Source organism: Mesocricetus auratus, unplaced genomic scaffold (genome assembly GCF_017639785.1).
Source record: "Mesocricetus auratus isolate SY011 unplaced genomic scaffold, BCM_Maur_2.0 Super-Scaffold_100003, whole genome shotgun sequence".
Taxonomy (NCBI): domain Eukaryota; kingdom Metazoa; phylum Chordata; class Mammalia; order Rodentia; family Cricetidae; genus Mesocricetus; species Mesocricetus auratus.
The window spans coordinates 72,963,893-73,108,071 of NW_024429188.1; the positions used below are offsets into that span (position 1 = coordinate 72,963,893).

At 41.2% G+C, this 144,179-nt stretch overlaps 3 protein-coding genes across 14 annotated transcripts; all 3 read left to right on the plus strand.

Moving 5' to 3' along the window:
* The first annotated feature begins 15,711 nt into the window (after nt 1–15,711).
* Nucleotides 15,712–19,865, plus strand: Armcx5 (armadillo repeat containing X-linked 5). Its single transcript, XM_005072477.4, has 3 exons — nt 15,712–15,774; nt 17,222–17,299; nt 17,618–19,865. Exon 3 carries the CDS (start codon nt 17,866–17,868, stop codon nt 19,564–19,566), a length of 1,701 nt encoding a protein of 566 aa, XP_005072534.1. The 5' UTR covers nt 15,712–15,774; nt 17,222–17,299; nt 17,618–17,865; the 3' UTR covers nt 19,567–19,865.
* Nucleotides 15,713–76,544, plus strand: Gprasp1 (G protein-coupled receptor associated sorting protein 1). Of its 8 annotated transcripts, none has more exons than XM_040744416.1 (9): nt 15,713–15,774; nt 17,222–17,299; nt 21,218–21,384; nt 70,525–70,631; nt 70,762–70,868; nt 70,999–71,072; nt 71,236–71,342; nt 71,607–71,683; nt 71,872–76,544. In XM_040744416.1, exon 9 carries the CDS (start codon nt 72,185–72,187, stop codon nt 76,169–76,171), a length of 3,987 nt encoding a protein of 1,328 aa, XP_040600350.1. In that variant the 5' UTR covers nt 15,713–15,774; nt 17,222–17,299; nt 21,218–21,384; nt 70,525–70,631; nt 70,762–70,868; nt 70,999–71,072; nt 71,236–71,342; nt 71,607–71,683; nt 71,872–72,184; the 3' UTR covers nt 76,172–76,544. The 8 variants fall into 8 exon arrangements, with proteins under 8 accessions (XP_040600350.1, XP_040600348.1, XP_040600347.1 ...); XM_040744414.1 differs by having other exon boundaries at nt 70,762–70,835; XM_040744413.1 differs by having other exon boundaries at nt 70,525–70,598.
* A 45,812-nt stretch (nt 76,545–122,356) lies between these two features.
* On the plus strand, nt 122,357–127,727 carry Gprasp2 (G protein-coupled receptor associated sorting protein 2). 5 transcript variants are annotated; one of them, XM_040744421.1, is made up of 6 exons: nt 122,357–122,898; nt 123,452–123,525; nt 123,689–123,762; nt 123,926–124,032; nt 124,297–124,373; nt 124,563–127,727. In XM_040744421.1, exon 6 carries the CDS (start codon nt 124,880–124,882, stop codon nt 127,394–127,396), a length of 2,517 nt encoding a protein of 838 aa, XP_040600355.1. In that variant the 5' UTR covers nt 122,357–122,898; nt 123,452–123,525; nt 123,689–123,762; nt 123,926–124,032; nt 124,297–124,373; nt 124,563–124,879; the 3' UTR covers nt 127,397–127,727. The 5 variants fall into 5 exon arrangements, with proteins under 5 accessions (XP_040600355.1, XP_040600354.1, XP_040600358.1 ...); XM_040744420.1 differs by having other exon boundaries at nt 122,357–123,525; XM_040744424.1 differs by lacking the exon at nt 123,689–123,762.
* The last annotated feature ends 16,452 nt before the right edge of the window (nt 127,728–144,179 follow it).

The window sequence follows — 144,179 nt, forward strand, 5'->3', positions numbered from 1 at the left end:
TAACCTCCGAGCCATGTCTCCAGTCCTGTTTTGTTTTTGTTTTTGTTTTTGTTTTTGATACAGGGTTTCTCTGTGCAGCTTTGGAGCCTGTCCTGGAAGTGGTTCAGTAGACCAGGCTGGCCTCAAACTCAGAGATCTGCCTGCCTCTGCCTCCTGAGTGCTGAGATTAAAGGTGTGCACTACCACCTCAAGGCATTAATTGTAAACATTTTGACTTCTCTGATGGGATTGTGGGGGGGGGATGATTTTGGTACTCGGGAGTAAAAGAATACCTAGTGTTACAGCTTGGATGGAAAGGTATTCTGGCAATCAGGAACCAAGGAATGCCAAAGGTCACAGTAAACATAGCAGCTTAGTAGCCCTGCTTCAGGTACAGGCTTCACCAGTGTATAAACTCTGCTCAGATAGCAGGAGAAGACAGGAGAAGGTTTCCACAGTGAAGTTGTTACAGTTTGGCTTAAGTCCCGTAGAGAGTGGAGTGTAACAACTTCGTTTTGCCAGGGGAAGGTTTCCCCAGTGGCAAAAAAAAAATGTTAAATCCTTGCTCTGCTCTGCTATGCCCAGGGTCGTGTTTGCTCTGGCGAAGGAAGGTCTCACCCAAATGTCATTCAAGAGATTTATTGGGAGGGAAGGATTCAGGGTGGCAGAGGACAGCCAGGCAGCTCCAAGCTGAACAGGTACAGGGTGTTTATAGGGTGTCTTAGGGGCAGAATTTTTCCAGGGAGATTTCCAGAGTGGGAATTGGTTAGATTTCAGTCCCTGAGATCAGATTGTCTAGATTTCCTGCTCAGGGATTGGTTAGTTTTCTGCACAGGCTTAGGGTCAGATTTGGCTCTGGGTTCTGTGCCAAAGTGGGTTTCTTTCACTGGTCCTTTTTAGCCTTTTGGTTCTAATTTTAGGGCCAGGGTGTATTTCTTTCACTGGCTCTGATTTTAGGGACAAAGTGTGTTTCTTTTGCACTGGTTTCAGATCAGGGTGTATTTCTCTGGTTGCAGGGACAAAGTATGTTTCTTTGGCTCTGCTCAGGGTGTGTTTCTTTGGCTGGCCCTTCCCCCCCCCTACAGCTAAGACAGACACACTAATATAAAACATTTTCTAAGCATCGCAGGACAGATGGAAAGGGATCCTGGCAGTTGGAGCCTAGGAATACCACACAGTCACCCTAAGCACAGCAGCTTCCAGCCCTCCTGCGGGGAATGGTTTCCCAATGTAACAGCTCTCTGCTCCAGCAGGGGAGGGTTTCCCCAGCAAAGTGGTTACAGTTCTGCTCAGGTCCCTGGGAGTTTAACAACTCAGCTCTGCTAGGGGAAGGTTTCCCCAGCAAAAGCACTGAAACGATACACTTCTGCTCTGCTCCAGGGAAAGCTGTTCCTTCTCTGTTCTGCTCCATTTAGGTGATAGATGGCTTCACCTTACCCAAACCACATTCAAGAGACTTATTGGCAGGGAAGAATTCAAGAGGTGGCTGCCTTCTCCAGGGTGGGAAACAGCAGAGATTTTCAGGGTGGGGATTGGTCAGATTTGAAACCCTGAGCTTGGACAAGCTCAGAGATTGACTGATTTCATGCTCAGGGACTGGCTGATTTTGTGCTCACTGATTGGTTGGTTTTGTGCTCAGTGATTGGTTGATTTTTGTGCTGAGTTTGTTCAGGGGCAGAGTATTTTTTGGCTCTGGTTTCAGGGATAAAGTGCATTTTCTACACTGGTCATTTTTAGCCTTTTGGCTCTAATTTTAGGACCAGGGTCTATTTCTTCACTGGGTCTGATTCCAGGGATAACGTTGTAGGCATTTCAGGCAGACTGGTATGGGTCAGGTATTCTGGCACTCGGGAGTCACGGAATACAGAGTGTTACACAGCTCAGATGGAAAGGTAATCTGGAGCTCGGGAGCCAAGGACCACCACAGGTTGTAGCAAGTTTAGCAGCTTACAGCCCAGCCTCAGGGAAAGGCTTCTCCGGTGTATCAGCTCCGCTCCAGCAGGACAGGGTCTTCCAGCTGGGGATGTTCGCCCAGTGTAGCAGTTTTGCTGGGCAGGAGGTTTCTCAGGCAAAGTTGCTACAGTTCAGCTCTGCTCCCTGAGAGTGGAGAGCAGAGAGCGGAATGTAACAACTGGGATGTGCCAAGGGAGGGTTTCCCCAGCAAAAGTGTTACAGCCCTGCTTGCTCTGCTCTGCCGCAGCCACAAAAGAAGATCTTCACCCAAAGCTCATTGAAGGGGTTTATTGGAAGGAAGAATCCAGCAGAGTGGCTGCCCTCTGCCAGAGTGGCAGAGAACAGCCTGGTAGCATGAGCAGACACAAGCTGAATAGACACAGGGTTTATATAGGGCTTCCAGGGTAGGGGTTGGTCAGATTTCAGTGCTGAGCTCAGATTGGCTAGAGCTCTGCTCAGGGATTGGTTAGTTTTCTGCACAGGATTAGGGTCAGATTTGGCCCGGGTTTCAGGGTCAAAGTGTGTTTCTTTCTCTGGTCCTTTTTAGCCTTTTGGCTCCAATTTTAGGGCCAGGGTGCATTTCTTTCACTGACTCTGATTCCAGGGAAAAAGTCTGTTCTTTTGGCACTGGTTTCAAGGTCAGGGTACATTTCTTTAGTTCTGGTTGCAGAGCCAAAGTGTTTTTCTTTGGCTCTGCTCAGGGTGTGTTTCTTTGACTGGTCCCTTTTCCCTACAAACGTGTGTTTCTGTGGCACTAGTTTCAGGGCCAGAGTGCATTTCTTTGGCTCTGGTCGCAGGACTGAAATGTGTTTCTTTGGCTGGCCCTTTTCCCTACATTAATTAATTTCTTTTTCAGGAAACACCATATAATATGCTATAGATTTTATTTTGATATTAGGATGAAGTCATCTCCTTACAGGGGATGAATTTTGTCATTTGCTAGCAAGCAAGGAAGCAAAAAACCCATGAACTGTCTGCTGCTGTCACTATGGCTGTCATGGGAAGGAGAACTAGGCCTACCTGAGTTGTAAGGTTTCTAAAAGGTCAGCCCTTAAAACCATATGCACACAGTCAGTAGACACTCAGGTGTCATAGGTGGAAGCGGGACTAAAAATACTTTTGTTCAAGACTCCAGACAAAATGAAACAAAACAGAACCTGCAAATCCTCCAAAATCTCATGGGTGTTTGAGCTATAGGATGAAATTTTGGTCTGTCCATTGGAGGAATGATGTATTTCCAGTTAGGACGTGCGTACCCACCTGACATAATTGGTTTGGGATTTTAGATTTTGGTACCATTAGGCCTTCCCCTAAATGCTAAGGAAAGATTTCCCCGGGGAGCTAGCTACTTTCAAACATTCAAAGATTAAATACTAAATCTGTGTGTTTTGTGCAGTTTGTTTTCCATGGCAGGCCCAAATTCACTTTTTTTTCTGTTAGCATTAGACTTTTGTGGATACTTAGCATACATTCATTCACAACACTTCAGTGTCTTTTATATATATATAAGTAATATGCATAGCTGGTGATCGGAGGTCAGTAGATGGCATTGGATACCCTGGAAATGGAGTTACAGGCAATTATGAGCTGCCCTATGGGTGCTGGACATTGAAATTGGGTCCTCTGCAAGAACAAATGCTCTTAGCTGCAACCCCAAAGACTGCTGCTATTTTTTAAAAGACCCACGGATTAAGGTCACTTCGAGTTTTCATTTTCCTCAGCCTTTGGCATGTAGCATCTTACTACACTATGAATTCTTTGATGTCTTGGGATAACTTTATTTACACACTTTTCTAGGTGATGTGAATGGAAGTTTGATGCAGTTTAGCTAGTATTTCATTACGGGGAAACTAGTTTACCTTTTCAAATGCTTAGATTGGTATACAATTACATGAAATTAGCATTCCAAGATTTTCACATGGGCCTGTTTAGCAGCATATATTCAGTTCCTCCTGTGTTTCTCTTATTTTACTGTATTGCCATTGTTCATCCACATCTTATGGCCCCATCCTTCACTATTTGTTTCTCCCTTTCTTTCTTTCTTTCTTTCTTTCTTTCTTTCTTTCTTTCTTTCTTTCTTTCGTTTTACGAGACAGGGTTTCTCTGTATTGTTTTGGAGGCTGTCGGTCCAGCCTGGCCTCGAACTCACAGAGATCCGCCTGCCTCTGCCTCCCGAGTGCTGGGATTAAAGGCGTGAGCCACCACCGCCCGGCTCACTATTTGTTTCTTATACATGAGAATATCATGCCTCTTCCAGCCTTCAATCTTTCTGTCATTTTAGCCACACTCATTCCCCCAAAAGACTGTGAGCCCCCTGCTCCCCACCATTCTCCTGACTTCTGTGAACATATGCATTTATTATAATGTTTTTTACAAAGGGTAATTTTCAAAAATGAACATTGGTTTTTCAAAAGATAAGAATATTTTTTAGATTTATTCCATGTGTATTAGTCTTTTGCCTGCACATACGTGTGTGTGTGTGTGTGTGTGTGTGTGTGTGTGTGTGTGTGTGTGTGTACCACACGTGTGCCTGGCCGAGGTCAGAAAAAGGCACTGGATTCCCTGAAGGCATTGCATTCCCTGGAACTTGAATTACAGACCCTTGTGAGATGTCATGTGGTACTGGCAAGAACAGGGTCCTCTGGAGGACCAAACAGTGCTTTTAACTGCCGAGCCACCTCTCCAATCCCAACATATTTGAATATGTTGTTAGTGAATTGACTGGTGAAGAAAACCGCTCAGCTTATTCCCTTTTACCGTGCAAATAAGTATAATGTTCATTTTAAATGCCATTTAAAAAATCTCTTAAAGTGGAAAATTCATGTTTTGACCTAAAACCACCCACAAGATTATTGCATAAACTATATATAAAAATGTATATAGAACTTGTGTATGAGCCTGTGCTCAGTAGCATTGTATAGAAATTTTTGTTTAGACATTTTGGAATATTTGGAAATAGATATTTTTCAATTAATAATATTCATTCTTTACTAAGCTTTTGACCCAGTGAAGCTCAACTCTTAGTTCCTCCTGTGGTAAGCAAGTGATTGTAGCTTTAATTTTTTTGTACAATGCCTTTAAAGGGGAAGCATATTAATTTAGTAAATGACAAAATTCAATTATTATTTCTGAACAAATAGTGATTTGAAATTGTTAAATGAAAAATCAGTTCACAGATGTTTTGCCATATGATTGCATCTTGAAAACACATGTATATATGCATAAGGCATTCCATACAATGCAAACATACAGCATTTAGTATATTCATGTATCACTGCCTTCTTGCCTTCTTTTTTCCCTGTCTATGTTTTTGAAAATACTAAATCATCTATCATGCATTTGGTTCATTTTATCTCCAGGATGATTAAGGTAAATACCAAATTGCTGCTAAGGCTTAATCAAATTAAAGTTTAATGTTTGGGGTACAAGTATTTCATAAATGGTACCCATAAAAAGTCATGATATTTGGTTGTTTCCCTTTTGTGATGTGAATTTTTCTTACCAGGCATTGCTATCGTTTTGTATATCCTCTCATTATTAATTTTTAAATAATTTTTGTCAGATTCTATTTTAATATCTCCATGTATTAGAGGAAATTTATTTGTTTGGTTTTTGCTTTTTGAGACAACCCTGGCTGTTCTGAACTCTCTCACTCTCATGGAGATCTGGCTGCCTCTGCTTCCCAAGTACTAGGATCAAAGACGAGAAAATATTGTTATAATGGCATGCGCTTACCAACATTGTGTCATTTTTTGTATACAGCCTGTACAAGAATGGGAGAGTAAATATTTGCTTCTTCTCTTAAATTTTTCATAAAAACAAAATGCGTTTCTTGTGTTCATCAAATGTTACCAGTAAGGTTCTTTTCTGTTGTCACTTTTGAAAATACGGACTTTGATTGTACAGCTTTTAAATTTACTAATGGCCTTGGAGCTTCTGAGTAAGATTTGACTTGTGGTTTTGAAAGACATGTCACTGTACGTACTGTATTGAGGAGTAGAGAGTGCTGGAACAAGCGGGAAAGCAGGGGTTTCAATAGGAAGGGCCATATAATCCAGGAGATAAATAGTGGTGGCCTAGCCTGAGTGGTTACAATGGAGGAGGTATGAAAGTGGTTGGATTAAAGGTACATTTCTTTCCGGGGGAAGGAGAATAAATTCTAATTTACTATTTACAGGTTTGTTGTGCCTGAAATGTGGCATCGTGGAAGAAGCTTGAAAACTGGCAAAGCTAAGGTGGTTCCAACTGACTTGTGTCATTTTCGATAGGTGTACCCAGTGTATGGAAAATACACACTCGTTGTCATAAAGTAGTTCCCCCACCCCTGATCTGCTAATATATATTATCTCGATATGTATGTTTAGACTTCAGAGAGTTGTTGTGGTTCTATGTTACAAATAAGGGTGTGTGGAAGTGTTTGTATGGAAATGTAAACCAACAACAAAACAAACAAACAAACAAAACGGAACTAGAAATTCTTAGGGAAGAATAGGAAATGTTCCAGTTGAAAGTCTCACTTTACACATAAGAAACTTAAGGCCAGAAGGTGAAAATCCTTGGTGGAGGAGAAAGACCTACAAAGATTGTATGCTGCTGTAAACTGCTGGATTTCATTTCTGTTTCCCTCTGTCTTTGCCACCCACAGTTACAGATCTGTTTGTTCTCCCATCCCCCATCTCCCATCCCCCACCCCTCCTTCTCTTCCATCTCCTCTGTCCTCCTCTTCCCTCCACACTTTCCTTCTCCTTATGCCCTTCTCTCCTTTCCGCCTCCCTCCCTCTCCTCCACCCCTCCCCAGTCCTACCACTTTCCTTGACCCCCTGCCCTGCCCTCCCTCTCCTCCACCCCTCCACTCTCTTTCCTCCCTCCTTTTCTTCCCCATCTACTTCCCTCTCTCTTTTCCCCTTCACTTCTTGCTTTCTTCCTTCCTTCCTTTCTTTTATTTTTTGTTTTGTTGTGTTTTGTTTTGTTTTTTTTCTGATGCACGCAAAATTTATTTATTTATTTTTTTTTATTTTTAACCAGTGGAATACTGGTGAATTTTAATCTTTTTTTTATCATTTTTTATTTTAATTTTAAATAGCTTGTTTTACATGTCAATCCCAGTTCCCTCTCCCTCCCCTCCTCCCGCACTCCCCTTCCCCCCCCCTCCCTCCCACCCTATTGCCAAATCCTTCCACATAGGGGATATCTAGAGTCTGTCATTTTACTCTTGGTAGGGTCAAGGCACTCCCCTAAGAGTCCAGGCTGAGAGAGCATCTCTCTTTGTGCTATAGGCACATGAAGACAGTTTGTATACCAGGGATAGACACTGATCCACAGCTCAGGGCCCCATAGGTTGTCCAGGCCTTCTCACTGACACTCACATTTGGGGGTCCAGATCAGTCCCATGCTGGCCTCCCCACTGTCGGTCTGGGGTCCAAGAGCACTCCCCTGTTCAGATCAGCTGTCTCTGCTGGTTTTGCCAGCCCATTCTTTGCCAATTTGCTCATCACTCCTCTCTCTCTGTCACTGGGTTCCTTGGGTTCAGTTCAGTGCTTAGTTGTGTGTTTGCCTCTGCTTCCATCAGTCACAGGATGAAGGCTCCCGGATGGTTATAGACATCAAGTTCATTATCAGGAATGGGCATTCGAGGTGGTCCCTCCACTATTGCTTAGCTTGCCAATTGATGTTATACCTTTAGATCACTCGAGGTCACTCTGGTGCCTGATCTGTCTTCGATCCTATGATTCCCTCTTCCCCCTATTCTACCCCTACCCCCTCAACTTCCTGTTCCCCCATGACCAACTCCCTTCCTCTTTACCCCCTCTATTCTTCCCAGGTCCCACTCCCCCCCACCCCTCGCCGTGTTCCCCATCAGAGGATCTTGTCTCCATCCTCTTCTCTTGGGTACTATGCATATATGCATATCTTTTAGGTTCTTTCCTGTTTCCCAGACTCTCTATCTGTGGAAGTGCAGACTGGCACTATCCTGATCCATATCTAGAATCCATATATGAGTGAGAACATACCATGTTTGTCTTTTTGCGACTGGGTTACCTCACTCAGGATGGTTTCTTCCAGTGCTATCCATTTCCCTGCAAATTTCAAGATTCCATTGTTTTTTTCTGCTGAGTAATACTCCATTGTGTAAATGTACCACATTTTCTCTATCCACTCTTCAGTTGAGGGGCATCTAGGTTGCTTCCAGGTTCTGGCTATTACAAATAATGCTGCTATGAACATAGTGGAGCAGATGTCCTTGTTGTATGAACCTGCCTCATTTGGATAAATGCCTAAGAGTGGAATTGCTGGGTCTAGTGGTAGACTAATTCCCATTTTCCTGAGGAATCTCCATACTGATTTCCAAAGAGGCTGTATGAGTCGGCATTCCCACCAGCAGTGGAGGAGTGTTCCTCTCTCTCCACATCCTCTCCAGCATAAATTGTCTTCGGTGTTTTTGATTCTAGCCATTCTGACAGGAGTAAGATGGTATCTCAGAGTTGTTTTGATTTGCATTTCCCTGATGGCTAAGGATGTTGAGCACTTTCTTAAGTGTCTCTTGGCCATTTTAGCCTCCTCTACTGAGAATTCTCTATTTAGCTCTGTACCCCACCTTTCAAGTGGATCCTTTGGTGTTTTGGAGACTTGTTTCTTGAGTTCTTTGTAAATTTTGGAGATTAGCCCTCTGTCAGATGTAGGGTTAGTGAATATCTTTTCCCATTCTGTGGCCTGCCTTTTTGTCTTTTTGACTGTGTCCTTTGCCTTACAGAAGCTTTTTAGTTTCAGAAGGTCCCATTTGTTAATTGTCGATCTCAGTGCCTGTGCCACTGGTGTTATGTTTAGGAAGTGGTCTCCTGTACCAACTCGTTGAAGAGTATCTCCCACTTTCTCTTCTAAAAGTTTCAGTGTGGCTGGATGTATGTTGAGATCTTTGATCCATTTGGACTTAAGTTTTGTACAAGGCGATAAACATGGATCTATCTGCAGTCTTCTGCATACCAGTACCCAGTTATGCCAGCACCATTTGTTGAAGATGCTTTCTTTTTTCCACTGTACAGTTTTAGCTTCTTTGTCAAAAATCAGGTGTTCATAGGTGTGTGGGTTAAAATTAGGGCTTTCGATTCGGTTCCATTGGTCTACCTGCCTATTTTTGTGCCAATACCAAGCTGTTTTCAGGACTATAGCTCTATAATAGAGCTTGAAGTCAGGTATGGTGATGCCTCCTGAAGTTCCTTTATTGTATAGGGATGTTTTGGCTATCCTGGGCCTTTTGTTTTTCCATATAAAGTTGATTAATGTTCTTTCCAGGTCCTTGAAGAATTGTGATGGAATTTTGATAGGGATTGCATTGAATCTATAGACTGCTTTTGGCAAGATTGCCATTTCTATTATGTTGATCCTACCAATCCAAGAGCATGGGAGATCTTTCCATTTTCTGGTATCTTCTTTGATTTCTTTCTTCAAAGACACAAAGTTCTTGATATACAGGTCTTTCACTTCCTTGGTTAACATTATCCCCAGATATTTGATGCTGTTTTTGGCTATTGTAAAAGGTGATGTTTCTCTGATTTCTTTCTCAGTCACTTCATCATCTGTATATACTAGGGCCACTGATTTGTTTGAGTTTACCTTGTATCCTGCCACATTGCTGAAGGTGTTTTTTGAGACAGGGTTCCACTATGTGACTCTGGCTGCTCTTAACTGTTTTTAGCTCAGACTGGCCTTAACCTTATTCTATTAAGTAGGCTGGCCTTGAATTTTAGCTCCTTCTTCCTAAACCTTTTGAGTACCTGGGTTTTCAGGGCTGTGCCACCGGACACAATTTGATATTATTTGAGTAATGTTGCCTATTGTCATCAGGATACAACTCTACACTTTTCACTCTCCCTCTTCCCCTTAATCCTTGGATTCTTTTTCTCCCTGCCTCCCTTTCCTCCAACCTTCCCTGTTTTCTTTTTCTCTCCTTACTCCCTACCTCCTTTTTATGCTTCTTTTGATGGGGTCTCCCTGTGTACTGTAGACTAGCCCCAAATCTACTATTCTGCCTCAACCTTGTTACTACTGTGGTTTACTTTAAAAAATATCTTTAGTAGTTAAGCAGGACGCATAGGTGCTCACAGAGACTGAAACAATTAAGGAGCTGTATGGGTCTGAATTAGATCTGCAAAGAGATTATGATGTGTATCTTGGTCTTCTTGTGGAAGTGGGAGTGTCTCTGACTCATTTGCCTGATTTTGGGTTGCCTCATCCAGGCTTGATATGAGAGTATGTGCCTAGTCTTCTCTTATTTTTTCAAGACAGGGTTTCTCTGTGTAACAGTCCTGGTTGTCCTGGAACTCACTCTGTAGACCAAGCTGGTCTCGAACTCACAGAGATCCTCCTACCTCTGACTCCCCAGTGCTGGGATTAAAGGCGTGAGCCACCTAGTCTTAGTGTAACTTGTGCCAGGTTTGGTTGATATCCCTGGGAGGTCTGCTCTTCTTTTTGAAGAGAGATGGAAGAGGAGTGAATCTGGGAGAGAGGGGACATGGACTTGGGCCTGGGAGGAGTAGACAGAGGGGAAACTTCAATCAGATGTAATGTATGATGGAAGAATAAACAATACACAAAAGAAATCTTCTGATTTAATGTACACATCTCTAGGTGGCTGTGGATTTGTACTCTGCATGACTAATATGTGGTTAGGCAATTCCACTCTTGCTGGCAATGTTTCAGAACAATTGATGATTGTCAAATTATGTAAAATTGTGTTTGCAACCAACAAATATCTCAAAGCCATGCTTAGCATCATGTATAAGTAAAAACTCCTCAAAGAAAAGAAAATGTCTTTAGTGGCTTAGAGCACCTTCTGCTCTTGCAGAGGACCTGGTTCAGTTCTTGCTACCCACATGGTGGCTCACAACCATCTGTAATTCCTATTCTAGGGCATCTGGCCTCCAAGGGCATAGGAATGCACATGGTTTACATGTATACATGCAGGCAACACACACACACACACACATTTCAAAATAAACAATTTTTAACTATTTCAGTTTGTCATAAGGATCACTCTGGCTTTGTAAAGGAAATTTGGAAAAGTTCTTTTCGTTACAATTTTTGGAATGGTTCCAGTTCTTCTTTAACTGGTTTGTAGAATTCAGCTGTGATCCACCAGATTCAGAACATTTTTACATAAATATTTTTGATTATACTAACTATACTTCCTATTTCTTCTTGATTTAAAAATTTTGTAGTTTGTATGTATTCAGAAATTTATCCTTTTCGTCTAGGTTTTCCAGCTTGGGGTATATAATCATAGTATTTTCTTAAGCTCATTTGAATTTCATTTCTAATGTCTCATTTTTCATTTCTCTTTTTTATATAGTTAGTTGTCAGTTCTTAGGTCTTTTTTCTTTGTTAGGCTAGTTAAATATTTATCAGCTATATACGTTTAAAAATCCAACTCAGGGGGCCGGAGAGATGGATTGGGAGGTTAAGAGCACTGGTGTTCTTCCAGAGGTTCTGAGTTCGATGTTCAGCAACTGTCTATAATGAGATCTTGTGCTCTCTTCTGGTAAGCAGCCAGAATGTTGTATACCTAATAAATAAATAAATAAATAAATAAATAAATAAATCTTAAAAAAAAACTCAGCTCCTTTGAAATTGATGTTCTTATTTTCATCACACATGCCCTCTCCTTTTATTTTTATTATTAATTATATTTTTTCATTTATTTTACATGCCAATGGCAGTTTCCCCTCCCTCATCTCCTTCTCTTCCGTCCTCCTGACTCACCTCTGCCCTCCCAATCCACTCATCCTCTGTTTCTGTTCAGAAAGGAGCAGGCCTTCCCTGGGTACCAACAAAGCATGGCATAATCAAGTTGAGGTATGACCAAGCTCCTACCATTGTAATAAAGCTGGGCACGGCAACAGAGTACAGGGAATAGGTTCCTAAAAGCTAGTAGTCCCACAAGTAGATTTAAATTGATTATCTACATTACTTTTTAAAATTCTTATTTTCATTTGTGCGTTAATCTTTAAAGTTTCCCTTCCACTGACTTTGAATTTGGTTTGTTGTTGCTTTGTTTTTAATTATTGTTTTTTGAAACTGTGTTGAGTGTAGCTAATCAATGTGTGCTTAAACTTGCATCTTTCTTCTCAATTCCAGAACAAAATGATGAGAAAATCTCTCTCCAAGAAGACGAGAAAGATGTGAGTTCTTCCCAAGAAAGTTCTAGTAAGGAGAGCCTTCATGATGAATATTGTGGGAACAGTCTTCTGCTTCCACAACTCCAGGACAATGATGGAAACTTTCAGAAATAGTATGCCTTGATGACCCTCAAATACTATAGTAAGTAATACAGACAAGCTGTCTTGCATATAGTATCCCTTGAGATTGCACAACTTTCCAAGTCTGTAATTTTTCTCTTATTTCAAAAAAAGTGACCAGTGACAGAAGTCCTACTTAGCAAGCTGTTTATCAGTGAATTAAGATTGGTCCTTTTTACATATTTTTGTATTTAACTTTTTACACATGTCACTCTCAGTTCCCTCTCCCTCCGCTCCTCCCCCACCCCCAATCCTCCCAACCCCTCACCCCCACTCCATCCCCCCCCTCCACTCCCCAGGGAGGGCAAGGGCTCCCATGAGGGATTTTCAGAGTCTGTCACATCATCCCCAGAAGGGCCTAGGTCCTTCCCCATGTGTCCAGGCTGAGAGAGCATCCCTCCACCTGGTATGGGTTCCCAGAGTTTTGCTTTGACCCAGGTAAGACTGGCGGCAGTAATTGTAGGTCACAGTTCTTCTAGAAGGAAGACAATGTAATCAGAAAAGGAGTCTGCACTGGTGCTGGTCCAGACAGACCTCTCTTTACCTACTAATTACTTTGGCCCCACTTCCTGAAGACTTAATGCATAATGGGCTTAATATATTTCTGAACAGAAGAAGCTGCATGGCTGCCACCCTACAGATCATCCAAGTGGATTTCCCTGAGGTGAGGCCATAGAGCCAGGGATACTTGGTGCAGGGCTGGATGGGACAGACTGTAGGAAGCTTTGTCTATGAGGACGTGTATAGTAATGATAATGCTAAATCTTGCTCCCAAAAGCTATTGTCCTTGAATTTGAGCAACGACAACATATACTGGCTAGATGGCCTGTCTGAATTAGTAGAGAAGGCCCCCAAGTCAAGATTCTGAACCTTTCAAAAAATGTGGTAAGAGAACTCAGATCCACCTGCCTCTGCCTCCTGAGTGCTGGAATTAAAGGTATGTACCACCTCCGCCTGGCTCTACTTGGCTTTTTTTAAAATTCAACTTTAGTTTTGGCTAGCCATCCCTTAGCCCCTCTATCTCTTAACTCCTTCCAAGCCTCATTTAAATTGTTGGATCCTCATTATTCTCTCCCATACTTCATTTAAGAACTCTTCCCCCTTCTCATATAATGACCTTTCTCTAGTATCCTGGCCTCTAGAGATTTAAATAAACAAATTCAAAGCTAAGGTCTACCTATGAGAAATGGCATATAGTTTTTGTCTTTGTAGGTCTGGGTTATCTCACTCAGTATATTTTTCAGTTATATCCATTGTCCTGAAAATTACATACTTACTTTAATTTTTCTTTATAGCAGGATAAAATCTCTCTCTCCATATATATGTATCTCTGTACTGGGATATGACATTCTTTCCAAATGTACCCAGGAATGGTGTAGGTGAGTCGTATGGTGTTTCTGGTTTTAGCTTTATGAGAAACCTCCACTCTGATTTCCAGTTTCCATAGTGGCTTAACCATTTTATACTTCCTCTAACAGTGGAAAAGTGTTCCTTTCTCTATATCCTCTCCAGGATAAAACAACTGACAGAAACTGCTGTTGAAGATACAAACATATGTAGGGATTTAAAGACAACTTAATGTAAAAGTGTTACTATGGGAAAAGGTAATGGTACTTTGTGTATATTTCCATGGCCAATAAATCCCTGAGGCTGCTTTGAATGGACATATCCAGTGTTGACCACTACCACTTACTGTCTTTTCTTTCTTTTTTTTTCTTTGGACTGTTTTTAGGGCCCTACACTACATAGATTTGCATCTTGTTTTCTGGGTTCTGAAGATGGTCTATTTATACTGAGCATCACCACCTATTCCTTATGGGCCAGACATTCCCTCCAAAAGTTAATCTCCTGCCTAATAACATGATCAGGTTTTCTGGTAATGTAGATTGTGGAGTGAGTAGTTAAAGGAATCCCAGAAACCTGTCTTTTAAATATAGAGGGGAAACCATCTACTTTTATTAATGCAATTTCAAAATTATAAACATACCTAAAACAGGAAAAATTCCTGTCACCATATAGCAGACCATGATCAACAACTTGGCTTAGGGTTGAGTTGTGTAGGACTGATGTGCTGGAGCATTTCTAAGAACATATGGTATACACATTTGAAACACTTTCTGATTCTAATTATTTTAATCAAATTTATTTTAAAATAGATAATACAAACACTATACCCAACATTAAATTTCAAGAGTTTACATAATTACAGATTTTCGGGGCCAGAAATATGATGGATCAAGTTTGCAAGGAATCCACACAACCAACAGTAACTGGTGTTGCTTCATGGATACAACCAACAGTAACTGGTGTTGCTTCATGGATACAACCAACAGTAACTGGTGTTGCTTCATGGATACAAAAATCTTTTGGTATCCCTTCTCTTCATTAAGAATGTAGTTTTCCTTGTGCCCAGATTAAATCCAGGCCATTGCATCTTTAGGTGGTGAGGTCATTCTGGGGAAGGGAACTCATCTGCACAGTCAGTTAATTATTTTTCTCCACTATTGTTTTTCCTATATCCTTATCTTATGTTATATAATACTATTTCAAAACAATAAATATGCCAGGTAATAAGAACAAAATATTCAAGATAGCAATAAGAAAAATAAAATGGGAGACTAATAACGATCTGGCAGCAGAGGAGTTTCCCCTAGGCTCTCTGGCTATACCATACATTTTATATAAGCAATATTTACAGGTGCGTCACTAGAGGATTTTTCTTGTAAAGGGAACAGTTTAGAATTTGTTGGAGTAATTTAGAACTTTTATTCCAGACTCAGCATTGAAAATTCCGCACCCCTCTCCATTTTCTACCTTGGGTCCCTCCCGTACCTAACCAGTCCACTTTGGTGGGCTGTGGAGTTTAATGACACACGTATAAACACTAGAATTCTTTGCTATCCTTCCGCGCTGGCAAGCCACAGCTTTTTCCCTGACGCCACAGCGTGAAAACCGCACGAACGATATGCAACAGAGAGACAACGGAAAGACATGGTGAGGTTGGTGAGAGGCACTCCTAAGAAGGAAGCTAATACAGACACTGGGCAATAGTCTGCTTCCCGATGTTTGGCTCTGTTTTCCCTAGTTTGGCACCAAAACGTTAGTGTCGCAGTGGAGAAATGGAGCAATCTATGACTGGTAGTATCATTCCACCTCTCTAAGCCGGATCTTCTTAAACCACTCTAGCCCCTCCCCCTGCAGGCTTCCGTAAAGTGACGTAGCCACGCCTAAGGCGTCCCGGCGGATGTAGGCGGCTGTTTAGTCGTTTCTAGAGGGTTCCCGAGGACCCTTAGGAACTGGAGGAAAGATAGAGTGCCGAAAATAGAGTGCCAAAAGGTGATGGTAGTTTGTTCATCATGGCTCTTCGTCTGCTAAAGTAAGCAACTTGTCCTGAGTCCCAAGTGCACGGCCAGCCCCTAAATCCTGTCGCCCCCTTGTCTCTGCTCCCTGCTCCTGACTGCCGATTGCGTTTGCCTGCCTCCTTTTATGTAAAGCAAGACACCTCTGGAGATGCGCACCTAAGAAAACGGCCTCGATTCAAGCAGAACAGGTTTGTAAGAAGAAAGGCATTGCCTGGGGCTATGACTGCGGGTTCTGAGATTAGTGCGGGATGTGTGACCTGGTTTTAGGAGGTGGTGTTGATAACAGAGAGGGAGACGGGGGTGGAGGGAGACGGTTATAAAATGCCGTCTACATTCACTTCCGACTACGTTTTGGAGGGGAGGTGGATGTAATCAGCATCCATTGGAGATATGGCGTACTTGTTAGAGGAAGCAGGCCTGCCTTTGCTGGTGAGGGCAATTGTCTGAGGAACCTTGCGAATCAGGGAGGGAGTATACAAAGAGTTTATAAATGTGAGGACATGTACGTCTTGGAATCGAAGATTGTTTCATGTTCTGGTTGCTTATCTGACCGTGAATTAACTAACCACAGCTTGCTCGCTGTTTTCATTTGCCTTGGGGCTATCAAACATTTATTTGTGTAGATAGATGTGCTGCCAAGTTCGCAATTTTCCACGTTTCATGGCATCAGATAAAAACGGGAGAAGACAAGATAAACTGCCCTGGTTTCTGTATAGTGGGAAAACTCCAAGAATAGGTAGGAATCTAGAGTAATTTCTAGATCTCTTTGCTGGCCTTTCAGATATGCCCTCCATTACATAAAAACCTGTAAGATAATTAAAATGATACTTGTCATTCTTTTCCCAGCTTCCTGTTATTGTCAGGCATTTCATCCCTACTGACACCACTACGACCAAGCAGGGATGCTTTAGTTGTCTTCATGGAAATTTTTAGGCTTTAAGGACATAGCAGAGGACTGGAGATTTGGGAATGGATGGCATCTAGGGGTGGCAAAAGAAAAGAATTCAGAGAACTCTTTGCTGAGCAAGTATCTGTATCCAGAAAGTGTTTATTCCTTAGGTGCTGTTTTCTAAAATAGACTCGTTGCTGATGTTCTCCTATTTGTGGATTTCCATTGGTACACATATTAATAGGTTTGTATAACTGTTGACTGCTGTGAAAATTTGTAAATAACCCAACTTGAAACTAGGAAATAATGAAGAGAAACTTGTTTGGTTTCTCAGGTTGGTGTAAAAATACAGACCCAAGAACCACTGAGACTAGAAAATTGCATCCTTCTGTTTTGTTAGGTTATCAATGACACCTATTTAGTCTGTGGATTTCCTTAGGAGTCTTAGTATACTTGGGAGATAGATACAGGATGCAAATATCTCGCTTTCATGCCCTCTTCCTTGTCCTGCTCTAATACTTCGTTATTAACTAATTTTCACTAGGGAATTACCAGAACAATCACTGAAGAGGAAAATGGTGGGCCATAAAGGAGGAGGAGAAAGTTTTGAAGATGAGTAATGGGATGAGAGGAAGATCGGGCAGCAAGGGAAAAGCTAGACAGACTATCAGAAAAGGCAAGAATAGAGGTTAGGAACCAAGGTCTGTATCCCGAGACCTTAGCTTCTCTGTTTTCTTTATCTATAGGTCTACCAGATCTGCTACAGGACTTGTTGCCAGTGGAAGCAAAGAAAAGAAGGAGAAAATTACTTCACATCAGTGCAGGTTTGTATGAATGTGGGGACTCCTTGAGGATGGAATAGTAAAGATTTGTTTGGCTCTGTCCCAGGTCAGGAAACAGCCTAAGGATTCTGCAGCCTTTCATGGCCATCTAGCTTTCTTATTTTCCCTGACCTTACTAGTGTCTGGAAAGACAGTTGGTAGCACGTGGAGGTGTAGACAGTGGGTGAAATGAAAGAAGGAGTTTACTTCTCTCTCATAGAGCACTGAATTTCCATACTTAAATTTCTCTGTGCTAATCGGCATGAGGAGAAAAAAAAACTGGAAGAGACTTAAAGCCCCATTTCCTTCCTCCACCCCTAGGTCCAACTTCAGTGACAGATCTGGTGGCCTTGGAGTGGCTGAAGACCACCACCCTCCACAGGCCTGCGCCCAAGCACAGCTATCCTTCTTTTTCTTGAGTGAGATTCCTCAGCATGCTGTTTACATAATTGGCAGAAACTGTAGTTGCAAAGGGGGCTGAATGACTACTGGACTTTATATGAAAACACCATCTTTCAGGCAAGGCTGGGATAGGGGCATATTATTTGGCTTTGCCTTTATCTTGAACCATGATTGGCTCTACAACTAAAGCAAAAGCTAGAGAAGAGTCTGGGGCTTCCTTGAAACCTGGAAGCAAAAGCCTTGCCAATGCTAAAGAAAAAGCTAAGAGTCAGACCAAGAAAGTGGTTGCAACAGAACTAAAAGAATTGGGGAGCCAGGCTGAGGCTAGGGATGAAGCAATGGCCAGGACACAAACAGTGACTCGCACTGAGCCTGAGACTGTGACATGGAAAGTAAAAAAAAAGAAAGACAGGACTAATACTGGAGTCAAGGATCATACTAAGATAGAGCTCTGGGCAGAGCCTGCGTTAGTTCCTCACACCAAGGCAGATGACTTGCCTATGTCTGTGGTCATTACTGTAACCAAGTCTGAAATCAGGGTTGACACTGGTATTGAAGCATCTGTCAAGTACTCTTCCAAGGCTAGTGATACGGGCAGTATGAAGCACATACCAGAGAAAAAGAAAGAGACCCTTGTCAGATCCGGGACTGGGGACAAGGCTAGTATTGTCATCAACACCACTGATGAGGATGAAGAATATGTGTGCTCCTGGTTTTGGACTGGAGAAGAGCCTAGTGTAGGGTCCTGGTTCTGGCCTAAAGAAGAAACACCTCTTCAAGTTTATCAGCCCCCACCTAAGGTTGAGAAAGAACCCGAACCCACAGACAAATTTGACTTTACTTTAAAAAGAAAAGCAGCAGCATGGGCAAGGGGCAGGTTTATTGTCCTAGTCCCAGTTGAGGAATGTGAGCAATCTTTACCCCCAGAAGGGAACTGGACTCTGGTTGCGACCTTAATTGAAACTCCTCTGGGTATTCGACCATTGACCAAGATCCCACCTTTTGAAGGACCTTACTTCCAGACTCTAGCTGAAATAAAAAATCAAATCCGGGAAAGAGAGAAGTATGGACCCAATCCAAAGGCCTGCCGCTGTAAATCGCGTACCTTTAGTTTAGAGCCTATAGAGTTTGATAAGCTTGTTGCCCTACTTAAGTTAACTAGGGATCCTTTTATTCATCAGATAGCTACAATGATAATGGGCATCAGCCCTGCTTACCCATTTACTCAAGATATCGTTCATGATGTTGGTATTACTGTTATGATTGAAAATTTTGTCAATAACCCGAATGCTGAAAAGTACTGTAGAACTTTAAATGTGAGTGCCAGCGCTGACACTTCTGAAGAAGCAAAAGACAATGAAGCACATGTGGATAAGGTTTGTAGGGACATACTCTCATGTCCTTTGAACTGCTCGGTACAAGTGGAGGAGCTGAAACTGTTAGCGAGTCTGAGTATGAAATTTGAGTATCACCATGTGATTATCAATTATGTTCGCTATTTCATTACGATGTTAAGCAAAGGAAGTGTCAAAATCAAGTTTCAGATTTTAAGAGTCATTCTGTATTTGTCAAAAAACCAAGCCAATACAAGAGAGCTGATCAGTGCTGAAGTGTTGTCGTCACTGATTGCTCTGTTTCACAAGAATGAGTCAAAGGCTAATATCCTGCATATCATCAACATATTTGAGAATATAAATTTCCAATTCAAAAAGAGGGCAAAGCTGTTTACCAAAGAAATGTTCACTAAGTCTGAGCTTATTTCCATATTCCAGGAGGCAAAACAGTTTGACCAGAAACTCCAAGACTTGGCAGATCACAGTGACCCTGATGTGAGAGATAAAGTTATCCGGTTAATACTCAAACTCTGAATAGCTGTATATTCTCACAAAGCCTTGAGCATTTCTGTCTTTCCAGTGTAAATCTAATGTATATTGTAATTATAAATTTGATACTTATGCTCTCTGTGTTGAGGGAGGCAATCTTATGGATGCTAGTCATCTTGAGAGATTGAACACTTGCTGGTGAGATATTTTTGGAATTTCTGTAATGTAACCCCATACTGAACCTATTCGTCCTAAAAAAGCTATATTTCTGTGCATTATATTGATATGAGTGTATTTTCGTATTCCGTTTGCGTGTTTTTAATAAAGTTGCATGCTAAAGCTGATGAAAATATTGTCCTGGTTCTTCAGTTGAAATAAATGTAGTCAGAGATGAACAATGTAAAGATAGCCATGATCACTTTCTGTCCAGTTACCGGTGGGGGTGGCACAAACAAACAAGTTCACAAATTGGCAGATCTTTTGGTTTCAACATGTTCAGGGAATACAATAGATCAATCTGGGACCAGTAAGATAGGACTATGCTTTTGACTGTCTGGAGGTTGTAGGTGGCAGGGTTTCAAGTGAGGAATGGTGCTGTAACCTGACAGCTCTGGGGAGGCGGGTGGTGACAGACTTAGGTGGAGGAGAACACAGATGCCTTCATGTCCTCTGAGTCCAAGAACATGTACTTACTCTTTCACATCTGATGTCTCACCAGGATGCCTTGAAGTTTGTAATCCCCAGAGAATCTCTCCTTCGCAGCCTATTCAGTTACATTATGGACAATTGTGGGAAATGCAGTTCCAAAGGGACACAGCAACACTGTATCCTTATTAGCACCCTCCCTCTCCAGGAATACCAGATTTATTACTTCCAATGAAGTTTTCTGTCCCTGCAGTCCTGGGCCTCACAGGAGGACTTGGGATCACCTGCAGAAACTGATTATTAATATCACCTCCTCTATTTTGGTGGTTTTTGGTTCTCATCCTTACTTTTGTTTTCTGGCCAATTCTTTTGCCTTGGCCATTTTTACCTATTCTTGATGGCTGCCCCTTTTTTTGTGCTGATTGATAAGGGACAGGGCATGACTGTATGTGTGACACAGCCACAGAATACCAAAATCCTTTAGTAGTATGTAGTTAGTAAGAAATGAATTTCCCTATTCTCACTGTTTACTTATTGTTTGCAGCCTCCCGTTTATATAACAAAAGCTAGTTTTCAGAGCAGTGGGTTATGGCAGAACAACAGGTACAGATTGGGATCTGATCCTGCCTTTGCCTCTCCTACTCCCCAGATCCTTTGCTATTTCTATTCTTAATTGCCCAATATTGGGAATTATAGAGATTATGATCTCTGGAGCAGTGTGTGTGTGTGTGTGTGTGTGTGTGTGTGTGTGTGTTTGAGTGTGTGTGCGCGCAAGTGCACGCCAGTGTGACTATGATATTTCTTTTCACCCACCTTTTCCAATAAAAATATCAATGTGCTAGAATATATCCAAAGTTTTAACAGCTAATTGTGGTTTAATTTTTATGAAGGTTAGATGTGAACCTATTTTTCATATTCCTAGGAATAAAAATGAAGGATAATTGTCCATATTTATGGATTAGCAGGAGGAAAGCAGTGGGTTTTTTCTTGCAGTGTACCACTTTGATTTAGAAGATTTTTGAAGTTCTGTGTAACTGTTTTTAATCCACAGATCTACCCTAGCGTATAACACCAGCTGTGAGAACTTCTCTCAGTGGAGCTCTTCACAGTGCAATCGGACCAAATCCTTTGGAAACATTTCATATCTCAAATGCCCTGTGGAGTACACACTTAATCAGTTGATGGCTTGGAATTGCCCAGTATCAGCTAAGGAGAAGGGTGAGTTTGGGATATGTGTATATATTGGTGCCAAAGAAAGCAATCAGTCTTCCTGCCTGAGTGGTAACTTTGAGAGTCAAAAATCTCTAGGTTTCTGACAGCTGCCATGACAAGGGTTAGCTCTTGAATCCCAGACTGATGGCTGAGAGGCCAGCATGGGACTGATCAAGACCCCCTGAATGTGGGTGTCAGTGAGGAGGCCTAGGCAATGTATGGGGCCTTGGGTAGTAGATCAGTATTTATCCAGGGTATACAAATGGACTTTGGACTCCCATCCACAATGAGAGATGCACTCTTACTCTGGACTCTTGGGGGAGGGTCTAGGCCTTGTCCTGAATGAAATGAAATGGACAACCCCATGGAGGGCCTCACTCTCCCTGGGAAATGAGGGGATACTGGGGAGGTTGGTGCGAGAGCGTGGGAGGAGGGGAGGGAAAGGGAGAGGGACCTGGGATTGACATGTGAAGCAACCTTGTTTCTAATTCAAATTTAAATTTAAAAATAAAAAAATAATAAAAATCTCTAGGTTTCGACGTGTCACCTATTGATGTACACTTTAGTTTTTTCAACAGTTAGACGATTATGACCAGTGCTGCAATGAACCTGTTGGAGTCCCCAGTTTCTTTTGCATATGCACTTAAAAGTAAAATTGCTTGGCAACATGATGCTAATTCTGTTTAGCTTTTGAGGAATTTCCAAACTGTTTTCCACACTGGATTTTGCATTCCTATCATCAATATACGATCATTTGAATCCATCTATATCTTTTAAAATACTTGTTATTTTCTCTACTATTTAAATATTCCTTTTAAGAGATATATAAAAACATGAATTTATATTTTAATGGACTAATATGCTGTATTTTAGTATATGTGTAGCTTTTGTACTTTTCAAATGGGGTTAAGCACATTCATCTCAAGCATTTATCTTTTCTTGCTGCTAAAAACTCTAAAAGTCTTTTCTTCCAGGTTTTTGTAATATAGTGCTTTATTGTTATGTATAGTCAGATACCCTACGATATAGGAACATACCAGAACTTCTAGTTACTAATGAAACTCCTTCATATTCTCCCTAGCTTTTTATAATAATAATTCTACTCTCAAGTTTTTGAGAACAACCTTTTCAAATTGCATGTATGTGTAGATGGTAAGGCATTTGTGTAGTGAGAGATCTTACTATGTACCTGTGACGCCATGCATAGTACATATGGTAAACAGCAAGATCTTTGACTACACATTTGTCTTTCTGTGCCTGGTTTGTTTCACTTAACACACTGATCTCCAGTTCCAGCCCTGTTCTTAGGAATGGAAGAATGACTTTTGTGACTGAATAGTATTTTATCTTGTACATGAACCACACCTTTATCCATCCATCAATTTTTGAATACTTAGGGTTTGTTTCTATTGCTTTTTTTCTTTTGGTTTTTCGAGACAGGGTGTCTCTGTATTGTTTTGGAGGCTGTCCTGGCATTCACTCTGTAGACCAGGCTGGCCTCGAACTCACAGAGATCCGCCTGCCTCTGCCTCCAAAGGGCTTGAATTAAAGGTGCGTGCCACCAACACCTGGCTGTTTCTATTTCTTAGCTATTGTGAATTATAATACTGCATTGAATATGTGAGTGCAGATGACTCGTTAGTATGCTAATTTAATTTCCTTTGGAAATATACCTAATAGTGGGATTTCTAGATCTTATGGTAGTTCTATTTATATATATTTTAGGGTCCTCCATACTGTTTTCCATAGTGTGTATATTAACTTGTATTCCCATGAACAGAGTAAAATATTTTTCTCCATAGTTTGTCTCACCAGCACATTTTATTTTTAATCTTTTAATCTTTTTGATTATAGTGATCTAATTGGTATAAAGTGGCATCCCATTATGCTTGCAATTATTGCTAAAAGGTTACTGGTATAGAACATTTTTTTTTCATGTACCTGTTATCCACTTGTATGTTTGTCTTCCGCTATATTGTTCATTTCTAAAATGTGTTTTTTTGGAGGATTTTCTGAGATTTTTTGCAGTTCCTACTATAGTCTATATGAGACCCTTGCCGGATGTATGAATTGCAAGTATTTCTACCATTTGGTAGCTGTCCCTGTACTCTGTGGTTTCCTACATTGTGCAGAAACATTAGTGTGATGTCAGCCAATTTTAGTTTTTATTTTATTTCTTGTGCTTTTATGATCCTTTCCAAAATTTCCTGTCAGTTCTGGTGTCTTAAAGCATTTTTCTACTTTTAGTACTTTCTTCATTTTAGATCTTACCTTTAGTCCTTTAGTATATTTAATATATTTTACTTTTTTTTATAACTGGTGAGTGATAGTGGATTTTTGTAATTTTCAAGAGATTCTTCTGCCTGTGGCTATCAAATTTTCCCAGCATCATTTATTACAAAGCCTGTTCTTTCTCCATTATATATTGGTCTGTGTGTACTTTTTTATGTCATACCATGATAATTTTTTAAAAACCAGTTTAGCTTTGCAGTTTGTTTTGACGTCAGGGACTATAGCTCCTCCTACTTTGTTCTTTCTATTCAACATGTATTTGGTTTCTTGGGGAGTTTTGTGTTTCTCTGTGATTTGTTACTGCATTTTCTAATTATGTATAGAGCATCTGTAGTGTTTTTGTAGGGATTGAATCAGATTTATAAATTTCTTTTGCTAGTACATTTTTACAATGTTGTTTTTCCCAATTCATGAGCACAGGCATCCTCTCATATTTTTACATCCTTCTCAATTTCTTTCATCAGTGTTTTATATATCTTACTATTGATATATTTTACATATTTGGTTACATTTATTTTTAATATTTTACTTTTAGGTATTATAAATGGAATTGCTTTCTTGTTTTTTATTTCAGATAATTTTGCATGCTAATTTTACATTCTTCAACTTTGCGGAATGTACTTGCTCATTCTAATAGTCTTTGTTTGTTTGTTTGTTTTTGATGGAGCTTTTGGTTGTTTCCTATATATAAGATCATGTTATCTCTGAACAGAAACAGTTTGACTTATTTTTCAACCTGAATTAATGTTTGCCTGTTTCTCTATCCTTATTGCTCTTGCTAGAATTTCTAGCACTGTATTGAATAAAAGTGGTGAGAGCGTATCTCCCTCTTGTTCTTGGTCTTAGAAAGAAAATTTTCAACTTGTTTCCTTTGACTTTAATGTTAGCTATCAGCTTATTATAAAGGTGTAGTATTATTATTATGGTGTAGTATATCTATTCCCAGTCTTTCAGTTCTGTTATCATGAAAGGGTGTTGAATTCTATCAAGTGTATATTCCACACTGATGTGATCATGAAGTTTATAGTCCTTCATTTTGTTGGTGTGGTATCTCAGTTTATTAATTTGAATAGATTGAACCATCTTGCATTTGTGGACTAAATCCCACTTGGTCATAGTAAATATGTTGTAAGTTTATTTTGCTGCTGTTTATTGAGGAATTTTTTTCATCTGTATTGGTTAATCATATATTGGCCTGTAATTTTGTCTGAGTATTACTGTCTAGGTAATGATGACCTCATGGACATGGGTTTAAGCCTACAGAAAGAAAGCCTTTGTTAGCCAGCCGGCAACTGCACTGGGTGTTCAGGATCCCAGTGTGGCCCTGAATCTTTCTCAGGGTGAACTTTTAAGTACAAAACCCATGTCCTGGATTGACATACTTCAGTTAAATGTTAGCTAGAAGGAGAATTACAGAAGAAAAAAAGCAAGGTTAGTTCATTTAGAGACTTTCCCAGAGCTATGGACTTTGATGGATTAGGTCTTTGTTTTTGTTTGGCAGGTGGTGCTGTCTACAAGCTGAGTTTTATGGCCTGAGTAACACTTCCATGATGGAGTCAGTTGTCCTAAGGCTGGAGGGGCCTACTAAGTTCAGGGCCCTGTTACATTCCCCACTAGTCTTAGTGAATGAGTCAAATCATGGACTTACCTTGCTCTAAAAACGTGTAGTTCATCCTAAGGACCATTAATTTACTGAACTGAGACATAATTGGCCATGGCGTTTAAGATACAGGAACCCACCATTAATCCGATCAGAATGAGAATTAAATGCCCAGTCGGTGCTGATGGCAGAGTAGTTAGCCAGGGGGACCAAGACAACAGAGACTGCTACCAATTATTTGATTTATGCCTTTGTCTTTTTCTCCAACTATACCAAGACTTTTTTCTTATTACTCATGATCATTTAGCATAGAAACAACAGTTTTTTTCCCCAAAGCTATAGATAATTTCCTTTATCTCATGAGAAGTCTAAGCCTCTCCAATTTTGTAGGATCATTTCTGCAAGGTAATATAACTTGTTTTAATTAAGAAATGGAAAGTTTTGATACCTCTAGGTCATGATAAATCTGTGTAGAGAAATGAATCAAAGTAGTTTCTCAGTTTGGAAAGCATCAGAAGAGGCACATTTAGCAAACCCATTAGTACATGCCCACCATGTAGTCTCAGGGGCTCGGTAATACTGTTTTGTCCAGATGAGTTAACCTGCAAGGCAGAATAGCAGGCATCAGAATAAGAGGAAGTGTCTAGGTTAAAGGTTTGGAATAGTAGACAATTTCCAGCCCCTTGGAAGTCTTCTAATGTTAATTTGGGCTGCCCCCAAGTAACTATGGGTTTTGTCAGTCAATGGACTGACAGTCTGGTTAGTTTCCTATGTAGTATGGGGACCAGGAGTCTAAGCATAACCAGCAATCCTGGTTGATTTTTGTCTGGAATGATTAACTATGCAGTAGACCATGTCAAGAGTAGAAAATAAGGATGGGGAATCTCTCAGCTTCCTGGACATCAGGAGGTAGGACTCTGGCTCAGAATGTGTTTGGGACCCAAGGTCTGGGGACTGAGGCAGGGACAGTTTAAATCTATCCCTAGAGTCCCTCCCTGTTGCATAAATTCCAATTCCCCAGGTTTTCCAAAGGCCAGAATCTTTCTTCAGAATTTCTGATTTATAAGCTTATGAACACTGTATTATGTTTTCCTATTGTGCATTTCTTGGGAGGAGCTTCCTTGTATATACTCATCTGTGTGTTTTTAGGAAGTATGGTTTACAACCCCAAGTTTTGCAGTGGAAACTCCCCTGTTCCTGGCAGTTGGGGGACCCAACTGCAGGGCATGTATAGAATTTTAAATTCTGTATTCCTATCTCAAAGGGTAAACTCTCCCATCTTGGTTTTCAGTGAGCAAAGGCCAAGAGGAGTATGGGTGGCTGCTCTGGGTCATACTAGCTAAGCTAATACCTTTCATGTATCTGTCTTCCTTCGCTCCCAGGTCCAGGCCTGAGGGTGGAGGGCATTGGCCATGACACTGTATTCATATCAAACATAAGACTCAGGGGGAGGGGGAGGCATAGGAAGTGAAAGGACTTGGGACCCAATGAAACCTTAATTTTATCTTATATTTTTGGTTGTGAGCCTAGCCTTTAATGGCTGAGCCATCTCTCCAGCCCGAAACCTTAATTTTAAGGGTTTCATAGTCTGAGAGATAATCCATTAGGCAGAGGTGTCCCTGCCTTCCACTTTCGTGACCTGGATATGTGGATCCATGATGATAATGTCAGCTACTCCTGCAGTCATAGAAATGGAGAGAATCACCTTGTAGGGTCCCTTCCAGGTTGGTTCCAGTGCCCCTTTGGTTATTTGCTTGACCCAGATGTTATTAGTGGATTCAAAGAAGGGGAAGTGGTGGTTTCTCATATAGTCCAATTTATAGCCTGTGGAGAACTGCTAGTCTCTGAGCCTGGGAAGCAGTGGGGGCGGTTTTCCAAATATAATCTCAGGGGGTAAGTCTTTCTCTATATGGGGTGCAGCAGGCCTGAAGCAAAGCAAAGGAAGGAGGCTGATCCATCCTTTGCTGAACTCTGAGAATTTTGTTATACCTTCTCAGAACTCTGTGGTCTGTGTGCACAATGAAGTTTCCAATGTTTGCCTACGCTTTAGCTACTAATTGAGAGGTTTTGGTTATGAAAGCTGAGACATTGTCAGACCCCATTGGTAGAGGGAGGCCCAATGGGGGACCAGTTCCTGGAGGAGCTTCTTAGTTACTATTTGATCAGTTTTAGTCGGGATGGGGAATGCTTCTGCCCACCTGGAAAAGATTTCTATAAGATCTAGTAAGTACTTGTATCCTCTCCTGGCAGGCTGGATATTGGTGATATCAGTTTTCCCAGAGCTCACTGGGGTGTTGTTCTCTCATTTGGACACTTTCTTGGTAAGGACTCTCTATTTGGATTTACTTAAATATAAACTTGGCATCTTGAACAAGGCTGTACACTCTAAGTATAATATACCTTGGTCTGAGCAACTCAGAAATTTTGTGGACCTCAGATAAGCCTGGTGACGGTCACTTATCAGAGTCTTGCCCTTTGTTTCTAGGAGAATGACCTTTGCCTCTGGTGTCCTCCACGAACCTGTGGGTTTGAGCTGTCCATTTTTGTTTTTGCATCCTCTTATTTCCTCTTGGTTATACCATGGAATCTCTGGCAACACCAGCTCAGGGTATGTCCTCAGAATATCAATAGACCCCACTGGTCTTAGGGCCGTTTGTCAGGAAGCCAGGACAGTGGCCAAGTTACCTCTTGCCTCAGGTTAGTCATCTCTTCCATGTCCTCACAGTGGAGCAGTGGAGGGTAGCAATTTGTAGGGGAAGCCAAATAGTCTTTAGAAGGGCCAATATTTTTGTTTTGTTGTTAATGCCCTTTTCCCTAGTGGTGAGAATCTCTCTATCAACCACACTGTGGACATGCACAGTAGTAAACACATACTGACCGTCTGTGTATGTGGTGAACTTTACTTTTCCCCATCCGAAAGCCTGGGTCAGATCAATCAGTTCTGCTCTCTCAGCCGAGGAACCTGGCTTGGGCCCAGATCGTTTCTATTAAAGTAACTACTGCAGCTCCCAGGTACCTGGTTTCATCTTTCTTCTCATGATGGTCATGGATGAGCACCTACAGGTTGTCATTAGGCAAGAGGGTATCAGGATTGATTGCAGTGAGTTTTTCAAACTGGACTGGAGGTGAGCCAGGAGCTGGGCCTGATTAGACAGCCAACATTGGTGTTCCTTGGAGGAGGGCTTCAACCTTGTCTTGGAGTGCTGTGGATATAAAATACTAATCTAGAGTTAACTTGTTTGTTTTCATTAAACTAGCAGTAGCCACTGCAACTCTTAGACAGGTGGGCCATCCTGTGACTCCAGGGTTCAGTTGTTTGAACAGGTGTGTCACAGTGTGTTTCCATGGCCCCAAAGTTTGAGTTAAAACCACATTTTGGTGCTGGGCAGTGACGGCTCACTCCTTTAACCCAAGCACGCAGGCAGCAGAGGTAGGTACACCTCTGAGTTCAAGCCCAGTCTGGTCTGCAGAGTGAGTTTCAGGACAGCCAGGGCTACACAGAGAAACCGTATCTTGAAATGACCCACCCCCAAGAAAAATCTTTTTGTTATGTCTTTTGTTTTATGAACAAACAGAAGAAAAGGTTTTGAGACATCTGGAAGTGCTAGGGCTGGAGCTGAAATCAGAGCTGTTTTTAAATCCTGAAATGCATTTTGTTTAGTCTCAGTCCAGATTAGGAACTCAGTGACCGCCTTATGCTGGTGTATAGAGGCCTTGCTATTTCCACAAACTGGTATTCAGATGCAGCAAAATGCAGTTGTATCTAGGAACTCTCAAACTGTCTTTGGAGCTGGGATCTGAAGGATGACAGCAGTCTTACTCTTGAGACAGACTTCTTTTGCCTCCCCTCAGCTGATAGCCAAGATAGGGAGCCTCTCATGGGCAATGTTGGGCTCCCTTAGCCAACATTCTGTAGACCAAGGTCTGTAACTCTTGCAGCAGTCCCTTTTATAATTTATTTTACTTTTACAGGGTAGGAGGAGGCCATTTACATATTATAAGAGTGTGGTCCCCAGAAACCTCTGATGGAAGGGAAGAAAATCAACATTTAGTGTCTCTAAATCCTTGGGGTAATGATGTTCAGGTAGGCACACTGTCCACTGCAACTTCCCTCTGGGTCTGTTCATTTAAAAGCACTCATCTCTGACAATAGGAGTCAGAAGAACACATCTTTCAGGTCCAAGACAGTGTAGTGTACACCTGATTCTCTGCAGGAATCAGACACATGAGAATCAGAGGTCCCAGGTTTCCTCATAGGCAGAAGTGTATTCCAGGATGCCTGACTCTCTAAGGCAGGCAGTATGGACTACGATTTCCCTTTTTGTTTCCAGGGTGGAAGTCTTGGGAGGTTGGTTTCTGCCCATACTTCCGGGAATCTTTGTTGTATCCTGATAGTTTAACTGTATCTTTTGATTGACGGCAGAATTTTCCAAAAGCAGGTAATACACCAAAATTTTGCCAGGTATCCAAAAATGACTGTGTCTCATCATCAGAGGAGGTGATAGTCACTTCCAGTCTATGCAAAATGTCTTATTCTTTATTACTTCTATTGTTAAACACCTGTTGCACTACCTTCAGCAACTGGGACCTACTCCTATCTTTAAATTTTTATAACTTTTTTCTAATATCTGGAGCCGACTGGTTGACAAAGGAAATCTTTTAGCAGCTGACTTCGAAAGGACATAGTGAATTTATATAAAGTTTTTTTGGTCAGTGTTGGACAGAAGGGAAAATTCACTCTGTCCAGACTTCATTGCCCGATAGTGATTGCCCCTGCTCAGCCAAGGGACAGTTTTTCTTTTCTTTTTTTTCAGAGAATGGTGGGTTTTGAGTTTTATAATTATACGGATCATTGGTTAAAAAGAGGACTACATCATGAAAGAGGAAGGAGTGGGACTTCCTTTTTCCCCTTCCCTGGGACTGCTTAGGCAGGGGAGTGGAGGGAGTGCTAGCCTCAGGGAACTAGTGCCCCCTCTTATGGTATGCAATCTGCTTAGACAACGGTCCTGGATGGGAGGCTCAGCTCCTGCCTGACTCTTTACTGGAACCGACCAGGGATGACCCAGGACCATGAGTGAGAGTCAAGCAATGAAACAAATAAATGCTTGAGGAGTGGGTCAGGCAGAGTTGTGGCTTGTTTTGTGTGTGTGTGTGGGGGGGTGTTCCTTGGATGGCCTGGCAGAGCTAAAAGGATTTGGATCCCAAACAAGAGGGTACAAGTCTTAAGGGGGAATGATATCATACCAGAGGAATCCACTGTTTAATACAGGGAAACAAAACTGACAGAAACAGAGAGGGAAGGAGAAAGGGAGGGAGAAAGGGACAGAAGGGGGGGGCTCATTGGAACCTCCAGATGCATTGGAGGGTTTTCGTCAGAAAAGGCTGGATTTTAAGCCAATAGAAAGTCTTTATTAGCCGACCAACTACATGGGTGTTTAGGATCCCAGTGTAACACCAAGCCTTTCTCAGGGTGAGCTTTTAAGCAGAAAAAACATATTCTGGGTTGACATACTTCAGTTAACACAAACAGTTACCTAGAAGTGGAACTACAGAAGCAAAAAACAAGGTCAGTACCTTTAGAGACTTTCCCAGAACTATGGACTTTGATGGATTAGGTCTTTGCCTTTATTTTGCAGGAGGTACTGTCCATGTGCAGAGTTTTATGGCCTGAATGATGCTTCCATATAAACGGAGCACGGCACTTTTTTCGCAGTGGCCCAGTTCTGAATAATCACACAAAGGCTTATATTAATTATTAACTGTTTGGCCTATTGCTCGGACTTATTGCTAAATAGCTCCTACTTTTACATTATCCCATTTCTATTAATCTATGCATTGCATCTGGAGTCTAGTACATTTTGCTGCTCTGGCAGCTAGCTGCCATTTCCCTGACTCTGCCCTTCTCCCTGTATCTCCGTATGGATTTCCTGCCTAGCTATAATCTGCCTTGCTATGGGCCACAAAAGCTTTTATTATCAAACAATGTGAGCAAAATATATTCACAACATGCAGAAAGGTTATCCCACAACACTTCCATCGTGGAGTTAGTTGTGCTAAGGTCTGGGGGCCTGTTGGAATAATGCAGTACAATAATCCCTTCCTCTTTTGTTTTTTGAAATAACAAGGTGAATTAGTGTGAGTTCTTGAATTGTTTTATGGAATGCAACAGTGCAGCCATCTGATCCTGGGCTTTGCTTTGATGGTAGGCTGTTTGCTAGTAATTCACTCTCTACTAATATGTTCTTTTCTATTTTTCATGATTCTGTCTTGCAAGGGTATATATGTCTACAAATTTATTGGCATATATTTGTTGTCCCTAATACTTTTAATGATCCATTGTAATTTTTTGTGGTCTGAGTTGTAATGCTTTCCCTTTTGCATTTGATTATATTTGAATGTTTGCTTCCTTAGTCTACCTAAGGTTTATTTTGTTTTCTTTAAAAAAATTATTTATTTTTTCTGTATACAGTGTTCCTCCTGCATGTATGCCTGCAGGCCAGAAGAGGGCGCCAGATCTCATTATAGATGGTTGTGAACGAACATGTGGTTGGTGAGAATTGAATTCAGGACCTCTGGAAGAGCAGCCAGTGCTCTTAACCTCTGGGCCACCTCACCAGCCCCTTGTTTTATTTTCCAAGAGTCAACTCTTTTTCACTTTAATCCTTGTTTCATTTATTTATCTCTGATACTAATTGCTGATTTCTATGCTAATTTGGAGTTTGGTTTATCATTTATCATTTAGTTAAGGTGAGTGGTTAGTTGTTTATTTGCATTCTTTCTGATATTTCTATAGATTTTTCTGTATTTTATTGGCTTTGATTACTCCAGCCTTCCCTCTTAATACTGCTTTTTCTATATATCATAGGCATCATTGTCTTCATTTTTATTTGTTTTAAGAAGTAGTTTAATTTCCTTATTGAAGTCTTTGACCTGGTGTTGTTCAGGTTGTGTTCTGAAATTTCCATATATTTGTGTAGTTTTTATAGTTTACTTCTCATTGATTTCTAATTTCACTAAATATGACTAGAGAAAGGTACTGCTTATGATTTTAGTTCCTAAAATTTTGTCAAGACTTATTTTTGCAGTGCTTGGACTTGAACTCCGGGTCTTACTCTTGTTAGGCCAGTAGTGTACCACTGTGTGTGTGTGTGTGTGGGTGGTTTGTTATTTTGTTTCCGGACACTTTACATTCATGATGGCAATGGGTGTGTTGAGCCTAGAGGTTGCCATTTCATAGTGCTTTACCTTATCTTCAGTTTCTTACTACTACTCCGCCCATCTTCCAAAATGATTCTTGAGCCTTAGAAGGTATGGTGTAAATGTTTTATTTAGGACTGAGCCCTCAACTGTCACTTATTTTGCAAAGAGAAGCTTTTATGATTAAGGCTGAAAGTATTTATGAATATAGGTAAAAACTTTACATATTTAGAAGGCAATTTGATTCTCTATCAATTTATTTAAATAGCAGTAGTGAGTTCCTAACTTGGAATATGACTGTCTCAGGATTGGACTTAGCATACCAGGCATAGATTCCCTCCTATAGAGTGGGCCTCAGATTCAATCATAAGGAATAATGTTTTATACCTACCCATGTTTTCTTTCTGCTCATTTAATAGTTTTTTTCTGTCCAGTTTGAAGAAATTTCTGTAGCTTTTCTTGTGTAGTGGCTCTGTTGGAAATATATTTTCTCAGCTTTGGTTTTCTGGACATACAGTTAATCTTTCATTTTAAAGGATAGCTTAGCCAGGCTAGCATTCCTGGTTGACAGTTGCTGACAGTTTTTTAGTACTATAAAAATCTGTTACCTGGGACTGGTGAGATGGTTCAGCAGTTAAGAGTATTGGCTGCTCTTCCAGACATCCTGAGTCCACTTCCCAGCACCCACATGTAAGCTCACAATTACCAAAAAATATGATTGTGGCATGCAGAGGTACATGTGGACAGAGTAAAAAAATAAAAACATTTAAAAACTCTCTTGCCATCATCTGCTTACATGTATGGTTTCTTCTAACGTGTCCTTCTAGACAAATAGGCACATCTCTGTGTGTTGTTTATTTTGCCTTCAACATTGAGAATCTTTATCTTTCACTTGTAGGCTTGATTTAGGATGTGTTTGGGAGATTAATAGAGTTAAAACTGCATGGTAACCTTTGCCCTTCCTGTAGTTGGATATTGTATCCTTCTATGTAGGTTTGGGGAGTTTCTATTCTTGTTTATTTGAATAAGTTTTATACCCAGTTATCATCTCAAGATCTACTTGAATCTCATTATTCCAAATAAATGGCTTTTTAAAAGTGTCTTATCATTCCAGCATTGCTTTCATTCTTCTTCATTATTTTCTCTATCTTTTTATTACAACTGTGTATTTTCAAATAGCATGTCTTCAAGCTCACTAATTTTTCCTTCTGTTTAAGCTATGCTGCTATTGATACCTTGCTTCGGTTTTTAAAAATTTCTTTAACTGTATCTTGCAGTTCAAGAACTTCTTATTGCCAATTGTGAATTGCTTCCATCTCTTAAGTTTTTCACTGGAGTTTTGACATATTTCTGAGTTTTTTCTTCTTGTCATTGAGTTTCCTTAAAACAGCTCATTTGAATTCTCCATCTGAGATTTTACAGGTAATGTTTGTTTGAGCTATACTTGGTTTTGGTATCTTATGTTTAATAAAGTCACAGTATTCTGAAAGTTCTTTTTTCCCCAAGTTTTAAAAAGCTCTCACACACACACACACACACACACACACACACACACACACACACCCCACATACAAGTTAGCACATGTGTTATGGAAAAAGTATACAAAAGACAGAAGAAAATCATCTGCAATCACAATCAGTTCCACTGAACATGTCCTTGTTAGCATATGATGATATTTGTACATTAAAAGATTGGGTGTTTATATTTGTCTTCATAATCTGACTTTATTTGTGTCTTTTGTAGCTATCCTAAGCAGGCTGTTCATTTTCTCTGAGCCTGTAGTTACTTCCACTATTTCAGCACATTATAGTGCTGAGCCTCAGTGTGTTTTCACACTAAAGGGTGACCCAAGCTGAAATTTGTCCTAAATGTGTAGTTGTTGGATTGTTTAGAATGAACTGGAGGAGTTCCTAAAATTAGCAGTCTGTCGCCACAAGGCTCTGTCAGGAGGTAGAGTAGACCCAGTTGGCTTGTTCACCATCATTGCCCTGTGTTCAAGCACCATGGGATTCTGCCCTGATTAGAGCATAATTACTCTGCAAGGACCATCCCTATCTGACTACAGTGACCTGGCACTCAGCTCAGTTTTTGCCTCCTCATGAGAAAATTGCTTTCCCCTGTTGTGCTGTCTGGGGCTAGGGAAGTAATGCAATTGGCAGTCCCATGGCCACCAGTGTCACACTGCTTGGTCTCACCCACAGCCCACAGGACATTCAGACCTACACAGCATAGGAATAGACTCAGATCCATACTATTGTATGGTTTGCTTACTACTCAGGAAGACTGGTCCTTGAATACAATCAACCACAGGTTATGCTTGTTGGAGTAAAAATGTAATTGATGGGCCACAAGTATCTATCTAATATAGAGGCTCTGTGTGTGAGTGCATTCCTAGGGAGGGCAGTCTTTGGGATCTGCCTAGTGCATGGTTTCACTGTTTTGGGCTCAGTATTGGACTCCGAGGAAAAGCTGTGTACTCATTTTTCTAACATTCTATAGAGGATAGTGTCTTGCTTTTTATTCAGCTGTCCAGCGTTGGCAGAAGAATATTGGGGGCCACGTTGCCTCTTATACAGCTGGCTCTAAAGGGTTCAGAAACTCAGTCTACAAGTACTGGATTGATCACAAGACTGTGGGTCTCTGTCTGCCCTCTTGATTTCATGCTGATGAGTCTGGTATGGGATTCAAGGCTAAGGCCTGGATGTAATTCCTTCTTCTATCACAAATCATGAGGACACACACTCTCTCTCTCCCTCCCTCTCTCCCCTCCTCCCTCCTCTCCCTCCGTTTTTCCTGTATTCTTCAGCGAATCTCTAATTATTATACTAGAATAACTCTGTGGTCTCTCAGTTGACTTCCTTAGCTCTTGTTACAGTTTTTTTTTTTTTTGAGCAGCTGTCTGACTTGACTGACTGGGGAAGAGATCATGTTAGATCACTGGAGTATCTTAGCAGCCATCTTGCTCTGTGTCCTTCCATTAATTTTTTTGATAACTATCCCCTTAGTTACGTGGTAGACTCTCACTGTGATTCTAATTTGAACTTCCCTAACTATTAATGATGTTGAGCACCTTTGTGTGCATATTGACTATTTTCATATAAAGGTCTTAAAGACCTTTTTGGTTATTTCTTTTTTGAGATAGGGATCTCTTATACCAGGGATGGCTTTGAATTCATCATGAAGCTAGGGAGTGACACTGAACTTCTGGTTTTCCTGCCATCACTTCCCAACTGCCAAGATCACAGACATGAGCTACTATCTTCTAATTTAGGTTCTCTGTCCATTTTTAGAAGTGTATTTTTGTCTTTGTTGTAGGTGTATCATAGGAGTTCTTTGTATACCCTAAATATAAGCCCTGCATGCCAGAGTACACTCACAGATGAAGGTCAGAGGACACCTTGGTCAGTTCTCTCCTTCCATTGTGTATGTCCTAGGGATCAAAGTCAGGCCATCGGGCTTGGCAGCAAGCACCTTTATCCACTGAGCCATTTCTCAGCCCCCCAAAGGGTTCAATGTTAATGAGTTAAATTCGCCTAATTTTAATCAATCACTGGATGATTGGACATCATATCTAAGAATTTATTGCTAAATCTAAGACACAAGGGTTTGCAGCTATATTTTCCTTTAAGAGTTTTATAGTTCGGTAATTTGTATTTCAGTTGTTGATCCATATTGAGTTAGTTTTTATATGTTGTGTTGAAGGACATATATGACTTCATTCTTTTGTATTTGGAAATCTCCTTCTCCTGCCACAATATGTCGAACAGACTGTTCTTTCTTCCTTGAATGGACTTGAAACTGTGACCAAACCAACTGACCATAGACATGTATGTTTCTAGATTATGAACTTTCTCCCATTTGTCTCTAATGCCAATATAGAGTGTTTATAGTAAAGTTTTTTGTTTGCTTGTTTTTGAAACAGGGTCTCATGTGGCCCAAGTGAGCCTCAAACTTACTATGTAGCTTAGGCCCCCTTTGAACTACTTACTGATCTACATGCATCTACACTACAGCCATGCACTTTTCATAGTAAGCTTTGAAATCAGTAAGGAAACATGTTCTACTTTTGCTCTGTTGCTTCAAGAATGATTTTATTATTTTGAATCAATTTTGTGTAAATTTTAATGATCTTTTTAAAAACATTTATCTTGTACAGGTCTTATGCAAGCTGCACAATTGCTGTGAGTTCATATGTGCAAGTTCAAGCCAGACAAACCCCAGCATGGAAAGGGGAAGTGGGCATGAAGTCCCATCACTAGCTAAAGCGTTGTTGGTAATTGATAGCTTCTGGGAGAGGAAAAGTTTTCTTTAGTGGTGTGATCCCTGGTACATGACCACCCTCTAGTAGATGCCCATACACATGAGAATATAGGCAGCAAAAATTAGATTTCATATGTTTGTTTTTTTTAAAAAAAAAGAGGACATGAAACTGGGTGGGTATGGAATCAGTAGGGGGTAGATCTGGAAGGAGTTAGCAGGGGGTGAATATGATTAAAATGCAATGTATGGAATTCTCAAAAAGATAACATTAAAGAAAAAATAACATTTATTCTTTGTCAGTTTCTTTTTTAAGAATATATTTTTATTAAAGATAGATTCTTCTCTCATACAGTACATCCTGACCACAGTTTCTTCTCCCTCTAGTCCTCCAAGCCCCTCTCCACCTCCCCTGTCTCCCAGATCCACTCCTCCTCCATTTCCCTTTAGAAAAGAGCAGGCGTCAAAGAGACAACTAAACAGGACAAAACAGGAAAAATAAGACAAGGCAAAAGCCCTCTTATAGAAGCTGGACAGGTAACCAAATAGGAGGAAAAGAGTCTTAAGAGAAGACTCAGAGACATACCGCTCCTGCTGTTAGGAGTCCCATAAAACACCCAACTAATAACCATATTATATATGCAGACCCATGCTGGTCCAGTACTTGCCACGTCAGTCTCTGTGAGCCCTTATGCACCTTGCCTAATTGATTTGTTAGGCCATGTTTTCCTGGTGTCCTCCATCCCCTCTGACTCCTACAATCTTTCTTCACTATCTTCCATGATATTCCCTGAGCTCTAAGGGATGGAACCTGATGGAGACCTCTAATTTAGACCCTCTCCACATAGTGCCTGGCTGTGGATCTCTGCACCAGCTCCCATCTGCTGCCCAAGGAAGCCTCTCAGATGATGTCTGGACAAGGCACAAATCTATGAGTATATCAGAATTTCATTAGGAATCACTTCGTTGAATTTTTTTTACCAGTCTTGTTAGGTTCTACCTTAGGTTTCTGAGCTGTCTCGTCTCCTGTTCCTGACCATCCAGGCAGTGGAAGGCATGGGTTCCTTCTTGTGGAGTGGACCTCAAGATAAACCACACATTGGTTGATTGACCATTCTCACAAGTTCTGTGTCACCATTGCCCTAGCACGGCTTGAAGGCAGGACAGATTGCAGGTCAAGGGTTTTGTGGCTCAATTGCTGTCTAGGTGTTTCTTTCAGTAGCCTGCAGAGTGTCTTCCTGCATCAAGAAGACTGGCATGTAAGGGTGAAGGCTCTATGAGGGCACCTGCTCGACCTCTCTGTTCAGTGAGCTGTGTGGATACTGCCCATGGCAATGGGGGCCCTTCTGTCAGTTTTTGGAGAACAACCTTCTGCCCTAGCTCCAGCCTGGGTTGTTTGGGGATCTCCACAGGACCCCCTTGGCCAATGACAAATCAGTCCTGCCACTGGAGGCCTTACCTGGCTATAAGAGATGGCCAGTTCAGACTCCGTATCCCCCATTACTAGGAGTCCTCACTAGGATCAACCTCATAGATTCTAGGAAGTTAGCACTGCATTCGGTTTCCATATGCCTCCCATATGCCTCCCCAATCCCAACTGTTTCTCCCAGCATTCTCACCCTCTGTCTCCCACACACACCTGATCTCTCCTGTTCCCATCCCCACCCACCCCCAGCCACCCTGAAAAATCGGTTTTCCTTTCTCAGGGAGATCCATGCAACACCTCCTCTTTCCTCTCTGGATTTGTGGATTATAGCTTGATATCCCTTACTTAACAGCTAGTATCCATTTATAAGTGAATATATACCATACTTATCTTTCTGGGCTTGAGTTACCTCACTCAGAATGATTTTTTTCTAGTTCCATTTGCCTGAAAATTTCATGATATTATTTTTAACAGCTGAATAATACTCCATTGTGTAAATGTACCACATTTTCTTTATCCATTCTTCAGTTGAGGGACATTGAGGTTGTTTCTGTTTTCTGGCTATTATGAATAAAGCTGCTATGAACATAGTTGAGTAGGTGTCTCTGCAGTAGGATGAAGTATGTATGCCCAAGAGTGGTACAGATGAGTCTTGTGGTAGATCAATTTCCACCTTCCTGAGGAACTGCCATACTAATTTCCGTAGTGTCTGTAAGGGTGTGCACTCCCACCAGCAATGGAAGAGTGGTCACCTTACTCCGTTTCGCCAGCATGAGCTGTCACTTGTTTTATTGACCTTATCCATTCTGATGGGTGTAAGATGAAATCTCAAAGTAGCTTTGATTTGCATTTTTCTCATGGCAAAGGATGTTGAACATTTCTTTAAGTGTTTCTCAGCCATTTGAATTTCCTCTATTGAGAATTGTCTATTTAGATTTGACCCCATTTTTTGCAATTAAAACTTTTTTGTTGTTCTCTCATACAATATGTCCTGACCACAGTAGGTTCCCTCCCTCCACTCCTCCCAGTTCTCTCTCCATCTCCTCTCTCCCCTAGATCCATTCCTGCTCCATTTCCCTTCAGAAAGGAACAGGCCTCCCAGGGATATCAACCAAAGACGGCATACAAAGTTACAATAAGACTAGACACAAGCTCTCATATCAGGAGTGGTTGAGGCAACCCAGGAAGAGGAAAAGTATCCCTACAGGCAAGCAAAAGAGTTAAGACACTCCCATTACCACTATTAGGAGTCCCACAAAAAGCCAAACTAACAACCATAAAGTATTTGGAGCGGACTTAGTCCAGACCCACACAGGCTCAGTGGTTGCTGGTTCAGTCTCTGTGAGCTCGTATTAGCCCTGCTTAGTTGATTGTATGGGTCATGTTCTGGTGTCCTTGACTCCTCTGGCTCCTACAATTCTTCCTCCACAGGTTCGTGAGCCTCAAGGGAAGGGACCCAAATGAAGATATGTGTATACACTGTATCTTGTTCTTATCCACTTGAAACTTCCCTTTCCTATCACCACAAGCTGAGGTCATACATTGTTTAAGATTTAATAAAGCTTACCTGGGGATCAGAGTGCAAAGCTAGCCACACTAGGTAGCCATAGATCCCAGGCAGTGGTGGCCCACACCTTTAATCCCAGGATTCAGGAGACAGGTTGATCTCTGTGAGTCCAAGACTACCCTGAGCTACATGAGAATGAATCAGTCTAAAAGAATAACAGATCTTACGCCTTTAATCCCAGCACTAGAGAGGTTTATAGGAAGAACCAAAGGATCTTGTGTGAGATTTAGTTTCCAGTCACAGGGAAGACCGTCTCCATTTTAGCCTTGGTAGAGGTTAAGAGCTACTGACTGGCTGCTCTGCTTCTCTGATCTTCAGGCACGCTTTATTAAGTTATAAACAATATATCACCACAGTGAGCTCCTCAACACATTTCTTTCCCACCTTCATGTCCTTTCCTCTTTTTAATGTATTCCTCCGAGTCCAGTTAGTGCTACCTGCTGGAATATTGACTGGCATTGCTGTCTTGATCTCGTACAGGTAACCAAAGCTACAGTGAGTTCACAAGTGTCCAGAAGACAGTACTTCACAGTGCTCCTCTCCAGCAGCTGAATCTTACATTCTTTTTGTCCTCCCCCCCCCACCTTCCAAGATGTTCCCTGAGCCTCAAGATGGGCTTGATGTAGATGTCACATTTAGAGTGGAGGACTCAGTAGTCACATGTTCTCAGCATTTTGATTGGCTATGACTCTCTGCGTGTCCTGCTGCACACTGTGGAAAGAAACTTGTCTGACCAGTGGTTAACAGCAGCACTGATCTATGGTTATAAACCAAAAACGTATAGAAGGCAATTGGATAACATTATCATTTAGCAAAATAACAATTGCAGGTTCCATGGCTTCCACCAACCAACTATGGGCTTTTAACCAGGATCACAGTCAAAACAGGCATGAAGTCACTTCCTGTGGCGCAGGCTTCAAATCCAATCAGAAAGCAATTGGTTATCCCCATAGCCTTTGTGCCATTATTACATTATGGGCATAGCTTTCCTACCTTATTCGTATTGCAATATTGAGTGTTCACTGCAGGATATAATAAACTGTTTGCTTACACAGGAAAGTTGTTGGAAGCTTGTGAGATTGTTTAACAGGTAAAAACACTTGCCTTGAAACCCTGAAGACTTAAACTTGATCCTTGGAACCCATAGTGGAAGGAGAGAGTCAATCAACTCCTGAAAAATTGTCCTCTGGCCCATGGCACATGCATTCCTGCATTCACACACACATATCATACACACATACATCATACATGCACGATGATGATGCTAAAATTAGATTTAAAGAAGGAAATCATTAGGATTTGGACATGAATTATATTGAAACTACATATTGCTTTGGAGACATACTATTTTATCTATATAATACTAAGCTACCAGTCTTTGACTACAGAACATTTATTTAGGTCTTTGATTTCTGTTGCAATATTTTAGAATTATAGGCTTATAAATAATACATTTTTTGCTTAAATTTATTCCTGGGTAGTTTGTTCTTTTTATACTATTATAAATAGAGTGACTTTTATGAGTCAAGGTCTCACTAAATAGCTTAGCCTTGCCTGGAGCTGTATGTAGCCCAGGCTGTTCTTAACTTGTAGTTCTCCTTTCTCAGTGTTCCAAATGATAGAACTATAGGTATGCACTTCCAGTCACAGTTTTTTGCAGTAAAAAAATCCATTTCAGATTGTTTATGGCTAGTATACAGAAACATAACATTTATGAGTTGAGCTTGCAACCTGTGGCTATGTTGAATTTGTTTACTGACTCATAGTTTTCTTTTGGATTCTTTAAGAATTTATATTATGTAGGGCCATGTCATATCTATAAATGAAAGTACTTTTTCTCCATTTTTCCTCTCCTCTACTCCCTTTTTTAGAAACAAAGTCCTTAGACTGGCCTTGAACTTTAGATCCTCCTGCGTCCACCCCCCCCCTCTGTGTGTGTGTGTGTGTGTGTGTGTGTGTGTGTGTGTGTGTGTACAGATGAGCATGCCTGTCCATGTGTTTGTGTTCATGCATTTGAGTACTCTCAGAGGTCAGAAGAGGGCAGCGAATCCCTTGGAGCTAGAGTTAAAGGTGGTTTTGGGCCAAGTGATGTGGTTTGAGCCAAGTTCTGGGAAACAAACTCTGAGCTGAGCTATCTCTCTAGTCCCCCTCCTTCCTTTATTACTTGGCTACAATTTGTTTCTTGTTCTTATCTACTTCTCCTGGCTAGGATGTCCAGTGCAAAGTACAATTGTGAAAAGATCATAATTGTCTTGTTCCTAATTTTCCTGAAAATAGGTTTTAGTTGTTTTTTAAAACTATTTAATATTGTGTTAGATGTGGGATTTTCATGAAAGGTCTGCCATGTTAGATACGTTTCTTTCTATGTCCAGATGCATGAGTATGTTTTATTATGAAAGGGTATCACTTATCAAATGCCTTTTTGTTTGCCTCAGTGGAGATGATCATATGGAGGTTGGTTCAAAGCCTGTCCCAGTTCATTTTCTGCTACTAGAACGGAATGGCACAAATTGGGTAAATTTTAAACAATGGAAGATTACATGTTTCATGGTTCTGAAGGTAAGAAAATCCAATGGAGGCAAAATGGATGTGGTCAGCACTTCTTGCTGCATAATAACATGGAGGAAGGACAAGTGGCTCAGAACCAGTCAGAAAGAGAACATGAAGGCATTCAAGCTGTAACAGAATTACTCTCTAAGTAACTAACCTACTCTAATGATGATGATATTAATCCAGTAAGCAAAGAACAGCTCTCATGACCTCCTAAAGGTCCCACCTCTTTATGTATTTTCTGGCAGGGCTTTGCCATGTACCCAAGCCTCCTGACTACTAGGATCACAAGCCTGTATATGCTACAATGTTTGTCTTAAGGTTCTACTTCTTTTTAAATTTATTATATTTTTAATTATGTATATGTGTGCATGTGAGGATGTGTGCAGCTGTGTACAGGTGCCCAAGGAGGTCAGAATTGGGAGGATATCATCCTAGCTTCATCCATTTTAGCTATAGATAGTCAAATTTCAATATTGAAGTTACGTTCATTGTGACTTATTTCAGAAGAATATTTGAGCAGGGCGTTGGTCATGCACACCTTTAATCCCAGCACTTGGGAGGCAGATGCAGGCGGATCTCTGTGAGTTTGAGGCCAGCCTGGTCTACAGAGCAAATTCCAGGACAGCCTCCAAAACAATACAGAGAAACCCTGTCTCAAAAAAACCAAAGGGGAAAAAAAGAATATTCGAGTTAGAGGTTTTTTTGCTGTTATTTGATACAGTGGTGTGTGTGTGTGTGTGTGTGTGTGTGTGTGTTACATAAAGAACCTATTTCTATTCATAGGCATATGTATTTATATGTAAGAGTATATAGTTACATATATTTATATTTGGTCCTCTATTTCTTTACAGATCTCCTTCACTATTGGATGTGGTATTTTCAGTTTCTTCTTATTATTTTGAAAGTATTTATTTTTTCTTGCAGTCCACCAAATTTTGTTTCTTAGGAACTTTACTTTCCTAATTGCTGTCACTTTACTCAATTTTAGTAGAGCAAGCACATCTATTTATTTATTTATTTATTGGATGTTTGTGTACGCACAGCACAGTGTCTGTGTGGAAGTCAGAGAACAGCCTGTGGGGAGTCAGTTCTCTTCTTTTACCATGTGCGGTCCTGAGGTTTAAACACGGGTTGTCAGTCTGACCTGTTGAACCATTTCACTGGCCCTTCATCTCCTCCACTTTAACCCCATTCTTTCTATAGTTTCTTCCTTTGCTCTTTGGGAAATATCCACATTTTTTACCAACAGAAGAGCAAATGTTCTTTTCCCAACTCCACCCTGATATGCTTTTGAGCTACTCGCTAACTATAATTTCACAGCAGTTGTCTTTGTTATTTCTTATCTTTTAGTCTTCCCACAGTTTTAATCTAGTTTCTGTTCTACTTGAAATTCTTGTTACAACTTTATTTAGTGCTACAGGAAGTTCTGCAATCTTTGGATAGAATGATAAATTAGGAATTCACTACCAGTTGTCTTTATTGTTTTGAAGGGTTTTATTTCACTAAGATAACACAGTTGAAGAAGCTTCATGTTCCCCAAAGCATCTTAGATGAGAACTTCCTAAAGACTAACGAGCCTGGGACCAAATAAAGAAATCGTGTGCCTAGATAAGGACTCTTTATTCTTTGTTTTTCTAAACAGATATTTCTTCTGAATTAAAACTAATCTATCATAAAAATCAAAATGAGTGTATGTGTCATCTGTTGGGTGTAAATCCCAAGGAGATAAAGAAACAAGACAGAAAGGCTCCAAGATTGTGCCTTTTTCATTTGAGATTCTTGCTAATATAATGGTAATTCTCTGATATGTCAAAATCAATGATTTTGATATTATGATGTACAAAAAGTCATGAATGTTTTATATAAACACACATATATACATACATATATACCTTAAAATAAAACATTAAAAATGTTAATGATAAGCAATGCACTTTTACAAAAACCTTTACAATGATTTCCCTTTCTTCTTCCATGTCTTTCCACTGACATAGATTTAAAATTGCAGTTTTATTCTACACAAACTAATTCTGTTGTGTTGAAAAATATTTTTATTTTAGGAATCGTGGTCAACCCATCAGATAGAATTGACCTTCACCCAAATTTTCCTTCAGATGACAAGGTAGATTATATCAGGCGTGTGCCAACAGGGTGTGGAAACTTGTTTTTCTAATGTTAACAAGCTTTTTTTTCTGGATAAAGCAAGGTGGCTTAAAAATGACTTGAAAGAGTAAAGCAAATTGGCTTTCTTGGGAAGTTTTGGTAGCGAGGGGATTGGTCTAGATTAGTGGGTTTTTTATTTGTTTGTTTGTCTGTTTTTGCATTTGGTTTAAACCTTTCATAGATGCCCAAGGAGAGAGCACCATGATTTTCTTCCTAGTGTGCACATATGGGAAAGGGACAGTTATCAGCTTTTCCATATGTAAGATAGTGCACACAAATGATTAAGATCCAAATACATTGTATGCATGTAAGACATGTTCAAAGCACAGATAAAAATACTATCTTAAAAGAGGAAATCAACCTTAAAAGCTGTCAGTAGGTAAATATCAAAAGATGGAGTCATGCTCATTGCCATAATACTGCAAAATATCTGTCCCATTTGCCAGTCATAAGTATAGCATGTTCAGATAGAGTTCATTGTAACTGAAGCAACATACTAAATGTAGTTGATCACTATATTCTACCATCTTGATCTACAAAGCTGAATCTAGGGCTGGAGAGATATCTCAGTAGTTAGGAGTACTGACTGCTCCTCCAAAGGACCCGGGTTTAATTTCCAGCACCCACATGGCAGTCCACAGCCGTCTGTAACTCCAGTTCCAGGGGATCTGACACCTTCAAACAGACATACATGCAGGCAAACCCCAATTTACCAGAGAGAGAGAGAGAGAGAGAGAGAGAGAGAGAGAGAGAGAGAGAGACAGAGAGATCTGACTCTAGTAGAATAGCCCAGATTTCCAAGGGTTCAATAATCCAATATTATGTATATACTGAGCAATTGCAGTCTTTGTTCCATTACAAGAGTAAGTTGACTTGATTACTAGTATAATCATTAATTAGTATAATTATCATTTTCCTTTAGTACTTTTGAGAATAAAAGGTATTGCTTGATATAAAAAGAAAAAAACATACTGAAACATCCTATATATGAGGTATGGTTTAGTAGCCAGAATTTTTATGTTTTTTTACTTTTTCATTACATCTTTACTCATTTATTTTGTGCACATGCTTGTATGCATATGACGATGCTCCTGACACTGTATATCAGAGGTTAGAAGTTAATATGTGAGAGTTATTCTCTCCTTATATCATGTGGGTCCCAGGGATTGAACTCAGGTCATCAGACCTGTTGACAGGTACCTTCACACACACTGAGCCAACTGACTGTTATTACTTTTTTTTAGATAGGGTTTCACTCTGCAGCATAGCTGGATAGACATTACCTACCTCAAATTTGTAGTGATTTTCTTGCCTTCTCCCAAGTGCCAGTATTATAGGTGTCTACCAATAGTTTCAGCTCAGATTTCTTAAGTAACTCTTACTAGTTGATAAATGGAAGACTACCACAATTGAAAATTGGGCAAAGGATTTTAGTACATATTTCGCTAAAGAAGATGTATTTACAATCCACAAATACATGAAAAGATGCTCAATACTATTATTCTTTAGGCAGATAAAATCTAAACCACAGTGCTGCAATGTTCATGGCTTTGGGATTGACCTGACTGAGCACACATACAGAAAACTTGGGATAGGGTGGGCCATGCATTTGGTGGAGACTCATCAGCAACTGGGAAGCTCAGTGTGCTCATATGTAGTTGATGGAGGAGATGCATTTATTATATACAGCTGAACAAGGAGGTGTATTAATAATAATAATAATAATAGTAATAGTAGTAATAATAATAATAATAGGCTCTCTGTAGGGGAGCACTCTCGGATTGCCTTCACCCAGGAGGGAGGAAGATTGGTCAATACTTTTTGTACACACCGTCAACATTGGTGCTTGTTAGTACTTGCTATCCACCTGGACCTGTCTCCAGGAAGGCCTTGCCATTCCTGTGGGTCTGAGCCATTGGGGTTCATGACATGTCAACAGTACACACTGACTCAAAGCTTCATCCACTTACCACACCACAAAACATGTCATAACAATTCATATTTCTTTTTTTTAATAAATGGAAGAAACATTAACAAGGATATAGAGGAATCAGAACATTTAGACATTGCTAGTGGGAATATGAAACGGTACAGCAAATATGCAAAACAGTTAATTTATCTAGTATACTGTTTTCAGTTCTCTATGTCTGTCTCTGTGTGTGTCTCTCTCACTCCACCTATTTCGCATTTTTTTATTTTTTGTCATTTGAGACAGGTTCTCATATAGTCTTGAACTCACTGTACTATCTCTGAACTATGATCTTACCGCCTCTTCCTCATAGGAGCTGAAATTAGAAGCACATGCTAGCATAGCTTCACTTTTCTTCGTTTTCCCTCAGGGTTTTAGTTTTCTTTTAAGTAGTTAACCTAGAGCTTAATGTTAATATCTTAACAATACAACACTAAGTTGGAGTTAATACCAGCTTAGTTTCAGTAGTTACAGGACTCTTCATCCTTTTCAGAATAGTCTCCCTGTTTATGCTATACTTGTCATGAGTTCAATTTATATATACTGTAGATCCATTCACATACATCTATGAATTTTCTTTTTAAAATGTCCAGGGAAAGAATGGAGGAATGACAAAACAAAGATATTTTAAATGCTGCATTAAAAAAACAAAACAAAAATTGCTGTATCAGAGCACTTTTTATATTTATAGAAAAAGATAGTGAAAGTGCATACTAAAAGCCACATATGCAGTCTAATTATGAATACATAACTATGTTTCATTCTAAGACTGATGACATACACAATAATGGTCAGCAAAGATTATGTTACTGTCTTAGTAGGACTTTCTATTGCTATGGTAAAATATCATAACCATAAGCAACTTGGGAAGGAAATGGTTTATTTCACCTTACAGGTTGTAGTCAGTCACTGAGGGAAGTCAGGGCAGGAACAGGAACATGACATTTTGTTTTGTTTTTTTTTTTTGTGATAGGGTTTTTCTGTATTGTTTTGGAGGCTGTCCTGGAACTCGCTCTGTAAACCAGCCTGGCCTGGAACTCACAGAGATCCGCCTGCCTCTGCTTCCTGAGTGCTGGGATTAAAGGCGTGCACCACCAATGCCCAGCTTCCAACCAGACTCTTATATCAACAGGGGTAGCACCATCCACAGTGACCTGGGCCCTCCTGCATCAACACAGACCAATCTAGTGGGGGCATTTTCTCATTGTCATTCCCTCTCCCAAAATGACTCTAGCTTGTGTTGTCATAAAATTAACCAGCACAATTACCATCTTAGTCTGTGTAAGTATTCAATGATTAAATTGCTTAATGCAGAATTTGTCAGAATTTTTTTCTGGTTGTTAAACATTTCCCTGTTGTTAAGCAATATGTGGCTGTACTTCTCCCCTACTTCTCTAATTTTCTTCAGCAATGTTCTCTAGTTTTCAGTGTATAAGTCTGTGGTCTCTTAAGTATATTTGTGACGATTCTAATCTTTCAATGCTGTTGTAATTTAAATTTTTAGCAGATGGTTTATATATGGACATGACACATTTTTAAAGTTTTATTTATGTTTGTTTATTTGTTGTGTGAATTTGATGTGTATGAATCCAGGTGTGCGGATGCCACGGTGCATGTGGCAGTCAGAGGACACTTTTCAACAATTGGTTCTCACCTTTCACCTTGCTGAAGCAGGCTCTGTTGTTTCTGCTGCTGACCTGTATACACCAAGTTAGCTAGCCTGTAAGCTGCCAGCCACTTCTCTCTTACTTCCCATCTGGCTTTAGGATCACAGATGCATGCCACCACTTCCAGGACTTTTACACTCTTTACATGGGTATTGGGGTTTGACCTTCAGTCTCCAGGCTTGAGTAATATCTCTCGAACCCTACAACACATTTTGTATGTTGAAAATATGTTGATACTATTATTTTTAACTGTTTTTTTGCAAAATATTGGGGTTATTTTATATATAATTAGGTCATTTGGGAAAATATTATTTTATTTATTCCATACTTAATTTATATGGTTCTTATTTTTCTTGTCTAATTGCTGTATCTATGACTTGAAATACCATGTTGAAAAGAAGTAGGGAAAGTGGGCATCTTCTCTTATTCTCGATTTAAAGGGAAAAACTTTCAGACTTTGCTCATGTTATATGAATTTTCTGTAGGCTTTTCATGTGTGGCCTTTATAATGCTGAAGAGGTTTCCTTTTATTCCTAGTTTGTCTTTCTCTTTAAGAAAGTATATTGACAAAGAACTATAGGCAAGTGAGGAAAACTGGGAGCATGAGAGGTAGTCCTCCCCAGGAAAGAGCACACCAATTGGTTGTCCAGTACTAAATTGTCAGGTCTGAAACATACATACAAGTCACATTATAAAGACTGAACAGGTTTTATTTAGGAATATATACATATACGCATGCAATAACAATTAGTGTAAAAGAGGCTATGAATTTGAAGGACAGCAGGTATGGTATATGGAAACGTTTGGAGGGAACAAAGGGACAGGAGAAATGTAAGTACATTATAATCTGTGTGTGTGTGTCTTGTTCTTAGGGTTTCTTTGTGTAGCCCTGGCTGTCCAGGAATTCGCTCTATAGACCAGGCTGGCCTCAAACTTGGAGATCCATCTGCCTCTGCCTCCTGAGTCCTGGGATTAAAGGCATACGCTGCCACCACCACCACCTGGCTGCATATTGTATTTTTTAAGTATTTATGTTCTTTCATTTTTAATAAGACATATTACATTGATTCTTGTGTTTTTAGTCACCTTTAAACTTGCGGCATAAAATTCATTTGACGATGGACCATCATTCTTTAAATAGGCTGATGAATTTTATCTGCTAGTTTTGATTGATGAATTTTTCATTAGCACTCATAGGAGATACCTTGTCTGGATTTTTTACCTAATAGTAATAGCCTTATGAAATGAGTTAGGCAGTATCTTCCACCTACATTTTCTTTACAATTTTGTGGAGGACTATTTAATGCAAATATTAGCAGTTTATATTTCAAATATTGTATAGATCACCAATAAGGCCACTTGGTCCATTGTTATTTTTCCCTTTTTTTGGGGGGGGGATACAGAGTTTCTCCATATCCCTGGCTGTCGTTAAAATTCTCACTATGTAGAACAGGCTGACCTTGAGGTAGTAGAGATCCACTTTTCTCTTCCTCCAAGTGCTGGGGTTAAAGGCATGCACCACCATGTCTAGCCTTCATTATTTTTATGTTTTGAGTTTGTGGTTATTGATTTACAAACCTTACTATGTATAGTTTTATACTGATTTTCTATTGCCTCATTATTCAGTCTCCATAATTTGTATTTCTAGAAATACATATTTCATATGGGTTGTCTAAATTGTTGGCATTCAATTGAATGCAGTACTCATAATTTTTTATTTCTGTGAAAGTGGTCATTTTCAGGTCCAAAAGAAATGGCTATCTGTGGTGTCTATTAGCACACCAAAGTACATGCTGGCCTCCAGGCTCATTTAGTACCTGTGCCTCTTTGCTCTTCTCACCCATTCCCCTACCCTAAGTTTCTCCAGCTCGTGGGCTTCCTTCACCCAGCTTCTCATGCCTATATAAGTCTGCTATTTCGGCCATGTGCTCTCTTGGTCCTCTTTTGTCTTCCTCTCTTGGTTGTCCTCTCTTTCTACTCTTATGGCCTGGTCTAATCCCTGCTCCGGACCCTTCTAGATGCCTCTGGCTGTACTCTCATATCTACATATCAGAATTCTATCTATCAGACATTCAAGAAGATCTACAGTCAGTCCTCCTTAAACTATTCAAAACAGTAGAAGCAGAGGAGCACTCCTAAACTTCTATGAAAACAGTATCACTCTAGTACCCAAACCAGGTAAAGACACAACAAAAAAAGAAAACTACTGATAGGCCAATAGCCCTGAAGAGCATAGATTTTAAAATGCTCAGTAAAATACTTGCAAACAGAACGCACATACATCAAAAGATTATTGCCTTTCTATGTGGAGATTTTGAAGATATTTTTAATTTATGTGTGTATTTGTACCGTCTGAGTTTATGCACATGTGTGTACATGCACATTGTGAATGCAGCAGTCAGAAGAGAGCACAGGGCATCCTCTTATTGTGCTCTGATTTCTCCTTTGAGGTGAAATCTCACCTTTAAACTTGCATCGGTGAGCCCCAACAGTCCTCATATCCTTGCAGCCCTCGGAGCTAGGATTCCATGTGTTTATAGGGATATCTGGGTTAGTGTTGGGATGCTGGGGGTCTAAATTCTGGTCCTCATGATTGCAGAACAAGCACTCTTTACTCACCAGTCCCTAAAGTAGATTCTTATAGACAACATAGTTCCATCTTGATTTGTTTTCATGCACCCTAAGTGTATCTATCTTTTAATTAGAGTATTCAGAGAACTCACATTTAAGTAAATATCGGGGTCTGGAGAAATGTCTCAGTAGTTAAGATCAGGTACTGCTTCTTTCAGAGGACTTGAGTTTCATTTGCAGCACTCACATCAGGTGGCTCGGAGTTACAACTCCATCTCTAGAGGATCAAAAACGTTCTTCTAGCCTTCTGGGCACTTGCACTCATGTACATACCCCCCCCACACACACAAGTACACACAATTAAAATTTTAAAATATGTGGATTGAGTATTGAGCTATCTGGACTAATACCTCATTTGTTCCTATTTTATACATGCTTCCATGTCCTTCATTTCCTGTCTTTGTCCTCTTTGTGCCTTGTCTGTTTTTAATTTACAGAGTTATTCTATTTATCGTTTTAGCATATTTTATATCACATTTCAAGTGATACTGTACTGCTTCCTAGGTGCTTCATGTGCTTTATGACAAAGTGTTCAAGTTGTTCCTCCTATCCATTATAACACTGTTTTAACTCATATCAACTATTCACGAGCAATAGTTATGGGATACATTAGTTTTCTGTTGTTATTTTTGACAAACTTTTTCATCAATCAGCTATTAAAAATAAAATATATTAAAATTTAGTTGACCCATTCTTCAACATCTTCATTTTCTTACATAGATCTACATTTCTAACTTATGCAATTTTCCTCTTTGCCAAAGAACTTTTCAAACCCTTCTTTTGAAAGACAGGCTTACCAGCCTCAAATTCTTTCAATTTCTGTCTGAAAAAAAGTATTTTGTATTTACATAAGTAATGTCACTTTACTGAATACAAGATTTCAGGATGCAATTGATGTATTCTATTTCTTAATATTTTATATTTTTGCTATACTTGATTAATGATTTTAATTTCCAAACCAAAATCCATGAAATTCTTATTTTTGTTCCTATACTTGTTCATTTACAAATTCCTCACTGCTATAAAAATCCTCTGAACTCTGCATATTCACCCCTTTCTCCTTTGCAACTCATTGGGTGAAGTTCTTGCTTTGCAAACTTGAGGACCTGAGTCCAAATCTTCCCAAATCCTTGTAATTCCAGACATAGTAGTGTATGTCTGTAGTCCCAGAACTCCTACAGCAAAATGGGAAGCAGAGCCAGAAGAATCCCTGGGAGCTTGCTAACTAGCTAGCCCGGTGTATGCAGGAGTAAAGATAGAAGGTAAGAGCTGATGCTGGTGGTTGTCCTCTGACTTCCATATACATGCCCAATACATGACTGCATACCACACACACACACACACACACACACACACACACACAGAGAGAGAGAGAGAGAGACAGAGACAGAGACAGACAGAGACAGACAGACAGAGAAGGGTTGGGGAGGGAGAAGAGATTACTAGGCTTGATAAGGATATAGAGCAAAGGGAACCCTTATATATGATTATTGGGAAAGTAAATGAATACAACACGTGTAGAAAATGGTACAGAGAACACTTAAAAGATAGAATATGATCCAACAACCCACATAGGGGTATATTTATTGTGTGACAGATTCCTGAGGAGATGTGAACAAATGGGAACTGACAGCAGACCAAAGAGTAAGGATGCCAATAAAGTCCGTCTTGGTGAGCCAATTGATTTTATTGGAGTTACTTTCAAGAATGTGAGTGAGGGGTTACTTACAGGAGCAGAAATGGCTGGAGGGCAGCTGTTTCATCAAAGCCCACCCAATATAAACACCTTACAAAACATAGAAGCCTGGAGCACAGTATATAGCCTGCCAGCAGCACAACAAGTTGACGAGTGTCCTTTCCAGGCAGCTCAGGTTATCTCAGCCTCTTCCAAGCACACTGGCTGTTTTGATTATTCCAGGCAGCATGGCTGATCCACCATTTCCAGGCAGACTTCTCTCTGTCTCTTTTAAGAGAGACTTGTCTGCTCTGAGAGTGTCTCTCAGCAGTGCTTACAGCTTGTATATGCTTGGGAATGGGGCAAGAGCTAGTGGATGGGGTCAGAACCAGAGACTTGCCAAGTCCTTTGAATTGTATTCTTCCTATGCTCTAGGAGCTTCCCTGTAGGATGGGATAACACCCATCTTAGAACAACCAGTTGTTCATCTCCTTTAAAATTCCATATCTTAAGGAGCTTTCCTTCAAGATGGGCACTTTAATCTCAGAGGAATTGCTATACAACAATATCAAAAGGAAATACAATCAGTATTCTGGGAAGATAGCTGCACTTTGATACTTATTGCAACACTGTGTGCCATGGCCTATGGATTTAGAAACAAATGTAGTCTAACAACTCATGAATGAACAGAGAATGAGCTGTTCACCATTTTGTGAGAAAAGAATCCTTCCATTTGAGACAACATGGATGAAGCTGGAGGGCGTTATGGATGAGCCTGGAGGAAATAAGCAGGCAAAGGAATTATATGTAGAATGTAATAAAGCTGAGTTCACAGAAGGAGTTGAATGATGGCTACAAGTGCTTCGTCAGAGGTTATAAATATTGGTGAGATAGGAAAAATAAGTTCAAGGGATCAGTTTTCCTCATAGTAACTATAGCTAATAACAATATATTGTAACTTGAAAAAATGCTAAAGGAATGAAATGTGAACCTACTCCTAACTAGAAAAAGACAAGCTTTTGAAGATTAACTGAATCTAACCAGTCTACAATGAGTATTTTCAAGAAGACCCATTCAATAGCTTTCCCAGATGAAATGTTATGGTAAGCATGCAGTCTTCCATTTGTAGATTTTTAAAAACATTTTTCTTTATTGATTCTTTGTGAATTTCACATCATGCACCAAAATCCCATTTGCCTCTCAGTCTCTCCATATGCGTCCCTTACCCCTGCAGCGTGACTCCCCTGAAAAATTAAAAGCAAACAACAAAAACTCCACCTTGCTCCTTCGTCTTTCCTATACCTCTTAATTCATCCCAGTGGCATTGGGAGCTGCTGTTTGTCACACAGTATATCCTTTTGTCGAATCAGCCCCTCCCCCAAATGCTCATTGCAATGACTCATTGGTCTGGTTCAAGACCTCTGGAACGCCATCATCACTGGACCCTCATGGCAATACTCTTGGGTATCCTGCTGTTACCCCAAGTCATGGAGACCCTGTTGTTTCCATTCTGCAGAACTGGTCCCTACATGTACTCCAGCAGGTCATAGATGGGGTAGATGTTAGTGTAGTGCGATTTTGCTTATGATCTAACAAATAAAGCTTGCCTGGAGATCAGAGTGCAAAGCTAGCCACTCTAGTTAGCCATAGAGACCAGGCAGTGGTGACACACACCTTTAATCCCAGCACTTAGGAGACAGAGGCAAATGGATCTCTGTTACTTCAAGGCCACCCTGAACTACACAAAATTGATCCTGTCTAAAAGAGAAACAGAGATCACATAAAGGTAATCCCAGCACTTGGAGTGGGAAACTTTTAATCCCAGCACTAAGGAGGTGGAGACAGGAAGGCATATGGCTGGGCGGAGAAAGGAATAAAAGGCAGGAAGAGACAGGAGCTCATGACAGTCTAGGCAATCTAAGCAGTACAGTCTGAGGCAGTCAGTTGAGGAGGCAGTCTGAGGTTTCGTAGAGAAAGCATTCAGTCTGAGGATTAGTGGAGACAGGATTGTGCATTCAATCTGAGGTAGATCTAAGAGCTAGTGGCCGGCTGGTTTTGCTTCTATGATCTTTCAACTTCATCCCCCCCAACATGTGACTCCGGGTTTTTATTATCAAGATCTATCAGAACTTGTACTACATGTTAGGGTGGGCCAACCCAAGACCCAGGATGTGGCTCTGGGTGGTAGTTGAGCTGGCTAGTCCAGGCCACTGGGAGCACCTCCCTCAGGTGAGGGACAGAGCCAACTCTTGTAGGCCCACTCCATTAGGGCCAGCACTCACACACTGGTGGCAGTGGTTGGAGCCATCTCTCCTGGGAGCTTCAAGGGGAGTTCAACTCTGGGGGTAGGGCAGGCAGCTCTTCTGCTGGCATGTCCAGCAAGGGGCAGGGCCAGCTATCCCAAGGCCAGTGAGAGGCAGAGCTGGCTCAGCACCCCTCTTGGATTTCAACATGAGTGATTCCTATTATCCCCTGTGGTAACATGGGCTATGGACATCATCACAGACCCTGGCTGCAACAGGAACATGGACCCATACATGCCCTTAGCAGTAGCTCAGGCTTGGATGTCACCATGGCCCCTGTAGCAGCATAGGCCACCCACATCAGTATGACCCCAGTGGCAGCAAGTCCTCAGACATCAACATGATCTCAGGTGGCTGTCCAGACCCCAAGAATCCATCCAGATCATGGTCGTTTTCACAACCTCTGGTGGCAACAGGGCCTATAGACATTAACCCAGATCCTGGCTGCTGCTGGGCCATGGGCTCAGACATGGCCCACAGCAGAAGTCTGGGCCCAGATGACATCCTGGCCCCAGGTGGCAATGTAGACTACTCAGATCAGCATGGCCCCTGAGGCAGAGTGGCCTTCAGACACCAGCATGGCCCCAGATACAGACCCAGACCCTGGGTTTTTGCATGACCTTTGGTGGTATCAGGAGCCATGGATATCAACCCAGTCTCTGGCTGAGGTGGGGCCATGGGCCCAGATATGGCCCTATACCACAGCACAGCCTGAGTTCAGATGTCACCATGGCCCCTGGTGGCAGCACAGGCTATCCAGATTAGCATGGCCTTTATCTGTGTATTGAAGATGAGGGAGAAAAACACTAAATGGCACTTTGAGAAAGGCATATTGCCTCTAGATTCTGATGATCATTTTCTGTAACAAGTACCTAGTATATCTTATTCAATGTTCTTTTACTGTGAAGAGACCGAATGACCACAGTAATCCTAATAAAATAAAGCATTTGATTAGGGCTTGCTTACACTTTCAGAGGTTTAGTACATTTTCATCATGGCAGGGAGCATGACAGCATGCAGGCAAACATGCTGAAGTACAAACTGAGAGTTCTACATCCGGATCCACAAGGGACAGGAAGAGTGAGTGCCACTGGACCTGGTTTGGGCTTCTGAAACTTAAAAGCCCACCCCAGTGACATACTTCCTACAACAAGGCCACACCAACTCCACACTCATTCCACCTCCTAATCCCTCTTAAGGAGCATCACTCCCTAATAAGCAAGCATTCAAATATATAAGCCTATGGAGGCCATTCCTATTCAAACTGCCACAGTCCATTCCTGGACCCCATAGGTTTGTAGCCATATCATAATGCAAATATCCATTCAATCAAACTTCAAAAGTCCCCATAGTCTCAACACTGTTTTAAAGTCCAAAGTTCAAACTCTCTGATACTTATGGCAATCTCTTAGCTGTAACCCCTGTAAAATCAAAATGAAAAAGCAGATCACATACTTCCAACATATAATGGCACAGAATATATATTACAATTCCAAACGGGAGGAAATACTGGGCTAATGTAAGACCAAAATCCAGCAGGGCAAACTCCAGACACTGCATCTCCATATCTGAAGTCAAAACACTCTTCTGGGCTCCAACTCTTTTCTGTTTTGTTGACTATAGCACACTTCTCTTTCTTGAGCTGGTTCCACACCCTGTTAACAAGCTCTCCTTGACAGGTATCCCATGACTCTGGCATCTCATCTCCAGCATCTTGGGGTCTCCAACAAAATCTAGACTTCATTTTCATAGTTTCGTGCAATGGTCTCTCTGGGCCTCCATGCAGGGACATCCAGATGCATCCCTGGGAAGCCAGCTCTTTTCTGAAGGGAAAAGGAGGATAAGTGGATCTAGAGGGAAGGGGAGCAGGGAGGGGAGGTAGGAGAAGAGGCTGCATCCACGAAGAATAAATAATAAAACTGATATAGATAAAAATATCATAGTGCATGAGGTTAGTGAGTGTTAGAATGCAGGAATATCATTTTAAATGTGATAGTCAGAGACGTTCTGTAGGGGTGAGCCCAAAATACTGTCCATGCCCCCCCAAAAAGGAACTGAAATGAAGGAATGAGGCATGATTCTATGTGATAGAGTATTCTAGGCCTGAGAAAGAACAAATGAACTTCTTGGGTTGTTTCTAAAAAAAAAACGGTAACATGACTGTTTTGGGTAAAATAGAGACATCAGTGGCTGGTTAATGGTAGAGGTGACTACTTAGGTCTAAAACTTTGGATTCAGTCCCCATCACTATAGAAAAGAAGGAAGCAAACATCGAACTGAGCTTATTTTAGTGTGGGAGACAAGAGCCAAATCATGTGAGATACAGACTCACATGGAAGTTTGGATTTTATTCTGAGTCTTGTTGAAAACCATTAGAAAGTTTTTGACAAATGGGTCACTGTAATCTGACATACATCTCTTTTTTTAGAGAATGAATGATCCTTGCTGCTGTATGGGGAAAAAAACAAAACAAAACTGCACTTTAGGGAAATATGAATGGAAATTCAGACAATTACTTGTAATTTTAAAAGAACAATGTTCCACAAATTGATCATACTGGTTTTTGATGAGGAGTTGGTTATGGATAATGGTGGTAGTGGGCACTTTTTAGATATATTTTGGAGGTAAGTGACTTTGTAAGTGGATTGAATATAAAGTACAAAGTGGAATCAATAATTTAGATGCTTAGTGGCTGTGAACAAAGAACTCTTAGTGAGATGAAGACTGGCAGGAATAGATGTTGGATAGAAGATCAGGAGATCAGAACAGAGCATAATTTAGTTTGAAATGCCTTTTAGCTATCTACGTGTCGATCGAAAGTGAGCAACTAGACATGTGCTTCTCAGATTTTTGAGGAAGATCCAAACTAGACATAGAAATTTAGGAAGCACAAAAGTAGAGACGGTATATTTAAAGTTATAAGAGTGGATGGGATAACTAAGGAATATAAATAATGTTGGGCACTAAGGGAAAATACTTAAAGAATGAACTTTGGGACATTTCAGTGTTAAAGTACACAAGATGTGAATAAACTCGCAAAGCCAAAGAAAGCTAAGAAGCTGGTGTGGTCAGCAGTAGCCAACAAGGTAGAAATGTATGAGAACCCTTTGCTCTCTTGGAAATTAAATGAAGGTATTTCAAAGATGGAATGTCAGTGATATTCAACACCAGTGATTGGTAAAGTGGCCAAATAGCTTTAGTGCTGCGCCTGCTGCACAGCCTGTATCCGAGAATGTGCAATGTGCGTAGGGTGTTGGGATTGATGACACAGAGACCAGTCGGCGTTGTAAAGAAAACTTTAAGCAGGCTCCAAGAAGGCTCAAGGAAACTTCCCAAGAAAGGCTTCCCTCAAGAAAAGCTTCTGCTCCCTTCCTTACCCCTGGCTGGTTCTGCTCTGACCCCAGAGGCAGCGGTGGGTGGGTCAGGAAGAGGCCATTAGTCTTTGGAAAGGTCGAGGTCAGGGCGTTCCCGTGGGCCAGCCCTTTTCAAGAACTTATTGCTCTGGTAAATATTTATTATGGACACTGGATTGTTTTCAGTAAACACGTTTTTAGTAAACATTGTCTTATAGCTGCCTGCCCCCAGGCTGATGGGGAAGTGGGTCTCTGGCCAAGGTCTGTTGTTCCCACAATTACCCCTTTTTATTTCCTAATGAGGCACTCCTGTCAAGTAGGGTCACCGTCCCTTGCCCATCCTTGGGGGACCTGGCGACCCCTGTCTTAGGTGGGAGGTCTCTTCCCCACAGGTTGCCTGTCATCAGAGAACCTTGTCCTTAAATCATCTGTAAGCAGACTTCATGGCTACTGGGATTGCCATGGGCTAAGCTGAGCAATACTTGGTGATGGATCTCTTGCCTCTGGAACAAGGCACGTTTGAACTCGGCATAAAGTCAGAATGCCTACCGCCACTGCCACCATTTCCAGGACCCCCATTGACATAACACCTCTCCATCACCGTACCCATCCCCCTATCTGTGCCATAGCATTCTACCAGCCTTCCTCTGTTACAAGGGTAACCCGCATGTGATTTACAGTTACAATTTGATGGTCAAAACAGTGATAAAGTTTACAATCGTTCCAAGATCCACTCAGGAAAGCATTTAGAAAGTGTACTTGCACAGATACATTAGGTACACTCATTGATGTTACACATGTAGCATGATAAAACATATGAACAAGAGGCTTCTTGCACTATCGACAGAGCACCAATTTGTTCCTGTGGTGATGCAGTTTGTTGATTTAACGTCATCAGCGTCAGCTGAATATGTGACTTGGGCCAAAGTCTCCTTTTTGTCACATTAGGACAAGTTGCATTTCTCCAGAAAAATACACTGGCATAGGTACAGTTCCAGAAACAGGATACCCCAAGACTGATATTTTAAGTGGCCGAGTCCGGTTCACATACTGAAAAGGGACTTTTGCTACTCATCACGGTCCATACCAGTGTTCATTTGTTTTAAATGGGTCCTTTTCTCTCCAAAGGGAAAAACTGGCACAATGAATTCTGTTTCAAGATGTGTCAAGGGCAGACTGTTAATTTTCCAGTTCTCTGTTGGCTTTGGGATGAAAACTCACGGGTCTGGGAGGTTGATGTAGCAGGCCTGTTGAGAAACTGGAAATCTTGAACCTGTAGAGAGAAGCCTTTTCCTTGTATGCTGCTTTGGTTTATCCCCTGCCACTCGTCTGGTCTCTGCCCCGTTGTAGTCCCCAAATAACACACAAGAACTGAAAAACACAATAACGTACAGTATCCAGACTCTCTGTGTATTTTCCATCTTTATGTGGCTTATTTATCTATTATTACTATCCTATTTCTTTTGCTTTTATTTATTTTTCTCTGAGACAGGGTTTCTCTTTGGAAATCCGCCTGCTTCTGCCTCTGTAGCAAATCCTACCAGCGTGTGCCACCACAGCCGGCTTCTCTATTTATTTACCACTATGTCGTTTCTCTTTCTCTCTCAATTTTACATATATTTTTAAACACACTGTAAACCTTTAGAGGTTTTTCTTCATCCAAGTCTGACTTTACTGTAAATCTTTATGTTTTTCTGGCCACGTGTCTTATCTGTTAAAACCGTGGCTGTTTAAACTGCAGTTTTTCCAAGATGGCGGGCATAAGCATGACTCCAGCTTACCACCTCAGTCCATGCCGACATCCAGCAAAAGCTGCCGGCTTGGAGATAGGGTCACTGCCACTTCCAGCTGTACATATAACTTTTCAGTTGTTACCAGAGTCTCTTAAAAGAACCTTGTTGGTGGTTTTTTTTTTTTTTTTGCTTATGCTGAGTCAGGAAGCCTCCCTTAAGTGAGCCCCGTGACTCTCTGCTTGTCTCTAGCAAAAACAGAGCCCACCTGAGAAAAATGCTGCTACCAAGAACCCTTGCTTTTCTCTGTTCTTTTGTTTCTAAAACTCCTTTAAAGCTTTTGTCATTCTACGTGGAAATTTAGTCCCACTTCTGATACCATTTGTAAAGAGAAGCTTTTTTTTAGCCAGTTGCTTTGTTTTTTTTCCCACCAGTCGTGTGGGCTCTGCTGCATTGTAGTCCCCAAATAACACACAAGACGCTGTATTAATTATGAAGCTGTTGGCCTTGCTTGTTTCTTACTGGCTACCTCTGACTTAAGTATTTACCCCATAATTGTTAATCTAAGTATTTCTCTTACCGGAGAAGTTTCCAGGCTTCTTATCCCTATTGGCGGGTACATCATGACTCCCTGTGTTTCTCCTACCTAGAGTCCTCCTCGACTCCTAGTCCCACCTATCTTGCTTCCCTATTGGCCAACAGTGTTTTATTGACATATACACAGGACTTCCTCAACACAAACCGACTGGTTTCTTTCTTTCTTGGGCTATAGATTCCATGACATTAAGGGTCAGAAACACTGATTTATGAGATCTCACTCAAACTGGCTTAGGTAGGCTCCCAGGGTCTCAGGTCCAGTTTTTCTCTGCTCCATGCATCTCACCAAATGTTCTGACAGCTGCCGAAGCTTTATTCTTTTCCTGCAAGAAAACACAAACATGCCCTCGACCCCAAATTAGGGTCTTCTCCACTGTCTAGTGCATGGATGTCTCCATTTGACCTGAGCAATAGTTGCTCAAGTTCCATCATGCCAGAATCTGTCTGAAGCAGATTGCTACTGGCATTCACATTTTAACATTTTTTAAATGAGGAGTTTGTTATTTAATGAGTCATGTGGGAATTGTGGACATTACTCTCCCTTTTTTATTTTCTAAAGTTTGTTTGAACTGTTTGTTAACATCTGTTGATGCTGGATCATAACAGTAGAAGGATTTGTCTACCCTCCTTAGTTAACTATCTAGGTGAATTGGGATCACTATCTAAATTACTAGTAAATGCCCTTTAAAAAGGACATAACCATTAACTATTTCCCAAAAACTTCGGAAAATCACTCAAAGATTGTAAACTATACTGTGTCCCAAGTAACTTTTGAAAATTATTTGAAGTCTATGAGCAATCGTTTCCAATCTAACTGGTAGGGTTCTCACTAGCTGACAAGGCCTCATTTGCATCCTAACTTTTCTGTTAAGACATTAACCAACTGGCTGGATGTTCCTTTTGGCTATATCTAAAGCAATTTAGGTAGCTTTTAAACTATTTTTGAAGGGATTTAAGTATCCTTTTAATCATATAAGCAGTTCACACTCACACATTCACAATCACATTTCATATATACCGGTGTGGCCACACCATTCATTCAGAACATACATACAGCTTTCGGTCATCCTTTTTCCCTAGGTCATGATTAGTCCATTGAAATGAAATGTCCTTAATTGAAATCTATGTAAAAGAACAACTCCAGCCAATCCTTGAACTAAAAAGGTTAAAAAAGGTCCTGTATGCCCCTCATCATCCCTCTATTTGAGCTATAGTCAGGGGCTACAGCCGTACCTTCTCCTTGTAATTCTGTAGATGCAAGGTGGAGAGGCCAGGCTTTTGGCCAAAAGTTTTTAGAAATGACTCACAAAATTGACCTTAAATGCAAAAAAACTTTTTCCATTCCATATACCTTTGTCTTTTCCTTTTTCTTTACTTAATACCAGTACCTCGTTTACTGTTACCAATTTTTTTTTGGTTTTTCGAGACAGGGTTTCTCTGTATTGTTTTGGACTGTCCTGGAACTCTGTAGACCAGGCTGGCCTTGAACTCACAGAGATCCGCCTGCCTCTGCCTTCCGAGTGCTGGGATTAAAGGCGTGCGCCACCAATGCCCGGCTATTCACCCATTTTCAATCCATCCTCCAACTGAGGGCAATCTCTCAGGTTCCCCTTTCTTTCCCGACCTTGGTGTCAGGTGGAGGCCTGGAGATTTAATCCAGGAGATATTAAATATTTTTAATAAAACAAAGATTCCCCTTTAGGAGGTGGAAACTCGGAATGTTTAGTTTCTGACTTTTTAATCTCTCATTGGCAGCAGCTGCTCCCAATGTATTATTGGTGCTATAAAATTCGTTGAATATGGAGCTGGAATGACTAACTAGCATCAAAATGGAGGGAGGTGTTCCTCACCAGCGCCCATACTTCTCTTACCTGAGTGTTTGGCGATGGTTGGACCATCTTTATCATGGTGAGCATTCCTAATATCCGGAGTTGACATGCCTGATGCACAGTTCAGGGACCCAAATGGGCTTCTCACTTCCTTGAGGGAAAAACGCAAACAGCCCCTTGGACCCTAGCTAATAGGGGAATGGGTGGCTGCCATTTTCCTGTAATCAAGTCCTTCCATCTGACCCATCCCAAAGACTGGGAGGGTTTGTTCCAATGTCTCTCCATAGCAGACAAATTATTACTGTCTATGGTCAAAAAATTTAAAAACTGTATATTGGGGGAGGTAACATACTTCCCCTTTTTTATTTCCTTAAAATATTGTTTGAGAGTGGCATGGGTGTGTTCCACAATGGCCTGTCCCGTGGGGTTGTGAGGAATACCAAAAGAATGGACAATGTGATGTTCCCTGCAAAAGGCAGCAAAGCGATTGCTGGCATAGGCAGGGCCATTGTCCGTTTTTAGGGCATCGGGAATGTCCATGTAGGCAAAGGCCTGCAGGCAATGAGAAATAACATCTTTAATCTTCTCTCCTGAGTGGAGAGAGGCAAAAATCAGGACAATCCTAGTTTATGTTGATTTCACAAGAGTCGATTAACCAACACACTTTATTCTCATTAGAGCCATGATTCAGATGGTAAATTATATGACCACTATGATGATAGGTTCAAAAACATTTACACTTTCAAAACATAAAGACTATTGACAGTTGAGATGAAAGAAATTGCAGTGCAACAGTGAAACTTCATTGGATATTGGAGATTAAAGAGTGGAGTGGTTTCAAAACCTAGAAGACTATATCAGAGCATTCACTAGTACACCTATGCTAGGGTATTTGCAGCAAGAGATAGGAGGAATAGGGCAGTAGCTATGGAATGATGTGGGTATTGTGGAATTTTATTTTTAAAATAGGAACAGTATAGCATGTTTAAATACTGCTGAGACTATTTTGGTAGAGAGGAGTCTATTTCAAAATTGTATTTAAGACAAGTTTTCATGGCAGAAGTTAGTGGCCAGAATGGAAATATCCATATATCTTGTATCTCTGTGCATATTCTTTCCCAAATGCCAACAACAGTTGTGCAAGTGGTCCATTTGTTACAACTGATGAATCTATGTTGACACAGCATTATCACCCAACTCTTTACATTGGGACACATTCATGATTTTATATGTTTTGTGGGTTTGGACAGATATATCATATAGTGACATGTGTCTGCCATTGTATTAGCAGACAGAATACTTCATTGCTCTGTCTAAAATACTTCTATTCATCTTTCTCTAACTCAACCTCTGGAAGCACTTAATTTATGTCTGGTTTGGTTTGGTTTGTTGTTTTTTGGTTTGGTTTTGAGACAAGTCCAAACTATGTGGACATGTCTGGCATGGAACTTGCTTTGTAGACCAGGCTGGCTTAAAATCTGGAGTGATCCTCCTACTTCTGCTGGTATTATAGACATGCATCACCATGCCTGGAAAAGTAGTCTGTTTTCTTGAAGTGCTGGAACTAGAACTCAGGACTTCTTGTATGCTAGGCAAGCATTCTACTGATTAAGGTACACCTCCACACTAAGCACTTTTTTCTGTCTTCATAGTTTTACCATTTCTAGATGTCATATAATTGGATTCAAATAGCATGTTGTCTGAGAGAGAGAGAGAGAGAGAGAGAGAGAGAGAGAGAGAGAGAGAGAGAGAGCTCCTATGACAGCTATGTGAATGTCTTGGTGTGCTACTTGCTGTGAAGAGGTTTTAGTTCATTATCATTATGGCAGAGAACATGGTGGCAGACCTGGTTCTGGAGAGTAGCTGAGAAATTCTATATCCAGATCCACAGGCAGCAGGAGGAGAGAGAGCCGCTGGGCGTGGCTTGGTATTCAGAAGCCTCAGAAACCAAACCCCAGTGACACACTTCCTCCAACAAGGCCACACCTACCCCAACAAGGCTACAATTTCTAATACTTTCAAACAGTACCACTTCCTAGGCATTCAAAAATGTGAGCCCATAGGAGACATTCTTATCCAGGGAAGATTAGAGCACAACTTGTCATAGTTGGTTTTCTCCCTGCACCATGGGGATTTCAAGTATTGAACCCAAGTCTTTAACTCCAAGAGCAAGTACCTTTACTTGGTGATATTTTGCTGGTCTACATGTTGTCTTTTAATATTGAATTATTTCAAGACAAATACTGAATTTTTTGCTGTTGTGTGGATTCCATATTTACATTTCTTTATTTGTATGTGTATATGTTTGGAGAAGGGTGAACATGAGAAATAGGAAATGTTTAGAGAGAATCAAAAAGAGTAATATATGTGACATAAAAATGGAAAGGGTAGTAGTACTAGATCAAGTCTGGAATGTGAGTGGAATGATAGAAGCATTCACTAAGGATTTTAAGAAAGAAAAGTATTTTTATCTTCCTTTCTTTTCCCATTTTTTCTGGCTGAATGCAGGCCATGATGAGGTCTTCTTGTGAAGAAGCAGAAGGTTATGCTTAGGTAATAAGAAATACCAAAAAAAATCCCCACAAAACCCAAAACAGTAGTATGGACTTCTCACACTTTATTTTTTGAGAAGTAGTTTGGCATTTCATTTATTTATATTACTTTCTTTAATTGTGTACATTCAGAATTTCTTATCCATGCAAAGCTAGTTAACTCAGTTCCTATAATTATAAACTTTTCAAGGAGTATTTCCCATGTTCAGACTGTCAGTGTGTTTCTTGCCATGATTCTTGCAGCTGCTGCTGCCATTCTTAGCTTTATTGCCAGGCACTTAAGTGCCTCCATCTGTTCTCTTGCATTTTTTCAAACAACACCCTATACTGAGTCTAGATGGTGTCACAACTAAGTAATAGTCAAAATGTTAAGCCGTGTTAGAGAATAGGATGTTTTCCTTTGTTTAGGACACACTTTATCCTTATGTCAGTAACACAATAATGCACTTTACAGCATATTTGGAAATAATTGTTTCTGAGATCACTTATAAACATGCCTTTGTTATGATAAATGTATATAGTTGCGGACTTGTGCTGGAAATAGGACAAAGAAGATTCCTAATCCCAGGGTTTCCATTAGAACAGCTGTACTTCCCAAAGATAAAGCATTATTCATGGCTAATGACATCATTCCTAGCTCTGTTTTCCCAATTCATACCACTTTCCTTCTTATTTTCCTTCTCTGTCTTTCTGTTACTATTAGAAAGAAAATCATAATATGTTGCCCTGGCTGATCTGGCATTTAGTACATAGGTCAGTCTGGCCTTGAACATTGAACTTGTGGTGATCCTACTGCCTCTGCCCTCTACCCCAAGTGCTGGGATTTTAAGTATGTATAGAGCCTGATTTGATATAACCTGAGAATATTCTGAGATGTGGCCTCTTCCAATTCTGTAAATGTTCCATCTGTAGTACAAATAGACAAGATACTTCCCAGAGCATCTTTTTCCTCCACCAGAAGTTCATATTCTTTGAGCCTATTTAATCCACCTTCATTTACTTTGTCTTGACTGGAGAGATTCAATTTTCTGTGTACAGCATATTAGCTTTTCATCACTATAAGAAATTACATATGGTAATCAACTTGCAAAGTGAAAAGGTTTTTTTCTTGGCTCACAGACCATGATCAAGTAACTCTAGCAAGATAGCACATCATGGCACACACACTACAAAACAAAACTTCTCACCTCAGTGGCCACCTATGAAGGTAAACAAAAAGGGATACACAGACTTTTGGGGGATAGCCATAATTCTACCTGTAGTATGAAACTTCTGAAATTCAGGTAAAGAAAAATACATTGTAAAAGCTCACAGAATTTGGCTAAACCTAATCTAGAAGAGAGTTTAAGGAAGATTTAATTGAGGGACATGGAGGTCAGTCAGGAAGCAAGTTAACATAAATCTACAAAAGCAGGTCCTTGAGAGGTACAAGAGGAGATGTTGTGTGTGGTAATATTTTATGATCTAGCAAATAAAGTTTTCTGAAGATCAGAGTGCAAAACTAGCCACACTAGTTAGCCATAGAGACCAGGCATTGGTGGCACACACTTTTAATCCCAGCACTCAGGAGACAGAGGCAGACGGATATCTATGAGTTCAAGTCACTCTGAGCTATACAAGACTGAATCTGTATAAAAGAGAAACAGAGCTGTCGCACCTGCTGTGCGGCCTGCATCCGAGAATGTAGCGAGGTGGTCGGGATAGATGACACAGAGACCGGTCGGTTGCTTTAAGAAAACTTTATGTTTCCCAAGTCAGCTTAGGAGGAGACCCCAGTCCGCTTAGGAGAGAGCTCTCAGAAGAAATCTCAGGAGAAGTCTCTGGAGAAGTCTCTGGAGAAGTCTCCCTAAGAAAAAGGAGCTTCCCTTTTTAAGGACTTCTGCCATTCATCTACATACCATTCTTTCCTCCTGGCTGGTGGTCTAATCTCCGGCCCCAGAATCGGGGAGACACCCCAGGGAAACAGGAAGAGGCATCTAACCGTAGGAGGTGTGAAAGGCATGGTATTTCAGTGAGCCAGCCCTTATCTGAGCCCTATCAAGCTTTAAAGCACTGAATTGTTTTCAGTAAACATTACACAGATGCCTGCTCCCAGGCCGAAGGGGAAGTGGGTTTCTGCTCAAGGTCTGGTGTCCCCACACAGAGCTCCCACAAAGGGGATCCCAGCACTTGGGATTACATGTCTTTAATCCCAGCAATAGGAAGGTGGAGACAGGAATGATATGGCTGGGTGGAGAGAGGAATATAAGGCAGGAGGAGACAGGAGCTCAGGGCAGACTGAGGATTCATAGAGAGCAGCAAACAGTCTGAGGCAGTCAGTCTGAGGATTCCTAGAGACAGGATGGCCCATTTGGTGTGAGGATTTGGTAGAGGTAAGAGGTCTCTCTTGGGGCATTAGAATTCATGCTACGGTTGTGAGCCATAATGACAGTGGGTGTGCTGCTGTGCAAGCTCATGAGCGGACCTGGGAGATGAAGCGAGATGAGGAAGGCACTAAAAGTGAGCATGGCGGCCTCTTCATCCCAGGGTTAGTGCTCGGGACTTGTTTCAGAAATTTACATTTCAGAGGCCAGTCCGGTCTGCACAGACACCAGAGATACTGGATAGCAGGGCATTAGTCATTCTTTTATGTTGGACTTGAATACATTTTTGAAGGAAGCAAATCATGTCTAGCGGTCATAATATAGGTCAGCATCTTCTGTATAGTGTTGGATCTTAGTTCAAGATGATATCTAATCAATACATCAATACACACTAAGAAACACAGAAAAGGTTTACATAGGGCCTTTTTATCAATAATTGTTAGCCACTCAATGGCTTTGGATTGTAAATGAATTGACAAGAGATTATCCAAAAGATATTTCAATTATTGCTAGAACCACTCCTATCAGTAAGTAAATTGGTGAATTTCCTGTGCAATGATGTGCAGTAAAGACAAGGGGGATGGCTATTATGAATAAGGATGATGTATATATTTTGTTCCTACTATCACAAATACTGTAAATTCAGTGGTTTAAAATTAGACAGGCCTAATATCACAGCCCTGGAAGCAGAAAAGGCCTTACTCTACTAAATCAACCAGTTCCTTTCCATCAGGGATTTCTATGGAAGAATCTCTATCTTTTATAGCTTCTGCAGACAGCCTGCATTCCATAGGTCCTGGCTTCTTTCCATCTCCAAAGTCAACAATGGTTTTGTTTTCCTTTACCAATGCTGCTTGTCTGAGACAGAAACTCTTAGGCCTCCACCTGTTGTATCTAAGTACCCTTGCAGTTACATTGGCTAGAGTGAGTAAGCACAATTTTGTGCTAAAATCTACCATTAGCAACCTTCGTTCCACCCAAAAATTCAGTTCTTCTTGGCCAAATAACATGTTTACATGTCCTGGGTGTGAAACACTGGGTAGGTGCTTAAATGAATTTATATATGTACAAGCCCAACAGCTCCAGCGTGTGCTTGATACCACTGGTGATTTTCTCAGAAAGGTATTGCTACTTAGAATGAAAAACACACATCCACAGGAGTGCGCATGCGGGTGAACACACAGGCAGACACACACACACACACACACACACACACACACACACACAGAGGCACACACACACACACACACACACACACCACCACCACCACCACCACCACCACACAGTGTGACAGAAAGAATTGATTGTTGACCCAAACCTGTGGTTGATTTACCAGGCCAGGTGTAGTTTGGTCTCCCCTTTGGAATAGGGGTAGTGGTGGGGGTGTAATAAAAGGCCCCACTTGAGATCCCTTAGAGACAGATATGCCCTCCTCCTCTTCATGGTTGCATGAACCAGTGAAAAACATGGGAGAACCAACAGGAACCTACTGGCTGGCTGTTGCTAGGTCACCTGTCCCTTCTCAGGCTGCAGTATTAACAGCCCCCCTCCCCTTCCATTGGCGTCATAAGAGGGGGCAGAGGGGAGAGGCAGACAGGAAGTGAAGGGAGGCTCTGGCGCTGTCCAGCCTCGTTCTGAAGTGCAGATGTACCTAGGGGCCCACTCAGTATCCATCCGCTGTTCCCTCCTGCTCCCCAATTCCAGAATCTTCTTCCATATAGTCCCCCCTTCTCCCTGCCGTCCCCACTCCCCAAAGCCCTCATAGACCCTGACTCTCAGCCATCCCACACACTGTAGTGACCCCAGCAAAGCGGTGGTGGTCTGTGGTTAGGGTGAGCAGGGGGTCTGCAGACGCCCACGGGTGCCGCCCTCCCCTCCCTCCGAGTGGAGCGGGCTGTCTCCGGCCCCGCCCACCCCGAGTCGGAACTACGGTGGGCCCGGGAGGGGGCGTCGAGCCCGGTGCGCCATATCCCTCCGCCCCCTTCCCGACACCCTCGAGGCGAGCTGTGCCTGCCGCATCCTGCGCAGCAGCCCCTGCCCGTTTGGTGCAGAGGCGTGGGGGCGGGACGCGTCTCTGCCATCGCACTCGCGCGCAAAGCCCAGGGAGAGGAGCTGCGGAGGACGGAGCCCAGCCAGGAGCGGACGGGGACGCGGGGCAGCCCGGGGACCTGGGCCGTGCGCCTGGCCAGGCAAGTGGGGGTGTGTCGAGGGCTCGGGGCGGCCTCGCACTGCGGACCCTCGCCCGGCCCTGACAGGGAGTGCAGCAGTAGGGGCGACCGGGGCTTCCTGGAGTGGTGCGCGGTTCCGGAGATCCCAGGCGGTGAGGGGCAAGCGGGGTCCCGGGTCGGGTCTAAGGCACAGGGGGCGGCTGGAGCCACTGGGTGTGAGAGTCTGGAGACTGGCAGAGCAGACAGCCTGACAGTTGGCTTCCCGGGCGCTGGTGCCCCGCCCTCCATGGTATCTGGACCCCAAAATGGTTACAGGGTAGGGGAATGTAGGAGAAATGTGGTAGTGTAAGGGGCATCCAGGGAGCCCACGGATCCAGGGGAGGCGGCTGCAGGAGAAATGGCGGTGCTGGAATGGTGGGGGGCAAGAGTCCTCCCGTGTGGTGCAGGGAGGGTGTCCAGCTCTGGGACAGCTCAGCTGGCGGGTGGTGAGTCGCCTGGGCTACTAGGGTTCTGATCTGTTTCCGGAGAGGGACCCTTGTACCCTGCGTCCTGGGTGCTGTCCCTTCCCACAGGCTCCTGCTTGATGGCAAAGTCTCCTGTCTGCGTGGTAGGTCTGGCATATTCTGACAGGCCACAGTGAGCATCTGTAAACCAGAGTCTTGAGGAAAGAGGAACAGGAAAATGGCGTGGATTTCTGGAGGTGTGTGACAGTGGGATTGGGCACCAGACACTGAGTGGAGATGCGAAAAGTGTGGGGGTGACAGATCAGAACAGGTGGGGCATCCATTAGTGTCTCCTAATCTCATTTTTCACAGCCTTGCAGGTACTTTCCCCAATGTCCTTCCACTCCCTCCCTCCCTCCCTCATTCCTTCCCTACGTCCCAAATTTGGGGTCTAAAAAGATGGTTTGGGGATGATGACGGAGTCATAAATCCAAGGACCACTTCAGAACCTGCTTTCTAGAATGTGCTGTGCCCTTCCCCAATTTTTTGCTGCGCAAGGCAAGGAAACATGGCCACCTAGTGGTGAATCATCACAATTGCAGAAGGACTAATGAGTATGACATCAGGGAGGGGGTGTTACTTCAGGAACCCTGCAGCCAGGCAAAATAAATCTAGAACGTTCCAGCAGTAGGACCCTGAATGACGAAAGACACATGATCTGCTTCTTACCCTTGGTGGTGTTCTTCTCCACGAGATCAGCTGCTGCCATCATTTCCCGATTGTCTTGCATTTTCATCTCTTTGTCCACAGGCTTGCTTTAAGGCTGGTCAGTTCTGAGAGAAAGGAAAGAAGGCATCGAGGATACTGTCTCAAGATCTGTGGAGGTTGGTGAGAATCAGGGGCGGCACAGGAGCCAGGTACTGAGGAAGGAAATGCACAGTGCTGTAACCCAAGAGGGGACACGATGTCTTTACTGTCCCCCAAATGTGCCTACAGCTGCTGCCATCATTTCCCAGTTGTCTTACATTTTCATATCTTTGCCCACAGGGTTGCTTTAAGGCTGGTCAGTTCTGAGAGAAAGGAAAGAAGGCATCGAGGATACTGTCTCAAGATCTGTGGAGGTTGGTGAGAGTCAGGGGCGGCACAGGAGCCAGGTACTGAGGAAGGAAATGCACAGTGCTGTAACCCAAGAGGGGACACGATGTCTTTACTGTCCCCCAAATGTGCCTACAGCTGCTGCCATCATTTCCCAGTTGTCTTACATTTTCATATCTTTGTCCACAGGCTTGCTTTAAGGCTGGTCAGTTCTGAGAGAAAGGAAAGAAGGCATCGAGGATACTGTCTCAAGATCTGTGGAGGTTGGTGAGAGTCAGGGGCGGCACAGGAGCCAGGTACTGAGGAAGGAAATGCACAGTGCTGTAACCCAAGAGGGGACACGATGTCTTTACTGTCCCCCAAATGTGCCTACAGCTGCTGCCATCATTTCCCAGTTGTCTTACATTTTCATATCTTTGTCCACAGGCTTGCTTTAAGGCTGGTCAGTTCTGAGAGAAAGGAAAGAAGGCATCGAGGAGACTGTTCCAAGATCTCTGGAGGTTGTCAAAAATCAGGGGCAGCACAGGAGCCAGGTACTGAGGAAGGAAATGCAGAGTGCTGTGACCCAAGAGGGTGCCTGATGTCTCTACTGCTACCTAAATACACTCACTGCCACAAGATCATTTATTCCCTTTCAGAGAAGTAGATATGAGTTAGTCTGTGATCCATAGGACAAGGGCTGGGATTGGGGACAGAAACTTTAGACAGAAGACAGGCATGGTTTTGCTGTTGTTTGGACTCAGGGATGTGTGCCTATGTAGCAGGCACTACAGTCCCTTTTTTTTATGCATTTGTAGGACTCCCCGCCATCAGCTGTTGGTCTTAACATCACTTGAACGCATAAAAAGGAGGGAGTTGCACCACATCGGTGAAGGTTGGTATGGAGGGGTTTTCACTTTTGGATGGGGGTAGTAGAGATCACCCTTCAGGCAAAAGGAACATAGAGGTTTTCTCATAGCTGAGCTGTTCCACTCAGCTTTATCCACCCGTGTCTCTGTGTAGTTGCTATAGGAGGCAACAGAATTGTATGAGACTGATTTCCTCTTTTTTAAATCTTCTTAGATCACCTGCAGTAGCTGCTTGGCAGTGCTGGGGTTGCTGCTGACCAGTGCAGTCAACAGATCTGCGCCCACCTAGGACCTGTCCATCTTCCTCCGGCTTGGCCTCGCCTCTTCTGAACTGCGTCTGTGTTATTGACTGAGCCTGCTTGGGTAGGAGCCTCCTTGAGTGCTGGATTGCCACTCCAGTCTAATTCTTTTAGATCTCATAGCCTAACTTACCAAAGAGTATTGTGAAGATCAACCCTGTAACAGATCTGCAGTGAGAGTTTACTGTTGTTAACTGGTATACATTGGGACTTCATCTAACATATACTATGACTAGGGCAGAGATTGAGCCTGGTGCCCAGGCAAAGGCTGAAAGCAAGCCTGGTGATGAGAATGCCAATACCAATGGTGCTGAGGGAGAGAGCGAAGCCCCATTGGTGGTCAGACCCAAGGTTAGGACACAGATAATGACTGGAGCAAGGCCCAAAGTGAGGCCTAAGAGTACTCCTGCACCCAGACCTAAGATTGAAGCCAGTTTACCAGGTGGGGCATATGCTAAATGCAAACCCAAGTCAATCCCTATTGCACGATCAAAGAACGATGCCCAAGTCTGGGCTCCAAATAGGTTTCGGGCAGAGCCCATGTCAAAGATGGGCAAACAATGTCAGATCAGTCCTCCACTGGTCAATACTGATTCTGGGATGGTTGCTCAAGCGAAGTGCCTGTCTGTAGATAGAGAACATGGTAATATGGACACTGAGAGTTTTCCCAAGAAGACTAATTCTCAAGCAGGATACCAGCCTTCTTTTGGCTCAGAGGAGGGACCCAGTATGGGGTCCTGGTACCGTCCCAGGCCTATCCCCAAAGGAGAGGCTTATGAGAATTCTGATTTCAGATGGGCAGACAAACCCTCAGGAAGTTCCTCCTTCTGGAATAGGGATGAAACTAGTACAAGATTTCGTCCTAGGAAAAACATGAAGCCCAATAATACCAGGTTCAGACACATGGCCAAACAAGAGGCAAATACCATGCCTAGGCACAAAAACAAGCAAGAGCTCTATAATATTTCTAGTTCTGATTCTGAAGAGGAGTCTGCTAAGGCTCCCTGGTTCTGGGCTAAAGAAAAGCCCAAAGTCTGGTCAAGGCCCAGAGAAGAGCCCAATAATAGGTCCTGGTTTAGGCCTAAGAAAGAAGTCCGAGTTGAATCTACTTCTGGGTCTGAATGTGAAAATCATACAAAATCTTCATTCTGGTCTGGAGAAGATGCCAAATCTAGATCCAAACCCAGAGCCAGGAAAGGGGTCAACATGAGGGCCAGGCACCAGGCCAAGCGAGAACCTTGCAGTGATGGCCTCTCTGGATCTGTTGATACAAATAAAAAAGAGTCCTGGTCCTTCCCTGAAGATAAGGCTAGTGCTTTTTCAAAGTCTAAGCCAAAGAAAGAGCCCAAAACCAGAGCAATGCCAAAGGAAGAGGTCAAAACCAAGACCAGAGCAAGTAGCAAACAAGAAGCCAGGGCAGAGGAGGAAGTCTTCATTGGGTCTTGGTTCTGGGATCCCCAGGAGTCCAGGAGGGTAGATAGGGTAAGCACCAAGGCCAGCCTACTTGTAGAGGAGGAGCCCTTTGTTGGAGATTGGTTCTGGAGTGAAGAAGAAGCCAGTGTGGACTCTGAGACCTGTTGTAAAGCCAGACCAAGGGCTAAGGAGGAACAAGTTAGTGCTTACTCGTTAGGGTCTAGAAAGAAGACCAGTATGGAGAATGGGCCTAAGGCTACCTCTAAGTCTGTACCTGCAGCTAATGAGGAGGGAAAGAACATTGTTGGGTCCTGGTTCTGTGCTGATGATGAAGATGTCAACTTACAGGCTGAGGATGAGTCCATTTTTGGATCTTGGTTCTGGGGCATTGGCGAGAACAGTGTGAGATCTGTTGGAGTCAGTTGTGAGAAGATGCCCAGGTCTGGGGAAAAGGAAGTTACTAATTCGTGGTTCTGGGCAGGAAAAGTCAATGCAGAGGCTGAGGCTGAAGAACAGGCCAGGCCAGCATCTACAAAAGGGACAATCTTTGTGCCTTGGTTTTGGTCTCAAAAACAGGCACATGTGGATTTAGGGACTGAACCTTGCTCTGACATCATGGCAGGAGCTGAGGAGGAGCCCATAATTGGGCCCTGGTTCTGGGCTAAAGTAGACAATAGTGCAGACATTGAAGTTAACAGTAAGTCTAGCCTGGAAGATGAGGAAGAGCCCATTATATCTCCTTGGTTTGGGGCCAGAGAACAAGCCAATATGAAGTATGCAGCTGGTGCCAGATACAAGCCTGTGGCAGAAGCTGAGGAGAATAATAAAATGTCTGACTTTTGGGCAAAAGAACCCAGTTTGTGTCCTGCCAATAGAGAAAGCTTGAAGTCTACTCTGAGAGAGCAAGGAAACACTGTTGACTCATGGCTCTGGTCTAATAATTATCCAAGGAGAGAGGCCATTGCAGGGTCCTGGCTATGGCCTGCAGAAGAGGGAAATATAGATGATGAGACAGGGGAAGAGATCAAGCTACCAACTTTAGAAGACAACATACTCAATTCTTGGTTCTGGAAGCAAAATGAAGAAACTATTGTAGAGGCTGCCAACAGAGCGGAATCCAAGCCAGAAGCTGAAGAGGAAGACATCATTGGCTCTTGGTTTTGGGCTGGGGATGAGGACAGATTTCAGCCAGCTACTGAGATTAATGAAGAGAACAAGATAACATCCGAAGAAGAAGATACAGTTGGATCCTGGCTCTGGGGCAAGGAAGAGGCCAGGCTAGAGGCAATGAGAAGGGGCGCTTTTGAGTCCACTCCTGGAATTAAGCGGGAGGAAATTACTGGGTCATGGTTCTGGACTGAAGAAGCCAAAATAGGGGCTGGGTCACAGACAATCGAAACTGGGTCAGAAACTGAAGAGGAGGCAATTTTTCAGTCTTTGATCTGGGCTGCAAGAAACAACAATGTAGGAGCAGGAATAAACCGTGTGTCCAGGCCAGAGAATAAGGTTGAAATGAATGTGATTACCAGTGAGTCCAATCCAGAAAATGAGAAAGGGCCAATTGTTGAGCTTGGGCCAAGTGTAAAAGATGAGGTGATTAACAAGACTGGCAGTGGAGATAACTGTGAATCTAATGCAGAAGCTGAAAACATAGTGGGATCCTGGTTCTGGGACGGAGATGAAACTAGTTTTGAATCAAATCCTACTCCTGTATTCAAGGCCATTTGCAAGCCTAAGTCTTCAGCTGAGCAGGAACCTGACCCTTCCCGCAGACCCCAGAGCTGGGATGAGGTCACTGTTCAGTTTAAGCCGGGCCCATGGGGAAAAGCTGGCTTCCCATCCATAAGCCCCTTCCGGTTTCCAAAAGAAGCAGCATGTCTGTTTGCTGAAATGTTTGGGGGGAAACCTAAGCAAGAAGGAGAGGAGGAATCTTCAAGTCAGTCTGACAATGAGTTCCCATTTCAGTATGATCCCTCTTACCGATCAGTCCAGGAAATTCGAGAGCATCTTAAGGTCAGGGAAAGTGTGCAGCCTGAGAGCTGGTCCTGTAGCTGCATACAGTGTGAGCTTAACATTGGTTCTGAGGAGTTTGAGGAACTTCTCTTACTGATGGACAGGAACCGAGACCCTTTTATTCATGAAATATCTAAAATTGCAATGGGCATGAGAAGCGCTTCTCAGTTTACCCGAGATTTCATTAGAAACTCGGGTGTCGTGTCACTTATCGAAGCCTTACTTAACTATCCATCCTCCCGAGTTAGGACAAGGTTTTTGGAAGAAATGGTTAGCATGGCTCCACCTTATCCAGATCTGAACGTGATTCAGACATACGTGTGTCAGGTTTGTGAGGATACCTTTGATTATGACTTGGATTCCCCTGAGCAGTTGTCTGGATTGTCAATGATTACACACCTCAGTGCTACTTCTGACTACCACAAGGTGGTTGGCAATTATTTGACTGGGTTCTTCTACTTACTGAGTTCAGGCAATACCAAAACAAGGTTTCATGTTCTGAAATTGCTACTGAATTTGGCTGAAAATCTCGTTATGACAAAACGACTGCTTGCTACTGAGTCCATGTCTGAATTTATGACCCTCTTCAGTAAGGAGGACTCAAATGAGAACATCCAAATTGTTCTCGCGATATTTGACAAGATTAGCAAAAATATTCAGAAAGAAGCCTTGTTCGCTGATGATGATGATGATGATGATGAGGTGGTGGTGAATCTTGACCCACTTATTTCTGCATTCCATGAGATTGAAAGCTTTGCTAAAACACTAAAACGCAAGCCTGACAATTAAAAATCACCCTGAAGCAGAACAAAACCGTTTAATATGCTTAACCATTTGCCTGTGATTGTCCTTGTGCTCCTGAGTCTTATGATCCTCAAGTAATGCTTTGGTTTCACAGCTGATTCCGTGTTTCAGTGTACCTCTTTAATGCTGGTGAAAATTTTATCCAACTCTGTGTAAGCTGTATCATTTTTCTGATGCCAAATGAATATACAACTGAAAACACACGTGTTGATGGTACTTGTTTTGTTGATTGTGCTGTTCAATATGTGAGTTTAAAGTGAACTGAGCCATTGTAAATAAGATTCCCTTCTAATCGTTGTGCCCATGTGTATCTATTTGAGTGAGTCTTGTGCTTCAATAAAGTTATATGTTAAAGCAAGCAGAAATTTCCCCTTCATTGTAAAATAGCAGGTGCAAAGATGACACATGAACATGCACACAAACAATGTCTGAGTAATATTCTTGTTACAAAAGTTTTTCTCAGCTTTAAATCTCAAAGGTTGGAAGGGACTGCAACTCGGAGCATACTTACAAGAGGACTCTCTTTAAGGTATACTCTAATTCAACTTATGATAAGGAGAAAATCATGGGGCAGCCATAAGTGCTCCTATATTTATATATCCAACTTCTTGGATTAGGTGGGAGGAGTACAAATTGAAGAAATATATTGAAAATAAGGTAAGTTTTGAAGAGCAAGTTGAACTTTGCTGTTCAAAATACAATCAGTGCAATGCAGAGGGTAAAAGAATAACACCAGTAAGTGCAAAATTTTAATTTAGTCAAGTGCATGATTAAATCATGATGGTTTTGTTATCACTTGGTAAGACATTGGCCTGTGGTGTTAGGGCTGGGGAGATGACACAGTATAAAGTGCTTGCTAGGCAAGCCTAATGTCCTCAGTTAGGACCCCTATCACCCACATAAAAATACAGAAATACTCGTACATGTCTCTAATCCTCGTGCTCAGGAGCAATGACAAGAAGGTCCCAGGGGCCTTCTAGCCAACCAGGCTAGCTAGTCTATGAGTTTGAGGTTTTGTAAGAGACCCTGTCTCAAAAATGAGGTGATTGCAATAGAGGAAGAAATTTGACATAGTCATCTGGTCTCTGCACATGTACACATGTATGTACACCACATACACAACACATGCAGTCAAGTGTTAAACCACTGACCCTTTCAATTATTTGTAAAGAACTGTGCACATGGAAATAATGGGAGAGTCTAGGAGGAGTTGGAGGAGGAAGAAAATATGATTAAATCTGTTGTATGAAAAAAGGTTTTAAATAAAAATTTAAGATAATGTAGGTGGGAAAAATTTAGTCAAAGTATGTTACTTGCTTATGAAAATTCTGCAGTTACATACACAAAACATCAAAGGAATAATGACACAACTTCAGAACTTAGTTGTCAATCAGAGCACAAAATTATCTAAAAATAAAAATTATCTGTAAAACTATCAAAGTTTATTAATATCGATGTTTCTGGAGACAGAGTGTTTGTAGGCTGGGCTAGCTTCAAACTTGGTATGTACCTGGGATTCACTTTGAACTTCTAATGCTAGGGTTAGAGGTTGCTGTACTCAGATTCAGGCAGCACTGGGATTGAACCTTCATTCTTACATGCTAAGCAAGTACTCTTTAAGACTGATTTACATCCCAAATCCCACACAATGTATCGCTAGTTCATGAAGGTTGTAGCATAGGCTTATAAGGGAAGCATAAGGGGAAATATATAACATAAGAGGGGAATGAATGTATAACATTTTAGATATTTTATTGGCATGCACAGAATAATGGGCTTCCTAACGATATTTGCATACATATGTATAATATATTTTCATCATATTAACCCCCATTACTCTTTTCTTCACTCCCATTTCCAGTGATCCATTTCTTTTAATCATCTGGCCACCCCCACCTTTAAGTTATTTTTTATTTTCTGATGATCCGGTGAGTTTATAAAGTCATTTACAGGAACATGGTCAACTTAGCTGTGGTTTCACCATGGATAAAAAGCCTCTCATGGCCCCAGCAACTATTAACTGGCTATAGAACCTCAGACAGGTATGGGAGCATGTGAGTTCCTCCCCCAAGCAACCATTAATTGACTAAATCCTCAGGGAATGGCAAGGCCTTAACAGGAACACCCCTCTACAATGAAATGTCAGAGGCCCAATCTTGTGCAGATAACCACAGCTTCTGAGAGTTCCAGAGTGCAATAGTCCTGTCTTGCCCAGAAGACAACATTTCACAATACCCCTTCTTCCAGGTCTTACATTCTTCTTGTCCCCTTTTATCCAGTATTTCCTGAGCTTTGGATGGGATGACATAGATGGCCCATTTAGGAATGAACATTCAACAGTGACATTTTCAGCACTGTAACCAGTTACGGGTCTCTGCAGTAACTGTTGCCCAGTGCAAAAGGAAGCTGATGCTGTCTGCAAGGCTCCAGGGACTTGACTGGAGTGGTGAGGACAAACATGAGTACAGAAATGCTGCTATCAGGTGGGTTGTGCTTTTCTGATGGAGTAGCTACAGCACCACCAGAAGCTTGGTGTGTTTATTACAGTTGACTAGGAAGGCAGGATTATCAAATAAGGAGGTGGAGTTACCACAAACAGATTTAAACAAGGAGTCGGGATTATTGTACATAACTAAACAAGGTTTAGCTAATCTTGGGAAGAGCAGTCTCTGTGTAAGGGAGGTAAACGTCTATGGGAGAAAGTTACAGTGGACATTTTCTGCCCACACTCAACATTCACACTCAGACCAGCGGAAAACTTTATCATCATCCCTCTGAGCCTCACCCAGGGAAGGCTTTGTCACTCTCACGGGATCGAGGCATTGGGGTCCTCAGGCATGGCCATGCCCATGTCACCAATACACATTTACTCAGGACTTCACTCACTCTCTACACCTCTCTGACCATAGCCAACACAATACTAATATATCGGTGGGCACTTTGGAAGGTTAGAAGGAGCAGTAGTAGTAGTACAAGGTCAGTCTTGGCTACCTAGCAAAATTAAGACCAGTCTGGGCTACATGAGAACTTGTCTCAAAAAAAATACAGCCAGGCAGTGATGGCACACACCTTTAATTCCAGCACTCAGGAGGCAAAGGTAGGTAGATCTCTGTGAGTTTGAGGTCAGCCTAATCTACAAAGCAAGTTCCAACAACCACAGTGGTGATAGCCTGTGTTGAAGAAAGATATTCGAATCTCCCTGACCGACAACTCATTGAGAGGTACCTGTCACTGGCACAGGAATTTTATTTTAATAACATCATGCCTTCTGGAAGTTGCTTAGGATTTAACAAGCTTCCTTATGACCTTTTCAAATTACTTAGTTTTGATTGACCCTCGTGCTACAGCATCCTTTCTTCCATCCCGCTATGCTCCTTCCCCAATTAAACCTTCTACTGTCACCATTTCCCTTTCCATTTTCACATCACTCATGGTCTACTACCTCCCCTACTTTAAAACCCCACTTGCATATTTCATGGGCCTTTTTCTAGTTCGTTCGCCATTATTCATACTCATTCCCACATACACACATAAAAACTAGAAGCTAGGATCCACATATGAGAGAGAGCACGTGATGTTTGCATTTCTGGGCCTGGGTTGCCTCACTTAATATTTTCTAGTCCCATTTGTTTTCCTGATTATTTCATATTTCTTTACTACAGTGTAAAATTCCATATCAGAGGGATAGAGAGTTGGCTTGGTGGTTAAGAGGACCATTATTCTTCCGAAGGACCTGAGTTCAATTTCTATTACCCACATCATGTGGTTCAGAAACACCTGAAATTCTAGCTCCAGGTATGATCTGAAAACTCGGGCCTCTGTAGGTATCTTCACTAGGGTGACTATACCCACACACATATGCATATAACATAATTAAAAAGAGTAATTTAAATTCCATTTTGCATATGTACCAGGTTTAACTGTCCATTCATAAGTTCGTGGACATCTAGCCTGATTGTATTTCCTTACTCTTATAAACAGAGTAGCATCATTCCTTTATTACAACAGCTGTGAAGAAAGAAGGTTTAGAAGGAGCATACTTCAATGGTTATATGTAAGAAATCCACAACCAGCATCAAGCTGAGTAGAAAAAGCTGAAAGCTTTTCCTCTGGGATCAAGAACAATATAAAATAGCCATGTGACCCCTGAAATGACCTTTGATGTTAGCTGCCCCTCCCCATATTGCCTACTTTACTGCTCTTTCCTTCCCTTCTCCATTTAACTCTCCCATCACCACCACCCCCGTCTTTCCCTCACTATTCTATTCTTCATTCCCTGAGAGATTCACCCCCTCCCCTAGTTCCTTTTTACCTAACCTCTGTGGTTATATAGATTGTAGCATGCCTATCAAATGCATACCATATATGCCTTTTGGGGTCATGGTTACCTCACTCAAGATAAGTGTTTTTAGCTTCATCCATTACCTGTGAATTTCAAGATTTCTGTTATTTTTAACAGCCCAATAATTGTGTAAATGTACCACATTTTCACTATCTATTCCTCTGTTGATAGACTTGTAGGCTGTTCCCAATATCTGGCTATTGTGAATAAAGCAGAAATAAGCATGGATGGGCAAGAGCAGAAATAAGCATGGATGGGCAAGTGTGATGGTTTGAATCACAATGGCCCCACAGGGTCATAGATTTAGATGTTTGGTCATCAGGGAGTGGCACTACTTGATTAAGAAGTTTCACCTTGATTGAGAAGGTGTGTCACTGGGGATAGGCTTTGGGGTTTCAAAAATCTAAGCCAGTCCCAGTGTCACTTCTCTTCCTGTTGCCTATATGAATGTAGAGTTCTCAGCTCCCTCTCCAGCACTATATCTGCCTGGATGTACCATGCTTCCTGCCATGATGACAATGGACTAAACCTCTGAACTGTAAGCCAATCCCAATGAAATGCTTTCTTTTATAAGAGTTTCTGTGGTCATGGTGTCTCTTCACAACAATAGATCACTGACTAAGACAGCAAGTGTCTTTGTAGTAGAATGCCAAGTCCTTTAGATATATGCTCAAGAGTTGTGCAGCTGGATCTTGAGGTAGATCTTACTTTTCTCAACTTCCTGATGAACCACCACATTGCTTTCCATACTGGCTGCACAAGTTTACAGTTATACAGCAATGGGTGAGTGTTCCCCTTAGCCCATATCTTTGCTAGCATGAATTGTTATTCTTTTTATTGATTTTGGCCATTTTTATTGTTGTAAGATAAAATCTCAAAGTAGTTTTGACATGCATTTCCCTGATGACTAAGGATGTTAAACAAATGTTTTTAACTTTTTAAAAGTGTTTCTCAACCATTTCTGTTTCATCTTTTGAGAACGCTGTTTAGTTCTATACCCATTTGTTCATTTTGTTTTAGTATTGTTTGTTTTTTATTTGCCTGTTTATTTTCCTGAGAGAGAGACAGAGACAGAGACAGAGAGTAGAGAGAGAGAAAGGAGTCATGGAATTAGAAGGGTGGGGAGAAATGAAGAGGAGATTGCAGAGAGGAAATCATGATCAGAATATATGACATGAAAAATTATTTTTAATTTTACAAAATTAACAGCAACAAAGTAATAAGATAAGAGTGATCCTTCCTGAGAATAGAGAAGCAGCTCATCCATTAAGGGGCTTGCTGTTCTTTCAGAAGAGCAGAGTTTATTTCCCAGCAGCCACATTGGGCAGCTCACAACTCACAGTCACAGCCTGTGGCCCATTGCTGTCCTTCACAATAATCCATAGAGACATTTGTGCAAAACCATTACTGGCATTTTGGAATTCTTTTTTTGTTTTGTTTTGTTTTTCAATAATCTAAAACACATATGGATCAAAAGGATCATTAATTTATGTTTGGGTGCACAGAATATATAAAGACAACTGTGACAATAACAGAAAACTATCTGGTAGAGATAATTTGTTGAGACACTAAGTTTCAACAGTGGAGTGTGTCAACAAGACCATTTTCCCTTGTAAAGACCACCTTAAGTTCTGTTAAACTCTGGAGAATAAGTGAGAACAAAGAGCACGCAGGCAGTTGTAAGGGCAAGAAAAAGATTCCAATAAAGGGTTTGGGGCAATGTATGGTGTTTTTCATGCCATACATACTACTACACAGCATACCATGGTACTTTTAAGAAGAAACATTATAAAAGGCTCTACTTTCAGAATGGAATGGGGACAAAGGAATATGGAGTGTTCCTGATGTTCTGTCATGTTTGGCAGATGTCTAAGGGCTATTTTACCCCTCACCTAACTTGAAACTCCCTTTATGAGTAGTAGACAGGCAGGAGATTACAGATACAGTACTACAGGTAGACACTAGAGGGAGCAAAAGATCAGTGATGGTCTGGGAACATCGAACTAGGTTAGTTGGTAAAGATCTTCATTTGCCCATTCCACATGGAGGGATGCTCTCTCAACCTGGACACATGGGGGAGGGCCTAGGCCCCGCCCGGGATGATATGACAGACTGTGAAAATCCCTCATGCAAAGCCTTACCCTCCCTGGGGATCGGAGAGGGGGCTGAGTGGGGGATTGAGGGGGTTGGGATGGCGGGCGAAGAGGGGAGGCAGAGGGAACTGGGAGTAACATGTGTAAAAAGTTAAATAAAAAATTATTATAAAAAGATCTTCATTTGCACACACTCAGGACACAAAGACAGAGAGGTAATTACTTTTTTCCCCTCAAATGAATGTCCAAATTCCAGTTTAAAAAGTAAAGGAGTTGGAGAATGGTATAAAACAATTGAACATGACTGACATATATGGCACATCAACCTCAACAGTAACACAATACACATTTTCAGTATATGCCAGGAATAAAATCTACAAATTCAAGAAGATTGAAATCATACAAAGTATTTTTGTGATATTACTATAATGAAACCAGAAACTGGTAGACAGAAACTGAAAATTGCAGCAACATACTAAAATTAACACACTCTCAAAACAACAACAACAGAGAAATTTCATAGTCAATTAAAGAATTTCTGACAAGAATGAAAACAATCAAAGCATACCAAAAGTTATGGGATGCAGTAAAATCATTTTTAACATGTAGAGGCATTTGGCAAAAAGAACAAACTCTAATCAACAGCTCAAATTTATACATAAAGAAACTAGAAAAATAACAAATTAACCCCTATAGAAAAATAAATTATATTACAGATTAAATGAATTATAGAAAAACTAACAGAAAACAATAGAAAAATGACTTTTGGGAAACATCAACAAATTTGGAAAACATAACAAAGATTCAAGTAACTAAAATGAAAAAATTAAGAAAAATGTTGATCTAATAATGTGATAATTAAGAACCACTGCCATAATTTTTGAGCCAAATTTGAAGCAAGCTTTAATTAAAAACCATCCAGAATGACGGAGTTTGGCCGGGTCCATTCCAGAGTTCCCAAAAAATGGCAAAGAGACACATTTTACAAAGGCTTATAAAGGGGAGCACACAAGGCTAAATATTTCCCACCAGGTCCAATCAGGGTCAAACATGTATCCTGATGTACCTCCTTCCTACGTACTTCTAGCCTACATCCAATCAGGGTCAAGTATACATCCTGATGTATTTCCTGCCTATGTACCTCCCACCCACATGTGATCAAACACATCCTGTGCAGTTGTGCATCCAACATTGTTTAGGGGCGTGAAAACATGTGGATTGCTATCTTACATAAGTAACCTGTAGTATTTCAGAAAGTATCTATCTGTCCTTGGGCAAGGTGCTTACAAGTTAGATGCATTTTTGTTTCATCGATTGCTTGGGCATAGTAATTAAAAATTAGAACATAACTTTTGCTTTCACAGAACATTGCAACTGTTAACATAGAGAAAGGGTTTTTAACACTACAATGAATTGTTATCCTCCAAAAGAGTAGGTAGGCTGACAAATTAGTAGAAACACATAACCAAAACTGTAAAAGAAATAGAGGGACTGGAGAGATGGTTCAGGGGTTTAAGAGTGTGTAAAGGTTTCAATGAAAAATATCCTCTATAGGCTAAGGTATTTGAACACTTTATCCCTAGTTGGTGGCTCTGGTTGAGGAGGGCATGTAATATTTGGAACTTGGAGCTTTGTTTGAGGGAGCACATCACTGGGGGCAGTCTTTGAGAGTTTATAATCTCACCCCACTTTCAGTTCACTCTGTTTAGTGCTTATAAGGAAAGTGTGGTGTCTCGGCTTCATACTCTGGCTACCTGCTGCCATGTCTCCCCCAACATTATAGACTCTCCCTCTGGAACCATTAGTCCAATAAACGCCTTTTTCCATAAGTTGCTATTGGTCATAGTATTTTATTTTATTACCATTTTCCACTTATTTTATATGCCAACCACAGTTTCCTCTCCCCTCCTACCATTCCCTCCCCCCCTGGCCCCAACTCCCATCTACCTCTCTACCCATTCACTCTTTCTCTATTTTGGTGACATATTATTTATGATTTATTAAAGCTTGCTTGAAGACTCAGAAAGCAAAGTCAGCTACAAGATATAGAAGTCAGGCAGTGGTGACACACACCTTTAATCCCAGAAGCTATAGAAGCTAGGTGATGGTGGTATACAACTTTAATCCCAGAACTCAGGATTAAGAGGTAGAGGGATCTCTGTTAGTTCATAGCAACAATGACTGCATGAAATTGATGCAGCCCGAAAAGAAACAGCTCACACAAAGGTTATCTCAGCACCTAGGATCATGTGTTTTAATCCCAGCATTAGGGACATGGAGAGAGGAGTGATAGGGCTGGGTGGAGAAAGGAGTAAGTTAGGAGGAGACAGGAACTGAGGCTTTTGCCTCTGAAGATTTGTTGAGACAAGATTGCCATTTTAGCTTGGTAGAGGTAAGAGCTACTGCCTTGGCTGCTTTGCTTTTCTGATCTTCAGGAAAGCTTTAAGAAATCATAGAGAATGTATCACCACACTCTCCATTCAGAAAGGGGCAGGCCTCCCATGAACTTGAACAAAGCATGGCACATCAAGTTGAGATAGGACTGAGTTCCTCCCCCTGCATCAACCCTGGGTCAGGTAATCCAGCATGGGGAACAGGTTCCCAAAAGTCAACAGAGCAAAGGACAGGTCCTGATCTCACTGCTTGGAGTCTTATGAACAGACCAAGCTACACAACTGTCACACACATGCAAAAGACACATGCAAAAGGCCTTAGGTCAATCCAGAGTTCATGTGTTCCCATGTGCTCAAGTTGGCTGTCTCTGTGGGTTCCCCCTGGCTGGACCCCCTTGACCCTTCCTTTCTTAGGAGGACTCTTGGAGCTCTGCCCAGTGCTTAGTTGTGGATATCTGCATCTGCTTACATCAGTTACTGGATAAAGGCTCTGGGATGATATATAACGTACAGGAACACTCCCAGGAATTCACAAGGATGACCCCAGGTAAGACTCTTAGCAATAGAGGGTGCTTGAACTGGCCATCTACTATAATCAAATTGGTGACCACCCTAATGGTCATTGTATTTTGTAACAGCAACAAAATACAGAAGTTGTTGGTACCAGAAAATAAGAGTATTGCTGTGAATAATTTGCTATGTTGTTTTTGGGGGAAGACTTTGGAACTTTGGACTATAAAAAGAGTTGAACACTTTAAACAAGTGTAAAGGGCTGTTAAAAACCCCTGATCGACAAATGGTGGACTTGGGTTGATGGTGACCTCAAGATAGTGGGAGAAGAATGCTGCATATACAGTGGAGACAGATAAATTATGTGTAAGGCAGGCACATAATTACACAAGTGGGACTACCCAAGGCTATTAGAGCTCAAATAATGTTCCTGATATCCCCAAATGCTGTACAGAGATCTTCAGGCTGAGTGAGGCCTGGCTCAAGAGGTTTCATAGAGTAACAAGGTCTCTATAAACAACAGGACCTGAACCCATTTATGTCAAGTTTTGGCAAAGAATCTGGCTGATTTCTGCCCAGGACCTAAAAGCTTTCCTGATGCCATGCAACATGGTGGTAATGCTAGAATCACTTGGAGAAGAAGAACTTAAGAGGCCAAGAGACAGTGAGATACTGTTACATGAAGCTGAAAAAGTAAAGCTTCTATTGAAGTTGAGATTCCAAGACACTGGGGATGATAGAATTAGGAAATATCTGCTAATACAAGCCTCCATGGGGAGTGGAAGGAGCCCAAAAGAGAGATGTATATTGCAAGCAGCAACACCTTTAACAGCAGATATGGGGCTACAGGGATCTGTTATTCTTCATGCTGGGTTTCTGTCTTACTTTGGTCCAATATTTCCTATTTATGTCTCATTTCTGCCCTTTGGAATTAAAACATATATCCTGTGTCAACATACGTTGGAAATGTGTAAATGGTTTTGGAAGTATCCAGAGCTGAGATTACTTTTACTCTTAGGAGGACTTTGGATGTGTAAATGGTGTTGAAACTATAGGGACTTTAATACAACTTTGACTAAATGCTTTTTTATACTATAATATGGCTATGAGCCTATGGGGCCAGGAACTGGAATGTGGTAGTTTGAATTGAAAATGTTGCATATAGACTCAGACATCTGATAATTATAAACACTTCAAAAATATTCACTATTCTTAGCCTTCAGGGAAATGCACATTAAAATCACTTTGATATGTCATCTTACACCCATTGGAATAACAAAGATCAATAAAAGAAATGAAAGCTCCCATTAGCAAGGATGTGGGGTAAGGGGGAATATTTATTCATTTCTGGTGGGAGAACAGCCACTATAGAAACCAGTGTGGAAGTTCCTCAAAAAGCTGAAAATAGATTTACCACAAGATCCAGCTATGTTATTCTTGGGTATGTGCCCAAAGGACTCAATATTTTACTACATGGATATTTACTCATCCATATTCATTGCTGCTGTATTCACAGAAATAGGAAACAACCTAGATGTCCATCAACTGATGAATGGATAACGAAAATATGGTCCATTACGAAATGAATATGATTCAACTGTTAAGAAAAATGAAGTTGTGAAATTTTTAAGTCAATGAGTGAAGCTAGAAATAATCATCCTGAGTGACCCTAAAGACAAACACTGTATGTTTTATTTTATGTGTGTGTGTTTCATTTAGGATAATCACATGTGGTAGCTAGTAAGTGACCAGGAGGGAGGAAGGGATCTTCTAAGGAAGGGGAAATATATATATATATATATGAATAAAATATATATTTAAAATAGAGTTACAATATAATGGGGAGACAATACCCCATTATATATCTATCATATGCTACCAAGTAAAACTCTCATTACCAGGAAAGGGTTACATATTTTTGATTAATTAGCCAAAGAGTTCCCATAGACTCCCACCAAAAATTATAGGTAATTGTTAGTGCTATTGGTTACCCTCTACAATTTGATGGTAAGACCTTATTTTGATGGTACCACATACTTATAACATAGGACATGGAGAAATCTAGCTGGTACTCAGTTGGAAGCTTTACCCCTTTTGGCTATTGTTTATAGTTCCCAAAAGGTGCTATCAGAGGAGAAAAGTAATTGTCAGTCTCACCCAACTATGAAGACTTCAATCTATAAAAATGGTTTACCTGCAAGATATTCCAATTTGTACAACAGTGGTATGTATTTTAAGGGAGTAACCAACCACTCTTTGAGTAGATTTAAGCCCTTTCTTCAAGAGATGGAATCCATACCTGGCACTATTGAAGTGGCCAAAAACATGAGCCTTGGTAGGTCATGGACCCTAGGGGAACCCTATTATTCTACTAAATGAATGTAGCAATAAAACAACTCCTAATGACATATTCCTATATCCATAGATCATCATCACATTACTCAATCCTCATCAGAGAAGCTTCTTCTTGCAGGAGACAATGATTAATACAGAGACCCACAAATGGATAATATGCAGAGTGAGAGACTAAGGGTTAAATGTGGAAGAGTAGACAGAAAGATTGTAAGGACAAAGGTGGTGGATGACTTCAAGGAAACACATTTTCTAGACACAACTGGAAAGATACGCATAAAAACTCACAGAGGCTGTGACAGCATGCACAAGACCTGCAAAAGGTGAACTCAAGGAAAATCCCACCATAGAGGAAGGCAAGTGAGCACAAAGTTCCACCCTAGCCAAGAAGTTTTCTCAATTGATAGCTTCTGGGGAAGAGAAAATCAATTTACTTCAAAGGAGTGTCACAGCATATATCAACCACTCTCCAGGGCAGAAATCCTGGAGTAGTTGACCAACACAAATCCTATTCTCTCCCTCCCTCCCTCCCTCCCTCCCCTCCCTCCCTCCCTCCCTCCCTCCCTCCCTCCCTCCCTCCCTCCTTCTCTCTCTCTCTCTCTGTTTGTGTTTAAGACAGAGAGAAAACACGAAGTTAGTTAGGTGGGTGGGAGGTAGAGGAGAATCTGGGAGGGCAAAGAATACAATCATACAATCAAAATATACTGTATGAAATTCTCACAGAGCAGCAGGTACAGGGCCTGCACGGGTCTGCATCAGGTCCTTTATGTATATGTTATGGCTTCCAGTTTAGTGTTCCTATGGGATTACTGAGTGTAAACAAGTAGTTCTATGATTCTTGGGCCTTCTCTTGGGCTCTTGTTTTTCTTCTCCAACTTTAATATGATGTTTCTTTGTTTTATCTTATTACATCTTATTTTGTTATGTTTTGTTGTTATCTCTTAGAAGTCTGGTTTTTTTCTAATGAAAGACAGTAAGACAGTGGATCCAGATGGGAGGGGAGGTGGGGAGGAACTAGAGGGAGTAGAAAGAGAGGAAGCTGTACTCAGGATATATTGGATGAGAAAAGAATCTATTTTCAATCAAAAGGAAAAAAACACGATTTACCTAAAGAATATTCTTAATTCAATATGAGTGATAATAAGTATACAAGAATCTTAGATACAAAAAAGTTGCAGGATGAATATTTATATTTTAAAAAAACATCAGTATAGTCGAAATTGGTCATTGTGGTACAAACCCCTCACTGTTTTATTTGCTAATTTTCACTGGCTGTTATATCATTAAACTGAAATTTTCTTTTTTTTACTTAATTCTTTTTTAAACTTTTTTATTACTGTAATTTTAAATAGGTTGCTTCACATGTCAATCCCAGTTTCCTCTCCCTCCCCTCCTCCCATACCCCCCATTCCCCCAGCCTCCCATCCTATCCCTATTTCCTTCCACATAGGGATATCCAGAGTCTGTCATTTCGCTCAGGGCAGGGTCCAGGCACTCACCTAAGAGTCCAGGCTGAGAGATCATCCCTCTTTGTGTTATGGACACACGAAGTCCATTTGTATGCCAGGGATAAACACTGATCCACTGCCCAGGGCCCCATAGGTTGCCCAGGCGTCCTCACTGACTCTCACTCTCAGGGGGTCTGGATCAGTCCCATGCTGGCCTCCCAGCTGTTGGTCTGAGGTCCAAGAGCTCCCCCTTGTTCAGATCAGCTGTCTCTGCTGGTTTTGCCAGCCTATTCTCTGCCCATTTGCTCTTCTCTCCTCTCTCCATATCACTGGGTTCCTTGGGTTCAGTTCAGTGTTTAACTATGGGTATTTGCCTCTGCTTCCATCAGTCACTGGATGAAGGTTCCAGGATGGCGTATAGAATAATTATGTAAGTTTTTAAAAATTTCTGTTGAAAAGTTTATGCTTTAGTCCTCAAACAATAGCCAGGAACAAGAGTTGCTGATAAAAATAAAACCTATCTAAGATATAAAGCAAAGCATTTCTTTCCACATTTCATTTCTATTTTTTGTTTTTTGGTTATGCCAGACATATTAAAATGATTCAGGAAATGTTACCCACTCACTTTGACACACATAACACACAATTGCCAAAGGAAATAAAATGAGTTTAATTTGTCTGAAAGTCTTGTCAAAAAATGAAGTTTTTAAGTACTTTGTTTATAGCTTTAAATAATTACATAGTTAATATTACCAGAGATGGAGTAAGCACAATTTTTACAAAATGGTCATTGTAATTTCAAGAATTGTATTCCGCATACAATTTGTAGAAGACAATTCAACATAGCTGATGAAGTAATTTTCTGTACTCGGTTAAGTATATTGATGTAGCAAACAGACACTGCATTCTTTTGCTCTGTATATGTAAACAAATTTTGACATTGGATATGTTGAAGTAAAATAAACTAATGCAACTCTGATTTGTGTATAAAAATTCCTTGGTGGAGCGAAAGACCTTAGGTATCTTATGTTCTTTATCATCACAAAGATGTATATTTGTCATGTTAATTACTGTGGCATATGTTGAGGATTTTACCAGAGTCCTGGCATAGATCAATTGCACCTTACATATGCCCTCTTATAATTACAGAAGAGTATGTATGAGAAGTGTTGTCCAACTATAATCAAGGACACAAACACATGGGTACCAACAGTAACCTCATGCTACAACTGTAACCTCATGCTATAGGCAGAATAGAACAAGAGAGACAGTCTTCTGGGAAAATCAATTAAAATATTTGTGATTAGTATTTACATGTCTCATTTAGTTATTTTTATTGTTTTCCATATCAATGTCTTCCAACAATTAAAAAAACTTGAATTAATCATTTCTGAATTCCATGAATAGATAAGAATTGAGATTAAGAATATCAGAAAGGTGGGGTTTACACGAAAGAGTGAATGAGATCAGGATTCCTCTTTTCAAGTTCACGATGTGAAGAACTGGCTGAAGAGCTATTTATGTAAGAAAGGATATCCACCTGCAGGTTTTTATATCACATGATTTCCTGGTGTTTTGCATGTCTATTCTTAATTAAATATTTCAGAAAAAAATATATTTTATTCATATTTAAATTAGTTCTTCCAAAATTAGCTTATAGTCCCAAGAATATTTTACTTTTAAGTTATAATGGTAATTTGTAATAAAACATTTCCACAGAAAACTTTGTAATACTGTGTACTAATGTTCATTGTATATACATCATATACCCCTGAGATATGCATAGTACCCCAGAGAAGGGGAATGGGACAGGATCTCCTAGCAGATTGGGAGCATGGGGGAGGGAAGAGGGAGCTTGGAAAAAGTGAGGGGGAGAAGAGAAGGCGAGAGAACATGAGGGAGCAGGAAGGTTGAGTCAGGGGGAGAACAGAGGAGAGTAATACAAGAGATACCATAATAGAGGGAGTCATTTTAGGTTTGAGAAGAGACCTGGAACTAGTGTGATTTCCAGAGATCTACAAGGATGACACCAACTGGCAATCTAAGAAATAGTGGAGAGGCTACCTTAAATGCCCTTCCCCAATAATGAGATTGATGACTACCTTATATGCCATCCTAGAGTCTTCATCCAGTAGCTGATGGAAGCAGAGGAAGACACCCATAGCAACAGTGAACTGAACTCCTGGAACCCAGTTGCAGAGAGGGAGGAGTGATGAGCAAAGCGGTCAAGACCAGGCTGGTGAAACCCACAAAAATAGATGACCAGAACAAGGGGGAGCATGGACCCCAGACTGATGGCTGAGAGGCCAGATGGGACTTATCTAGACCCCCTAAATCTGGTTATCAGTGAGGAGGCCTTGGCAACCAATGGAGCCTCGGGTAGTAGGTCAGTATTTATCCCTGGCATCCGAATGGACTTTGGGAGCCCGTTCCACATGGAGGGATGCTCTTTCATCCTGGACACATGGGAGAGAGCCTAGGCCCTGGCCAGGATGAAATGACAGACTCTGGAGATCCTCCATGGAGGGCCTCACCCTCCCTGGGTAGTGAAATGGGGATTGGGTGGGGGATTGGGAGTTGGAGGGGAGTGGGGAGGAGGCGAGGGAGAGGGAGCTGGGATTGACATGTGAAACAAGCTTGTTTCTAATTTTAATTTAAAAATATTTAAAAATGTAGGATTATACTGGGATAATAGATAAAACCAAACAGGAGTTCATTATTTCCGTGTTTTTTCTTTGGCCTACATTCCTTTAATCCCGTCTTTGATTATTGAATCTTTATTTTATTTCTATGATAGTATTCACCTGTAAAGAGGAATTTTATCTAGGGCAATCATTTTATTCAAAAGCACAAGTTTGCATCATTTAAATTAAAGAGTTGATCAGTCTTGTGAGTTGTGTTAGTCATAACCCCTACCCTTACCAGAATTCTTGATCAAGATCTTTTCAGTGTTTCTTCTCTCTTCCATATACTTTATAAAGTAAAGACAAAGGACCAAACTGTCTCTTCACGAAACAAGTCCAACATTTGCTGGATTTACTATTCTAGGGTTCAAAAATCTTTTTACAGATTCACAGCACAGACTTTTGGCTTAACTGGTTAAAATATATATATTTGCATTACTTCATTTTTCTGTCTGCAGGTGTGGCACAAATTGCATTAAATACGAAAACTAGTCTCTCTCACAATGGGAAAATTGGTGGTTCCCAGTATGTAACATGTCTTTCCCACCTTGAATTTTGGAATTTTACTTTTAGAGTTGCTCTAAACATTTATAAACATAGAGAGTAATATAGGCATGAGTCCTATAGGCTTCATTTTTAATGTCATAGTTGCCTTGAAGTAATAAATGTCTCATTCAGAATACCTCTAATTTTTGTCTTTCAAGTGGCAGATCACTTGAACTGACCTCTGATGGACAGTAGTAGCATGTTTTCAATGAGTTTGCTGTCTGGAAGACACGATAAACCAGCATGTGTCGGTACCCCAGTTTCAACACTTACAAGCAATACCTTCTTGGAATGCAGTCTTTCTGAACTGTTGGGTGCAGTTGGCAGACATGACACTTTTTATTTTGAAATTTTTCATTTTCATTAATTTCTGCTCCCATCTTATGTCTTCAGTTTACAAAGTATCAGTTTGGCATATGCTAGTTTTTTTCCAATAATCTAAGATATATCATCCAATTATTTATAGAGATAGCTCTGGATTTTCTAACGTAGGTAGGCACTTGCAGCCATAGACTTGCCTTTTATTACTGCTTTTGTTGTATCCCCTGGGTTTTGGTGTGTTGTGTTTTCATTTAATTCCTGGAATTTCCTTTTTTCTTGACATTTTTGTGACTCTTCATCTCCCCAAGTGTGTGAATTTGCTATAGTTTCAGTTGTGGTTGTGTTCTATCCATGTTCCATTGTTGTTAAATACAATATAAGGACTTATCTCAATATTTCTATAGTTGCTAAGGCTTAGTGTGTGTCTTATTATATGATCCATGTTACAGAAACTTCAATGGGATCCTGAGAAGAATGTATATTCTGCAGTGTTTGGAAGAATGTCCTGCAGATGTCTTTTAGGTCAATTTGATGCATGGTGCCATTTAACTTGGGAGTGTCTGTAACTTGAATTTTCTGGCCCGGGTAGGCCCCACAGCCCTTCTCTGCCCCAAAGAAACATGAAGATGCTTTATTAGTATAAAGCTTTATTGGTATAAAACTTTTGGCCAATGGCTATGGTTTCCTATAGGCTAGCTCTGATTTAACTATTTACCCATGACTACTAATCTGTTGACCCCAGTTTATTTTCTATTTTATTTTTTTGGTTTTACGAGACAGGGTTTCTCTGTATTGTTTTGGAGGCTGTCAGTCCAGCCCAGCCTCGAACTCACAGAGATCCACCTGCCTCTGCCTCCCAAGTGCTGGGATTAAAGGCGTGTGCCACCACCGTCCTGCTTTTTTTCAGTTTGTTTTCTAATGTCTTTTGCTTGAAATTCATTTTACACATTCATTTGCCCGTACATTGCATTTTTTATGGTAAAATTTGTCTCCTAGATCAACAAATTTATGGCTCCTGTTTTAAGCATATCTGCTAGTTGTATTTTAGTTTGAGAGTTAATATTTGAAGTTTTGTTAAATAGTATACATCAATTCCTGTTTTGTTGATTTTGTGGTGCTTGGTGTCTTCCTAATCCTCATTTACTTATCAAGCATGCTTCATTCTTTATTATATTTATCTTAATTATATACTTAGTCTTTATTATATTTATTTTAATGACTCCTTCAAGTAACATCTGTAGTGCTGGTTTTGTGGTCATGAATTGCTTCAGTTTGTTTGAATTTACAACAGATCATGTCTTTGTTATTTTCTCCTTGCTGTATAAAATACCCTGACAAAAGCAATTTAAAGGAGAAACAGTTTTTGTTTACAGTTACAAAAGCAAGCAGTTCAACCATGATGAGGAAGGCATAACGGCTAGCAGGGGAGACATGATGACAGGAACAGGAAGCTAGTTGGTTGCATTGCACCCACACTCAGAAAGTGGAGAGAGGGGTGGGACTGGGCTAGAGAGTCTCCAGGTCTGCTCCCAGTGCCCCAGTTCCTCCAGTGAGGCTCTATCTTGGAAAGGTTCCACAGCCTTCGCAAAGAGCACTTCTAGCTGGACAACAATTGTTCAAACATATGTGCCTGTCAGAGGCATTTCACATCAAACCACAACAAATAATTTTGCTAGATAAAATTATCTAGGTGGCACTTATTATCTTTCAATGCTTGGAATACATCATTCTGTGATCTGGATTTTAGGATTTCTGTTATAAAATCTACTGGGGTTCTTATGGGTCTGTTTTTGTGTATGTCTTTATGCTTCATTCTTTTTTTCCTTTTTTCTTTAAGTCAGAAACAAGCTTGCTTCACATGTCAATACCAGTTCCCTTTCCCTCCCCTCCTCCCTCGACCCCCACCAGGCCCCCAGACCCCCCACCCAGTCTCCACTCTGATCCCCAGGGAGGGTGAGGACCTCCATGGAGGATCCCCAGAGTCTGTCATTTCATCCAGGGCAGTGCCTAGACTCTCCCCCAAGAGTTCAGCCTGAGAGAGCATCCCTCATTGTGGGATGGGCAGCCAAAGTCTATTTGTATGCCAGGGATAAATACTACCCAAGGTCCCATAGATAACCTAGACCTCCTCACTGACACCCACGTTCAGGGGATCTGGGTTAATCCTATGCTGTCCACCAGTCTGGGATCCAAGAGCTCCCCCTTGTTCAGGTCAACTGTTTCTGTGGGTTAAACCACCCCAGTCTTAACTCCTTTGCTCATCAGTTCCCCTTTCTGTCACTGGATTCCAGGAGTTTCATTCAATGTTTAGTTGTGGGTGTCTGCCTCTGCTTCTATCAGTCACTGGATGAAGGTTCTGTTTCACAGACTCTCTGGCAGAGGGATTGTAGGTTGACACTCCCCTGATTCACGTCTAAAACCATATATGAGAGAGTATATGCCATGTTTGTCTTTTTGTGACTGGGTTACCTCACTCAGGATGGTTTCTTCTAGTGCCACCCACTTGCCTGCAAATTGCAAGATCCATTGTTTTTTCCCCCGCTGAATAGTACACCATTGTGTAAATGTACCACATTTTCTCTATCCACTCCTCAGTTGAGGGGCATCTAGGTGGCTTCCTGGTTCTGGCTATTACAAATAATGCTGCTATGAACATAGTGGAATAGATGTCCTTGTTGTATGAATGTGCATTTTTTGGATATATGCCTAAGAGTGGAATGGCTGGGTCTTGTGGTACATTGATTCCCATTTTCCTGAGGAATCTCCATACTGTTTTGCAAAGTGGCTGTAGGATTTGGCACTCCCGCCAGCAGTGAAGGAGTGTTCCCCTTTCTCCACATCCTATCTAGCATAAACTGTCATTGGTATTTTTGATTTTAGCCATTCTGACAGGAATAAGATCGTATCTCAGAGTTGTTTTGATTTGCATTTCCCTGGTGGCTAAGGATGTTGAGCACTTTCTGAAGTGTCTCTCAGCCATTTTAGACTCCTTTACTGAGAATTATCTATTTAGCTTTGTAGCCCACTTTTTAATTGGATCCTTTGGTGTTTTGGAGACTTGCTTCGAATTCGTACAGGAGACTGCTTCCTGAACGTAACTCCAGTAGCACAGACACTGAGACTGACAATTTACAAATGGGACCTCCTGAAGCTGAGAAGCTTCTGTAAGGCAAAGGACACAGTCAGCAAGACAAAAAGGCTTCCCAAAAATTGGAAAAAGATATTCACTACCCCACAGCTGACAGAGGGTTGATCTCCAAAATGTATGCTTCATTCTTGTAGCTTTCAATATTTCCCTTTGTTGTCTCTGTTTAATATTTTAAGTGTGACATAACATAGGGAGGTTTTTTCTGGTCTTGCTCATTTTATGTTCAGGTTGTGCATGGTCATTTCTTTATCTAGATTTACAAATTTTTATACTATAGTTTTATTGAACACACAATCACAGTTTTTATTACTTCAGCCTGAAGTTCTTATATTTATTCATTTCTCATGATTCATAAACTTGTTCTTTTAGTGGTGTGCCATAGAGCCTATGTTATCTTCATATTTTTATTATTTTATCTTTGCTGGTACCTAAATATCTTAATTTATTAATTTTATCTACATGACATTTGTTTTCCACTTGATCCTTTCAATTTTTTGACTATGTTTCACTATTCTGAAAATTGAAATTATTTGTAAAAATTAGTTTTCCTTTCTCTCTCTCTCATTACAGGGTATTATATAATCCAGGCTAACTTCATACTCACTGAACGGGACTCCCACACAGCAGGGGCTCCCTTGTGTACCTCATATTAGTCACAAACCATGACCAAGCACCAGTTTTCACAGAGAGATCCTATATTAAGCAGGGAAAAAACTTAAAGTAACTGCTTTCTGACTCACACAGGAAAAAGCAGCAAATTACTTTGTGGGTTTAATTTTTTAAAAACTTTTATTGATTCTTTATGGATTTTGTATCACCCATTCCGATCCCACTTATCTGCATGTCCCTCCCATCCACTCTCTGCCCTTGCACGCTCTCCCCCAAATTAAAATCAAAGTTAAAGAAAAACAAAACATCAAACAAAACAAACACAAATAACAAAACAAAAGTAAGAGCATCTTGTGGAAGCTGTGTTGTGGTCTGTTGAGTTACAGTTTATCCTTGAGTTCATTCATATTTACTTGCAAGTGATCCCTGCCTTGAGTCATTTGGTCTGCAGGTGTAATTTTTTTTTTTGGTTTTTATGAGACAGGGTTTCTCTGTATTGTTTTGGAGGCTGTCGATCCAGCCCAGCCTCGAACTCACAGAGATCCTCCTGCCTCTGCCTCCCGAGTGCTGGGATTAAAAGCGTGCGCCACCGCCCGGCCCGTGCAGGTGTAATTTTTAAGAAGAGAAAAAGGGGAGGTCTGCGTTAGAATGGGCTAGGATGCTGTGGTAAAGGAGATAGAAGACAAGGGAGAAGATGGAGGGGACAAAGGAAATGGTTCAGGAGTATTTGTCTTAGAGGGACTAAGGATTGCCTCTGGATAGAGGGGTGATAGAAATGGCACATAGATAAATGGCAGTTTACAAAGATAAAGGGGGAAACACTGTGTTAGGATGAATGTAGTTTAATGTTTTCATCTATCCTGATGGTCCCTCTAGACTGGTTTCTCTCCTGCTTGCAGGTCCCCACAGCCACTTATGAAATAATTACTCAGAGGCTTATATTAAATATAATTGTTTGGTCAATGGCTCAGGCATAGTACTAACTAGCTCTCACAATTAAATTAGCCCATTTTTACTAATCTGTGTATCAACACATGGCTGTGGCCTTCCGGCAATGTTCTGGCATGCTATCCCTTCAGAGGTTACATGGTGTCTCCCTGATTCTGCCTTCTTTCTCTCTGCATCTGTGTTTGGATTTCCTGCCTAGCTATATTTTATCTGACCATTGGCCAAAACAGCTTTATTCATCAACCAATAAAAGCAACACATATTTGCTGCATACAGAAGGACATCCCATATCAGATGAGATATTTACTTTTAATTGGGCATGTTAATTAGGTGAACAAAAGGGGGCTTATGATTGCTGGACTTTGGTAGTCAACTTCAGGAGGAAGAAGTGGCCAAATAAGGGAATGCACCTTGTGACTAGGGTTAGGAATGTAATCTAAATTTAGTGAGACAGAGGGAATGGGTGAGCAGGGCAAGGCCTGCCAGAGCCACATGTTCAAGTGGGCTAGTGTTCCTCTACTCACTGTGTAATTGAGACTGGCCTTAATCTCGTGATCCTCCTCCTTCTACCTCCCAAATGCTGGGATTACAGACATATGCCACCATGCCTAGCACTATCTTTTTCATGTCTTACATTGACTTTCTTTGATTTATTTTTATTGTATTTTTTGTTATTTAAAACAAATTTTAAATTTAAATATATTTTGATCATATTCTTCCTCTTCACAAATTATTATGATGATCATTACTATTATTCAGGATTGTTTTAGCTGTCCTGATTTTTTCATATTTCTATATGAAGGTGAGAATTGTCCTTTTCAAGATCTGTGAGGACCTGTACTGGAATTTTGATGACAATTGCATTGAATCTGTAGATTGCTTTAGCTGGGATGGCCATTTTTACTCTGCTAATCCTATAGATCCATGAGCATGGGAGATCTTTCCATTTTCTGATAGCTTCTTCAAAATCTTTATTCAGTTTCCTAAGGTTTTTATCATGTATGTCTTTCACTGGCTTGGTTAGAGTTACACCAAGATATTTTATATCATTTGATGCTATTATGAAAGGTATTGTTTCCCTGATTTCTTTCTCAGTTCATTTGTCATTTGTATATAGGAAGGGTATTGATTTTTGTGTATTAAATTTTATCCAGCTACTTTGCTGAAAGTGTTTAGCAGCTGCATTCCTGATGGAGTTTTTGAGTCACAATATGTATATTATCATATCATCTACAAATAGCAATACTTTGACTTCTTTCTAATTTGTATACCTTTGATCTCCTTTAGTTGTCTTTTTGCTCTACCTAAAGCTTCAAGCACTATATTGAATAGGTATTGATAGAATGGAAAACCTTCTCTTGTTCCTGATTTAGTGGAATTGTGTTTATTTTCTCTCCATTTAAGTTGATGTTGGCTATGGGCTTGCTGTAAATTGCTTTTATTATGTTGTGGTATATCCCTTATATCCCTAATCTCTCTAGTGCTTTTATCATGAAGGGGTGTTGGAATTTTTCAAAGATCTTTTCTGCATCTAATGAGATGACCATGTGGTTTTCTCTATAAGTTTGCATGTATGGTGGAATACACTGACATATTTCATATGTTCAACCATCCCTGCATCTCTGAGATAAAGCCTACTTGATCATGATAGATGATATTTTGATGTGTTCTTGGATTCAATTTGAAAGCATTTTATTGTATATTATCTATGTTCATAAGTAAAACTGGTTTGTAATTCTATTTCTTTGTTGGGTCTTTATGTGGCTTGGGTATCAGAGTAACTGAGTCCTTGTAAAATGAATTGGGTAACAATCCTTCTGATTCTATTTTGAGGAATTATTTGAAAAGTATTGGCATTATCACTTCTTTGAAAGTATGGTAGAATTCTGCACTAAAGCTTTCCAGTCCTTGGTGGTTTTTTTTTTTCGGGGAGACTTTAATGACTCCTTCTATTTTACTAGGAGTCTTATGTTGAGAGTCATAAGCTTGTAATGTTAAGTCTGTGGAAAATATCATATTATTCTTCCAAGTGCACAATTCTAGGCTGCTGATGTCACCAGGAGGTCATTGTGAGAGATAATGAATCTGTCTTTTCCCTGACTCAATGATAGAGCAGGGATGTGGTCTTCTTAAGATATCTTTTGCCTTTGCTGTGTGAGTGTCTGCACTGTTTCTGAGTGCAACTTTTGTACTACTTCCTGTGCCTTAAAGTTGTTTGTAAGTATGCTGAGAAATAATTTTGGGGCTGCAGTATTCACTGACCTTAGTCCCAAATCTATCTCTGTCTCTGTCTCTGTCTTTTCTTAACCCTTGCTCTCTGCTCAGGAACTGTTTCAACTGTGCTGGCAGGTACTGGCAGTTTTAGGTCTGTTTAAATTGTTTGTTTGATATTGATTTAGCCCTGGGAAATGTTTCTTTTAGATTTTCCAATTTGATGGAGTACAGTTCTATAAATTATGTTTTTATGATTCTTTGGATTTCTTTCGTGTCTGTTATGTACCCCTTTTCATTTCTAATTTTGTTCATTTGGATATTATCTTTCTGCCTTTTAGTTGGTTTGGGTAAGGGTTTGTGTATCTTGTTGAATTTCTCAAAGAACCAACTCTTTGTTTCATTGATTGTTTGTCTTGTTCTCTTTGTTTCTATTTTATTGATTTCAGCCCTCAGTTTGATTATTTCTTGCAGTCTACTCCTCTTAGATGTGACTACTTTTTTTCTGGAGCTCTCAGATATGCTGCAAAGTTGCTAGTATGAGATCTCTCTGATTTTTTATGTAGGCACTTTGTGCTATGAACTTTCCTCTTAGCACTGCTTTCATTGTGTCCCATAAGTTTGGATATGCTGTATATTCATTTTCATTGAATTCTAGAAAGTCTTTAATTTCTTTCTTTATTTCTGTCTTGACCGATTTTTTCATTCAGTAGAGAGTTTCCATGAGTTTTCAGGCTTTCTGCTATCTCTGTTGCTGATATGCAGCTTTAATTCATGGTGGCCTGGTAAGATGCAGGTCATTATTTCTATCTTCATGTATCTGTTGAGACTGGTTTTGTGGCAGAGTATATGGTCAGTTTTGGAGAAAGTTCCATGAGGTGCTGAGTAGAATATAGATTCTTTTGTTTGAGTGAAATATTATGTAAATATCTATTTTGTCTATTTAGTTTATAACTTTAGTTTGCACCTGAATTTCTCTGTTTAATTTTTGTCTGGATGATGTGTATATTAATGAGAATGGGGTACTGAAGTCTCCCACTATCAGTGTGTAAGGGTTAACATGTGATTTCAGCTGTAGTCGTGTTTCTACTACAAACTTGTATGTAGTTGTATTTGGAGTTTGGGTTCACAGGAGGGAGGAGAGGAGAGTGTTCAACCATAATCTGCTTAGAAAGTTCACCCCAGAAGATATGCTGTAGGGCTGGGGATGTGACTGGGAATTGACTCCAGAGGAACAGAAGAGAGGGGAATTGATGTGGAAAATTACCATACACAGGATAGGCAGTTGTATGTTATGTTATTAGGAAGAAATCACTTACATGAGAAGCCGAGAACTGAGAGCACTCTGCTCCTCTCCGACCTCAAAGGCAGCCCAAAGAGAGAGCGAGAGTGTGACCCCTCTTTCCTTGACCTGACCTTTATCTCTCCTCTACCCACCTACCTCTGACCACACCCAAATGGGCGTGGCCAGTGCTGCAGGGACTTGAGATCTCTACCTACAGGGAATATCTACAGTCAGCCTATCAGCTTCCCTGGCAGGAGTGGCCTGGGGGTTAGCATGAAGTGCCTGCTAAAGTTAGAGACCGGGATAAAGCAATTGGGGGCAGGAGTGTTAGGAGGGGGACATCTATTGGATCCGCAGGAGATGTGGGCAAAGAAGGAAGGCTGCAGCAGGTGGTCTGTTGCAAGGCTAGAGATGAGACTGGGGGATTAGGTTTGGAGGAGAGGAGGGAGTGGTAAAGGTCTTCAGTTGGCTTACTTGTTTCCCTGGACTTTTCAGCTGGTGTGTTTCCAGGGAATTTCTGCGGGTGTTGAAGGGTTTGAGACTGCAATGAGTTGGGGAAAGGAAGGTTGAAGGAGAGGATCTTTGTGATTCCTTGGGGATGGGGGCTAGAGAGGAAGGGACACCACAACAGGTATTCTGCTACAGAGCTGGGAATGAGAGTGGAGGGATTGGGACTGGAGGAGAGATGAAATTTATAGGAAGCCTACCTGCTTCCCTGGAAGACGTTGGCCTGTTCTTTAGCAGGGAATGTCTGCTAAAGTTGGAGACTGGGATAAAGCAATAGGGGGAGCGTTAGCAGGGGAATATCTGTGGGATCCACTGGTGATGGGACAGTGGAGAAGGGAAGTTGCTGCAGGTGTTCTTTTTGAGAACTGGGGATGAGACTGGGTGATCTGATTTAGATGATCAGAAGGAGAGATGAAGATCTGTAGTTAGCCTCCCTGCTTCCCTGACTGGATTGTGCATTGACTTCCTTATTTAATTTGACTGTTTAGTTGAATGGTCTCTAATTCATTTGGGAGTCTATTTGTATTTTTTGTTTCATTAGCAATTTTTAATCATTATTTTAAAATTTTCAGCTCTAAGAATGAATGTAATCACAAAACTTTCAGGAAAGGAATGGAGTTAGAATATGTATTATTAAGCCAAATCAGAAAGTTTTTAAGAAAATAATCCACATGTTCTCTCTCATATGCAGATTCTAACTAACATTAAATGCATATATATAAATAAATGTTCATGTGGGTATAGTATAACAGGTAGAAAAGAGAACAAGAAAGGCTAAATATTAAAGGATGAAGATTGACTAAATGGACACAAGTTATGAAAGAGGAGATAAAACTATTTTGCTAATTTTAACTGTTATGAACTTTTTAGTTTTGGTGGTGAATAAATACATTTAAATATATTCAATAGTGAAATTTTAAAGTCCATTGTGGATTGTAGTATGGATATTCTTTGCTTTATATCCGATATCCATTATGAGTGAATACAGACAATTTCTGTCTTTCTGAGTCTGGGTTACCTCATTCATGATAGTTTTTTCTAGTTCCATTCATTTGTGTGCAATTTTCAGGATGTCATTAATTTTTTACAGATGAGTAGTACTCCATTGTGTAAATGTACCACATTTTCCGTATCCATTCGTTGGTTGAGGGGCATCTAGGTTGTTTCCAGGTTCTGGGTATTACGAATAATGCTGCTATGAACATTGGGGGTTTTTTATGAGACAGGGTTTCTCTGTATAGTTTTATCCAATTCACCCTCAGTGGGAGCCATTTACTGTAAACTTGATATTTTTCAAGGAGGGTATTGTACTACCTTGATTTCTCACCTTTTTATATTACAACACTGCTTAAGTATTATTTTGTTCATTGGGTTTTATCAGCTGTATTCTTTCAGTTGAAGTATTAATAATATTTAATTAGTGTTAAGTTGTGATAAAGTTGAAGTGTGAAGTTAAACTCGCATTTTATGTGCTCATTCCTGACTCCTATATTACTCCTAGAATATAAAAGTAACTTCAGAACCAACCATAACTACTAAATGAACCCACAATGCAAATATTAGTCAATTAAAAAAACTACAAAATGAGCCCACAATGCAAATATTAGTCAGTTAAAAACTGCCATCACTTTAATTTCAACAATAATTAGAGGATAAACAAAGATGAATCATATGGTGCATATTAGGATATTAGTTACTAAGGTTAGTATGGTCAAGGTTAAACATTGATATCAGATAAATTGAGAAAATAATTGAATAAAAAAATTATCATAAAGTGGGAATACTCTTAGGGTATACATAGTTTCAATTATTAAATCTATGGAAGATTATAGTTAAGAAGGACCAAGGAATACATTAGGAGAAGAGAAAAGGAAAAGAAGTAAGAATGAGAGAGGTTGGGAGAGAGTTGTGTGCAGAAAGACTTACAGGGAGTATGCAACAGTAACTTACACTCATAAAACATAACTCAGCAACACACAGACTAAAGCAAGAGCATTATCAGATATTTATGCAAGTGTAAAGGTTAAAAACAGCAAACATTTATATAACAAAGAGACAAAGTGTATCATGAAAACCCTAGATTACAAATACTGCATCAATCAGTGTTTCTTCCTGTGTGGAATAAGTTTTGAATTCTTTCACTTCTGTGAATTTTCATGTAGTAAAGTATGCTGATCTAGGATTTGCAATTTGCAATTCTACCTCAAATTCATAAAACCACGTTTAGGCTATATATTTATTTTCTAGACAAATTTATAAGGATTACTTGTGGGATTGAGCTTCTTACACAACTACACTGATTTGAGAACTGTAGCACTCTGTTCTCTCCTCGTTCCTCACTAGCTAGGCAGCACTATGTGTAAGAGAGTAGGGTATGATCCCTTGCTGCCACTTCCCACTGATCTCAGTGGCAGCCTTGGCTAAGGAGGTTGTTTAAGGTTCTTACTGTCACACTTGAACAATGGTCTTCACTGCTTGGAGCAATTCTGGTCTCTATTCCCATGGAGGTTTATAGAAACCCTAGTTCTACCTATCTGTGGGCTCCGCAGCAAACATTCAAAGATATGAGCCTATGGGGTCCATTCTCATTCAAACCACCATACTCTGTCAATGAGGGAAGGAAGGAAGGCTCATAGGTTCAGGATTACAAACATAGTTCTCTTCTTCAGTTAGAATAGACTGGGCTGATGTGTGTGGTGGCTTGATTGAACATGGAACCCACAGGCCCACAGGGACTGGCACTATTAGGAGGTGTGGCATTGTTGGAGGAAGTATGTCACTGGGGGTGGGCTTTGAGGTCTCAGATGCTCAGCTTAGTTCCAATGGCTCTTTTCCTCTTCCGGCTGCCTTCGAATCTTGATGTAGAATTCTCAACTACTTCTCCAGCACCATGTCTGACTTTATAACAGTTGCCATAGTCATTGTATCTCTTCACATCAATAGAAATCCTAACTAAGACAGAAGTTGGTACCAGGGACTAAAGTACTGCTGATAGGTCAGATCATGCTTTAGTTTGGAGGAATGTGGAACACTTTGGAACTTTGAACTAAAAAATTTAGTGTGCACTTTAAGCAGGCCTTAATGGGTAATATTAGTAGGAACATGGGAGACAGTGGTGGCAAGGGCGATTTGAACAGTGTGGGCCTCTCTCAAGAGGTTTCATAGGAGAAGAATTTTAGTATGTGGCCTAGAGATTATTTTTGTGATATTTTGGTGAAAATATGGATGCTTTCTGCCTTTGTCTAAAACATCTGCCTGAGGCCATAGTGAAGAGTTATTATAGATTAATAACTTCGCTAAAGGACATTTCCAAACAACCTAGAATTGACTGTGTTGTGTGGCTGTTAGTGGCCAGTCTTATGCAGATCTATAATGAAAAGGAGCAAACTGAGCAAGGAAAAATGCGAATTGTACAGTTGGAGGAGGAAAGGAGCAACCAGAAGTGTAAACAGATTAAAGAAAAGCCTGATGCTAAGTGGAATAAAGGAAGTGGTAGCCTCAGAGCAAGATCCAACCCAGTTAAGCTTCCAACTTGTGAAAAGGAATTAAGGAAAAATGAAAAGTTTAGGGCCAGGAGTGTGTGCACATCTTTAATCCCAGCACTTAAAAGGCAGAGACTGGCAGATCTCTTGAGTTCAAGGCCAGCCTGGTCTACATAGTGAGTTCCAGGACATCCAAGTTTAGACTGTGAAGGAATCCATCAAAACCAGAAAGTGAAGATGTAATTGAACAAGGCGGCCAAGTTCCAGCCCCAGCAAACAGCAAAACTTGGCAGCTTTGGTCATGTGGTTCTGAATTTAGAGTCAAGGATACAGGAAAGGGTCTATGAGATCTCCCTCTGAGACTAATTGTAGTGGCATCTTTCCTGTGAACCTGTAACAGTAGTCACACTCCTTTGGGTGTGGCTTCAGGTATGGACAGAAGCAGAAAGAGGAAAGCACGAGGTGTGGTCACTCATGCTCTCTCTCTCTTGGGCTATGGATCGAATCAGAAGGGCAGAGACAGGTTGTGGCAGTTTATTGTTCTGTGTAAGTTACTTCCCAATAAAACACCCATTTATCATTTTCATGGGTGTAGTGAAATCATTACACCCACACCTTCAACTAAGGAAAACCCCTGAGGTCAGGTACATGTCAGTGGTGTCCCTGTATGGAGGCCCAGAGGGGCTATTGTGTGAAGCTGTGAAAATGAAGCCTGGATTACCTTGGAGAACCCAAGATGTTAGAGATGCCAGAGTTGTGGGATAGCTGCCAAGGAGAGCTGCTAACAGGGAGTGGAAGCAGCTCAAGAGAAAGAAGTGTGTGGTAGTCTTTGTTGAAAGGACTTGGAGATCTGAAGAGTATTTTGATACCAGACATGTAGAGTTTGGAGTTTGCCCAGGTGGCTTTTGGTCCTGCTTTAGTTCCATATTTCTTCACTGTTCTCTCTTTCCATCCTTTTGCAATGGTAATGTATATCCTTTGACATGAAGGATGTGATCTGCTTTTTCATTTTGATTTTACAGGGAGTTACAGTTAAAAGATTGCATGAGACTCAGAAGAGACTTTGAAATTTTGTTTTTTCAACAGTGCTGATTCTATGATAGACCATGGGAACTTTTGGTGTTGAACTAAATGCATTTTGTATTATGATATGGTTACAAGCCTACAGGGACCAGGAAGTGGAACGTGGTTGTTTGAATGAATATGGTCCTCATAGGCCCATGGGGAGTGACACTATTAGGAAGTGTGTGTTGGTTTGGAAATGGTCTTGGTGGAGGAACCATGTTGCTAGGGGTGGGCTTTGAGATCTCAGAAGCTCAAACTAAGCCCGGTGGCTCACTCTTCCTGGTGCCTGCAAATCCAGATGTAGAACTCTCATCTTCTTCTCCAGCACCACGTCTGTCTGCACACCACCATGCTTCATGCCATGATGACAATGGGCTAACCCTTTGAAATATAAGCCAACTTGCTGAATGAAAAAATGAATAAAAATGAATGGACATGACTTCTAGATATAGTGGAAGACAAAGATTATTGTAAATAAAGGGAGAGTATAGGTAGAGGCAGGGACATCTGGAAGAGCCCAGAGTATACATGACCAGATTAAGCTGGACCATGTGGGGAGAGGAGGTGGGGGAAGAGAGGGGAGAGAGAGGGGAACCAGGTGCAGCTGCCAGGCCTAAGACACAAAAAGGGGCAGGTAATCAAAAAATGTGGATCTTATAAGGAAGAACATATTGGGGAAAGGCAGCCCAGCACGTGGACTGGTAGGGGGTGGAGTATGCCAGCCATACTCTATAATAGGTAGGGACTGAGGGATGCTGGGAGAACCTGGTTGTCTAGTCCATTTGTTAAGTAGGCACTTTAGCCATTTGCTCTGGATTTGAAACTTAACACCCCAGCCTTTTTGTTGATAATAAATGAATGATAAGGGCAATGTAATCATTTTGAACTACTTATTGATAACATTGGGACATCGTCGTTGGGGACTCAAAAGCTGGAAGTCCAGGAAAATCAGACTGTTTTACTCACTGTCCAGGCTCTGCAGAACCCATCTGGAGCTAGGTACATACAGGCAGCAGTTGGAGCAGTGTGAATTCTTTGTTTGATAATCTGCAAGAACACACATGCAGACACACAAATATATGTGTGTTCCAGAAGAATATTGCTATACACACAGACACACACACGCACACGCACGCACACACACACAAACACAAACACACACACACACACACACACACACACACACACACACACACACACACCAGAAGGTAAAGTTAAAGAGTTTAGGGGGAAATGTTTTTCTTCAGTGTACATTTGAAACTTTTAGGTTCATGGCCCAGGTAGTTTGAGGAGGAGAGTCCCAAGAACAAGGAAAGGGGAAGAGATACCACCCTCAGGAATAGACAGGTGGAGAATCAGGCTATTGATTGACAGTACTTATTTGGAGTTCACTTGACCTGTGAGAGGTAGACCCAAGTTGATTCCCTGAAGTTTACAAGAATTTTTTAAGTTTATCAGAAGAGGCAAAAGTTCTAGATATGTTAGCATTATCACTGTTTGTTTTTTTTGTTTTTTTTTTTGAGACAGGGTTTCTCTGTGGCTTTGGAGGCTGTCCTGGAACTCCCTTGGTAGTCCAGGCTGGTCTCGAACTTACAGAGATCCGCCTGCCTCTGCCTCCCGAGTGCTGGGATTAAAGGTGTGCGCCACCAACGCCCAGCAGCATTATCACTGTTTGTAATCTTTCCTGAAATCCACATTGTAAAAAAAAGGCAGTAGACTCATGCCTTTGAGTCACAGTAAAAGTTTGGGAACCCCCAAAATTATTTTGGTTAAAGACATTAACACTTTCCTCTATCCAGAAGACTGTGTGTATATAGATTAGACAGATGTTTTTAGCACAATAAGAAGCACTTTCAAGTCTATAAAGCACTTTAAAGGAACAACCAAAGGAATTTTAAAATCTTGAGATTGTGACCATGATAATAGTGTTTACCAACGCTGCATTTATAGTTTATTACAAATCCAATGATTAATACTAAAATTATAAACTTTTGAAGTTTTAGCATAACAATAGCATAGCGATGGAAAGAAATCTGAAAAGAATTCTAAAATATTTTTCTTCTTTTTTTATACCTTAAGTCACTTTCTTATCATAACTCAAGCTTTCACATCCTCGGACCTTTACAACTTGCATTTACACACCTTAGAACACATTTTAAACCCTAAAACATTTTTTAGATCATCACAACCTAACCTTTCATATCTTCAGACCTTACATAAACTCTACACCTTGTTTTCTATTCAGTCATTCACCACAAGACATGCACGGTGTATTCTGATAGCAGTCATTATAAGATTAATTTCTTTAAATGAAGGAATAGCAAAACATTACATTGAAATTTTGTGGGTTTATCTCTTTTTGGAGTATGGTAGCAAGGTAAACTGTGTCTAGACCTAGTAATAGTGCTAGGAAAGTGAAGCCTGATCATTCCATAGGAAAAGAGCTGAGGAAGCAGTCGAAGCCTTGGTTGCTGCTGTTAAACTGACAAAGCTGTCTCTACCCTCTTTATCAACACCATCAGAGATCTAAAAAGGATGAAATTTACCAGAGTAAACAGGAAGCACGGACCTTCTGAATCTATCAAAATGACAAACACTTACCAGCTACCTGAACAGACACCTAGGTTCCTCTGTGGTTGTTGGAGGCAGAGGTCCCAGGACACTGTCAGTCTTTAGCTGCCAGGCCCAGAGGATCTGACAGACTTTCTTGTGGTGTAGGAACTTGGAGGGGGGACTGGCCTACCTTGTCTGGGCAAAGCAGTACAATCAACTCCCCAGTGTCTGGTTCGTCCACAGTTTAGATAGGATCATGGCAGCAGGAGAGATGAAGGGCAGTTTTTCACCCAGTGGTCAGCTTTTCCATGTGTAAAGCAAGTTCCAGGTGAGGTCTTCTTTGCAGAAGATTAGGAGCTACCATGTTTCTCTATCATGAAAATTTTTTTTATTTTTAATTTTAAATAGCTTGTTTTACATGTCAATCCCAGTTCCCTCTCCCTCCCCTCCTCCCGCGCCCCCCACCATACCCCCCAGCCTCCCACCCTATCGCCATTTCCTTCCACATAGGGGATATCTAGAGTCTGTCATTTCACTCAGGGCAGGTCCAGGCACTCCCCTAAGAGTCCAGGCTGAGAGAGCATCTCTCTTTGTGTTATGGACACACGATGTCTGTTTGTATGCCAGGGATAAACACTGATCCACTGTCCAGGGCCCCATAGGTTGCCCAGGCCTCCTCACTGACTCTCACACTCAGGGGGTCCGGATCAGTCCCATGCTGGCCTCCCAGCTGTCGGTCTGGGGTCCAAGAGCTCTCCCCTGTTCAGATCAACTGTCTGCTGGTTTTGCCAGCCCATTCTTTGCCAATTTGCTCATCGCTCCTCTCTCTGTCATGGGTTCCATGGGTTCAGTTCAGTGTTTAACTGTGGGTGTTTGCCTCTGCTTCCATCAGTCACTGGATGAAGGTTCCAGGATGGTTATGGACATCAAGTTCATTATCAGGAATGGGCATTCGAGGTGGTCTCTCCACTATTGCTTAGCTTGCCAATTGGTGTTATTCCTTTAGATCACTAGAGGTCACACTGGTCCCTGATCTGTCTTCTAACCTATGATTCCCTCTTCCCCCTATTCTACCCCCAACTCACCCTTCCTGTTCCCCCATGATCTACTCTCTCTTCCTCTTCTCCCCCTCAGACATGGATCAGGATAGTGCCAGTCTGCACTTCCACTGACAGAGAGTCTGGGAAACAGAAAAGAACCAAAGAGATATGCATGGTACCCCAGAGAAGTGGGAGCTGGGAAGAAAGCCTTTTTTTTAACATTTTAAATGCCAAATCTCTGAAGGGTTTGAGGACCATCTATCTATTAACTATACCCGAATTTAGTTACTTGCTTTAGGTTTAACTTTGAAAACACATGCAGGAGGCTAAATAAAGATTATTCCTGTAATTAATTATACTAGTAGTTAGTATGTCTACAAGTATAGTTCTGAACACATTAAAGAATCTGCTCATTTTTAAGGTGACGGAATATAACTTGCATGTCTTAATTATCCTTAACAGTTTACAATAAAGTTAGTAGCTTTTATACAAGTAGGAATTTACAATCCATCCCTGTTAGATTTAACCTAAAAAAATAATTTTTAACTGAAGATCTTCTAGTATCAAAAGAAAAATTTAAATTCATACAGTTCATAGAAAAAAACTGGCAACTGTAGTGATAATTTTATAGTACATTGTTATAGAATGTTGCAGTTTTATATGGTTTAGTTTATCCAAATGGCTAAAACTTAAATTGAGCAATGACAGAGGAGCTGGCAAATATTTCTGTGGACCTAAATAGGCCTTAGGAATTTATAAATCTTGATTATCAATATACCTTACTTATCAAATGTATGTGGTTTATAGAAGCTTGGTGTTGAACAATTAGCAAAGACATACGTATTTAGGTGTAAATCTCACCCAAGTCAGCTTTTGTTAATCTGAATAGACCTTTATAACCTTAAATTTTTATCACCATATAGAGTATATTTTAAATGAGAGTGGAATCACATATACAGTATATTGTTGCAAATATACTGTTAATTTATTTTTAGAGACAGGGTTTCTCTGTGTAACAGCACTGGATGTCCTGGAACTCACTCAGTAGACTGGCTGGCTTGGACTCAGAGATCTGCCTGTTTCTGCTTCCTGAGTGCTGGAATTAAAGATGTTTGACACCAAAGCCAGCCAATTAAATGTTTTTCTTGACACCCCTAATCAAATGTTTTTTTTCTTTATAGGAGTTGTCATGGTTATAGTGTCTCTTCACAGTAATAGCAACACTAAAACAATGTCTGACTTTGAAAAGTCAGAAAACAAACTCTCTCACTTCCACTAATGCAAGACTTCAGTGCTTTTGTTACAAAGTGATGATCTTTGTTTCTCACATGACATTCACAGGCTCGCCATGGCATTCTCTATTGCATGCTTATATGAGCACACACACAGATACACACAATAAATAATAGATATAATGTAAACATATAAAGATGAGCGAAAAATAAAACCTTGGGTTAATAAAAGTAACAAAAGTACTGCTAAATTGTGGCTCCCACGGCTAAGCACTGAGCTGAACTCAAGAAATCCAGTGACAGAGAGGGAGGACTGATGAGCAAAGGGGCTAAGACTGGGCTGGTTTAACCCCCAGAAACAGTTGACCTGACAAGGGTTAGCTCTTGAATCCCAGACTGATGCCTGGGAGTCCAGCATGGGACTGATCAAGATCCCCTGAATGTGGGTGTCAGTGAGGAGGCCTAGGTAATCTATTCAACCTTGGGTAGTAGATCAGTATTCATCCTGGGTATACAAATGGAATTTGGGCACCCATCCAACAATGAGAGATGCACTCTCACCCTGGACTCTTGGGGGAGGAGGGTCTAGGCCCTGCCCTGGATGAAATGACAGACTATGGACACCCCCATGGAGGGCCCCCTCACCCTCCCTGGGGAAGTGAGGGGATATTGGGGGGGTTGGTGGGAGGGCACGGGAGGAGGGGAGGGAAAGGGAGAGGGACCTGGAATTGACATGTGAAGCAACCTTGTTTCTAATTTAAATTTAAATTTAAAAATAAAATATAAAAAATAAATAAATAAAATTATGGCAGAAAGGGAAAAATAGGTAAACACAGGAACAAAAACAAAGATTACACAATAATCCAAAGAATATAATTATGTTACACAAACATATGAAAGGGAATAGAAAATAACTAATTAAGCTAAAAACTTAAAATATGGGATAGAGAGATGGGTCAGCATTTAAGAGTACTTTCTGCTTTAGCAAAGGACTCAGGTTATTTTCTCAGAAACTGTATGATGGCTCACAACCACCTATAACTCAACTATCAGGAGATTCAATACCCTCTTCTGGTGTCCTCTGGAATCAGGTACACTATAGTTGGATGTTTTTCTCTGTCTCACTGGGTCCCACTGGGCCAGTTTCTCTCCCACCTGCCAGGTTCCTGCAACTGCTTATGAAGTAAAAGCAACACATATTCACAGCATACAGAGGGCATCCCATATCAGTACAGGAGCACTGCACTTACATACAAACATACATACATACATACATACAAAACATAAAATAAAAACAAATAAATCTTAAAAATTTTAAATTAAACACAGTTTACTATTATTTAAGAATTCAGTATAACTATACAATGTTTTTTTTATCAAATTCATCCCACAGTTCCCCCATTCAATTCCTTCAATACTTCCCCATTACTCTTCCTCTCTAACACATGTACTCAATTTTTAAGTTGCAGATTGTTTATTTAAATTTTTGTCTTTATTGTTTGAAAATCTCATACATGTATGTAATGTATTATGACCATATCTATTCCCACTTCCTCCCTTAACGTCCCCTTAGGGCCTCTCAACATATCTCTCTCCCAACTTCATGTCATGTCCTTTATTTTATTTTATTATTGTATGTGTTTAGATACTTTGTGTGTATATCTGTGTACCACATACATGTCTGACACCTGTGGAGGCCAGAAAAAAGACACTGGAGTTAAAGATAGTTGTTAGTTGCCATGGGGATGCTGGGAAGTGAACCTGGGTCCACTGGAATAGCAGTCAGTGCTCTTAACTGTTGACTCATCATCTCTCCGTCCCCATGTCTTTTTCAATTGTATTATTTTTATTTGTTCTCTTTTTCCTCAACTATTATTGTTCCATATACATATATAAATACAATCTGCTAAGTTAATTTAGTGTTGCTCATAGGCATATGTTTTAGGGGCTGACCACTTTTGATTAGATAATTAATTAGGGAGCTCATCCCTGAGGAGGAATGGTTCTTTCTCTCAGCAGTCATTAATTGCCTATTACTGTTTACCTAGGGTGGTACTTTGTGACATTTTACCCATCCACATTGGCATGTCGGCTGGCATTGTCATTGATCAGGCTATCATATACTGTTGAGGGTTTATAGGTTAAGTTTCCCTTATTGGTTAAGGCATAATCTCATGGCTGACTTCTTGATTTTCTGGCTCTTACAGTCATTCTGGACCCTTTCCTATGATGTTCCCTTAATGTACATGCTTAAATGTAGTGACTGTGTTGTAGATGTACCAGTGGGGGCTGGGCACCTCAAAGCCTGTTGTTTCCATTTTGACCAACTGGTGCCTTTCTGTAATGGTGTCATCTGTCTGCTGTTGCAAAAAGATTTATTGGATGATTAAAAGCATTATACTTATCTGTGTGTATAAAGGTAATTATTAGAATGCATTTAAAAATTATAGCTGTTTTAAAAAGTCCCAGACCTCACAAGCAAAGGGTAGTTGATTAGATTTACAGTACCAGACATGAATTCCATGTTATTGTGCAGACTTTATATCCAGTTAGACAGCTGCTGGTTACCCCCAAGGTACAAGTGTCACTATTACACCTTTGGGGGAATCTTCTTTTGCTGGTCATTGGTATCTATAGATGTCATATCTAGGTAAGACTTGAATTTGTCTTTCCTTTGGCATATTACATATCTCCTTCTTGTACTGTGAGATCTAATCCATGGGGCGAGGTCTTCCAGGTCATTTTCAGCTTGCTCCCTCCAAGTCCTGTGTCCAAAGTGTGTGGTGACTTCTCTTTGTTCAAAGAGTTGTGTAGATATTGTCTTCAGCAAAAACTAGCTTGGCAACAGCCTGGGTTGTTTGTGGATTACCTTTTTCTGAACATATAAACAACGTGAGTAAAAAAATATGTTCACAAGAGGACCCTTCCACACAGGAAAGGCATCAGTTCTTCCAGACCCCAACCTCCTGCATCCCAAGATTCAGGTGAGCTTGGGTTCCCCTGGGACCATCCCCCATCCCCCACCCATTACCCATCCCCTCAATCTTCCAGGGGCCACTCCTGGCATCCAGAGGACCCGCCCACACAGGAAAGGCATCAGTCTTTCCAGACCCCAACCTCCTGTGTTCCCAGCTTCAGGTGAGCTTGGGTCTCCCTGGGGCCACTTCCCATTCCCCGCCCATCACCCATCCCCTCAATATTCCAGGCCCTGCTCATGGCATCTAGAGGACCTTCCCACCTAGGAAAGGCATCAGTCTTTCCAGACCCCAATCTCCTGCATCCCAAGATTCAGGTGAGCTTGGGTCCCCCTGGGACCATCTCCCATCCCCTGCCCATCACCCATCCCCTCATTCTTCTAGGCCCCGCTCATGGCATCTAGAGGGCCTGCCCACACAGGAAAGGCATAAGTCCTTCCAGACCCCAACATGCGGCAATGAAACAAAGAGTTGGTTCTTTGAGAAAATCAACAAAATAGGCAAACCTCTGTCCAAACTAACCAAAAGACAGAGAAAGAACATGCTAATTAACAAAATCAGAAATGAAAAGGGGGAACACAACAAGGGACACTGAGAATATCCAGAGAATCTTCAGGGCATACTTTGAAAATCTGTACTCCACAAAATTTGAAAATTTGAAGGAAATGGACAACTTCCTGGATAGATATCACTTTCAAAAACTAAATTAAGAACAGATAAACTATCTAAACAGACCTATAACACTTAATGAAATAGAAGCAGTCATCAAAAGTCTCCCAACCAAAAAAATAAAAGCCCAGGCCCAGATGGTTTCAGTGCAGAATTCTACCAGAAAGTCAAAGAAGAGATAATTCCAATGCTCCTCAAAGTATTCCACACAATAGAAGCGGGAGGCTCACTGCCAAACTCTTTTTATGAGGCTACAATTACCTTGGTAACCAAGCCACACAAAGACACAACTAAGAAAGAGAACTGTAGACCAATTTCCCTCATGAACATCGATGCAAAAATACTCAATAAAATACTGGCAAATCGGATTCAAGAACACATCAGAAAACTCATCCACCATGATCAAGTAGGCTTCATCCCAGGAATGCAGGGATGGTTCAACATGAGAAAAATCTATCAATGTAATCCATATAAACAAACTGCAGAAGAAAAACCACATGATCATCTCACTAGATGCTGAAAAAGCCTTTGACAAAATCCAGCACCCCTTCATGATAAAGGTCCTAGAGAGATCAGGGATAACAGTAACATACCTGAACATAATAAAAGCAATATACAGTAAACCAACAGCTAACATCAAACTAAATGGAGAGAAACTCAATGCAATTCCTCTAAAATCAATAACAAGACAAGGCTGTCCACTCTCTCCATATCTCTTCAATATTGTACTTGAAGTTCCAGCTAGTTCACTAAGACAACAAAAGGAGATCAAGGGGATACAAATAGGAAAAGAAGAAGTCATGCTTTCACTATTTGCAGATGATATGATAGTTTACATTATTGACCCGAAAAACTCCGCAAGGGAACTCCTAGACCTGATAAACACCTTCAGCAAAGTGGCAGGATACAAGGTTAACTAAAAAAAAAACAGTGGCCCTATTATATACAGATTATAAAGTGGTTGAGAAAGAAATCAGAGAAACATCACCCTTTACAATAACCATAAACAGCATCAAATATCTGGGGATAATGTTAACCAAAGAAGTGAAAGACCTGTATATCAAGAACTTTGAGTATCTAAAGAAAGAAATCAAAGAAGATACCAGAAAATGGAAAGATCTCCCATGCTCTTGGATTGGTATGATCAACATAAAAAAATGGCAATCTTGCCAAAAGCAGTCTACAGATTCAATGCAATCCCTATCAAAATTCAGGCACAATTCTTCACAGACCTTGAAAGAACAATAATCAACTTTATATGGAAAAACAAAAGACCCAGGATAGCCAAAACAACCCTATACAATAAAGGAACTTCAGGAGGCATCACCATACCTGACTTCAAGCTCTATTACAAGGCTGTAGTCCTGAAAACAGCTTGGTATTGGCACAAAAATAGACAGGTAGACCAATGGAACCGAACTGAAAACCCTGATTTTAACCCACACACCTATGAACACTTGATTTTTGACAAAGAAGCTAAAATTATACAATGGAAAAAAGAAAGCATCTTCAACAAATTGTGCTACTATAACTGGGTATTGGCCTGCAGAAGACTGCAGATAGATCCATGTCTATCGACTTGCACAAAACTTAAGTCCAAATGGATCAAAGACCTCAACATAAATCCAACCACACTGAAACTCTTAGAAGAGAAAGTGGGAGATACTCTTCAACAAGTTGGTAGTGGAGAACACTTCCTGAACATAACACCAGTAGCACAGACACTGAGATCGATAATTAACAAATGGGACCTCCTGAAATTAAGAAGCTTCTGTAAGGCAAAGGACATAGTCAACAAGATGAAAAGGCAGTCCAAAGAATGGGAAAAGATATTCACTAACCCCACATCTGACAGAGGGCTGATCTCCAAAATTTACAAAGAACTCAAGAAGCAAGTCTCCAAAACACCAAATGATCCAATTAAAAAAATGGGGTACATAACTAAATAGAGAATTCTCAATAGGAGAGTCTAAAATGGCTGAGAGACACTTGAGGAAGTGCGCAACATCATTAGCCATCAGGGAAATGCAAATCAAAACAACTCTAAGATACCATCTTACTCCTGTCAGAATGGCTAAAATCAAAAACACCAAAGACAATTTATGCTGGAGAGGGATGTGGAGAGAGGGGAACACTCCTCCACTGCTGGTGGGAGTGCCAACTCGTACACCCACTTTGAAAATCAGTATGGAGATTCCTCAGGAACATGGGAATCAATCTACCAGAAGAACCAGCAATTCCCCTCTTAGGCATATATCCAAAAGATGCACATTCATACAACAAGGGCATCTGCTCCACTATGTTCATAGCAGCATTATTTGTAATAGCCAGAACCTGGAAGCAACCTAGATGCCCCTCAACTGAAGAGTGGATAGAGAAAATGTGGTACATTTACACAATGGAGTACTACTCAGCAGAAAAAAAACAATGGAATCTTGAAATTTGCAGGTAAATGGATGGCATTAGAAGAAACCATCCTGAGTGAGGTAACCAAGTCACAAAAAGACAAACATGGTATGTACTCACTCATATATGGATTTTAGACATGGATCAGGAGAGTGCCAGTCTGCACTTGCACTGACAGAGAGTCTGGGAAGCAGGAAAGAACCTAAGAGAGACATGCATGGTACTCCATAGAAGAGGAATGAGGCAAGATCTTCTGAACAGATTGGAAACACGGCGAGGGGTGGGGGGAGTGGAAGCTGGGAATAAGAGAGGGGGAGAAGAGGAAGAGAGAATAGGTCATGGTGGGAACAGGAAGGTTGAGTGGGGGGGGGTAGAATAGGGGAGAACAGGATGAGAAATACCATAAAAGAGGGAGTCATAGTTTAGAAGACAGATCTGGCACCAGTGAGACCTCTAGTGGTCTAAAGGGATGACACCAAATGGCAAGCTAAGCAATAGTGGAGAGACCACCTTAATTGCCCATTCCTGATAATGAAATTGAAGTCTATAACCATCCTGGAGCCTTCATCCAGTGACTGATGGAAGCAGAGGCAAACACCCACAGTTAAACACTGAACTGAACCCATGGAACCCATGACAGAAAGAGGAGCGATGAGCAAATTGGCAAAGAATGGGCTGGCAAAACCAGCTGATCTGAACAAGGGGGAGCTCTTGGACCCCAGACCAACAGCTGGGAGGCCAGCATGGGGCTGATTCAGACCCCCTGAGTGTGAGAGTCAGTGAGGAGGCCTGGGTAACCCTTGGGACCCTGGGCAGTAGACCAGTGTTTATCCCTGACATACAAACAGACTTTGTGTGTCTATAACACAAAGAGGGATGCTCTCTTAGCCTGTACTCTTAGGGGAGTGCCTGGACCCTGCCCTGAGTGAAATGACAGACTCTAGATATCCCCTATGTGGAAGGAAGTTGGGATAGGGTGGGAGGCTGGGGGGTATGGTGGGGGTGTGGGAGGAGGGGAGGGAGAGGGAACTGGGATTGACATGTGAAGCAAGCTATTTAAAATTAAAGTAATAAAAAATAAAAATATGTTCACAAATAAATAGTTACATGGAAATACAGAAAACTTCACTATGAAAACCGTGTTCTACTTTCATATCAGCCAGTGATTTTGTGCAAAAAATGGTAGCAGTCTCCAAGTTGAGCTTCAAGGACCATCACAAAACTACTCTTTAATAAAAATAGAGAAAAATGGTAGGGGTAGTAGCAATGTTGAGACATGATCGCAAAACCGATTTTCCTAGAGAGAAAAACACAGTGAAAGATAGTGAGTATAAGACTTGCCAGGATGGCAAGAGAGTCTCTTAATAATGTTATAGCAGATTACAGGGACTCCCTCAGTATCCACAGCAGAGTGCTTCTAGAATCCCCTTGGACCAAAGCCTTTGGGAACTTAATTTACTTGCACAAAACACCATAGAATTTCCATATAATGTATGTGATTTTCCCAAAATAATTCCACCTGCCTTGGGTTGCTTAAAATACTGAATACAAGGGGTGAGAGACATTGCTAAGCTGTTAAGAGCATGTGCTACCCTTGAAGAAAACTTGAGTTCAATTCCCAGAACCTAAATATTGGCCTATACACATTTGAAACTCCAGTTACTAGGGATCCCATGCTCCTTCTGACCTCTGCAGGTACCAAGCAAGCATATGGTGCACAGACACACTTGCACGCAAAAACAGCTATGCACATAAAGTAATAAATTTTTTGTTTAAAAGGCTTAAAATACTGAATACTATGAACAGACCATGAAACTCATTAAACTTCATTGCTTTGGGGAATGTTGGCAAGAAAGAGTTTGTTTAGTACAGGAACATATTTTAGAAAAGCTTTCCCCATCCAGGGTTCCTTTAACATACAAAGGTGGAGCAGAGACTAGTCAGAGGCAACTGAATTACAACTCTGAGATACCATCTTACACCTGTCAGAATGACTAAAATCAAAAACACCAATGACAGTTTATGCTGGAGAGGATGTGGAGAAAGGGGAACACTCCTCCACTGCTGGTGGGAGTGTAAACATGTGTTGCAGTGGAAAATAGGAATCAGTCTACCTCAAGATCCAGCAATTCCACTCTTGGGCATATATCCAAAGGATGCACATTCATACCACAAGGACATCTGTTCAACTATGTTCATAGTAGCATTATTTGTAATAGCCAGAACCTGGAAACAACTTAGATGCCCCTCAACCAAATGGTAAAGAAAATGTAGTACATTACACAGTGGAGTGGAAAATAAAAACAATGAAATCTTGAAATTGACAGGTAAATGGATGGAACTAGAAGAAACCATCCTGAGTGAGGTAACCTAATCAAAAAAAGACAAACATGGTATGTACTCAGTCATATATGGATATTAGACGTAGAGCAAAGGATAACCAGACTACAATCCACAACCCCAGAGAAGCTAGGAAACAAGTAGTGCCCTAAGAGAGACATACATGGTCCCACAAAGAGGGGTAAAGGGACAAGATCTCCTGAGCAAATTGGGAGCATGGGGAGAGGGGACAGGGAGGTAGGAGAAAGGGGAGGGGAGAAGGGGAGGGGGAGGAGAACATGAGGGATCAGGAAGGTCGAGTTGGGGGAAGAAGAGAGAAGGAGAGCAAGAAAAGAGATACCTTAATAGACGGAGCCATTATGAGTTTAATGAGAAATCTGGCACAGGGAAATCTCAAGGGATCCACAAGGATGACCCCGAGTAAGAATCTAAGCAATAGTGGGGAAACTACCTTAAATGCCCTTCTCCTATAATGAGATTGATGACTACCTTATATTCCATCCTGGAGCCTTCATCCAGCAGTTGATGGAAACAGAGTCAGACACCCAGAGCTGAACACTGAACTGAGCTCCTGGAACCTAGTTACAGAGAGGGAGGAGTGAGCAAAGGGTTCAAGATCTGGCTGGGGAAACCACAGAAACCTGAGCAAGTGGGAGCTCATGGACCCCAGTCTGACAGCTGAGGAACTAGCATAGGAAAAAAACAGGCCCCCTGAATGTGGTTGAAAGTTGGGGGGCCTGGGCAGTCTATGTGGCGTTTGGCATTGGAATCAGTATTTATCCCTAGTGCAGGAATGGGCTTTCCCTATGGAAGGATACTCTCTCAGCCTAGATACACAAGGGAGGGCCTAGGTCCTGTCCCAAATGATGTGATAGACTTTGATGATCCCCCATGGAAGGCTTCACCCTCATTGAGGAGTGGATGGGGATGGGATGGGGGTTGGTGGGGGCATGGGAGAACAGGAGGGAGAGGTAACTGGGATTGGTATGTGAAATAAGATAGTTTTTAATTTAAATAAAATTAATTAAAAACAAATGTAGAAGCTTAAGATAATGCATATCTATTATTTTATAGTTATGGAGGTTAGAAATTACTTTAAAAGGTGACGGTAATGCAAAGGTATTCTGAGGGTTCCTTTCCTGATAACATTTGCTATGGGACAATCTTCTTTGGTTTTCTGCATTCTGTGACTACTGTATTCCTTCCAGCCTTGAAGCTTTACCAATGGACATTCTGCTTTTCTTCCCCCTTGCTGCTTTCTTCAATCACAGAACGTTATGCCACACCTAAACACTGTTGCAGTTATACTGGGTAGCCAAATCCAGCATAATTGTGTGTTAATTCCATAATTAATAATCATAGTTCCAACTGCAACTTCAATTTTCCTTGGCCAAATAACACATATTCACATATCCTGGGTATGGACTGGGGGTTGTTCTCTTGCTAAACACTGGGTAGGTGCGTAAATGAATTTCTAAAGGGGCAAGGCCAACAACTTCAGTGTGTGCTTAATGTCACTGCTGTTTTTCCTACAGAACAAGTCCAGAAAAGAGGGGATGAAGAACAGAGGGATGGGGCAAAAGAAAAGATTCAAAATCAGCCAGGTGTGGGTCTTAAGGGAAAATATGCATGGAGGGTCCTTTTCCTGAGACAGACAGTGAATCTAGGCAGTTAGGTGTGGGTGAAATCCAAGCTAGTTAATTCCTCCTGCGTTAGAACACTATCAAATATGAGAGCTTGGCCATGACTGGAAGAGATTCCAGAGAACCATTGGCAAGGTAACTGAACAGACCCAAAATGAATTCCAACCCTAGGCCATGGAACAGCTGAGAGGCAGGACTCTCACAACCTGCAAATACTGACAGGGAAAGAGCAATTGTGGGGACAGAAAATAAACAACCCGAAGGTATTACTACTTAGAATGACAAAATTTCTCTCTGTGTATCCCTCTCTCTCTGTCTCTCTTTATCTGTGTCTCTCCCTCCCTTCCTCCCTCCTCCTTCCATCTATCCTTTTCCATTTCCCTCCTTCCTTCCCTCCCTGCCTGCCTCTGTCTCCCCTTTGGAATAGGGGTAGTGGTGGGGGATGTAATGGAAACCCCCACCTCAGGAGTGCCCTCCTCCTCTTCATGGTTGAAGGAACCAATGAAAGAAAACCTGGGAGAACCTACTGGCTGGCTGTTGCTAGGTCACCTGTCCCCTCTCAGGCTGCAGTATTAACAGCCCCCCTCCCCTTCCATTGGCGTCAGAAAAGGGAGGAAATTGGGAGGGGGAATAGAGAGGGAGTACTGGGATGAGTAGGCGCTGTCCAGCCTCGTTCTGAAGTGCAGATGTACCTAGGGGCCCACTCAGTATCCATCCGCTGTTCCCTCCTGCTCCCCAATTCCAGAATCTTCTTCCATATAGTCCCCCCTTCTCCCTGCCGTCCCCACTCCCCAAAGCCCTCATAGACCCTGACTCTCAGCCATCCCACACACTGTAGTGACCCCAGCAAAGCGGTGGTGGTCTGTGGTTAGGGTGAGCAGGGGGTCTGCAGACGCCCACGGGTGCCGCCCTTCCCTCCCTCCGAGTGGAGCGGGCTGTCTCCGGCCCCGCCCACCCCGAGTCGGAACTACGGTGGGCCCGGGAGGGGGCGTCGAGCCCGGTGCGCCATATCCCTCCGCCCCCTTCCCGACACCCTCGAGGCGAGCTGTGCCTGCCGCATCCTGCGCAGCAGCCCCTGCCCGTTTGGTGCAGAGGCGTGGGGGCGGGACGCGTCTCTGCCATCGCACTCGCGCGCAAAGCCCAGGGAGAGGAGCTGCGGAGGACGGAGCCCAGCCAGGAGCGGACGGGGACGCGGGGCAGCCCGGGGACCTGGGCCGTGCGCCTGGCCAGGCAAGTGGGGGTGTGTCGAGGGCTCGGGGCGGCCTCGCACTGCGGACCCTCGCCCGGCCCTGACAGGGAGTGCAGCAGTGGGGGCGACCGGGGCTTCCTGGAGTGGTGCGCGGTTCCCGGAGATCCCAGGCGGTGAGGGGCAAGCGGGGTCCCGGGTCGGGTCTAAGGCACAGGGGGCGGCTGGAGCCACTGGGTGTGAGAGTCTGGAGACTGGCAGAGCAGACAGCCTGACAGTTGGCTTCCCGGGCGCTGGTGCCCCGCCCTCCATGGTATCTGGACCCCAAAATGGTTACAGGGTAGGGGAATGTAGGAGAAATGTGGTAGTGTAAGGGGCATCCAGGGAGCCCACGGATCCAGGGGAGGCGGCTGCAGGAGAAATGGCGGTGCTGGAATGGTGGGGGGCAAGAGTCCTCCCGTGTGGTGCAGGGAGGGTGTCCAGCTCTGGGACAGCTCAGCTGGCGGGTGGTGAGTCGCCTGGGCTACTAGGGTTCTGATCTGTTTCCGGAGAGGGACCCTTGTACCCTGCGTCCTGGGTGCTGTCCCTTCCCACAGGCTCCTGCTTGATGGCAAAGTCTCCTGTCTGCGTGGTAGGTCTGGCATATTCTGACAGGCCACAGTGAGCATCTGTAAACCAGAGTCTTGAGGAAAGAGGAACAGGAAAATGGCGTGGATTTCTGGAGGTGTGTGACAGTGGGATTGGGCACCAGACACTGAGTGGAGATGCGAAAAGTGTGGGGGTGACAGATCAGAACAGGTGGGGCATCCATTAGTGTCTCCTAATCTCATTTTTCACAGCCTTGCAGGTACTTTCCCCAATGTCCTTCCACTCCCTCCCTCCCTCCCTCATTCCTTCCCTACGTCCCAAATTTGGGGTCTAAAAAGGTGGTTTGGGGATGATGACGGAGTCATAAATCCAAGGACCACTTCAGAACCTGCTTTCTAGAATGTGCTGTGCCCTTCCCCAATTTTTTGCTGCGCAAGGCAAGGAAACATGGCCACCTAGTGGTGAATCATCACAATTGCAGAAGGACTAATGAGTATGACATCAGGGAGGGGGTGTTACTTCAGGAACCCTGCAGCCAGGCAAAATAAATCTAGAACGTTCCAGCAGTAGGACCCTGAATGACGAAAGACACATGATCTGCTTCTTACCCTTGGTGGTGTTCTTCTCCACGAGATCAGCTGCTGCCATCATTTCCCGATTGTCTTGCATTTTCATCTCTTTGTCCACAGGCTTGCTTTAAGGCTGGTCAATTCTGAGAGAAAGGAAAGAAGGCATCGAGGATACTGTCTCAAGATCTGTGGAGGTTGGTGAGAGTCAGGGGCGGTGCAGGAGCCAGGTACTGAGGAAGGAAATGCACAGTGCTGTAACCCAAGAGGGGACATGATGTCTTTACTGTCCCCCAAATGTGCCTACAGCTGCTGCCATCATTTCCCAGTTGTCTTACATTTTCATCTCTTTGTCCACAGGCTTGCTTTAAGGCTGGTCAGTTCTGAGAGAAAGGAAAGAAGGCATCGAGGAGACTGTCTCAAGATCTGTGGAGGTTGGTGAGAGTCAGGGGCGGTGCAGGAGTCAGGTACTGAGGAAGGAAATGCACAGTGCTCTAACCCAAGAGGGGACACGATGTCTTTACTGTCCCTCAAATGTGCCTACAGCTGTTGCCATCATTTCCCAGTTGTCTTACATTTTCATATCTTTGTCCACAGGGTTGCTTTAAGGCTGGTCAGTTCTGAGAGAAAGGAAAGAAGGCATCGAGGAGACTGTTCCAAGATCTCTGGAGGTTGTCAAAAATCAGGGGCAGCACAGGAGCCAGGTACTGAGGAAGGAAATGCAGAGTGCTGTGACCCAAGAGGGTGCCTGATGTCTCTACTGCTACCTAAATACGCTCACTGCCACAAGATCATTTATTCCCTTTCAGAGAAGTAGATATGAGTTAGTCTGTGATCCATAGGACAAGGGCTGGGATTGGGGACAGAAACTTTAGACAGAAGACAGGCATGGTTTTGCTGTTGTTTGGACTCAGGGATGTGTGCCTATGTAGCAGGCACTACAGTCCCTTTTTTTTATGCATTTGTAGGACTCCCCGCCATCAGCTGTTGGTCTTAACATCACTTGAACGCATAAAAAGGAGGGAGTTGCACCACATCGGTGAAGGTTGGTATGGAGGGGTTTTCACTTTTGGATGGGGGTAGTAGAGATCACCCTTCAGGCAAAAGGAACATAGAGGTTTTCTCATAGCTGAGCTGTTCCACTCAGCTTTATCCACCCGTGTCTCTGTGTAGTTGCTACAGGAGGCAACAGAATTGTATGAGACTGATTTCCTCTTTTTTTAAATCTTCTTAGATCACCTGCAGTAGCTGCTTGGCAGTGCTGGGGTTGCTGCTGACCAGTGCAGTCAACAGATCTGCGCCCACCTAGGACCTGTCCATCTTCCTCCGGCTTGGCCTCGCCTCTTCTGAACTGCGTCTGTGTTATTGACTGAGATTGTGCTTGGGTAGGAATCTTATTGGTTCCAGACTGGTGGTTTATTCCTGGTACTCACTCTGTCTCTTGGGTCATCTAAAGAGCAGAGTGTGAAGACACAGCATTGTGACAGATCTCTTGTTGACACTGAGGCTTTGGTAGACATTCTTAATTGAGCCTTCTCTCTAATTTGTACCATGACTGGGGCAGACATTGAGACTGGTTCTCAGTCCAAGCCTGATAAGAAGCCTCAGGAAGAGGTTATGGGTGGGGCTGATAGGGAGAGTGAAGTCCCTCTGGTGGTCAGACCCAAAGTCAGACCCCAGGCTCCAGCAACAAGTGGAGCAAGGCCCAAAACTGAAACTAAATCTTCTCGGGCAAGGCCTAAAACTGAAACCCAGTCATTGTCTGGAACAAGACCTAAAAATGATGTGCAGGCAATGGCTGGAGCAAGGCCTAGATCTGAGGCCCAAGTAATGACTGGTGCCAGGCCCAAAACTGATGCCAGGGCAGTAGGTGGTGCTCGTCCTAAGACTGAGGCCAAGCCAATCCCAGGAGCAAGGCCTAATGATGAGGCTCAGGCATGGGCACAGAATGAGTTTGGGGCTGAGGCAATGCCACAGGCTGAGAGAGCACCCTTACCTAATGCTGTCACATGGCCACTGGTCAATTCTGAGTCTACATCTGTTCCTAAATCTAAGAGTCTGTCTATGAATAGAGCACTGGTCAATATGGACAATGAAACCTTTCCTGGGACCCAGGGCCAGGCTGGAATCCAGCCCTGGTTTGGACCAGGAGAGCAGACTAACATGGGTTCTTGGTGCTATCCCAGGCCCAGAGTCAGGGAGGAGACCTCTAATGAGTCTGGATTTTGGTCAGCAGATGAATCCTCTACAATGTCTTCTTTGTGGAGTGGAGAGGAGACCAGTATCAGATCATGGCCCAGGGAAGAGGCAAATACTAGGTCCAGGCACAGGGCTAAACATCAGACTAATGCCAGGTCCAGGCCCAGATCCAAACAAGAGCCCTATACTGATTCTTGGTCTGGCTCTGAGGATGAGGCAGGCAACCCATTCTGCTTTTGGCCTGGAGAAAATACCAATGAGGTGATTAGGCCCAGAGCCAGGGAAGAGGCAAATGTGAGACCTAAGACCAAGACAAAGAGAGAGGACTATTTTGAATCTGAATCTGAAGATGAGTTCTATAAAAAGTCCTGGTTTCTGCCTGGGGAAGAGTCTAATAGATTCAGGCGCAGAGATAAAGAAGAGTCTAATAGCATCTTGAAAAACAGAAACCAAAAAGATGTTAAAAACAGTGACAGGGTCAAACAAGAGTCCAGGTTTGATGAGGAAGTCATTATTGGGTCCTGGTTCTGGGCAGAACAAGAGACTAATTTTGAGGCTGAAATTGCAGCAATCTGTGAATCTGAACCAGGGGCCGAAGAGGGAGCCATTGGTGGGTCCTTGTTCTGGACCGAAGAAAAGCCCACTTTGGGAGCTGTGGCCAGAGATGAGATCAGGCCTGAGTCAGAGGAAGAGGCCCTGTTTGGGTCCTGGTTCTGGGATAGAGATGAGGCCTGCTTTGACCTAAATCCCAGACCTGTGTACAAGGCTAAGAGCAGGCTCAGAGATTCTGCTGAGGAAGAGCTTAATGTATCATCCAGGCCCAAAACCTGGGATGAGGTTACTGTTGACTTCAACCCTGGGCCTTGCCATGGCTTTGGCTTCCCTTCGACAAACCCCTTTAGAGTCCCTGAAGGGGACTCTGAAAATGCTGAGGCAAAAGACAAGAACGTGGAACTTGGTGCAGAGGGGGAAGAGCAGGAAGCTGTGCTCCAGCCTGCTCTGCACGAGCCCGAGTTCCCATTTCAGTATGATCCCTCTTACCGATCAGTCCAGGAAATTCGACAGCATCTTAAGGCCAGGGAGAGTGCAGACCCTGAGAATTGGTCTTGCAGCTGCATACAATGTGAGCTTAAAATAGGCTCTGCAGAGTTTGAAGAGCTCCTTCTGCTAATGGACAAAATTCGTGATCCTTTTATCCATGAGATATCTAAAATTGCAATGGGTATGAGAACTGCTTCTCAGTTTACCCGAGATTTCATTCGCGATTCTGGTGTTGTCTCACTTATTGAAACTCTGATGAATTATCCTTCCTCTCGAGTTAGAACTAATTTTTTGGAAAATATGATTCACATGGCTCCACCTTATCCAAATCTAAACATGATTGAGACATTTATATGCCAAGTGTGTGAGGAAACCCTTGCACATGCTGTCAATTCGCTTGAACAACTTACTGGAATAAGGATGCTTAGACACCTTACTATAACTACCGATTATCACACACTGATTGCCAATTATGTGTCCGGCTTTCTTACCTTATTAACCACAGGCAATGCAAGAACAAAGTTTCATGTTCTGAAAATGCTGTTGAACTTGTCTGAGAATCCTATGGTGGCAAAAAAGCTATTCAGTGCCAAAGCTCTGTCAATATTTGTGGGTCTCTTTAACATAGAGGAGACAAATGATAACATTCAGATTGTTATTAAAATGTTTCAGAATATCAGTAACATTGTGAAAAGTGGAGCAATGTCTTTAGTTGATGAAGATTTCTGTCTTGAGCCACTTGTCTCTGCATTCCATGAGTTTGAAGAGCTAGCTAAGCGACTGCAAATCCAAATAGACAATCAAAATGATTCTGAGGAGGATGAGTAAAGTCCGTGTGATTAACCACCTTCCACTGATCAGCCTTATGTTCCCAAAGAGCCCCAAATAGTGCTTTGGTGTTCACAGTTTGGTTGTGTTGTAACTTATATTTTAATGCTAATGTTAACTTGTCAAACTCTTATTGTGAGCTGGATCATTTGTGGATGCCAAAATGAATATCAGAAGTGATACTTGTCTTACTGTCCAGCTTGTGATACCTTTTAGTGTTGAGCTCCCAGTGAACCAAGTCATATGAGTAAGCTATCCTGCTATTTGTTGTTTAAACATGTGGTTCTCTACTTGAGTCTGTGTTTTCAATAAAGTTCGATGTTGAAATTGGCATAAATGACCCTTCTTCACTTTAAAAACCAGATCCAGATACATTATATACATTCAAAAATAGATGATTGGTATTAGAACAAACACATGCTTACTAGAAAATCCTATTTTAGGAAGGAAGATTCCTGTGGGCTTTAGTACTCAAGAAATACCTGAAAGAAGTGGGACTTAGTCACCGAGCAGGAAGCATGCTTGGAAATGAGCCACGGTGATGTGAAGAGAAGTGTGCAGTGGGAAAGTAAGCCCCACTAACAGGGGTGAGATAAGCAGGGTGAGCTTACAGAGTGATGCACTTGGAAAAGTAGGGTAAGTCTTGAGGAACTGCCAAATCCAAACGGCAGTTAATCATTCAAAGTATAGATTTTTGCTTCAATACAACCTAGATGGCAAATGAAAAAGACTCTAATTCAGTGGTTCTCAATTTGTGGGTTTGACAAACCTCTTTAGCCAAACAATATTTGCAGTTTGTAACAGTAGCAAAATACAGTTATGAAGTAGCAACATAAATAACTTTTTGGTTGGGGGTTCCCATAACACGAGGAACTGTATTAAAGGGTCACAGCATTAGGAAGGTTGAGAGCCAGTGTGTCTTATTAAATAGTCTCAGAAGTAATATTTCCTGCATGATGATAGACCAATAAAAGTATTAATCATTGAAGTACCTACATATGGATTAATTTATTGACATGAAGCATTAGTAATTTTACATATAGTAAACTAGAGAAGAATTTGGGATCATATTTGTAAAAGTAGGTGTTACTTTAAAATTTGTGTATAAATAAAATGTCTGAGCTCATTGCAACCAAAGCAACTTATAGTATAGCCCTTATCTGTATTAAAACGTAAAAAGTTAAAATTTTAGATATGTGCATTAAAGAAATACAAAATTTAGCAAAACACACAAAAGTTGATATATTCCCATCTAGTGACTTTAGTTATAGGTGGGCATGCTGGGAAAAGGGTATGTTTGTATAAATGATTAACCTAAAGTGTTTAAAAGTTCAGAGATAAAGTGATTTAGAAAAGTTATAAATGAATCAGACTTCAGAGCCAAGATTACTGTTTGAATTAGGCTTGTGGTACAAAAAAATGAAATTTGTTTTTGTTACAATGAATCATGTATTTGTTACCGTCAAACAGTCAATAACATTTCCTTTTTAGATGGCAACAAAGTTCTACAACTAGACAGTGGTGATACGGTTGCAACAACCTTGGGAATTTTGTAACTGAATTGCACAGTTTAAATTGATTAAAATGATAAGTTTGGTGTTCTGTGTATTTTGCCACAACAAAGATGCCACAGACTGCAAGAAACCTTCATACAGGAGTATTTCACAAGTCAGGAATGAACTTGGTTTGGAGATAGAGTACAACTTGTGGGAAATAGAAAATGTTTCATTATTTTAGACATAAAAACATTTATTTTCTTTTGTCTGAGAATGCTATATATTTTCAAAAAGATAAAATGGGAGCACAGTGCAAGAATTTTACCTACCAATGAACAACTGCTACGTCCAAGAAACAGTCAAAGGGGATATGTATGTATGTATGTCATATACACAGGATAAATATATAAATAATATATATCGGACTTCATACGCACAAGGAATCAAATGATAGGATAATATCACGGAATTATATAAAAGCTGATTACCATCTTACATGCAATAGCCTGGAACATTTAATGTTATCTATACAATTGAACAAATCTTTCAATATATAGTAAGTATAGTATCTACAAGTTAGTATAAGCAAGGATAAAAAGTACCTCAACCAATAGACTATGGAATCCCATGTGTGACTAAAATGGTATATAGTAACTTGTATTGATTTTGCCCAAACATTGTAGAATGTACCTGGCAGTGAAACATTTTCCCACTTGATGTTAGTTTATGAAATTTAGGATTAGGACAAAGTGATAATTTAGTCTCCCTTTAAAAACCACAAACCATAACAGGAATAATTATCATGGTAGGAACTACAAATTAAACGCTTGCTTTATTGATACATTTCGAGATTTCTGTGTTTTCATATGTTTAAACATTATACAAATTACCATTAAAGAATCATTGCGTGACCTGAGTGTCAAGGGAAGCTTTTCATTTTTTTTTTTTAGGCCAAGCACTCTTAGAGGGCAAGCCCCTAGATTTCAGGCTGAAAGCTTTGACTACTAATCTAGCTCCCTTCCAATTGTGTCTTCAGGGTAAGAAGGTTCAGGTTCCTCTGGACAGGAACTCAGCTCCAGAGGCAGAATATTCTGTTCCAGTGCTTCAGAGCTACTACAGATGTTTTGCCGCCTTGCTGGTCTGATAGGGAGTTGTATGACGAGGCTTTTCCTTGGACACAGAGAGCTATGCTTACTGTAATGGAGACAAAAAGAGAGCCATATAGCTGGCAGTTGGGGTAGGTAGAACAAGGGGGCGAGGGTTAAGGTGGTTGAGCTAATGTCCATGCTGTGTTAGCTTGAAAACCATTTTTTATGTGTACAGAATAGTAGTGTTGATTGGATGGGAGAAATCATCCCTCAGTCAATCTAAGGTATGTTTGCCAGGTCAGGAGCTCAAGGAGCAAGTACCAGCCACCCTGTAGGATGGATTCCTGTGGAGAAACAACAGTTGCTAATGAAGTGTGTTGGAGATGAGAAATGGCATCCTTTGGGTGGCAGTGGTTCAGACTAGATGATAGTGCTTGAAATGCCTCAGAAGCCCTCACTCCTTCCTAACTTCTGAATTCCATCTCTAGACTCCTACCCCATGCTGTGTTTGTTCTCCTCCCTCGCTCTCTCCCTCCCTCCCTCCCTCCCTCCCTCCCTCCCTCCCTCCCTCCCTCCCTCCCTCCCTTCCTCTTCCTACTCTGCATGTGTGTGAGGGTGGTGATGTTATAGGTAGAATTGGCTTTAGGAACCCAGAGAGGGGGAACAATGAAGTAAAAAGAGGCCACTCTGTTTCCCATTATGTAGCCTCTTATTCTCTACTTTCTGTCTGATTTCCTTAATGGGAGTATCCAGCCACTGGAGATGTCCCAGGACAGCTAAAACTTGAGAAGAAAAGAGTGAACATGACACCTGCCTTTTCCTCCAGGGTTCCAGCTGGCCAGGGAAAGACTAGCGAAATTAGTGTCACCCAGGGAAATTAGGGATGAAGATAGGAGACATAAAGTGAAAGGGAGAGCATCTAAGTTCTTTTTGCTTTTTGCATTGAATTTCTCATTGGGATTCTCTAATCCTAACCTCTGAAAGGTTATGTCCTGGTCCCAGCTAAGTCCTAAGTCCTAGGCAGCAGCTCCTTCCTGTTTAGAAATATATGTTGCTGACTCTTGTGAGACTTCCTTTTTTCTAATGTCCTGCATCTGAGATACTTGTCTTTTGGGTCCTATAGAAATTACTTCATAAAAACGCATAGTTTTTATTCTTCACACTATTTTCTATCTTCCTTGTATTTTGCTCCTTTGCTTCCATCCTAGATAGCAGTCAGTCGGCACCTTCCTGTCTTTTCTGAGTAGTTCCCCATATCCTCTGAATACCAAGTAAATGAAAACAGTCTCTCAGCTTACATGACAATAAATGTGTATGTGCTTTTTAAAAAAAAAAGTAGTTTTCCTAGTTCTCTGAAAACACCATGTACATGGCCTACAATTTAACTGGATATGTCACTAGCCAAAGCTAGTAAAGACTCCATAGTTTAAGGGCTCGGTGTCACAAGACTGCCTCCAGTGTCAGATGATAAGCAAACATGGTGAATCTTTGTGTTACTCACACTTCTCTCTGCCTTGGCTACTAATCACAGGTTTCTACAACCATTTTCTTGTTCAGGAATTTGTTACAAATATTCAGAAGAAGCCATGGAAACCCTTTAATGTTACTAGTTTATAATAAAAAATTCTGAAGTCCTTGAGTGACAAGGTAGATGAGGTGGTACTTGGGACAATGTCTAAAAGAGTACAAGATATAGGAGGTGCTGCCCCCAAGGAGATGCAGTGCCCTACCATTTGAGTACATGAATACATTCACCCATCAGCAAACTTTCCAGTTTCTATTAATTAAGATAATAAAAGAAGTTCAGTTATATAGACTTGATTAATTTAACTGACCACTGGTGATTAACTCAATCTCCAATTCCCATTGCTGTCCCTGAAAGTTAGGGGGATATGGCTCAAAGTTCCTGCTATCTAAGCATGTCTTATTTTTTATTTGTTTTGGTTTTATTTATTTATTTTTTGCTTATGACCAGCCAGCCCTGTCTCAATACTACCTAGGAAACTTAGTCACCATCATCTCATCAGCATGCAAGTTTGAATACTCTAGAGATTCTAAGATTCTGTTACTCTCAGAATCTCATGTATTATGGAGCAAGGAACAAAGACCAAATGTTAAAACATGCTCATATTGTATCTGTTACCGATAAAAATCTAAGACTTTATGAGTTCTGTGCAGAAGGTGAGAATGAAGATCCCTGCTTTTTTTGGTTTTTTTGACAGATATAGTTGTCTGTGTTTATAGGGTACACTGGGATAATTCAGTATATGTATATAATGTGTGATGGTGAAATCAGAATAATTAATCCTATCTCCTCAAGCATTTGTTGTTATTCTCTACCTTCTGTTCAGTAGAATTCTTGTGATATTAATGTTGTGGTTTTCCTCTCAAGACCTGTTTTCTCTTGTCTATGTCAGTGTGTTCCTTTTAGAGAAGATTGGAAGCATCATGTGGCATAGTAAAGACTATCTGCTCTCCATCCCTGGTTCTTGGTGCAGAGCTTAAAGCCTTGCAATTTCCTGACATATAAGAGTAATAAGATGCCTTTGTTGTACTGTAGGATGTGGGCGGTTACCAGAAGGAAAGGTCCTATTATTAGAAGTTTAGAATTCGGAGCTACCTCAAGGTCAAAAGAGAAAAGTGGGGTTAAGTATTGAGTTCAATCACAGTAATACTCAATCGTGCTCATATAATGAATCCTTCCCAAAATACATAACTTTAGAATGTTAGAGAGTTTGCTTATTGTACTTGCTATAAAAGCATGAAATTTTGAGCTGATATTCCTAACATCTATGTCAAAAGCAGGGCATGGATGATGGCACACACTTGTAAACCCAAGGCTGACAGGCTGAAAGCAGGAGGCCAAGACAGAAGGAACCCTAAAGCTTTCTGGCCAATCAATTTAGCCAGTCGATGAGTCACAGGTTTAGTGAGATATCATGTCTCCAGAAATAAGGTGTAGAGCAATGGAGGAATGATGGGGAAGTCCTGTGCACATGTCAATAAAGCACTGTTGACCAACAGGGAAGCAAGATAGGTGGGACTAGAAGTTGAGGAGGATTCTGGGAAAGAGAGACACGGCAGAGATAATGTAGCCGGCCAGAGAAGTAAGATGTCCGGACCCTTTTCTCCGGTAAGAGAAATACTTAGATTAACAATTATGGGTTAGCTAGTAAGAAACAAGCAAATGGCCAACAGCTTCATAATTAATATAGCCTCCTGTGTGTTATTTGGAGACTGCAACTGTGGCAGAGCCCAAGCGGCTGGCGGGGAAAAAACAAAGCAGCTGGTGGAGGAAAACTACACATTACAGAGGAAGAGTCTCTATGTTGGTCTCTTACCAAACATACTTTCAAATGATACATGTATACATGCTTACCATAACTCCCACATATGCACACTAAAAGTAAATTAAAAATTCTTATTTTCAAGGCTAAGTAGAGATTCCTGTTTCATGAACATACTGTTATGTAGGAAAAGGAGATACACCCCGACTCCATTGGAGTGCGCATAAAAGCTGTGGTTAAGACCCTCCCACACCTTGAATTATTCCAATAAATTATGAAACCCAATGTTGGAACCTCTACAAAGATGACTCTGAGAATTATGACTGGCATTTGTCTCATCCAGGGATGGTAGTCCTTTTGGTGAATGTGCTCTTCAATATCTGGGGTCTGACTCTAGCTCTAGGTGATTGATTTTGAAGAACTGATGTAAGAACAATTGTGTCATTATCTACAGTTTTAGAAGGCACCCCAAATTAATGTATTTGAAGCCAACATCTGATCCTATATGTCTTAGATTAAGTTACAATGGAGGGACAGCCTACCTGTGTAGTATACATAAAACATACAATATGTGACTTTGTGTTATTCACTTGTAATATAGGCAATTTCGAATGTTATCAATTTATATTTTATTAGCACCCATTAATCCTGGAAATCTTGTCAGTATTGTATTAGTGTTTGTGGAACTTAAAATTTTAGCCTGGCAGGTTATGTCTAGGTTCCATAGCTACTGCCAAGGAAATATTCAATTCATGCCTATCAAATTTTTAATTACAACCACATAACAGATGTGTGTATGCACATATGTGCATGTGCTAATAGGGAAAAATAACAGTCGTTATTTTATCACTCTAGGTATTTGTAGAGAGCAGAATAATCTCTCAGGTTTTTTTCCAGTTATGAGCACTTTTAAACTTTTTAACTCTAGTTGTGTCTTTTACTTGGAAGATGGTGTTACAATTTGGAAATAGAAAGACTGAACTGTTCCTGATGTTATATAAAATAGCTTATAATATTTATCCAAAATGGTGAGAGAAAACTATGAATGATGAGCTTTTTATTCTAATCTAAGGGGAAGAATTTGATGGAGACATCACATTTAGAGCTGACTGTTCCAAGGTCTCTTACTCTCTGTGTAATGTTGAATTGTGTGTCTCTGTATTTGTTCCACTCTGCTGCAGGAGGAAGCTTCTCTGATGATGGTTGAGCAAGGCACTGATTTATGAGTAAAGTAGAGTGTCATTAGGAGTCATTTTAGCACTATATGTTTTTCTTATTTTAGACTAGTATTATTTGGTTTTGTCCTATGCCCCTGGACTGTCTAGTCTCTGGTTCTTGGTCATCTAAGTAGTGTCAAGTATGGGTTCCATCTTGTGGAGTAGATCTTAGGTCAAATCACTTATTGATTATTTACTTCCACAGGCTTTGTGACATCATTGCCCTAGCATATATTGCAGGCAGGAACACATCATAGATTAAAGAGTTTGTGGCTGGCTTGGTGTTTATGTTTCTCTTTTGATAGCATGCAAAATGCATTCCTGTACCAGAGACCAGTTTGACATCTCCAGATTTCATACGTTGTGTAGGTGTTGTCTTCAGTAATGGGGCCTTTCTCTCAGTTTGTGGAGAGCAGCCCATAGTCTTAGCAATGATCTGGGTTGTTTGGGGATACTCATGGGGACCACTTGGATAACTCAATTAGATGTAACCCAACCCCAGTACTGGAAGATTCATTTGGTGACAAAAATATGGCCAGTTGGGACTCTCTTCCCTATTATTTGGCAATTTCATTCAGATATTCATATATGTATGTATTTCTAGGAAGTTAATTGTATTAGGTTTCCATACTATCCCTCAAATACCCCTTAATTTTAGCTCTCTCCCTACATTCCCTTCCACAAGCCCCTCTATCCTCCGTGTCCCTACTTGATCCTCCCTTTCATACATATCTCTTTTATTTCCCTTTCCTAAAGAAATGTATTGTTTCCCACTAAGCCACTACTATCACCCATCTGCAGTTCTATGGACAAAGATTCTCAAATATAGCCCACTAAATCAACTAGGCAGGATTCACATGGGCTCACAGATACTAAAGGGACATTCATGGACTCTGTATGGGTCTGCACTAGGTCCTCTGCTTGTATGCTATTTCTGTTTAGGCTGGCCTTCTTGTGGGACTCCTAACAGTGGGAGCAGATGTGTCTCTGAGTCTTTTACCTGCTCTTGGAACTCTTTTCCTCCTATGGGGTTGTCCTGCCCAACCTCGTTATGAGGGTTTTTACTTTGCCTTACTGTTTCTTGTTTTGTCCTGTTTGACTGTCATCTCTTGGAGGCCTGCTGTGTTTTGAAGAGGAAACACAGGAGGAGTGGTTCTGGATGAAAGCAGAAGCAGTAGGGAGCTGGGAAAAGTGGAGGGAGGGGAAACTGGTTGGAATGTATTGTATGAGAGAAGAATCTATTATCAATAATAAAAAGATTCTACATATGAAACAGATCATGTAGTATATCTGTGCCTTATATATTTCTCTTCACAGAGTGGATACCAGGTTATTTTAATGTATTGTAATGGAATTTCATTTTTTAAAACATTGATTAGTATTTCTTTCTGTGAATATGATATTTTCCATATCTATTTATCCACCGATGACCAGGTACTTTGATTTGTTGTAGTAGATCTTGCAAATAATACTGCTAAATAATTAACTTATGAACTTAGATTTATACTGGTAGTGGGATTGTTGGATCACCTGGTATTTTCTTAAGATACACTTTTAATATAATTAATAGCATTTATTATCTTTTGCAATTTTGATACTAGCCATTCTGACTAGTTGGTTGATTTTTGTCAACTTGACACAAACCTTGAAATAATTGGGGTAAGGAACCTTCACTGAGAAAATACCTCCATTAGATTGCCTGTAGGCAAAATTTGGGTCATTTTCTTGGTTAGTGATTGATGTAGTCTTTAATGTATTTTAAGTTTATTTTGTTTGGTATATGGCAAGAAATGAGAAGTTAGTTTTATTTTCTCCAGGTGGATATCCGATTTTCTCAGCATCCACATTGAAAAGACTGTCATGTCTCTTTTTAATTTCATTTCGTGTGTGTGTGTGTGTGTGTGTGTGTGTGTGTGTGTGTGTGTGTGTGTGTTTAAGGGAAGTTTACATGGAGGTCAGAGGACAACTTTTAGGAGTCAGTTTTTCTTTCCATAATGTGGATCCTGGGGATTGTCTGTTGTGGAATATTTGTGTACACTGTAAAGATTTTTTCCCAGGATGCCTTCTGATTGGTTTAATATAGCTAGGCAGGAAAGTATAGGCAGACTTCTGGGCAGAGAGAGAATGCTGGGAAGAAGAAAGGCAGATTCTCTAGTGAGATGCCAGGGAGACACTGAAGAGGTTGGGTGTACAGTACACCATAGAAGTAACCAAGCCACATGGCAGAACATGGATTAATAAAAGCTGGTTAAGTGAAGTTATAAGAGCTAGTGGGACAAGCCTAAATTAAGGCTAAGCTTTCATAATTAATAATAAGTCTCCGTGTCATTATTTGTGGGCTAGTGGTCCACAGATAGTCTGACAAGAATGCTTGCTAAAATTGTCAGGTTTGGCAGTAAGTGCCTTTGCCTGCTGTGCTGTCTTGCCAGCCCCTGTGTTCTTTCTCTATTGTGTATTCTTAGCCCATTTGTAAAAATTCAGTTGGCTATAAATGCACAGATTTCATTCTAGAGTTTTTAATCCGTTCCATGCATTTGTTTTGATGCCAATATCATGAAATTTGGTCACTGAAGTTTTATAGTCTGTTTTAGCTCAGGTAGTGAGATGGCTCCAGCCTTGTTCTTTTTGTGCTATTTAACTTAAGCTTAGAAGTTCATTTGTTGTTTTTATAAATTTATTTTATATTTAAATTAAAATTAATTTTATCACTTTGTCCCTTCCCTTTGTTCCCTTACAAGTTCCCTACCTCCAACTCCTTCCATATACTCACACTTGCAAATGGGTAGCCTCTTTTTCACTGATTATTATTGGTGGGGGCACGTGTGTGTGTGTGTGTGTGTGTGTGTGTGTGCTTGCACATGTACAAATATATACATACTTCTTTCTGCCTATGTTTTTGCTTGTTGTGTGTATATGGTTTCAGGGATGACCAGGTGTTGTTAGACAGCAGTCATCTCTCTCTTAGCAGTCATCATACTTGTACTTCCTTGCCCAAGGATATGATCCTGCAAGATTTTCCCCCATCTGCCTTAGCATGTCTATTGATACTGCCATTCTTCAGATCTTGTTCATGCATCCATTTCTATGGGAGACTTCTTGGTACTGTGGCTTTAAAAGTCTTTCATGGCTTTCCTCTATGATGTTTCCTGAACCATAGATGAACTGTGAGTGTGTGTGTGTGTGTGTGTGTGTGTGTGTGTGTGTGTGTGTGTGTAATGTATTGGGGTGAAGTTTCCCGTTTCCCAGGATTGACTGATGTCTCATGTGTCCAGTTGTGACTTCCTGTGGTAGTCTCCATTTGTTGAAAAAGATAAACTTCTTTGATGAGGGGTGGTAGCTGCACTTACTTAGTTACTCCGTGTTATATACTCATACATGAAGATTTGGAGCTAGAAACTGCAGATGAGAGAGAAAATGTAACATTTGTCTTTCTGGGTCTGAGTTACTTCACTCAATAAAATCTTTTCTAGGTCTATCCGTTTACCCACAAATTTCATTTGTCTTTATAGATGCATAGTGTTCCATTGTATGCACATCTTCATTATCCACCAGTCTGTTAAAGTACATTTACATTGCTTTCATTTCCTAGTTGTTGTTAGGGTGGCAATGAGCATGGCTGAGCAATTATCTGTGGAGTAGGATTTTGAGTCCTTTGAATGTATGCCAAGGAATGATGTATCTGGGTCATATGGTAAATTTATTTTCAGTTTTTTGAGAAGTTGCCATGCTGATTTCCAGATGCATTCCCACCATCAATGAAGGAGGGTTTCCCTTTTCTCACAAATGTGCCACTGTTTGTTGTCATTTGTTTTCTTTGTCTTAGCCATTCTGACTGAGGTAAAATTACATATCGAAGTTGTTTTAATTTGCACTCCCTAATTTCTAAAGATGATGAAAAGTTCTGAGGTATTTCTTAACCATTATTTTATTTCTTCTACTGAGATCTCTCCGCTTAGCTCCCTAGCCCATTTGTAAGTCAAGTCATTTATTTCCTTGACCGTTTTCTTGAGTTCTTTGTATACTCTGGATATTAATCCTTGTTCAGATGTATGGCTGCAAAATATTATTTCACATTTTGTGTTTCTTCACTCTATCCTGTATCCTTACAGAAGCTTTTTAATTTTATGAGTTTCCCATTTGTTAGTAGTTGGCCTTAATCCCTGGGCAAGTGGAGTCCTATTCAGAAAGTCCCTTTCTAGCTTAAATCTTGTAGGGTACTGCCTGCATTTTCCTCTATTAGTTTTAGCATATAAGCTTTCAGATTGAGGTCTTTGATTCACTTGGAGGTTATTTTTGTGCAGGGCAATGGATATGCGTCTAATTCCATTTTTCTAACTGTGGACATCCAGTTTTCCCTGCACCATTTATTGAAGACACCTTTGCATAAATTTTATTGCCTCATTGTCAAATATCAGATAGCTCTAGGTATAGTACTCATGCTTGGGTCTTCTGTTTTGTTTCATTGCTTTACAAGTCCCAATTTTGCCCATATCATACCGTGCCTATTACTACAGCTCTATCATATATCTTGAAGTCTGGAAAGGCAATCCCTCTAATACTGTTCTTTTGTTCGGGATTATTTGGCTCTCCAGGGTCTTTTATGGTTTAATATTAATTTTAGCACAGGATTTTTTTTCTATTTTTGTGAGGAATGAGATGGGGGATTATTACTGGGATTGCACTGACTTTGTAAGTGCCTTTAGTTAGAATTGTCATTTTCACATTTTCTCCCCTCTCCTGGTTCTAACCTCTCGCTACTTTTCTTCCTTTTCCAGTCTCACTTCCACTTTCAGATCACATATAAAAAGGGCTTTATCCAGCCCTTGATCTCCATTCGAGGTTAGGTAGCACACCTCTGTTGCAGTCCCAACTCACGGTGGCTGTTTTATGTAAGGAGCCAGCCTGTACTTTGACCTAGGCTACAGTTTGCCGTTTGAGGTTAGGGAATACATTCCGTATTTCAGGCCAGCTGTGGTACATCATTTGATATTCGGGGCTGTGCCCATATTCAGATCCTAACTCCCCATTGCCATTTTAGGTTTGGTAACCCCTGTTTGAAGCCTGATGTGTCTCCACCCCATGCCATCCTATGAGGTCACAGGGTCACTCAAGAATCTGACCCAGATGCAGTCTCCACCCAGTGCTTCCTTATTTATATAATACCCAAGGTCAATGTAGCAACTTATTTCTTGTCCCTCACCATCCATGCCTCCCCCTCCATATCCTATTATCTTTATATCCTTCAATGAATACAAGCTATCCTAGTTTACAGTCTCTAGGACTCAACCTCCCAAGAGATGAGATGACTTTACTTTATGTAAGTGCAAATCTTTGCTTCTTTCTTTCCAGTGTACCTTTAAACAAATTTCTCATATATTCCCCCATGTGTTTTTAAACATTTCTACCATTGTTCCTAAGTATGTCCCTTCCTTTAGATCCTGTCAAGCAATCTAATACTAGTCACTAATCCCACTATGATTTCTTTCTTCTTTCCCTGATTTTTCTTCATTCATAGCCACAATAACTAATATACTACTACAAAAATAAAGGGACACCAATAGTGTGTACTTTTATTTATTTACATATATATGGTGAATGTATATACATAATATATATGTAATGTATAGTAATATACACATATATGTGTAATATATATGCATATGTAATATATATTACTATACACTATTTGTGTCCCTCTATTTTTCCAATTGATATTTAATAAAGAACTCTCTTGTAGTCAACCAATTCTCAGTGTTCATGGTGCATTTACTGCTAGTCAGCGAATACAGTGGGGGTCTGAGGCTACAGCCTGCTTCCCTGAATAGCAGTCTAAAAGAGGAAAACGCCACCTCAACCCTACTCCAATCTAGTCTCCCCTGAACACTTCAGACACTTCCACTAAAAATAAAAGGTGAACTGAATTAAACAACAACAAAATGCTCTAATTCTAAGCAGTGCTCTAACCCCAGTTGGGCAGGTCACATTGCAAAAAATCAAGACAACTGGTTTTCTCCTAAATAACTAATCCTATAGTAATGACTCCAGTTAAAATAATCTAGACAAAATTCCAGACACAGAGTTTCAAAAGGCAATAATAAATATGTTCAAACAAGTCAAAGAGGAAACTAAATATATTACAAGAGAACATAAACAAATAGCTAGATGAGAAGAGGAAATCAATTCAGGATATAGATATAAAATTCAATAAAGAGAAAGAAATGCTAAAGAAAAAACTCAACTGAATTGATGTTGGAAATGAAAAAATATATAGGCCAAATGTGAGGATCTGGAGGAGGTGGAGATGATAAATATCACACACACACATATATAAATATCACATATATCTTTAAATATCATATATATTAAGTAAACATATGGTATTTCCAAACATCCCTAGTATTATTTATCTCTACTTCCTCTCCCTCTGAATTACCATCCCTTCTCCCCAGTTCAAGTTTCCCTCATTTTTTCACTTACCCACAATACCTGTGCTTACCCCTCTCTAGAACACCCTTCCCCATGGTCCCTTTTTCACTTTCCTGGCCTCCAGGTTATATATTCATGTCTAAAGATGCTGAGCTAGGATCCATAAATAAGAGACAACGTGCAGTATTTGTCTTTCTTTTTCTGAGTGACTTCACTCAATTTAATTCTTTGTAGTTCCATCTACTTACTTATGGATTTGGTGATTTCATTTTTCTTTATGGTTGAATAGAATTCCATTGTGTATATGTGCCACGCTTTCTACTTCTAGCAGTTTCACAGTTTCAGGGTTTCTGATTTCACACTGGAGTCTTTGTTCCACTTGGAGTTTATTTTTGTGCATTTTGAAAAATATGGTTCTACAATATTTATCCCTAGTGTATGAATGGATTTTGGGAGCCTATTCCACATAGAGAGATACTCTCTCAGCCTAGACACATGGTGGAGGGCCTAGGTCCTGCCCCAAATGATATGACAGACTTTGAAGATTTCCCCCATGGAAGGCCTCACCCTCCTGGGGAGCAGAAGGAGGGTGGGATGGGGGGTCACGGGGGGCATGGGAAGATGGGAGGGAGAGGGAACTGGGATTGACCTGTAAAACAAATTTGTTTCTAATTTAAATTTTAAAATGAAGGAAAAAAGAAAAATATGGTTCTATTTTAATTCTACATATGGATATTCAGTGCCCCTAGTACTGTTTGTAGAATATGCTGTCTTTCCTCCAGGGTATGTATTGGTATCTTTGTCAAATCAGAAGGCTGTAGTTACATATACTCATGTTTGAGAGTTTTATTCTTTTCCACTGATTTCTGTATATGTTTTTGTGTCAATACCAGGCTGTTTTTAATTACTAGAGTTCTGTAACCTATCTTCCAATCTAGCATGGTAATCTTTCCAGCATTGTTCTTTTGGCTCAGGATTGCTTTTGTTATTGAGGGTCTTTTGTAGTTCTGTGTGAATTTTAGGATTTTTTTCTTATTTCTGTGAAGAATGTTGTGGAAATTTTGATTGCAGTTGAGTGAATATGTAAATAAATTTTATAGAATAGTTATTCTCACTGTATTAATTCCATCAATTCTTTAACATGGAAGATCTTTTTATCCTCTAGTGACTTCTTTAATCTCTTTCTTCAAATATTTAATGTTTTCAATGTAGCAGTTTTCCACCCCATCGCTTAGGACTTCTTTAATGTCACTTTTGAGTGGGAATGTTTCAGTGCACCATTTCTCATCACGTTTGCTATTAGCATGCAAAAAGGCTACTGAAGCTTTAAGTTGATTCTGCAATCTGGCACATTTCTGAAGTGTTGATCATTTTTAAGACGTTTTCTGGTAAAATTTTTAAGATGTTATGCATTAGAGCATATCATCTGTAAATAGGGATAATTCAGTTTCTTTTCCTATTTGGATGTCTTTAAAGTTCTTCTGTTGTCATATGGCTCCAGCTATGCTGTTTCATTTACCATAGTGAAAAGGAGTGATGGACACTCCTGTCTCACTTCTGATTTTAATGCGTTTTTCTTCATTTAGGATAAATGTTGGCTTTGGGTTTGTCATAGCTAGCCTTTATTTTGTTAAAATATGTTTCCTGCAATCAACTTCTTCTAGGATATTTATTATGAAGGTATGTTATAGTTTGTCAAAGGCCGTTTTCACATCTATTGAGATAATCACATGACTTTGAAAAATTCCTTCCGTTCCTAATTTTTGAATAAATTAGGAAGTATTGCTTGTAGTTTCCTTTGAAAGCCTTGTATAATTCTGCTGTGAATCCATTTGGTTTGGATTTTGTTTTGTCAGTTTCTTTTGTGCTTATTCTTTTGTTTCTTTCTTTGGGGAAAGCATTTAAATTACTGTTTCAATTTTCTCCTTCCTTGTGTCTGTTTAAGTTCTTTCTTTTTTAGATTGTTTTTCCAATCAATTCTTTGTGGATTTCACATCATGCATCCTGATCCCATTAATTTCCCGTCTCTTTATATCCACCTTCTGCCCTTGCATCCTCTCCCCCAAATCAAATAAAAATGAAAAGAACTAACTAACTAACTAAACAAAATAACATATAAAAAGAAACAGAAGAAACTGGCTCAGCATAGAAGCTGCAGGGTGACACAGTGAGTCACGCAGTAAACCCTTTTATCTGTACATCCTTACTTGAAACTGTTCAATACAAAGTGTCATTGGTCTCATTCTAAGGCCTCCAGTTTGTGCTACACTATTGATACTGTCCCTCAATGGAACTCCTCTTGGATATCCTGTGTTGCCCTGAAGCTTTGGATCTGCAGGGCCTGCCCCTTCACATGCTCCAGTAGTTCATAGATGGGGTGGGTGTTGGGGTGTGCTAACTCATAACCAAGATTCTGGGCCTGGGTGTTAGCTGTGTTGGTTCGCTCATTGACACCATCAGGGCAAGCTCTCCAGCATTGCTCCCTCTATTTCATCCACTGCAACAGACAGCAAGGAGAGGGCTAGGTCTCCTGCTCTCATGCTCAGGGTTGGCTCAACTATACCCACACCATCAGAGCCAACTCTACTGTTGTGCCCAGGCAAGGTGCAGGACCCACTCTCCCGAGTGTTGCAGTTGGTGAGGAGCAGGGCCAGCTCTCCCTCTTGTTGCTGGTGGCAAGGGATGGAGAGGGACATCTTTCCCTTACCCATGTCACTGCATGGCAGATAATAAGGATGGGGTCAATTCTCCTGCTCTCACACCCTCAGGGCTAGCTCACCTGCACCCTGGCCAACAGGGTCAGCTCTACCAGGTGAGATGTAGGGTTCACTCTCCCAAGTACTGCAGCCAGTGAGAGGCAGGGCCAGCTCCCCCACTCTCATGATCTCGAGGCCAGCTTTCCCAACCGACACAGATTGTGAATGTCGGGAGATGGGGAAAACATCTCTCCCTTGCTCAATCCTCCATATGGCAGATGAGGGATGGAGTCAGATCTCTTATGCATGTAGGCCAGATCACCTGTGATCCTGTCAACAGGGTCAGCTTTATTTTATTGCTCAGGACAGGGTCTGAAGATGGGTGTGTGCAAGAGCAGCAATGGGAGAAATGAGCCACAGAACACTTCTTACTTTCATTTTAGGAGAGAAGGAAGAGAAGAAGCACATTCGCTAAAGAGATACAGGTCCCAGCAGGGGATGTAAAGAGCAGGCAAGGGAAGGAGTGAACCAGATCATGAATGTCAGGACAGTCTTGCAGCCAGAGTACTTTAT

Bases quoted from the DNA above. Each gene is read 5' to 3' on its own strand.
- Armcx5 (XM_005072477.4), top strand. From the start codon at position 17,866: ATGATTGGCTCTACAACTAAAGCAAAAGCTAGAGAAGAGTCTGGGGCT.
- Gprasp1 (XM_040744416.1), top strand. From the start codon at position 72,185: ATGACTAGGGCAGAGATTGAGCCTGGTGCCCAGGCAAAGGCTGAAAGC.
- Gprasp2 (XM_040744420.1), top strand. From the start codon at position 124,880: ATGACTGGGGCAGACATTGAGACTGGTTCTCAGTCCAAGCCTGATAAG.